The sequence below is a fragment of the Apodemus sylvaticus genome, chromosome 3 (genome assembly GCF_947179515.1).
Source record: "Apodemus sylvaticus chromosome 3, mApoSyl1.1, whole genome shotgun sequence".
NCBI lineage: Eukaryota > Metazoa > Chordata > Mammalia > Rodentia > Muridae > Apodemus > Apodemus sylvaticus.
This window is the reverse complement of record NC_067474.1, coordinates 107183720-107327898: the sequence shown is the minus strand read 5'-3', so window position 1 is coordinate 107327898 and position 144179 is coordinate 107183720.

The window sequence follows — 144179 nt, the reverse complement described above, 5'->3', positions numbered from 1 at the left end:
TTTCTGTATCTATACCTATACCTATGTGCCTGTGTGTATGTGTGCACGCGAGTGTGTGTTTGTGTGTGTGTGTGTGTGTGTGTGTATGTATGTATGAATGTATGTATGCATATTTGTGTGTGTATATATATATATATATATATATATATATACATGTGTGTGTGTGTTTAAAATAAAATAACAGTCTAAGTTTTGGTATGATTTTTTTATTCCTAGGAAAACTATGGGAAACATGGTATTACAGTGAGTACCATGAGACTTTTGAAGCGACATAGAAGTAGAAAACATAGCTAACTCTATTTTATGTATGAAATTGCATGACTCTAAACAGGAAAGAACCAAACAAAGATTTGTGTATAATATCCATTCACTTCCAGTCTCAGAACTTGTACTCAAACTAACTTGTTCTCAAACTAAGATGAACTAGTAAAGCAGGTGTTTAACATAGGAAAAATATCACCACATCCCATGACAAAGTGTCCTGAGACAATATATCGTAATTGACACATTTATCTGCTCTCATTCATTTCTGATCCCTCAAGCAGAAGATGAATATAACAATAGCTAAAATTACCTAAATACAGTCTTTCAAGTAAGTTCTGATAAGACCATTCATAACAACAAGTAAAAGATAACAAATCAGAAACAACAAAGCCTAAACCAAATGAAATGCAGAAAGGCAAAAACAGAGCAAGATTTTAAGTTCACAACATTCATGATAGATATATTTTTTAAGTTCTTACACATTAAAATGGTAGAGTAATGTAAATATGAAGTGAATCTCTTTAAAACTCAGACTTAATCATAATCAGCTATAGAATTAAAAGAAGACTTAGCAATATCAATCACAGTATAAAAGTGTTTAATTTCAAAGAATAAAATGATAATAGTTGTCCAGTTAAAAAGATACTTCAAAGATCATCTGTTCTCATTTTACATGATCTTTAAGAAAGTAATATGTATATATTATCATTTTAACAAAAATCATGGTAATGTATATTTAGCTTCTGTATTAAAGAATTAAATATAAAATAAAAGGCATAATCAGCAAAATTAACATTTTCCTGTAAATTGAAAACCTAAATAATGACTTTGCAAACTGTGATCTGAGACTTGACCTCAGGAATAATAGAAGAAATTCTAGCTAGAAGAATAAGAAAATTTAAGGAGATCAAAGGGTACAAATTGGAAAGTAAGAAGTTAAAGCATCATGATATGCAGATGATATGGTAGCATACATATGTGATCCCAGCATTCTACTAGTGATTTCTAGAGCTGATATAAAACTTCATCTATGTGTCTGAATATAGATTAACTCAAAAAATAAAAAGTAAACCCTCTATATAGAAGTAACAAATGGATTGAGAAAGAACTCAGGAAAATAGCATCATTCACAATAGCTCTGAACAAAATAAAATATCTTGGGTTACATTAATTAAGCAGAACAAAACTTTCAGATATGTAAAGAAAGAAATTGACAAAGATATCAGAAAATGAAAATATAGCCCATGCTCACTGGTCAGTAGAATTAACATAGTAAAAATAGCCAATCTTATCAAAAGCATTCTTCAGAATCAATGCAATACCTATCAAAATTGCCACAGTATTATTTATAGATCTTGAAATGCCAATAGTCAATTTTATATGGAAAATTTAAAAAAAAAAACAGGATTGCTAAAGCTAAAAGTACACTCAACAATAAAAGGATTTCTGGAGGAATCACCATCCTTGATTTGAAGCTGTACTGTAGAGTTAAAATAATAATAATAAAAAAACCACATGGTATTGCCATAAAAACTGACATGTTGATTACTGGCATTGAACCAAAAACCCAGGTATATTATATTCACATGCTTATGGACACCTGTCTTTTGTATTAAATGAGAAATATACACTGGAAAAACTAAAATATCTTTAACAATTTGTGGTGGGCTAACTGAATGTCTGTATTTAGAAGAATACAAATATATCTACATTTATCACCCTGCACAAAACTCAAGTCCAAATTAAGCAAAGACCTCAACATAAAACCAGACAGATTGAAACTGATAGGAGAGAAAGTGGGGGATAGCCTTTAAACATTGGTACCGGAGACAACCTCCTAGACAGAACACATAGTACAGGCTCTAAGATCATCAATTAATACATAGGACCACATGTAAGGCATAGGATGACCAACAGGACAATATCATTTTCACCAGCTCCAAATCTGACAAAAAGCTGAAGTTGAGTGTGTGTGTGTGTGTTGTGTGTGTGTATTCAAATTTATTCATTTTATATATATATGTGTGTGTGTGTGTAATCCTCTTTTTTGTTTTTTATTGCTTATTTTATTTATTAACATTTCAAACATTATCCTCCTTCCTGATTTCCCCTCTGCAAACACCTTCTCCTACTCCCCCTTCCCCGTTTCTATGAGGGTGCTCCCCAAACCAAAGGAATCTCAAAGTGCCAAGAAACACTTAAAAAATGTTCAATATTCTTAGCCATCAGGAAAATTAAAAATTAACCAACTTTAAGATTACATATTAGCCTGTTAAATTGGCTAAGACCAAATGACAGCTCACGCTGGTAAAGATGTGGAGCAAGCAGAAGACTGCTCCATTATTAGTGGAAATGAAAACTCTTATAGGTACTATTAAAACAGCATTGTGGTTCCTTAGAAAATTGGATTTATCTACCACTAGATCCAGCCATATAATCCTTGGGCACATTCCCAAATGATCTTCCATCTTACCACAAGGACACTTATTCAACTATATTCATAGTGCTTTACTCAAAATAGACAGGACCTGCAAACAACCTAGATGTCCTTTAACTGAAGAATGAATGAAGAAAATGTAATATATTTACACAATGGAGTCTCATTCAGTTGTGAGAAAAAAAATGACATGAAATTTGCAGGCAAATAGATGGAACTAACAAAAATCATCCAGAACAAGTTAGCTGAAACCCAGAAAGATAGGATGATATGTATTTACTTATTAGTGGATATTAGCTGTTAAATAAAGGATAATCACATTATAATCCACATGCACAGAGACATTAGATAAGGAGGAGGTTTAGTGAGAGGACACAAGTATTTCTCAGGAGTGTAGATTGAATAGATTTTGTGAGTGGACTCTTGGCAGGTGGGATGGGGAACAGAAGGGATAAGGAAGGGGAAAGAGCAACAAAGCAAGAGAATATTGGGAGGCACAATGGGAATAGATGTCCATTTAGGGCCAATATGGAAACAGTGCAGTGGAAACATCATGGATTCTGTTAGAGTAATTTTATCATGAAATCCTAATAATGCACGATATGGAGCCTGAAGTGGTCATCTTCTATAACAAACCTAGGCTTCCAGTGTTGGGACTAGGGAACCAATCCTGCCAAAAACCTCACGCCCTGTTATGTCTGCATGATGTGCTGGGACAAAGAGGGCTCAGATCTGGTGGGAGTAGTCAACTAATGACTGGTCTAACTTGAAGCCCAATCATGAAGGGAGCTCATGCCTGACATTGCATTGTTAGCTGGGATCCAGACCTATGCTAAAACCAAACGTGGTTGACAGCAAGCAAGTCAGCTAGTCAGCCAGCAAGCAAACAAACAAACAAGCAAGTGCCAATGAAATGATTACCAATGACTCTTAGGATTGGTGCCTAGCCCAACTGTCAGCAGAGAGCTTTCCTCCAGCAGCTGATTAGAGCCAATACAGAGACCCACGGCCAAATATTAGACAGAACTCAGGCACCCCACAGAAGATGGAGAGGAAGAAATGGTAGAACCAGAGGGATGAGGAATACTAGGAAAACAGGGCTTACAGAATTTATTAAGCAAGCTTCATAAAGACTCACAGTAATCATTGTACCTGAATGGGCCTGTGCTAGGCCTTGTGCATACATGGTATGGTTATTTATCTTGGTCTTTTTTTGGGGGCGGGTGCTCTAATAGTGTGAGTGGTCATGTCCTGACTCTTTTGCTGCTTAAGAGAATCTGTTCCTCCTACTGGGTTGTCAAGTCCAGCATGGATATGAGGGTTTATAGCTAGTCTTATATCATCATCTTGTTATGCTCTATCTGGTTAATATTACTGGAAAGCCTGTTCGTTTCTGACAGCGAACAGAGGAGCAGTGAATCATGCAGAGAGCAGAAGTTGGGGGTACTGGGAAGATGAGAAGAAGGCAAGGCTAAGATCAGAATGTTTTATGTGAGAGTAGAATAAAAATAAAGGAAAAAGACAAAGAAAATGTTTTTCATTTTTAAAAGAGAAGAAAAATTTATCTAGGAAATTTATGGAATCAATATATAGATACTCATTAAAATACCTGCAATATTTTTAAAAATTATTTAAATATTCTGAATGTTTCCATGACAAGTAGAAATAGAAGCATTTAGCCTTTTCCTAGATCAGATATAGATATAACTACATATTTAATGCAACTTCAATAATTTGAATATTTTTAAAGGTTTTTGACAATGATGCCAAAAGATCGGCCTGATGCAAAAATACTCAATAAAATTCTTGCCAACCGAATCCAAGAACACATCAAAACGATCATCCACCATGATCAAGTAGGCTTTATCCTGGGAATGCAGGGTTGGTTCAATATACAGAAATCCATCAATGCAATCCACTGCATAAACAAACTCAAAGAAAAAAACCACATGGTCATTTCATTGGATGCTGAAAAAGCATTTGACAAAATTCAGCATCCTTTCATGCTTAAAGTCTTGGAAAGAACAGGAATTCAAGGCCAATACCTAAACATAGTAAAAGCAATATACAGCAAACCGGTAGCCAGCATCAAACTAAATGGAGAGAAACTTGAAGCAATCCCACTGAAATCAGGGACCAGACAAGGCTGCCCCCTTTCTCCTTATCTTTTCAATATTGTACTTGAGGTACTAGCTTGGGCAATTCGACAACATAAGAAGGGCAAAGGGATACAAATTGGAAAGGAAGAAGTCAAACTATCATTATTTGCAGATAACATGATAGTCTACCTAAGTGACCCAAAAAACTCCACTAGGGAACTCCTACAGCTGATAAACAACTTCAGTAAAGTGGCAGGTTATAAAATCAACACAAGCAAATCAGTGGCCTTCCTATACTCAAAGGATAAGCAGGCTAAGAAGGAAATTAAGGAAATGACCCCCTTCACAATAGCCACAAATAGTATAAAGTATCTTGGGGTGACTCTTACCAAACATGTGAAAGATCTGTATGACAAGAACTTCAAGACTCTGAAGAAGGAAATGTAAGAAGACCTCAAAAAATGGGAAAACCTCCCATGCTCATGGATCGGCAGGATCAATATAGTTAAAATGGCCATTTTGCCAAAAGCAATATATCGATTCAATGCAATACCCATCAAAATCCCAACTCAATTCTTCACAGAGTTAGAAAGAGCAATTAACAAGTTCATCTGGAATAACAAAAAACCCAGGATAGCTAAAACTATTCTCAGCAACAAAAGAAATTCTGGGGGAATCAATATCCCTGACCTCAAGCAATACCACATAGCAATAGTGTTAATAACTGCATGGTATTGGTACAGTGACAGGCAGGCAGATCAATGGAACAGGATTGAAGATCCAGAAATGAACCCAAACACCTATGGCCACTTGATCCTCGACAAAGGGGCTGAAAACATCCAATGGAAAAAAGATAGCCTTTTCAACAAATGGTGCTGGTTCAACTGGAGGTCAGCATGCAGAAGAATGCGAATTGATCCATCCTTGTCTCCTTGTACTAAGTGCAAATCTAAATGGATCAAGGACCTCCACATAAAGCCAGATACTCTGAAGCTAATAGAAAAGAAACTGGGGAAAACCCTTGAGGACATTGGTACAGGGAGAAAGTTTCTGAACAGAACACCAATAGTGTATGCTCTAAGATCAAAAATTGACAAATGGGACCTCATAAAATTACAAAGTTTCTGTACGGCAAAGGACACCATCAAAAGGACAAATCTACAACCAACAAATTGGGAAAAGATCTTCACCAATCCTACATTAGATAGAGGGCTAATATCCAATATATATAAAGAAATCAAGAAGTTAGACTCCAGAAAAACAAACAACCTTATTAAAAATGGGGTACAGAGTTAAACAAAGAATTCTCACTTGAAGAACTTTGGATGGCTGAGAAGCATCTTAAAAAATACTCAACTTCATTAGTCATTAGGGAAATGCAAATCAAAACAACCCTGAGATTTCACCTTACACCAGTCAGAATGGCTAAGATTAATAATTCAGGAGACAGCATGTGTTGGCAAGGATGTGGAGAAAGAAGAACACTCCTCCACTGCTGGTGGGGTTGCAAATTGGTACAACCACTCTGTAAATCAGTCTGGCGGTTCCTCCGAAAACTGGGCACCTCACTTCCAGAAGATCCTGCTATACCACTCCTGGGCATATACCCAGAGGATTCCCCACCATGTAATAATGATACATGCTCTACTATGTTCATAGCAGCCCTATTTATAATTGCCAGATGCTGGAAAGAACCCAGGTATCCCTCAACAGAAGAGTGGATGCAAAAAATGTGGTATATCTACACAATGGAGTACTATTCAGCCATTAGAAACAATGAATTCATGAAATTCTTAGGCAAATGAATGGAGATGGAGAACATCATACTAAGTGAGGTAACTCAGTCTCAAAAGCTCAATCATGGTATGCACTCACTAATAAGTGGATATTAACCTAGAAAACTGGAATACCCAAAACATAATCCACACATCAAATGAGGTACAAGAAGAACGGAGGAGTGGCCCCTTGTTCTGGAAAGGCTCAGTGAAGCAGTATAGGGCAAAACCAGAACAGGGAAGAGGGAAGGGGCGGGTGGGAGAACAGGGGGAGGGAAGGGGGCTTAAGGGACTTTTGGGGAGTGGGGCTAGAAAAGGGAAAATCGTTTGAAATGTAAATAAAAAATATATCGAATAAAAAAGAAAAAAAAGAAAAAGAAAGATTACGTGGGAATATTACAAAGGAGAGTAGTCAATGAAATTTTAGAATAAAAGAGAAATGTGAAGCCAGTTATTACAGTTTTTTTCATGGGTACAGAAATGAGTACAATCAGTTACACCATTGTTGGTAGCAACAGAAAAACAAAGCACATCAGAAAGAATGAAAATTGGACTTTGGTACTAGGAAATAACAGATTAAAAACAAAAATCATAGTAGAAAAATCTCTTTCAATCTTTTCCTTATGTACACATAGGATTATCATATGAAAAGTTAAATCACCTGTTTCTGATAATTACAAACACAAATAAGAGCTTATTTGAAACACAACTTGAGATTCAATATTATGTTTGACCATAGTCAAAAATGCCACACACTGACACTTTTGAAGTTAGAAGAAAATTTTCAAAATAATAACAAAAGATATCAGCTGGATAGTGGTGGTACACACCTTTAATCCCAGTACTTGGGAGGCAGAGGCAGGTGGATTTTGAGTTTGAGGCCAGTCTGATCTACAGAGTGAGTTCCAGGACAACGGGGGCTACACAGAGAAACCCCTGTATTGATAAACCAAAAAACAAACAAACAAACAAAAGATATCAAGTCAGAAATTATGAGGGAATTAGAATGTAATACAATTGAAATTTGTCTCAAGTAAAAATTGGAGAACTTAATATAAAAATAATAACAATAATAATAATAGTTGTTTATCACTTATTTGTCAGAGGTGTTTATCACCCAGGAGCAGTGGTTCATTTTTTGCAGTGTTAGACTGTGCTGCTTTTTAGCTGTCATAGAAAATGTTTATATCCTTTAGGGGAACGCTTTTGGATTGTAAACAAAGAATATAGAATATATATTTAATTATATATTTATAGAATATAGAAAATATATTTAATTATATATATATAATTAAAAAAAAGAAAATGTTTAAACCAGTCTGCATTGAATAGCCTTATGCACAACTAACTATGCGGCATGTTCAATTGCATATGTGACCCACATTTGACCTAAAAACTCTCATGGGGAGTATGTCTATATCAAGACTTAACATTTTTAACATCTTTTCTACAATGTTTAAAATTATATATGCTTTTTTAATGCTAATGTTGTTTAAATTCAGGGCATGGCATTTTTAAGCAAACGTGGTCTCTGAGGTATATTTGTAGCATCCTTTAAAATTTTAAATAAATATAACAAAATGCTATTTTTCATTTTATATATTTGAGAGTGAAATATCAAACAATTACAAAACTTTAGAAAATTAATTTAGAGAATTTTAGCAAAATGTTCTAATAACTCAGTCAGGTTTGTGGCACACACCAACAATCGCGGCATTTGGGGAATTTGATACAAAATGACCAAGGATAGAAACTCGTCCAAATTACATTATATAACCATGTAACAAATACTCTTACCTCTCCCAATGTTAATAAACTCTAAAAAACCAATAGAAAAATTATAAAAGATCTTTAAAGAAATATTATGAATAAATTTAAATATTACTCACATTAGAAATAATTTAAAAACTGCAACAATGTAATCTAGTCATTTATCCTGAAATCTTTATTAAAGACCAGCTAATTTATAGGCACTCTTTCCATTGTTAGACTCTGCCTAATAATATTTGTGTTATTATTAGATAAGTATCATAAGACTATGACTCATACCAACTTTTAAAAGAGAGTATTATGTATTTGGTGTGTATTTTTAAACATATGCCTGATTCTTTTGCAAAACAATGTTATATTTATAAATAAATGTTTCTTAAATACATACACAGGTACTTAACACATACATGTGCACAACAAACATGCACTAAGGCAATACACAAATATCATGCATTTTTTAATATTTTGGATATATACTAATTAAAAGTTTTAAGTTTACATGAATATTAAGTGAGAATTAGAATGGCATTTACTAATTATTTATACAATGATAAGTGTATTTATACAATGATAATGTATTTATACATTGTATTTATACAATGAGCAGCAACTTTGAAAGAGAGAGTCCTGATGAAGTTAACTGTAGAGTTGACAGTTTCTGTGTCAGTAGATGGGATCCTGTATCATCTTCTAAACACATTCCCCCTAATCTCTAAAATATGTGTATTTGTTAACTTGTAGGACACAAGAGACTTTGCAGATTAGATTAAGTTGAGTAGTTTGAGGTTACTGTTTCTTCTGGGAACTTAAATATATTTATAAGGCAGTATAGTGTTTTCAGAACAATATCTTTAATCTATGTATACTAATATTTAAATATATCTCATTTTGTTAAGTAAAAAGGGAATCAAATTGAAATATTTACTGTCTTACCCTTTTGTGAAAACAATGACTGTTCAATAATTCTGTAATCAATAAATCATTACCACACATTCTTTTACACTTGAGTAGATATGTCTTCATTAAAGGTATAAGAGCATCGAGTGAGCACATTAATGGTTGTCAACATCATTAGTCATTAGAAAATGCAAATCAAAATCACAGCGAGATAACACTTAGAACCTCTAGGATGGCTATTATGAAAACAACTGGTAATAAACAAATCTTGGCTAGACCACTAAGCAATTATAACCTCATGCATTACAGGTGAGAACAGGAGACGGAGCAGCAACTTTGAAAGAGAGAGTCCTGATGAAGTTAACTGTAGAGTTGACAGTTTCTGTGTCAGTAGATGGGATCCTGTATCATCTTCTAAACACATTCCCCCTAATCTCTAAAATATGTGTATTTGTTAACTTGTAGGACACAAGAGACTTTGCAGATTAGATTAAGTTGAGGAGTTTGAGGTTACTGTTTCTTCTGGGAACTTAAATATATTTATAAGGCAGTATAAATGAGACAAAGTAACAAAACAGCAGAGCCTTAAGTATGTTTCTCCCCTAGCTGTGAAGACTTAATGGTTGTATAAATTTCCTATTTATTTCTGAAACATCATCATCGCTACCAAAGAAACAACTACTGTCAGGGCCTGGGTGCACAGTTCATCCCACAGCAACAGGTATGGATCAACAAAATCTGAGCATGAACTTCTACTAGTATATTTGAACTACCTATAGTTTTACATGATTGAGTATATGACAAATGAAAATGATAGCACATGCAAAGATTGAATGTATGAAAATATTAGAAAAAGATGAGAAAGGGAATACATATTTATTGATATTTGTTTCTTCTTTGAGCCATTAGAAGTCATCCTCCACTATCCCTAAAAATTCTGCCTCCACATTTTTATTAAATATTTTCTTTATTTACATTTCAAATGTTATCCCCTTTCCTGGTTTCCCCTTCAACCCCTCTCTATCCCCTGTCTCCCTGCTCACCAACCCACACACTCCAGCTTCCCTGTCCTGACATTCCCCTACACCTAGGCATTGATCCTTCCCAGGACCTAGGGCCTCTCTTCCCATGATGTCCAACAAAACCATCATTTGCAGCTGGATCCATGTGTACTCTTTGGTTGGTGGTTTAGTCCTTGGGAGCTCTGGTAATATTGGTTGATTGATATTGTTGTTCTTACTGTGAGGCTGCAACCCCTTTAGCTCCTTCGGTCCTTTCTCTAGCTCCTCCATTGGGGACCCCATGCTCATTCCAATGGTTGGCTGAGATATCTGCCTCTCTATTTGTCAGGCTCTGGTAGAGCCTCTCAGCAAACAGATATATCAGGCTCCTGTCAGAAAACACTTGTTGGCATTCACAATCATGTCTGGGTTTGGTAACTGTATCTGGGATGGATTCTGGGGTGGGGCAGTCTCTGTATGACCTTTCCTTCAGTCTCTGCTCCAAATTTTGTCTCTGTATCTCCTCCCATGAGTATTTTTTCTTATGTTTTCAAAATAACAAATGATATTGCATGTAAAAGCAAAGGTAGTATATATAAGAAAGCATACATGAATAACAAACCTGTGACAGTCTGGAAAGGTAAGAGGAGAGCTTGCAATAAAGAAAAAAATCAATACTCTTACACAATTATGATATTAATGAAATAAAAATAATGACAAGCACGGCAAGATGTCCCAGAAGGTACAGTAGTGGTTCTTATATCTCAACTAACAATAGATTTAGCTAATAGTAGTTTAATATCAGGAAGGAATTCATGCTCAGTACTGTAAACCTAAACAATCACCTAGTGAGCTCATGGATCTTAACGGAGAATGTACTACTACCATTTTCCTAAAACATTTTCATTTTAAAATGCTTTCTAAATACTCAACCTTACACCCTGCAGAACTGTATTACTCATGCCCTCATTATGAGTCTTCTTTATGCAGGACAGAGAAAGAGAGAGAGAGAAAGAGAGACAGACAGAGAGAGAGAGAGAGAGAGAGAGAGAGAGAGAGAGAGGAGATATCATTACAGAATACCACATCTGGTCAAATTAGAGAGAATAGCTGATCTTGCAATGCTCTACACAATTTGTATTATCTACAACAACTCCTGTACTTAAGAATCAGGGAACATCTCAAACAAAAGCTAGAAAGACTGAATTTAACTAAGGATCAGGAAGTACATGTGAGAATGACTTCTAACTATGATGGAGAATTTCTGTTCATGAAATCTCAATAAAATGCTGCCTAAACAAGACATGAGCAGGAAGAATATACATTGACAAGTCAGCAATGGTTGCGAAAATCTCATGGACCTTACCACTAGAAAAAGAGCTATAATAAATAAATGTTTTCTAAGAACAAAATGGTCTGCTTCAGAAATGATCTTCCTAAATATTTATCCAACAATTAATGGTCAGTCCTGAACACATGTACATAAGTAACACTAAATGGACTCAGTGGGTTGTTTTGACGTATTTTTCATGTCCATGTGTCATATGTATGCTTGTATTTGTTTCTTTGTATGTGTATCAATAATAAATATAGCTAATGCTTATGATTTTGAGAGGGAACAAAGGGCATGGGAGATTTGTGAAGAAGGGATAAATGATGTAGCATTTTAATTAAAAATAATATCCAATACTTTTAAATTAATATGAGCTATTGTCTTATAACAGTTTTGGCACCCAGAGCTCATGGACTGCCTGTTGCAGTCAGTTTGTGCACACTTACAATGTACTGCTCATTTCAAAGTTTGATAATCACATTGTCATATTTTATGGACACATCTCCTGTCTGTGATTCAGACATAAACATGCAGCTGCACACCACTGATCAACTGCTGAACTGCCTCTCCTAAACAACAGCTTTCCTATCAGTTATTCCAGAGCAGAAGCATATATGAGAGAGGAAATTTTTTTTCAACATGAACTCCTAAACAGCCTCTTATAAACACATTTTATTCTTGAATTCCAGAAGTGTAAAAGAGAAGTTGGTCACTGTTTACAGAGCAAGGAATCTTTAAAATGACATTTTAGCCTCTATTGAAAAGTTTTGGCAATAAAAAATCATCAGGAGTAGCTTCAAGTTGCTCTTAAATATTGACCTCAGCGCCTTAGAACTTCCCATGCCTGCTCTCACATGTCACAGTTTTCATCAACTGTGAGGCCTTCATGACAAGCTTACTTTCTCTAAGAGAGGCCTGTGCATTAGTATCATTTGTTCATGCAGTTAGCACTAGTGGGATGCTTTCATTTCAGATCCCTAAATGGCTTAGGGTAAAAGATGTCATTGTTTCATGAAACTTCTTCTTTAGTGTACTAGCTTTTTTTATTCTATGATTAATTGCAAAGAAATATGAAATTGTGATACATATTCCTTAAGAATAACATAATCATCAAAGCATAACATTTTAAAATTAACTTTGCACATAGAAATAAAATCACTAAATCTTACAAATATATGCAATTTTACATGTGTGTTAGTTTTCATCATTGTGACAAACTATTGGAATTAAATATTATAAAACTATAAAACAAAAATAGCTTATGCTCTAAGATCAAGAATTGGCAAATGGGACCTCATAAAATTACAAAGTTTCTGAAAGGCAAAGGACACTGACCAAAGGACAAAATGGCAACCAACAGATTGGGAAAAGATCTTTACCAATCCTACAACCAACGCAGGGCTAATATCCTAGATATACAAAGAACTCAAGAAGGCAGACTCCAGAGAGCCAAACAACCCTGTTAAAAATGGGGTACAGAGCTAAACAAAGAATTTTCACCTGAGGAATGTCAAATGACTGAGAAGCACCTAAAGAAATATTCAACATCCTTAGTCATCAGGAAAAGGCAAATCAAAACAACCCTGAGATTTCACCTCACACCAGTCAGAATGGCTAAGATCAACAACTCAGGAGAAAACAAGTCCTGGCTAGGATGTGGAGAAAGAGGAACACTCCTCCACTGCTGGTGTGGTTGCAAATTGGTAAAACCAATCTGGAAATCAGTCTGGCGGTTCCTCAGAAAACTAGACATGTCACTTCCGGAGGATCCTGCTATACTACTCCTGGGCATATACCCAGAGGATTCCCTAGCATGTAATAAGGGCACATGCTCCACTATGTTCATCACAGCCCTATTTATAATAGCCAGAAGCTGGAAAGAACCTAGATGTCCCTCAACGGAGGAATGGACATAGAAAGTGTGGTATATTTACACTATATAATACTACTCAGCTATTAAAAACAACGAATTAATGAAATTCTTAGGCAAATTGGTGGAACTGGAGAATGTTATCCTGAGTGAGGTGAGCCAATCACAAAAGAACACACATGGTATGCACTCACGGATAAGCAGATATTAGCCCAGAAGCTTGGAATAACCAAGAAGCAATTCACATATCAAATGATGCCTAAGAAGAAGGAAGGAGAGGCCCTTGGTCCTGGAAAGGCTCTGTGCAGCAGTGTAGGGGAATACAAGGGCAGGGAAATGAGAATAGGTTGATTGGGGAACAGGGGAAGGGAAGAGGGCTTATGGGACTTTTGGGGAAGGGGGGTCCAGGAAAGGGAAATCATTTGAAATGTAAATAAAGAATATATTGGAAAAACAATGGAAAAAACAAAATTTTCACATTTTTCAATATGTTGCCCATGGTTGACTGATCCAAGTATCTATTAAAATTTGGAAAGGGAGAAAAACCATGACAAAATAGAATTACTCACTTCACAATAGCTAGGAAACACAGAATGGAAAGAATCTTGTGACATGATGTATCCTTTAAAGATACAATTATCAGTTTCCTTCAAACATTCTATGAGTCCACTTTGAGTTCTCAGCAGGTCAACCCACTGGTTAGGTTCATACATTCCTTGTCCATTACCCCTTTGCAACTGCAAGTGTCAGCACAAGTTTCCAGTACATGGGGCTTTTGTGGGACATTTCAGATGGAAATCTTAAAAGTAATTTTATAGGGTGTGCTTGTTTACTCATTCAAGTGACAGAACATAGAGAAGCCCTCTTGTGACAGGTATACATACATACCACTCTTGGTGCAATACAAAGTATGCAACTGAGTGTAAAGTATAAGAATAAAAGTAACATGTACATCTAGCTACTATCTCTGGTTATGGTATTAGAGTCTTGTCTTTGTTATTTCTTTTTGTTTATAATACAATACTATTACTGAATCATTTTGGCTGTATATTTGTTTAAAAAATGATTGTCTAAACTTTAAAAATATATTCTTTTTTATTGAAATACAAGAACGTAACTAATGACTTCTTTAATGTTTTTTTAATACTTCATACACAATTAGTTATTGAATTGGAATTCATGTCTTATTAATATTGATTTTAGAAGGGATAGGATGAAATTTGAAATTAACTAAATTAGTTTATGTTGATTTGAGAAGGGTAATAGTGACTCATAGCCATAAAGTTTGAGTCACATTGAAAAATTCTAGCAGGGAGCCCAGGAAAGAAAAATTAATATTAGGTTAACTTTTGTAAAATACACATGACAGAAATATAATATTATTAATGGTTTGCAATACTTTTTTCCCCAAGAGAAATTCTCGGGTTATTCAGGAGTGATGCACATAGTTATATACACCTCAGAGTATTAAGTACCAGACAGTTATGACAGCCCCTGTGTGAAATTTCATCATGCAGCAATGTTGCAAACACCAGAGGATTTATTCTTTATATTTCATTTCACGTGTTGAACAAATTTACTGAAAATTATTTCATAAAGAATGTACCTTATACTGAGTGATTTAAAAGTCATTATTGGAGAAATATCTCAAAACATATGTTTTTTTTACAGAGGACCAAAATTTGTTTCCCTATATCCACTGTCATTAATAACTGTCTGTAGATGTAGATTTTTGGAGTGAATTTGGGGTGCTCTTCTTAGCTTCTGTGTGCACCAACCATAATTGGCTACACATTTATGTATAAAGATAAAACACTTAAACACATAAAAATTATTCAATCTAAAATAATATTTTAAATTATTATATTGTACAAAATTATTTTATGATTGTGTAGGTTGGTGTTGTGACAGGATTTTTCCCATCCAATCACTTTAAAATGTTAGTGCAGCAGGAGGCCTGTGATTGCACAAGGAAAAGGGAGGCAAAGCTAAGAGTTGCAGAGACAGAGAGTGTCTAGGGACTAAGAGCAAAAGCCAAGATGGAGGCGGACTGACAGGAAGAAGAACCTGAGCCAGTGGCTATAAATAGCCACAGGTAGTTATGATGTCATGAATGTTAGAATAATTGGGATAATTTGTCTAATCTAGGTGGACAGCATTATCATTAAAAATTGGTTCTGAAATTATTGTATTGGCATCTTGTGAAGTGCGAAGTTATTGATACATAAATCTGCTTGATTATAAGTTTCTAGAGTTTTGTTTCTACCAGGGCAGAGAGTTGTGATGGTGGACAGTTGCTACGTGGGGTTGGCACGGCAGCAAAGGGAACTCAGGAGTTCAGGCCCTGCCTGGGAGTTGGTGGACAGCGAGTAGCCAGGAGAGATGGCACCAGGACAGAGAGTGGCCAGCAGTAACAAGAAAGTTTTGTTTTGTTTTTTTTAATATTTTAGTCTTTTTTTTTTAAAATATTTTCCGTAACATGGTTTACTTTTGGGATTTCTAACAGTAGAAGAAGGTGTTTTACCTTATGTCTGCTCTTGGGACTCTTTTCTTCCAACTTGGTTTCCTCATGGAGTCTTGGTATGATGGTATGTGCCTAGTCTCATTGGAACTTGTTATGCGATTTCTAGTTCATATCCCTGGAAGTCCTCTTCTTTTCTCAAGGGAAATAAAAGGGAATATGGAGAGAGCAGAGGTGATGGAAGAAGGACTGGAAAGAGAGGAGGGTAGGGAAACTGGATGGAATGCAATATATGAGAAAGATAATTTAAAAATTACACAAATATTTTGTGTATAGCTTGATGATAGATATTTTATTCAAAGTGTAAACATCCTGCTACAAATTGTTTACTTTTATTCTTTATTAACTACTTGTATGTCACTATCTAAAGAGAATTAAATTGTCTTTTACTCTCTGTGGATTGAAGGATTGTTTATATAAGGACCATTTCTGTGAGACAAGCATTCCCCTTCTATGTTATATCCATATCCACAGCCATTTGTTTTTTGTTTATTTTTTTTTTACTTCTTTTTAGCTTGATACAGTATTACAACATTGTCCAGAGTGGACTTGAACTCTGGTAGATCTTGAATGTCTTTGGCCATAGCTTCCTGAGTACCTGAAAGAAAAGTCTACTCAACCAGGGCTAGATCAATTATCCTGTTTGTTTATTCTATATATTGGTAATGTATGATTGAACTTTAAATAAGATAACCATGTAGGATTCCATTTGTATGTCTGAGGTTTCTTTCTGTTTCTTCATTAGCATCCTGATTATGAAAATGAGTCAGTCATGATGCCTTGGGTAGCTATTACTTCACAAATGTAAGAAACTTGCTGTCATATTGGATTTTACCAAATGAATATGCACAATGTGCTTACCCACCACACTACTGATGGACACTTGATCTTGTCTAACTTTAAACAATATGCTCAGTGTTGTTATTAAAATTCATGTAGATGCTTATTTTAGCAAATGCATAGAAGCTTTCAATTAATATTTTGTTATAATTTATATTTTGTTGTATCTTGCAGTTATTTTAATTTGTATTTGTATTTTACTGTTGATGTGCTTATTTAGGAAAGTTTACAAACCCCTTGGTTATCATTTAGAAGATGTAATTTTTCCTCTTGAACTGAATTACTTTTCCTTCTCTGTTAGTTTTTATGGACCTAATTAAACAGAAGAGTGTTTGTTTATCAAACAACACAAATGAGGAATTGTAAATAAAAGTGTCTTGCTTTTAAAAATGTAGACTCATCACAATTGGATTCTCAAACAAATCTTTGTAATTGTGTCTCTGTGTAAACCTAGAGTGCCTATGCTTACAGGAGTTCACAATGTCTCAATGTAATAACAATGACCTAACTCTGAAGAAAACTATCATATCCTGTGATGTTATTTCCTAAATTTCTATTAAGAAAATAGCATTAGACATAGTTTCATGGCATACTCCTTTAATCCTAGGAATCTGGAGAAGAATAAGTATATCTTTCTGAGTATAGAACAGCTTTGCCCACATAGTGAATTCCAGCCAAATGTGGAACCTACATGGTGAGCTCTTGTATCAAAAAACAAATATGTAACAACAGAAACCATTATCAGCATGTCAAACAAAAGGATCCCCCATGAGAATACACAACTTATTTTATTTGAGGTATTGAAAAAACTTTAATTTAATCTTTATCTTGTCACATTTCAGAAAAACAACAAAAGTCTTCCTCAAGTTTTAAAATTAGAAAATTCTGTGCTGGACACCATTCTTAGTTTTCTTCCATAAGCACAAGTGACTTTTGGGAAGTCTGACCCACCCTCCCACTGGGCTCTTCTACCATCAAATATTGGTTGCACGTTTATAAGGCAGAAAAGTCTATGAATATACATTTCTTTATAGTATTGAAAGTTTTCACTCTAATTTCCTCATATACCACTATTATGCTTTTATATAACTTATATATTCTATACAGCAGAAATAAAATGTATTTGAAAGAATATATCTGTTATATGCACATATATGCTAAAATGACCATATATTAAATAGATACATAGAAAGTAAATAAAATATATCTAGGCCAAACTATAACATGTATATGTATTTATATGTCCTATACATATATATATATATATATATATATATATATGCATATATATATATATAATTTATATATATTCAGGATAAATGCATTTGCTTTTGTTGCCTTCCATAAATTATTTTAAAAGAATGAAATAAAAATGACCTAAAACATTTCTCCTGTTTATCTCCACGTATAATATTACTTTTGCTCCTGTTTTTAGCCATGTGCACTTGTAGCTTGAATTTCATTTTTCACAGAAGAGATTTGTGCCTGGACTCAAGCTGCTTTTAGTATTAGTTTAGTGTCTTATTTGTTTGCTAACTTATTGAATTGTAAATAGGGATAAAATACATTTTGAAGCTACTAATCATAGCAGTGACTAGAAAGAAGCAATATACAATGCACCATGGAGATACTAAATAATATTTATGGAGCTTATGAGACTAGCACAGCAGAAGCAGAACTGTCCTTTGCTTCAAATTCTGTTTTCCAATTGCTTTGGAATTCTGAAGTTTCATTTGAAATGGGAACCTAAAATTCTGACCAAAGGGAGGAAAAAAGAAGAAAGCACCCCCCCCCAAAAAAAATTTCTCAGATCTGTGTACTGTCATGTTTCTCCCCAAAATGTTCAACAATACTGTGACATGCTGTAATTATGCCTGATAAATCATCTTTCCTTTGTTTCGTATGAAGATTCTCTGAAAGAGAAGAAATAAGGATAGGAGTAACAGTCTGTTTCAGGAAACTTCGATTCTTATGAAATGCAGATTGTAGTTCACATCACTCCAAATGGTAAAATATGCAAAGTTATTGTAAATCTGTAGGACAATGATATACTTCATGGCTACATATTTTACTACTCTAATCTAAAGTACCAAAAGATAGTTTGAATCATAGGAAAGTACTTTAAATTTGGAAAATTACATAGGCTTCTCATCTATCATCATTATGTATCCAATAATATAGTCTTACAGATTCACTAGTAAGTCCCTGGTGGACTTCACTTCACATACTTACATAATAAAAATGAACTGCTTGCCAAGAGTCACATTCTCTATTGAATCTGTTACCTGTCCCACTGTAATATCGGTTTCATTTTATGAGTGTTATGATTAGAATTTTTATATTCAGTACTCGAGGAGGCTTGTCTAAAATGTGATGGATGATAAAACAAATTCAGGTCTACTGACCAATAAGGTCCAGTTCTGTGCAATAAACCATTATTTTGCACAAAGTACATCTCAGTCTCATTGCAAGCCTCTAAGAGAAATGCAAATATTTAAAGAATCACCTTTCATTCAGTACAAGGGAGAAATAAAATTACCTGTAGTTTATATTTTTACTTATAGGCAAAATGTACCAGGGTAATATCATGATGGTTTGGTTCAGTTCCTAAATATCCATATGCTTTAGTGGACTTTATTTTTGCTTAAGCTGTGGATTATATGAAAGTAGAAGTTTATTTTCCTCATCTGGAGCTTTAAATTCTTTCATAACTTGAGTGTCATTTTTAGAGAAACACATCACTCAGGCCTAACTCATTTAGACACATTTAAATAGATTTTAATATTGATATGGGACTTTGGAACATTGGAAAAATTAGATACTCTGTAGAAATTCATATTTCTATCAAATATCTTCCAAAGATGTGGATAATATATCACTCCTCTTAATGCTTTGTAGTGTTTTATTAAACTGAGATCACAATTAATCTCTACTCTATGAAATCTAAGTACATTTTTTTCTTGTGCATAGTGCTAGTGTAAGACCTATTTGAAGCCATCTCACCAATAAAATAATTACAAATTAATTGCAGTGGTTATTTTCTATTATTCAGCATGTTAATATATTCTTATAAGATACACATTTTTAACTAAATATTGTTTTCAAACTTACTAAAACCTTTAAAATAGTCTCTAGAATTAATGTGAAGTGTGAACATGAGAATCATGTAGAAAGAGGCTAATAAAGCTTTTATCTCATTGCTTTGAAAAAAACGTTAATAAAAAGAAAACAAATATAAGTAGTGCTTTCTTTAGTTCAGGTTGAGGGAATACATGACAGGGAAGGCATGAAGGACAGTAATATGACTATGACTTAACAGATCACACTTCTCCCCCACTCACGAAGTAGAGAGAAGTAAATGTTAGTATTAACCTTACTTTTTACCTTATCATCCCCTGATTTTTGTTCAATCTGAGATTCTTTTTTTTTTCATTTTATTTATTTTTTTATTCAATGTATTCTTTATTTACATTTCAAATGATTTCCCCTTTTCTGGGTCCCCACTCCCTGCAAGTCCCATAAGCCCTCTTCCCTCCCCCAGTTCCTCCATCTACTCCTTCCCACTTCCCTGTTCTGGTATTCCCCTATACTGTTGCATTGAGTCTTTCCAGAATCAGGGGCCACTCCTCCGTTCTTTTTGGACATCATTTAATATATGGATTATTTCTTGGGTATTCCAAGTTTCCAGGTTAATATCCACTTATCAGTGAGAACTCAAGAAGGTAGAACCCAGAGAACCAAATAACCCCATTAAAAAGTGGGGTACCGAGCTAAACAAAGAATTTTCACATAAAGAACTTTGGAGGGCTGAGAAACACCTTAAGATGTGTTCAACATCATTAATCATTAGGGAAATGCAAATCAAAACATCCCTGAGATTTCACCTCACACCAGTCAGAATGGCTAAGGTCAAAAACTCAGGAGACCGCAGGTGCTGGCAAGGATGTGGAGAAAGAGGAACACTCCTCCACTGCTGGTGGGATTGTAAGATGGTACAACCAATTTGGAAATCAGTCTGGAGGTTCCTCAGAAAACTGGACATGGCACTTCCAGAATACACTGCTATATCACTCCTGGGCATATACCCAGAGCATTCCCCAGCATGTAATAAGGACACATGCTCCACTATGATCATAGCAGCCCTATTTGTAGTAGCCAGAAGCTGGAAAGAACCCAGGTGTCCCTCAACGGAGGAATGGATACAAAAAAATGTGGTATATATACACAATGGAGTACTATTCAGCCATTAGAAACAAGGAATTCATGAAATTCTTAGGCAAATGGATGGAGCTGGAGAACATCATACTAAGTGAGGTAACAGTCTCAAAAGATCAATCATGGTATGCAATCTGAGATTCTTTTCATTGAATGTTAGTGCCAACAATTATGTGGGTCTTAATTCTTTTTTTAAAAATTTTATTCGATATATTTTTTATTTACATTTCAAATGATTTCCCCTTTTCTGGTTCCCCATTCCCCAAAAGTCACATAAGCCCCCTTCCCTCCCTCTGTTCTCCCACCCATCCCTTCCCACTTCCCTGTTCTGGTTTTGTCTTATACAGCTACACTGGGTCTTTCCAGAACTAGGGGCCACTCCTCCATTCTTCTTGTACCTCATTTGAAGTGTGGATTATGTTTTGCATATTCTAGTTTTCCAAGCTAATATCCACTTATAAGTGAGTGCATTCCATGATTGATCTTTTGAGACTGGGTTACCTCACTTAGTATGATGGTTTCCAGCTCCATCCATTTGCCTAAGAATTTCATGAATTCATTGTTTCTAATGGCTGAATAGTACTCCATTGTGTAGATATACGACATTTTTTGCATCCATTCTTCTGTTGAGGGATACCTGTGTTCTTTCCAGTTTCTGGCTATTATAAATAGGGCTGCTATGAACATAGTGGAACATGTATCCTTATTACATGCTGCGGAATCCTCTGGGTATATGCCCAGGAGTGGTATAGCAGGATCTTTCGGAAGTGACATGCCCAGTTTTCTGAGGGACTGCCAGACTGATTTCCAGAGTGGTTGTACTAATTTGCAACCCCACCAGCAGTGGAGGAGTGTTCTTCTTTCTCCACATCCTCGCCAACATCTGCTGTCTCCTGAGTTTTTAATCTTAGCCATTCTGACTGGTGTAAGGTAAAATCTCAGGGTTGTTTTGATTTGCATTTCCCTGATGACTAGTGAAGTTGAACATTTTTAAGATGTTTCTCCGCCATCCGAAGTTCTTCAGGTGAGAATTCCTTGTTTAACTCTGTAGCCCATTTTTAATAGGGTTATTTGGTATTCTGGGGTCTAATTTCTTGAGTTCTTTGTATATATTGGATATTAGCCCTCTATCTGATGTAGGGTTGGTGAAGATCTTTTCCCAATTTGTTGGTTGCTGATTTGTTCTTTTGATGGTGTCCTTTGCTTTACAGAAACTTTGTAATTTTATGAGGTCCCATTTGTCAATTCTTGATCTTAGAGCATAAGCTATTGGTGTTCTGTTCAGGAACTTTCCCCCTGTACCAATGTCCTCAAGGGTCTTCCCCAGTTTCTTTTCTATTAGCGTCAGAGTGTCTGGCTTTATTTGGAGGTCCTTGATCCATTTGGAGTTGAGCTTAGTATGAGGAGACAAGGATGGATCAATTTGCATTCTTCTACATGCTGACCTCCAGTTGAACCAGCACCATTTGTTGAAAAGGCTATCTTTTGTCCATTGGATGTTTTCTGCCCCTTTGTCGAGGATCAAGTGGCCATAGGTGTGTGGGTTCATTTCTGGATCTTCAATCCTGTTCCATTGATCCGCCTGCCTGTCACTGTACCAATACCATGCAGTTATTAACACTATTGCTATGTGGTATTGCTTGAGGTCAGGGATATTGATTTCCCCCAGTATTTCTTTTGTTGTTGAGAATAGCTTTAGCTATCCTGGGTTTTTTGTTATTCCAGATGAATTTGAGAATTGCTCTTTGTAACTCTATGAAGAATTGAGTTGGGATTTTGATGGCTATTGCGTTGAATCTGTATATTACTTTTGGCAAAATGGCCATTTTAACTATATTAATCCTGCTGATCCATGAGCATGGGAGGTTTTTCCATTTGTTTGAGGTATTCTTCTATTTCCTTCTTCAGAGTCTTGAAGTTCTTTCTGTTAAACTATTCTGTAAAAAAATTCTCATAGAAACTATCAGAGGTGTTACTCATAGGTAGCTACCAATCCTATGGATTCAATAATGGAGACAAAGAATCAGAAGCCTAAATAAACTTATTGGATTTTTGTGATACAATTTCTACCATATTAGTGGCTGTAATTTACATAAAACTTACCACCCCTTGAATGTATTTGTAGTAAAGAAAATAATAACAAAAAACTGCTTAATATTGTGATAAAATTGTCTAGATGAACTTAGATAATCTGCATGAATTTTTGATTATAAATAAATATTAAGGTGTTAAAAACAACCATACACTTTAGCCTAAATAAAAAGACAAAGAAAACTTTTGCTTTCTGGTAGGGGAGGAACTCTTCACTTGTGATTTTTAACAGTAAAATGGATTCCACTTAACCCTAATGGCATTTTGCTCATGAATACTGAAAAAACATGGAGACCTTACATGAAAATAGGGTAGAGCTAATACTTGCTTCAGGAATGCATCTGCTTCTCACTTGGAAAGCCCATGGGAGGAGACACCTTGTTTCTCAGGCCGTTAAAAAATTCTGTAACTATCCTGGAGCAATCAATTGAGATAACTCACTACCTTCAAACTAACCACAAGAAAACTTATAGAATCAACTAACGTTGACATAGGGACTTACAGAGACTCAACTGCCAACCAGAGAGCATACTAGGGAAGGACATAAACCTTCTGCACATAGGTAACAACCTGCAGCAGGGTCTTTCTGTGGACTCCTCAAACAGGAGCAGGGGCTGTGTTTAACTCATTGCCTTTAGATTCCTTCCCATAACTGGGCTGCCTTGTCTTGCCTCAATAGAAGAAGATATGCCTAGTCTTACTTCAAGGAGATATGCCAAGGCTGGTTGCTATCAATGTGAGCTCTCTACCTTTCTTAGGAGAAGGGGAGGACTGACGAGCAGGTTGGGTGAAAGAAGATGAGAGGGAGAAAGAGGGAGGAGAAGAGGGAAAGAATGCTATGAAGTAAATAAATAACCTAGTTAATAAAAACATGCAAAAAACTATCTGCCTCCTCTTCAACAATGCCTGCCTCTTGGATATGGGAGTTGTAGATGTATCCTATGAGACTTGTATGTAACAATATTTAATAAAAAAAGATGCTGTGAGTTTGAAAGAGAGCAACAAGTATTATATGGAAATGCTTGAATGGGGAAGAAAGAAGAGGGAAATGTTATGGTTATATATGAAATTAACACAATAAACCAACCAAAAGAGTTAGATAACTTTCTAAGAATAAGCTAGAAAACTTGGAATAGATCAGTCTCAAGTCTAAGCTATCTTACTCATGGGCATATACACAAATTATACTATATCCTATTACAAAGAAACTTTGCCAACTGCTCATAGCAGCTTTGCTAATAATACAGAAAATGGAAACATCTTATATGTCCCCCAACTGAAGAATGAAAAAAGAAAATGTGGTATATTTATATAATACAGTATTACTCATCTGTCAAAAACTTATATTGTGAAATTTAGAGGCAAAAAATGGAATTAGAAACATCATGCCAAGTTCCATCCAGATCTAGAAAGACAAACAAAATGGATGTTAGTTGTTAACTAAATGATTAGCATGCTACAACCCACAGACACAGGAATGCTAAGTAACAAGGAGAGTGCTATGGGGGAATGCATGAATTTTTTGGGAAAGGGGAAATAGAATAAATGTTTATAGGTGATCTAGGAGCAGAAAGCATTGGGAGCAGGAGGGAGCAGGTGACAGGGAGGGATGGAAGAAGAGAAGAAACACCTGAAACTAGAGGATATTTGGGAGACTATGTAGACATCTAATGCAGTAGAAACTCATTGGGTTCCACAAGGAACACTAGCCAGCACTTCTAAAAATGGAGAATACAGGCCTTAAAACAGCCATCTTCTATAATTAGTTACCTTCCAGTGGTGGGACTAGGAGACAAACCCGGCCACAAATCCTTTGACTAAATATCTATCCAGCCTGTTAAATGTAAGGGTCATTGAAAGTATAGATCTTGGGAAAATGGCCAACTAAGACAGGTCCAATTTGAGGTCCATGTAAGGAAAGATAACCCATGGAACTGTAGACTGGGCAGCCTGGAGACCTAATGCAGAAAAAAATACCAATTAAATGATTCCCAATGTTATTCTCCTTAATTATAGATTGATTCCTAGCCCACTTGTCATCAGAGAGGCTTCATCCAGTAGGTGATGGTAGCAGATGCAAAGAGCCACAGCCAGACATCAGGTAGAAACAGAGCTCAACCTGGAGGACAAGGAATTATTTATTACCTTTTTTATTTACTCTTGAATGACATCATTTTTAGGATCTATCTGCTTCATAAGACTATAAGGAGAGACACATGTAAAGTACTTATTAATACTGAAATGCATCTAGGACAGACAATACTAATTCATCTGAACAAACAAGACTCTTATGAGGTTAGGATAGAGCTCTGTTAGCAGAAAACTCTACCAAAGGTTGTGTTGTTCTAAGTCATTGGCAGTATAAGTTGGAAGAATGTTGAAACTTTGAGTTGTCTCCAGGCACTGTTCCCATGTGATCTTTCGGTTAAGAAGCACAAAGAGATACTCATTATATCTTTAATATCTGACACAATAAAATAATTGTGTCCTTTGGGGCTACAATTGTATAATCTCTAGGTTGTGTTTTATAACAAAAGGGATTTTAATCCTAGCCTTTTCCCTCAAACTGATGTTTGACTCCTTCAAATGCTATTTTCTACACTGGAATTTGTATCATATTATCTTAGAAGAAGACAAGGACTAGAGTGACCCTCAGCTGCAGTGACACACTGTGGTACTTGGGAAGCTTTTAATGATACTAGAATAAGTGCTTCACATACATAGGTTGAACTGGTTTGAGATACAGCCAAGGAGGGTAAAATCTCTGTAGATATGAAAAATAGAATTAGAAACATTTTTTTCTGTGGGACTTAGGAAAATTAGTCTTTATCTCATTCTCTTTTATTTATTAATCAATACAACTATTACATACTTACTATGGGTCAGGTGTTGTGCTTAGCACAATGTTGCACACAAATACAGCACATTTGATGTTTTGTAATGTCAAGAAAGTAATAACTGAATAATGACAAAATTGGAGTCTATTATACTTTTAGATCTGTGCAATAAAAGGGTTCATGGTTTTGTGATATTAAATAAAAGCTACAAAAAAAATCAGGCTCAATTTGTATTATCATGGGGGATATAATTTGTTTTAAATCCAGACACAAGATGGCATAAATGACAAAAGACAAATAAGCATCTAGTATTTAGTCAGGGAGGTTTATAAATGAAGTAATCTCTTCTCCTTTATAAAAATGACAATGTTTTGTTTCCTCGAGACCTAAAATTTTTAGTGTTGTCTGAGGGACCAAGGTTTAACAATGAAAGAGTGGGAGAATTGCTATTGATGGGAGTTTCGTTTTGTCAAATGAAACTTTCCAATGTAAAATTCAGACAGGCATCATGCTAGCTGTGAGGAGCAAAGCAGAGGTTTTGCTCTGGATACCATCTATTTACTGATTTTTCATACTTTGGTATCACGGACTTGGAGAAAATATCTCTTCTGAAGAAAAGGAAACCTGTTCTGCTCTGGATATTTTTGTGGCAGAAGTTCTTTGAGAATTTCATCCAAGTACACAGTATATTTTTGTTGTACTCACTCCTGTCTTCTCAGACTAACTCATTCATGAAACACATTACCATTGTACACACTACCTCTCAGTTTCAAGTCTTTTTATATATATATTTGTGGTGTGTGTGTGTGTGTGTGTGTGTGTGTGTGTGTGTGTGTATACCTCACTGATTACAATATGTGCTGTCAATATATTCATGATGAGACTACCAGCTGGTATCTGATGGACATATTAGGGCCACACATTTTTAATTTTTTTCTAGTTTTTCGAGACTGGGTGTCTGTGTATAGTCCTGGTTGTCATGAAACTCACTTTTTAGACCAGGCTGGACTCAAACTCAGAAATCCATCTGCCTCTGCCTCCCAAGCGCTGGGAATAAAGGCATTCACCACCATTGCCCAGCTAGGGCCATACTCTTAAAGAAAACTTACTTTATTCCCAATTCTACTGCAAATGATACTCCTTCAGCTGACTCCAGATCAATATCTCTATTTCTGCTCTTCCAAAATCCAAACACCCAGATTTCTGGAGCACAAAAACTTCTCTGGTCTCCTCTTTTTTCTCTGACCTCATCCATAAGGATCAAAAGGTTCTTCTCTCCTAACCTTCTTTCCTCAAAATCATCCCATCATCTCAGCCTCCAACACCTGCAGGTATTCTCTGGAAATACACCTGCCAGGCATGCCAGGGAAACAGGTAAGCAGACTGAAGACTTTTCCAACTCATGCCTCTCTTCCAAATATGATCCCCTAGTCACATCCCTAGGACTGTCCAGAGAACCAGCTGTAGCCTGAACCCTGGCCACCTCTTCAACATCTCCTGTGGCTCTCACACACCATCCTTTCATTACCTTCCTCCTCCCACTTGTCTCTATCCCAGACCCGAACTCAAGCAGGTACCCCTCTGCTCACCCACATCATGTCTGCCATACCCACATCAGTTCTACTGCCAGCAGATCTTCTGTACTCTCTCTTCCCTCACGCCCATGCCCAGTCCCCACTCCCATGCCAGGCTCTGTAGCCAAACACCTGTAGCAGCCTTCCCTTTCCCCCGTGTCCCTATCTCCTCCAAATCCCAGTCTTCCCCTTCTAACTGTCCTCCCAGCCATGATGATTTGTTCACGCTCCCTACCTCAGCAGGTGCCAGTTGTTAACCCAACCCTAACCACTTCTGACAGGGCAACAAGTAGGCTGACAGAAAAATCACACCTATTCTACTCCTCCAGGTACAATCACCCCTAGTCTTTGTGGCAGCTCTGTAGTAGAAAACTTGATGTGGAATCCCTTTCCTTTCTGAAACCATTCTCAACTGATCACAAAGATCTCCTTCAGCCTTTCTTCCTGCAATTCATTCCATTTTCCCAGCCTCCAACACCAGCAGACATGTCCTGGTAATAAGCTAGCAGAGCAGGTTGAAGAAACAGGTCACAGGATCTACCAGGCTGCACCAGGTCCTTCCACAGCATATATCCTATAGCTTTCAGTTTAGGACTTGGATGGGCTTCCGGAATGTGTGCGAAAGTGAGTATCTGATTCATGTGTCTCTTTTTGAACGCTTTTACTTTTCTGTTGGCTTGTTTTGTTTAACTTTATTATGGTGATTTTGCTTTAATTTATCATGCTTCATTTTGTTATGTTTTGCTGTTATCTCTTAGAAGCCCATCCTTTTTCAATGAGAGGGAGAAAAGGCATATCTGGATGAGAGAGGACAGGAAGAACTGGGAGGAATGAAGAGAAGGAAAATTGAATTGAGATTTTATTGTAAGGGGAAGGATTCAATGTTTAATAAGAGGGAAAATAAAAATATTATTTAAAATAAACAAAACCAAGCAAAAAACAGATTCTTGTTTTTTCATTGTGTAGTAAACACAAGATTTTTGTATTTCTTACAAGTTCTCAGGTCATGGAGTGGTATTGTTCCTCAGCAGACCATGTTTGAGTAGAAAGTATCTATTCCCGATTACAATATTTTCACCATCCCATAGGCTCAGTATAATTGTAGGAACTGTTACCTACACGAATCAGCCACTTTATGCTTAGATTTAATTTTCAAGGTTTCTCTGACATTCTTTGAAATTAAATAATGTGTGTAACTATCTTTACTAAGGTCAAACATTCCTTATCCTCAAATAGAAATAGTTTTCACCTTGTTTTTTTCATTTATTCGTTCAATGATAACAAAACATCTTCAATATGTCTATTTTCAGATTTCTTAACATATTTTTGCCTGATGTCTTGTATATCTTTATCATTGACTGAATGTACTTATCATATCACTGACCACAGGTTATTCAATGCCTTCTGAAAATTCTATTGATTAGTATGTCTAGCAGTCAAATTACTTTGCTAAAAATCAATGTTTCATTTTTAATATTCCATAACAATACTGCTTACTTTTTAACTCTTGAGAGAATTACCTTAAAGTAATTGTTCTTTTATATCTGAAACTGGTGACATTTGCAGAGCTAACATGAGAATATCATGTCTTATATGAGACTTATATAACAATTGCTATCCTAGTAATAAACTATTCTAATTAAAAAAATAACATTTCAGAGGAAGGTTGGTCTCTTCATTTCAATTCGCCAAACTTTACTCAAAATGCAAATAGGTCTGGTGGTATTGTTCAGGATACAATCATGGAATCTTAGGACCAAGTCTCCTTTAAAAAGTATTTATTTATCCTTTGAGTTTATAGCTTACAAATAGGACTTATAAATCACCTTTGGAGACAATCCAGATACTTCTATAATCAGAAAAACTTGTTAAAACAGAGCTAGTGGCCAGGAAGGCTAGGGCTAATTTTAATTTCAGCACATGGGAGGCAGAGGCTGGGAGCTCTTTATGAGTTCAAAGTCTGGTCTACATAGTAAGTACCAGATTTGGCATGACTACATAGTAAGAACTTGTCTCAAAAAAATAAAAAAGCTATTGTGGCCACAAGTTTCTAGACATATTGATCTGTTGATTAAGCCTATAAAATCAGTGTTGTTGCCAAAGGTATGAACGCAGTCATGTACTATGGAGGCAGAATGTGTACAGTTTAAACCGAGATTTTTTTTTAACTACTCATAGTTTAAACTGAAACTATGAAACTTGACTAAAAACGGTAATATTAAAGTACATATGTATACTTAAATATTTCTGTACATATACCATATAATGTTGATAATTATAAAAATGAGTATCAGTGTACTGACATGAGCTATTAATAAATTAGATAGTGAAGAAATTTAATCTATTTATGCTAAAATTCATAATTAGTGGCTCAATTGAAAATAATTACTTGATTCATATACTATAATAAATTACACAAATATCTCTCCAGAGTTAAATGCAATAAATTTTACTTTGATTTTGCTTAAAATATTTATGTTAAGGTTAAGAAATACAGAAATCCTGTTTCTATATTTGAAGCAATTTTAAAAGTATTGTGGAAAAGTTTTGAAATACATAATAGCAATAAAAACAAAAAATATGTTACTATAGCACTTATAGATTCTATTTGTCTTATCCGTATCTATGGCTAGGTCTTCACTGGCGTAGAATTCTTTGACTATTTGTGTTCATGTGTAATCATGTGTGGGGCGGGAGAACAAAGTTCGGGTGGTTTAAAAATTCCACTTTGTATTAAATGAAAATATTGAAGAACCTCCCAAGATCAAATAATACATTTTATACCAAATAAAATACTTAGGTGACAGATTTTTGGACAAAAATAGTCCATCTTCTCTCATTTCTATAGACATGGTAACCAATACTTAAAATATTTTTAGTGTGATATAGAGTCTAAACAGTATTACCCAGGGTAAATATTCAAATATTTAAACTACACAAATCATAAGACATTTATTCTCTCTCTTATATTGACATTACCCTGCACACCAGGAAAGAATGGGTCTTCTTGGAGCCACAGAAAGAGTGTGATATCTAGTTAGGATCCCAGAAGGAAGTCAGAGAGGATTAACCAAGGAGCATGGCTGGAACCGTCTTACCAACCCCCAGTATGCAAGTTCTCAGATATCTGTCTGTTTCTCTACAAAAGTTATGCTCAGTCTTTGCTTTCATGATCACCAAGGTAGGGACAGGACAGGCATGGTCACTACTGAACTGAACTTGAAGGATATCGCTCAAGAGAGGTGTCTTTGGTGAAATAAGCAAAAGGAGAAAAAAAAAACCAGCTGAGAATTTGAAGCAAAGTTTGGATACCTGTGTGATAAAATAAAAATTAAACATGCATCCACTAAATAAAATAGATTAATATACTACTAATGAATATACTTATGAAGTATACTTATGAAGCGTTGTTTCATAAGAAACAGACTCAAATTATGACATATTTATTGTCTAGGCTCCCAAAACTGTGTTCACAGCCTCACCTTGAATTAACACTAAACTGCTAAAGTGACTATGTCCAATTATCCTTGTTGATCAGTTGAAGAATATTGACAATAGCATTTTGCTATGTGAGCAATGAAGAAATGTCTGCCACTGTTTAGTGGCACCGGCTTAGAGATGAAAGCATCACTTTGAAAAGAAACTTAGTCTGTCTTTGCAAGTGAACCAAGTGGAGGCAATTTACAAAATCTTACAACCTGCAGACATGAAAGCATGTCAGTCCCCAGAGGCTTTGTTGTTACTGTTGCTTTGTTATTGCTTCTGTGTTGTTGTGACACTAGGAATTACTATCCTCAAGAGAGGTGACCTAATCAGAAGGAAAGACCTCAGCTTGCTATAGTGAAAGAGATCCCAGCTGCAGAAGCTTAGTGTTGCAACAAAGTGTTTGTTCATGGAGAGACAGCTTGCAGTTTGCTAATTGCCCTATTTTTCCAGGTTAGTCACCATTCTACTCTCATCTGTCCTCCCTTCCCCCTTTCAAATACAAGCAGAGAATGTTATCCATCAACACACTTGAATTCCCTGGATTAAGGTTGTGTGCTGTGCTTTGCATACTGATTTGAAAGGGATTGCCATTTTAATCAGTGGAGGATCTTCAGTAATTATGACTCCCTATGGGAATCCAGGTAAAAGAAACGTAGTAGTCTGCAGATTGTGCTTACTTTCAATGGTTTCCTATGTTCACAATCTCATTTAGTCTATTAGGTTTACCTATCTGTGCCTTAGGTTGACTCATGAGTTTTTCAATTTATGTTGTCTCTTGTCACATGCTTGGCAGAAATGTTATAACCTAATAGAATTATTGTGAATAAAAAGTAAAGATCAGTTGAAAACTTTCCTAGTACACAAGTGCTAACAGGTAACATGTGTATTGCTTTCACTGTAAAATTTTCCATGTGTATTTTCAATGAGAATTCTGTTATATGTGTACTTCTCTAATGTTTTTCATCACTTTAGCATGTGGTTTGTATTCATCCGGAAAAACATTCAGCACTTAAGTTATGAAATAGTAATAGTGATGATTATGCTAACATATAAAAGTTGCATAAATCATTAAAAACTACTTGACACATAAGATAGTTAAAGTATTTATCAACAATTAATTAACATACCAAGTACTAAAATAGACTATTAATATGTAGAACATTCATATTCTATAGAGATTTATCTAGAGAACATTCTAAAAAATCAAGGTAAAAATAATACCTTTGAAATTTGTGTGCTAATACAGAAAAGAAAATTTGGGAACAGTAAATATTGTTTAAAATATTTAATTTCATGAGGCTAATGCATTTCAAAATATATATAATAAAAACTCATTTTACAGTATGATATTCTCAAAACTATAAACTCTAAAAATGGCACATACCAAGTTTGGGTAAAGACAGGAAGACTTAAAAATTGATTTGCAATTCTGCCGAAGAAAGTATAGCAGGTACATACTCTGAGAACAGGTTCAAGTTTTAAGTGTTAGATTCCTAGGTTTCTAAGGCCGACAGAAACTTTGTATCATAAGGAGACACATAAAGTCTTTCCATAGTAGCATTGTCTTCATAAGAGTGTATTCATTCCATACTTGGCAGCAAACTGTGGTATATCCAGGTACCAAAAAACTTAACAGAGTGAATAAATGGAGTAAATACACCAAGGTGAATATGAATGTCGTTAGCATTCTGTGGATGGACAGAATAAGTAAATGCATACTATGTAAAGACAAGTAGTTATAAAGTAAAACCCACACATCAGTTGTTACTTTGCTTAAATTCTCTATACATACTTTATTTACTTTAAGGTATTTATCTGTATACAAACACATGTAATTTTCAGTATGAACACATGCCATTGATTTGTTTTATATGTACATACAGATTTTGTATATCATGCTAATGAAGACATATATGTTACATATATGTATTATGTACCTATACAAAATATTGTTTTATCAATGAGATATCATAAACATTCACTTCATAATAGTATATACATTTAAATAGAAAAAAGATATTATTATCTTATAGCTACTTATAATTATGAAATTATGTCTTTCTTATATTTAAGAATAAAGTCTTACATTGTGCTTTGTGTAATATAAAGAACTCATCTGAGTATATTACACCATTCCACTCCATCTTATATTGTAAGTTCTTACTTTAATTCCTGTTTTGCTGAAAGTTAAGTAATTTTTCTGAAATCACTTGGCTAGTGAGTAACAAAGCCAGGAATCCAACCTACAGTGGATCCTACAGGAGCCCTAGGTCCTATGTTGTTATTCTTTGAGAAGTACTCTGCCCTCTTGGGGAGAGTTAACACAGTCTGCTGGTTACCCTCTTTGCCTTTGACATGCATCACCCATAAAGTAAGAAATATTATAATAGCATTATTCTTTACACTTGATAATTATTTTAATAAATATTGTATTTTATATTTAACGTACGGTTATAAAACTATAATATACATTTATATAACCATTAAAATTAAGGCCTCAGTGTCTATTTCAAATGATGAAGAACACAATGCTCACAAAAGCCATGGGTATGGGATATAGTAGAACCAGAATTTCAGAATATGAAATTGGGATAAATTAAAGAGAGTCTTGTTTTGTACAAAGTGTGGACTGTTGTATAAGTGTCTTACCAGAGTCCTAGACATTTTCCTTGAGGAAATTCAGTATGATTTTTAGAAATAAAAAAAGCGGTAATTTTTTGTCCTTTTTGTTTGACAACAATACATTTTTGTTTGTTTGTTGTTGATTGTTTGCCTGGTTTTTTTTATTCCTTGTGTAAAACAATCTGAAATCTGTTAAACTATCTCCATTTGGTTCCTAGTAATAAGCAGTACCTATTGGAGTTGTTCCAGTAAGCAAAATAAAGGAAAGACTGCTGTCAGGAAATGTTCAGAGGTTCTCTGCACCTCTGTTCCATTCTTGTTAGATGAGAGCCACAAACACTCTGCAGAAAATGCCAAAAGCAGGATACCGGCAGAGATAATGGCGTTCTGCTCTTTGAACCAACACAGACAAAAAGCCAGGAAAACACTTTCTACTCTACTCTACACCCAGTAGATAGTTGGACAAATAACCCGAGTGTCTAGGCTTCAGAAGATCCCAATTATTACTGTGGCAATCTTTGCTTGTATGTATGAACCATCACAAGGCATAATCACCATTGGCCCACATGCTTTTCTTTAAGGTATACTGAACGGCCTGTTGCAATTTCTCATGCTTAGCTTTTCAGTGGGTACAGCTTGACAGGAACCTTTGCTTTCACACAAATGTGATTCTGAACAAATCCCTCATTGCAATGTATAATGTCAATTAAATGTTCAGGGAAATTAATGCATCTTTGAGATTTGCATAAAAAGAGAATGCATGTGCCTGCATACAAATGTCCATACTCTTTCATGATGAATTTTCAAAATCACACAAAAAATGAGTCTTACTGATTTATTCTAAACATTACAATTAATTCCTTACAACCACTGGCATGATTTTTTTATTTAAAACATTATTGTAGATTTTAATGCTAAAACTGGCTTGATTTTCAAGTAAAAGAAGTTATAGCATAAAGTTAGATATCAGATTTATAATTTATAACTACTCAAGCAAGCAAATAATTATTAGTATTTTAATTCATGCACAATTTACAACAAAAGTTTTAAAATATGACTTTTATTAAGCTTGAACTTTCTTAAACTATTGTATTTTGCTGTCAAACCATGAACTGTCAAAAGATATTGTTTATAATCCACACATCAAATGAGGTACAAGAAGAAAGGAGGAGTGGCCCCTTGTTCTGGAAAGACTCAGTGAAGCAGTATTTGGCAAAACCAGAACGGGTAAGTGGGAAGGGGTGGGTGGGAGGACGGGGGAGAGAAGGGGGCTTATGGGACTTTCGGGGAGTGGGGGGCTAGAAAAGGGGAAATCATTTGAAATGTAAATAAAAAATATATCGAATAAAAAAAGTGGAAAAAAGATATTGTTTAATACACTATGTTATTTAAATTGCATAGATTATGTTGGTATAAATATATTTTGAAATGTAAAATCAGTAATTGTATTATAATCTCAAAAGTTTTATATATATATATATATATGCACACATATATATATGCATGTATATAATGTCTATACAATTAGATAATTAGGGATATAGAATCAGATAATTAAGAGCATGGATAAAGTATAGCCACAAGAATTTGCAATTACTAAGATGTACTGAAAGGAGCTATAAGGTAGCTGTTTTCAAAGAGACTGATCTCTTTGAAATATTTGATGATTTATCTAGTACAATCAGAGTTCCTTTTACTCCTCTGGAACTTAGAAATATGTAAAGACAAAGGCATCACAGAAGTCCTGCTTAGAACCATGGACTGCTCCAGAAGCAAACAGGATTCTAGAATTTTTCTACTCATGTATTGATCCTTATAGGCTGATATTATGTATCTGAGGTAGGTTTTAGAGTAACAACAGTAATAAAAATAATCATAAAAGCTGTGATACTGTTGCATTATTAGAAGAAGATTAGTGGAATATGTATTTGCACTTATTACTTTTCACAAGTTATCCATGGACTCAATAAGAATTTAGATACTGTTTTTGTTCTGTTTGTTTTTGTTGTTGTTGTTTTAACTGAAGGCATAGCATCATCACTCAAGATTAGCTATAAAGGTGCATAAAGTCAGAGTATGTTCTTGCTTTGAAAACTTAGCTTCTAAAAAAAAAATCACTCTATGGAACAGACATAACTTTAAGTACAGTGTGCATTCCCTCTTGGGAGGGAAAATATGTTTTTTAAACTTTTTTTTGTTAGATATTTTCTTTATTTACATTTCAAATGTTATCCCCTTCCTGGTTTCCCCTCCAAATCCCTACCCCATGCCCACTTCCCCTGCTCAGTAAAGCCAATCCTGGTACTTGGCCTCTATGAGTAGATATGCTTCCTAATTATTTACTGATTTTGGAATAGGTGGTTTTCCTTAGTAAAGGTCTATGTTCTAAAACAAGATCATCACAGAAATATCAATACAGTAGAGCTTCAAGACATTACAGTGTTTTAAAGCAAAGATTAATTTATCAGAGTAATCACTGTAATCACCCCGAAGGACCAGGATCAAATTTTTCCTATTGACCAAATATAGTTAATAGGCCAGCAGTGATTATGTAAATTCAAATTGACCTGAAAACTTTGTGTGTTTTGAAACTGCAAATACAATATTCTTATTTTTAAATTATTTTAAAATATATTTTTAAATTAATATATTTTTAAAATATATTTTTAACTGAGGTTCTTAAAATCATTTCATCTAATAGTTTTCTATCAGAGAAACTAAAGCACATCTTGTTTCTTGTAAATATTTGTTAATGTATCTGTTCACATGAACTTTTGTTATTTTGTTTGACAATGAATCTTGATATTAACAAGTAACAATTTGGAATCTCAGATTACAATAACTCTGAGAAAAGCTATCTTTAGGGTATCCAAACTCCCTGAAAGCATTTGAGAGGCAAAATTCTGTGACTACAAGCTGCTATAATCTCATTTGAGCCAACACGTAGTGTCAAAGATCACAAAGACCATGTCTTCATCCAATTAAACATGTTAGTAGCTAAACAAAACTGCTCAGGAAATCACTCTTTGTAACTTAAAGACACACAATGAAGAATGTCACTCTACTTGCTTCTCATTGCTTTGCAGGGTTCTAACAATTTTGGTAAGCAGTTACTACAAGGAGTTTAACAAAGAGCAAATAACGAGTTTAAATTTGTCAGGGGCAAATCACAGAGGACATATAAATTAGCCAGAATTTAACTAACCTGCAACCAATATTTCAGTGTTTATTCCAATCACCTCCAATCCCATTAAGTCCACAAAACAGAGTCACACATTGCCAGAGCATACTCAGTATTAGAGGATATTGTTTCCCTTTTCTAGTTAGGCAGAAGCCCTATAAGTATTCCATGTTTTGTGCTGGCATATTTGTCAATAGCCAAAGCCAGAATCAAATAATGCATCAAAATGTAAAAGAAAGTGCAATAAAAGACTAAATTTAATTTTATGATCTGGGGCCTTGTTAATATTCTTATTTTTCTCGCTACCAATATATCTCCTCCTCTTTAAGAATAATTCATTCATAGAATAAAATTTGGATCAAAAGTTTGTAGATGGGTTGATGTCCCTTCACTCTACTGAGGTTCCTGCCTGGCTACATGAGGTGGCCTCTTCAGGTTCCATATCCCCAGTGCTGTGAGTCACAGCTAAGGTCATCCCTATTGATTCTTTTGCACCTCTCTTATACTATAAATTTTAAGAAATAAAGAAAAAGAGTTTGGTAAAAAAAAATAATTCATTAAGTAATAGGTTTTTTGGTTTGACTTTCCTTTTAATTGCAAATATCAAAAATTCCCAATGTCTGATATTTAGAATTTTATCCAATTCTTGTTCTTTGGAGAAGATATCTCTCAGCACGTTGGGTTTGCTGAGACAAACAGCCATTAATAAAAGGTGTTTATCTTTGCATTTTCCCATATATTGTCTCCTAGAAGGTGAAGGATGACACGCAGGTCTGGAAATGAGTTTTCTTCTCACATTTTGGCTTTCAGAGGGTTAAAGCAGAAAATATGAGATGGAGAGGAGAAAGTCCCTGCAGAAGGCAGGCTTAGAGCCATGGAGTCCAAACTCAAAGCAGGTCAGATGCCAGGATTTCAAAGGTCATGTAAAGATCAGCCAAAAACAAATTCCAATAGAAGCCACTTCAGGTGTCAGCAGATTCTCCATAGAGAGCACTGGGAAGGCTTTATTCCAGCATGTGTGCACATTAGGCTTATTCACATGCAAAGGGGGAAAAGGACACAAATTACAAGATACAGCTCATGTACAAGAAGAAATGAAAGGAGAATTTTCAAAGAAAAGCTTAGTTTATAGCATTGGGGAAAGGAGAATAGGACTAAGGCATTATCCTTGTAGAAAATAATAAAATAAGTTTACCTTGAAAATTTAAAAAATATGACAAAATTATTGTTGACTGAGTCATTTTATTATCTGATTTCTGGATGTATATATGGTACAACTATATCAATTGCGTGCTTTGTTATTATGGTATCCAAATTTCAATTAAAGCAGTATATATTAAAAAGAAAGCTTCTTTTGTACAAAAAAATGAAGGTAGTCATGGAATTTGCTCTAAATGTTCATATTTATGATTTTAGAACACTATCTTAAAGGTTTGGGTGGCTTTGCTATGGATATTACTACTAAGCAAAGCAATGTGTTAGACAAAGTATATGAAGAAATGATGTGTTAAAAAGTGAATAAAGGTTTGGTGAAGGGGCACTGTAATAGCTAAATTACATGCAACTTAAGAAGGAAAGATAGTTTTCCTGGGTTGGAAGCATACAACGAGCATAAGAGGACAGCATGGATTCTCTGGCAAGGGATTACATCCAAAGACTTCTAGGTCAATATGATACAGTCAGAATGCAGACAAGCCCTCTAGTGCAGTAAGGTCTAATGGAAAAACAGATATACTTTTAATATATATACATTTATTAATTAATTAATTATTATTTAATTATTATAATTTATTATTAACTTTTAATTCATAATAATACGGGTAGGTCAAGATTGTGGAAGGAAGCAGCTATGTTTGAGAGTGACATCTAATTGAGGGACGTACAAAGTGACAAATCACAGAAAGATTTGACAGAATGAGTCAGAGATAGCCTATACCCAGCTCTCACTAGAACAGCACAGGAAAAAAGAAGGGACTTAAGAGAGGAGGACAGAGAGAAGGAGAGTATATATTTTTAGGAGTTTTAAAGAGACAGGTCACAGGTAAAGAAAGAATGAGGCCAATAAGAAGAAGGAGCCAGAATACCAGAAGCCAGTTTAAATCAGGATACTTGGAGGGGAGTTTGAACCATAAAAGTTGAGTTGAACCAGCCAGTCAGAATTCAAAAAGGGTGAACTTATTCAGCAGTAAGTTCCTTAAATGACAATTACATCAGACAAGTCAGCATTCACATTTATACCAAGACAATGAATACCCTAGAAAGTCAACATATAAGATCTAGGTTTCAGTTTTGTTATCTCAAGGAAAACTCAATATATACCAAATTCTGTAGCAGTCTTTCTCCATATTTCTGTTTTCATCAAATAAAAAAGGAAAACCTACCTGCTTGTGTCAGGAGCCATCAAAGGACAAACTAGTAACTAGTAGGTGATTGCTCTGAGATGAGATTGCCTTCGATTAAAATCTACAACGGTGATCCAATAGGCAAGGTCCAGGAGAACATCATTTTAGGAAAGATTCGTTATTTATAAGCTTTTTCTATTATTATTGCATATATAATAATCACTAGGTATCAGCCCAACCCTTTTCAGCAGATCTCTGCAGAACTACAAAGACATGCTGCCTTTTAGTGATGCTATGCAAACAAAGAGATGATTTTTACTTCTTAATGATGATCCTTAAAGAATTCCTAAAATTATATCAGTGTTTATTAAGTTCATTTATAGTGGGACTGCTGTTAGGTCCTTTCTGATGGTCAAAACTGCAATGATAACTCTGCCAGTCTCACTTTGTGTCACCAGTTAATTGCTTCTAAATAGTAGCCAGACTTTCTACAACTCAAGAGCACATTCCAAAAGGTTGGAAAACTGAAACTGAAAACCATGAACCTAGGGTCATAAAAAGAGAATTAATGATTTATTGTAGGTTCTAGGACAGAAGATAAAATATTGACTAGGTTTATCTATAAAAACACTGCACTAATAGCTTAGTTCTGGAATTTAACTCTTGATGAACCTGTAGATCTGGGATAGATGATGGATTTTTAGCCAGACAATTACTCTTTTTATTTTATAATCTTTATAATATAATCTTCATTTACCTTTCAAATGCTAAAACCTTTCTGGTTTATCCCTCTCCAAAACCCCCAATCCCTCCTCCCACCCCCTACCTCCAAGTATATGCCCCTCCACCCGACCCACTTCCATACCCCCCCCTTGATTACCCTTTGTTGGGGCATCTATTGAGCCTTCACCTGACCAAGGACCACTCCTCCCACTGATGTCTGACAAGATATTCCTCTGCCACATTTGTGGTTAGAACCATGTGTACCCCTTGGTTTATGGTTTAGTCCCTGGGAGTCCTGGGGTATCTGGGTGGCCTACATCCTTGTTCTTCACGTGGGGCTGTAAACCCCTTCAGCTCCTCCAGACCATGCTCCAAATCCTCCACTGGGGACTCCAACCCCAGTGCAATGCTTGTCTGCTAGCATCTACCTCTATATATGTGTAAGGCTCTGAGAGAGCACCTCAAGAGACAACCATGAAATGCTCTTTTTGGTATGCACTGCTTGTTGTCCATAAGAGTGAGAGAATGTCATCCTGAGTGAGGCAACCCAATCACAAAAGAACACTCATGGTATGCACTCACTGATAAGCAGATATTAGCTTAGAAGCTCAGAATACTCAAGAAACAATTCACATATCAAATGATACCCAAGAAGAAGGAAGGAGAGGCTCCTGGTACTGGAAAGGCTCAGTGCAGCAGTGTAAGGGAAATACCAGGACAGGGAGAGGGGAAAGGAGTGATTGGGGAACAGGGGAGGGAAGAGGACTTATAGGACTTTCAGGGAGGAAGGATGTAAGAAAGGGGATTTGAAATATAAATAAAGAATATATCGAATAAAAAAGAAACATAATAGTGTCGGGGTTTGGTGATTGTTTATAGGATGAATCCCTAGGTAGGGCAGTCTCTGGGTGGCCTTTACTTCAGCCTCTGCTCCACACTTTGTTCCCATTATTGCTCCTGTGAGTATTTTGTTCCCTTTCTCAGAGGAACCAAAGCACCCCCACTTCAGTTCCCCTTCTTGAGCTTCCTGTGGTCTGTAACTTGTAACTTGTTTATTTTGTGCTTCTGGGCTAACATTCACTTATCAGTGTGTACATACTATGTGCATGCTTTTGGGATTGTGGTACCTTGCTCAGGATGACACTTTCTAACTCCATCCATTTGCCTAAGAATTCCACGAATTCATTGTTTTTAATAGCTGAATAGTACTCCACTCTGTATATATAACACAATTTGTGTAACCATTCCTCTTTTGAAGGACATCTGGGTTCTTTCCATCTTCTGGCAATTATAAATAAGGCTGCTATGAACATAGTGGAGCATGTGTCCTTACTACATGTAGAAACATCTTCTGGGTATATGCCCAGGAGTGGTGTAGCTGGGTACTCAGGTAGTACTGTGTCTAATTTCCTGAGGAATTGCCAAACTGATGTCCAGAGTGGTTTTACCAGCTTGCAATCCCACCAGCAATGGAGGAGTGTTCCTCTTTCTCCACATCCTTGCCAGCATCTGCTGTCACCTGAGGTTTTGATCTTAACCATTCTGACTGGTGTGAGGTGGAATCTCAGGGTTGTTTTGATTTGGATTTCTCTGATAATTAAGGATGTTGAACATATCTTTAGGAGCTTCTCAACCACTTGAGTTTCCTTAGCTGAGAATTCTCTGTTTAGCTCTGTTCCCCATTTTTAGTAGGGTTACTTGGATAAACACTAAAGTGACTCTTCAAAGTCGCCCTTCTTCTTCCTGAAACTTTGACTAGCAGGCTCAACAGTTCCTGCTGAGATAGAACAAAGGCTGTTTTATTTAATCCCTTGCTGTTTAAGGATGAAGTTCCAAAGACTGTAGTTTCTGGCCTCTGAGGAACACAGAAGGCAGGCCAGCTACAGTAGCAAAGTAAATTAGACTTAGATAAGTAAACTTTTATTACACAGCAACACTAAATATCTCTTAAGACAAAAGTCTTACCCTTTGCAGATTCTCTTCCCCTCAGCTGCCTCAAGAATACATCGAATAAAAAAATAATTAAAAAAAAAATAAGAAATACCAACAAGAAAGGAGACCCCCCCCCCCCCTCTGCCTGGGGCTGGCCCTCAGCATGCTTATCTACAATTATGTTTTCCTAAAATTCTGTATTTTGAGCATAATCTTTGGTAATGTCATTGATGAATTTAGAGGGTTTTTTTTGTATGTTTCCACAGGTATGTACAAACTTTAATTTATTGAACAAATTAAACTTATCCTTGAGGAAAATATGTTATATGTCATATAGTTGTGGATCTTTAATTTTTATTTTGTATTTAAGAAATGCAGAATGAATTTAGAACAGTCACACTACAGTACTTTGATGAATTTTTGTATTAGGGAAGACCAATTGCATCTTAATTATATAATTAAAAATCTGACAAGAACGAATAATAAATAATGGCAAAAAAGACCTCATTTACCAACGGCATAAACAGACAGAGCTATGTGCCTCAGGACAAGAAAACAAAAGCCATTAATGAACATTTCATATGAGGCAAATTTTAATTTGCAAAGGTATACACAGAGCACTTATTTTTTATCTCCTGACAGCAGAGAGGAGTAGAAGGCATTCTGCTATGCAGGAGTGCCACTGCACCCCAGTTGCTCCCTAGTCTACTTACAACCTTCTCAAGACACAGTTCCTTTGTTCCAAACTCATGGAATGTGCATCACACATATATTTGGGAGATATGAGTTACAGAAAGAGACAAATATCTGAACACTTTTTACAAATCTTGCAAATATTGATTCTGTAAATGATGTGTGACTGACAATATCTCATGTAGTATTTTGGATATAGTATATACATAGTTTTTAAAAAAGGTAACAGATTACTTTCATCTTCAATGTTATAACACCCTTAAAACATTTAAACAAATTATATTTAAGAATATTATGTGTATGAATTAATATGTACAAAACAGAACAATTAGTGAAAAAGAAAACCATGAATTTGAAGTAGACTAGTGATGATTATATGGGTGGACATGAAGAGGATAAAAGAAAGAAAAAAATGTTGAAATTGTATTGCAATCTCAAATAAATAAACATTTGAAGAGCCACTTGCTGAGCTTTATGAGAAATTAAAAGGTGTCAATGAGAAACAGAATAGAATATGTGTCTCATATTAGAATCACACTGTAGCCGGGCAGTGATGACTCATGCCTTTAATCCCAGCACTTGGGAGGCAGAGGCAGGTGGATTTCTGAGTTTGAGGCCAGCCTGGTTTACAGAGTGAGTTCCAGGACAGCCAGGTCTACACAGTGAAACCCTGTATCAAAAAAACAAAACAAAACAAAACAAAAAAAAAAACAAAAAAGAATCACATTGTAATGGAATGTGTATATATATATATATATATATATATATATATATATGCATGATATATGCATGTGTGTATGTATTTTTAACTATACATTGAAATTTATGGATAGTTTTGATCAGGATTTTTCAGAGATTGTTATTAACTCAAAAGCCAAAGCATTTCAAAACATTTTCTTATAGTTAATGATACTGTAGAACTTGCTTGTGGGAAGCTGTTATGCTCCTTTTAAAAGCTAACTTTTCCTAACCTGGAATCACTTGGGAAGAGAGTCTCAGTTGAGGAATTAATAGCTCACATTGACCATGTCAGTGAGGATTATCTTTACTGCTAATTGACCTATCCCTTGTAAGTGGTAACATTTCCGTACCTGACTTGCATGAGTGAAGAATGCTCACAGAAGGTGGAAGCAGGCAGCATGGACACAACTCATTCTATCTGTGCTTGACTATAGATATGTTGTGACCAGGTTCCCCAAGCTCCTGTCTTCAGGACATCTCTGAATGTATAGACTGTAACCTGCAATGGCAATCCAAATAAACATATTGTCTCCAATTTATTTGGTCAGTGTGTTTTATTGCAGCTGTGGAAGTGAAATTTCAATATCAATCATGATTGAAATATTTAGGAAATACATTTTTAAAATTAGGTTATCAGCTGGATTTAATTGTTGCCTATTTCCTGTGTTTTCTCCTTGGGTTAGAGATGTTTTAGGTAGTATTTTCTGTAGGGCTGGTTTAGTGGATAGATATTGTTTGAATATGCAATTAGCAATGTTGTCAGTCATCTATCTGTTAATTAGTTAAATTTAATATCCTAGTATGTTTTCATATTTGAAAACAATGTATTACAAATGATGCCTATTATTTTATATGTCACTAAAAGTAAACAAAGAGAATCAAATATAATTGTCAAATTAAAAAGTGCATAAGAAATGATAACTAGATGAAAAGATACAAATTGCCAAAATGGTAGATTGACAAAGCTTAGAGTCTTTATATGTAGTAATCTCCTTATAATCAGGAACATCATAAAATTTGTGGTTTCCAGTATGAATTTTATATTAAGATTCCCCTACTTTAATCTTTGAAACATGACATTGGAGTAAGTTTTACTCCCTTTCTGATCTTTAGATGCATCTTTCACAGCATGGACATAATGATATCCATGCCATGTTCCTGACAGGAGGGTTAACACAATCAAAGCCAAATAATAAATGTCATATGAATAGGCTCCTCTCCATGTGTGTGTGTGTGTGTGTTTCCTAATATTCTTTAACTACTAGTTTTGATACAGTATGAACAGAAAAAAATAATTTTTCAGTTCAATATGTATTAAAAACCATTTTACCAAAAATATACTGTGTTTATTTATGCTACCTAATAAGTAGTATACAACTCATTCAAAAGGGCTGATTGTGATTTCAGAGCAAGTAGAGTAATTGTACAGCAAACTTTTGATTTTAAAATGTTTTTTTATTTACTTTAAGTAAATTGTTTACAAAAGTGTTAAAAGATTATCCTGACAGTAGTTTCTGCTTATAATCCTGTGCTTTTAGGAGCTGCAGAGTGGAATGGGGGAAAGCAGTCATTGTAAAGTAAAGCTTGTCTCTTCCCACACACTGATGCTTTGACATGAATGACATGGTGTGTGTGTTGTAAAGTTCACTACTTTGCAGCTCCTCCAGACATAGTGACTGTAATCACTTCATTTTAAATAGAAGGCCATGCTTTCCAACTGCTTTCAAAGTCTCTGGCAATCTTCGTTTCTTGCATGTATCCTTAATCACCAGGTAATAAGAAACCAATAGCAGTTTAGTTTCACTCCGTGGTTTTTTTTTTGTTGTTGTTGTTGTTGTTGCTGTTTATTTGTTTGTTTTTTTCTTGAATTTTTCAGAATTTTTCAACCACTATTTTTTATGCATTTGTGAAATGAAGTATACTGACTTTCTTTTATTATGGACTGGAATATGAGAATTTTCAAGAATGCAGTATAGTATTCAGAGATCACTGTAGGTGACTGAAATCTCTAACAGTAGAGCCAATATCAGAGATACAAGATTTCAGAAAATAGTCAGTAATTCACATCCTGTTACTACCAGAAACAAAGATTGAATTTAAATTACAAGACTACATTCTCAGTATATGCAGGGTATTTGTACACAAGATTAACTTCAGAAAATATTTTTCACCAATGAGTGTTACTTTATATTCTCATTTTTGCAATTTCTGTATGTGTTTTTAAAAGACAGAGTTCTTTCATGGTGTTTCTGAATTATACTTACATTCATCCATTTTGTGATGAGCGAAGTTTTGGAGAAGTGTTGCCATGTTAATCTTTCAAGTTTGTTCAGTAAGCCTATTGATTAAGCTATGAGAGGAGATGTGAATGTTAATTGAAGTTATAGTTTCTGTTTCTTCAAATAAGTAGTTTTCAAAAATTAATTATTATATCCTATATGCATTCTAAGACTTCTTACAAGAGGATATAAATATTAATAGACTTAAAATGATTGATTACTCTTACAGAAACCCAAGAGATTATTTTTCCCAAGTTAGGAGCTGAATAGAATGTTTGAAACAAAATTTCCCTTTAAATCAACTTTCTAATATCATCTCTTCAACAAATATTTCATGATTGTTTGCTTGATTTCTTGGCTAGATTTTTTTTAGACCATCTCACATACTACTGACCAGCCTGGAGTTCTCAAAGAACTGTCTGTCTCTGCTTTCCAGTACTAGGATTGGAGGAATGAGCCACCATACCGTTCAAAAATAGTTGTTTTATGTTACAGACTGTCCTAGACAGGAACTAAGTCTGAGGGGGAATTCTGGATATCAGGAAAGGAAATAGGTTGGGCGGAATGACAGACACAACCACACACAGAGGCAGCTTGAATCTGAATGTATTTTTCTGGGTATCTCCTAGTCCAGTCAAGTTAACATCTTAAATTATGCATCACATTCATCTGTTAAAGCTTCAGTTTTCTCGGGCAGTACAGTGTGTTTACCCATAGTCCAGGGTGCATGTGGTTAAACTGCTTTTTCATCTTGGTTCCAGTGTCGGGCTAGCCTAGAAGCTGAGGAAGGATGGTTCCCGCACCTGCTGTTCCAGGCGAAGTGGGCGGCATTGCAGAGCTTGGGAAGCCACTTGGCCTGCGCTGTCCCCCCGGAGCACTTCTGCCTAGTCTGCCTATTGCATTCTTCTCTGTGCCATGCCTGGAGTCACCATAACCCCACCCCCCAGGCGATCAGCTATGATTGCAGCCTCTAGCCCCCAGCACGATGAAGAATTAACCTGCTTGGGCCCAACCCAGTAAACTAACTAACTACCCAGAGTGTCTCTCTGAGTAAAAAGTATCTACTGTCTCCTGAATCACACCTGGATAAGCTAAAAATGTTGTTTTGCCCAAGGACTCCCTGGGTGGGGTCTGCAAAACAAAAGTAGTTCCTCACATGCGTTCATTGCTATCCAGGTGAGACTGGGTAGAGATAGACTTTCTGCCTTGCCCAATACCCACTCGTATGGCAAGGACGTTGTATAAAGTTCTTCAGATGCAAATATCCTTAGTCTGGATCATAGTTTCAAATCCACCTACCCTGCAAGAGATGACTGAAAAACAAAATGAAATCTGTGAGTTTAGAGTTCTTGGAGAATTCTACAGCCTGCTAAAATGCTTTTTCTACCATATTTGGAATTATACTACAGTATATCCTGTTGGGAGGTAAATGTAATTATATAAACAATTGAAGCAAAGCATTGCAGAACTTTTTTGGCTACAAGATAGATTCTTTTACATCTTAATATGCTCAGTATTTCTTAGTTCCGGCTACTAGGAAGGAGAGTTTCAGAAGTATGGTAAATTGCCAAGTGAGATTTTCAGCTTCTGTATTTACAGGGTGCTCCACAAATTTCCCAGGAGACATTTCTCGCCTCTGTCTGTAAAATTTTGTTTTACAGATATCACTGGGCAACCGTGGCATTATACAACTGCAATGGAGTAAGGCCTGTGGATACAATACTAAATAAAATCTTTCATTTTTCAAAGATTTAACAATAAACATTAAATCTTTGATAAGTTATGTAGTCAGAAATAAAATTTAAGGCAAAACACAAGAGCAGAGCTGGATGATTTTGCAGGTCAGTTATTCTCATAATTAAAGCCAATATTTGAGGCCAGCTTGAAAAAACAGTATGTATCTGAAAAAGAGGTCTCACTCATTCACATTGGGAGTAGCAAGCTAGACTCATACAAACATATTAAATATTAGTCAAAACTGGATACTGTTGTTTCTTCTGGGGTGAATTTGTGATAAGTAGCTTTGAGGTAAACTGGTGTTAGAAAAAGGTAAAAACTAGTGTAAATAATGAGGATATATTTGAACTTTATTATTAGAGCAAGATTCTAGAAAAATGCCAACTTTTGATTTTAAAACAGGATCGGCTTGATTTACAGAAAGTGGGTTGGTAGGAAAGATGTAAGGAGCTTTTTTGAAAGATACAAATAAAAAAGACACAAGAGTTAGCTAGTTTATTGTAATTTTACTAACTTTGTGTTTGTACCCCCATGTCTCGGAAGGCAACACCCATATCACTCTCAAGAAATGGTCTTGATGCAATAAACAAGAGCATTTTTATTCCAGAGGCTCTGGGGTCCACAGTCATACACCTTGCCGGGGTAGAGTACTCTGGGACCTTAGTACAGAATTGGGACAGCTTTTATAAGTTTACATCAAAGCCCGCGAATCACAAACCAATCATTCCTTAGCATCGAGAGCCCACTTATCAATTTGTACCACTCCATAGTTTTTAGGCCAATCAGGTTAAATTATCCAAACCTGCTGTGGACCAATTAGTTTCCTATTTTTATAGGAAACTAATATTATTATTATTTCTATAGCTGCGTGAACTCCAGGGTGGGAGTGATGGCATAAGCAGTTTACAGAAGCAAGATAAGCAGCTAATTAACTCATTTCCTGTTACCTGTTACCTTATGGGGCCAGGATCACCTACTCAAGGCCCTTTTGCATAGCTCCTAACAAGGGGCAGGCTCCGGAATGCGACCTTTCACCTAGTTTCTAACAAAGATCAGGCTCTGGAATATGAAGTGTTTGGGGCTCCTTAAAAAGCTGGAGTTAGAGCTTCTTTGGAGTGAGATAGCATTTTAAACTTCTGACTTCTTGGGGTCATTAGAGAATTAGGCTGTATTTTCTCTCCTTTCAGTTTCTGATAGGATCTGCTCAGTAATATTAAGATCCTTATGACCTATTTTTGTAAACAAACAAGAAGGAACTTATCTTAGTTTCAAGAAGTTTTACTTTTTGTTGCTGTCCTTGTTTGTCTTGTTTTAGTTTTTGTTTGTTTGTTTTCAGTCTGATACCTTGGTGTGGAGTCAAAGGGTGCTTAAGTTCTTTTTATCCAAGAGCTGTCAGAAACCTCTATGTTGAAATCAGGGCTGAGAGACATCTCATGACTTGGTCCAGGAGGGACTCTCTTAGGAGACAAAATAGTTTTATCAGCTCATTACAGACTTATTCCATTCTCTTCAAACTTGTTTACTTATTGGTAATGGAACTAGTGCTTCCAATAGTAAAAATTTGTTTTATTTATTCATGTAATCCAAAAGTTTTATTTCCTCTTCAAATATATGTATTTTCTACTTAAATTTAATTAGGTTGAAAGAGAAGATTCTAGACATATCAGCTTTATCAATTTTTATACATATACAGAAATTATATAGAGTTTTGTATATAAAAATAAATATATGGTGTTCTGCATAGCTTCTGACTCCAACAATCTTTTCTCCTCCTCTTAAACCAGAGGGAATGGAGGACTGCATAAGAACATGGCCACTGCTGTGCTCAGGCTCTGCTTCCCTGCCTGCTTATCAAGTGTGAGTAACCAGAAACTGCAACTAGTGAATTCCGAGAGGGGAGGATAGGCAGGATGGCCAGGAGTAGAAAAACCTGAGGTAAGAGTGACCTCCAGGGGAAGAGACACTTGGAAAGCTACAGGGAGACAGCTCATTTAATGGAAAGAACAACAGACACTTAAAACTTTGGAAGCAAATAGGGGTGCGTGTATATGCCTCATTTGCATAAGGAGGAATTTTGGGTTCTGTCAGATAGGACCTTATAAGGGGAGAGAAAGCTTAACCTGGCTACCAGTCAACATGACAGGGATCACAGACACTGAGGTAGCAAGCATGAAGTCTATTTATATACATGTTAGCATGGCTCCAGGTTTGTATGTTATGGCTGTTAGTTTGGCAGTTTATTTCATTTATTTATTTGTTTATTTATTTATTTATTTATTTATTTATTTATTTATTTATTCATTTAGTTTGATTCCTGACAGTGGGAGTGGGTGTATTTCAGACTATTTTGCCTCCCTGGTACTCATTTTCTACTGTTATATTTTTTTGTTCAGCCTTGATATGAAGGGTTTTTGCTTTGTCTTGTATTTTGTTCTATCCTGTTTGGCTGTCATCTCTTGGAAGCCTGGTCTTTTCTGAAGATGAAACTCAGGAAGACTAGGAGACAGGCAATCTGGGAGAAGTAATAGAAGGAAACTGTATTCTGAAAGTATTATATCTGAGAAGAACGTATTTTTAAAAAATAAAAATAAAATCTGGACAAATATCTGTAGACTTCTAGTGGCCATAATGATGCAGTTTTGAACATACTGATACTAAGAATTATAAATTCTTTATAAAAAATGAATAAAAGAAGATGCTGCTTAGTCAAACACAATATTACATTTGACACATTTTCCTCAGAGTCACTGGTAAAATCTTGGGCTCAAACTAATGCCAGACTTGGAATGATGTCCAGAAAAGCCTTGCTGCCGACAGGTAAAGAATTTTCACTAACTGTTTCATAGAAACAATAGCAACCTAAAACTGATGAAATTAGAGATTTCAAATCTGAGAAAGGAAGGACAGTGTCTATAACATTTGTAATTCCTCTATGAACAATAACTGCTGTGTATAAGATGCACAAAATGTTGAATTACAAATTTCCTCATGACCCTGAAAAACTTAACAGATCTTCCAGATTTCTCAAATAAATATGATAAAATTTTGTAGTGTTCTTTTAAAGGACATGATTGTTCTCAAATTCTTTTCTTAAATTTTAAGTTACCAAGTGCTTCATCATACTTTCATATATAAATATGAGTAAATTTAGACTGAACATAAGAGAAAAATAATATTTTTGCCCCTATCTTTTCATAGTTCCTCTTGTATTTTAATATTATATATATATATATATATATATATAAAATTTTAAAATCCAGCTGAGACAGAACATTTTTTAATATTCATCATTCTTACTTTGGCAATTTATTTCCTTAAACATGATAATATTCATTCTACCACTTTCTCTTAAAATAAGATAATTATATTCTTCTCCAAATCCAAATAAAATTCCATTGTGCTTGTGTAGCATGTTTCTTTAATATATACATTGATTTGTTATGGTATGTTAGAGGGTTGTTGTCTTGAATATTAGAATTAAATTAGAAGTAAACATATATATGAAAATATTTATATGGAATGGTCTTGTAGATTTCTTATGGTAAAAAAAAAAAAAAAAAAAAAAAAAACAGCAGAATAGCTGAGCTATGTACTAGGACTATTTTACAATATTTTAGCAAAGTTCATTCTGGCTTGTGCAATGGCTGCCCTGATCCATTATCGGCAGCTGTATATGAGGGTTCCCCTTGCTTCACATCATCACGAGCATTTGATATCCTTCACACCTTCATGACAGCCATTCTGACAGACAGAAGCTCAAATCTCAAAACTGCTTTAATTGGCATTTTCTCTGTAGTAGGAATGATATTTTTCATAAACTCATTCTCCTCCCAGACATTACCACTTGGCTAATAATATGCTCTGAGTCTAATAAAAACTATGTGCTGATTCTGCTTTCCTACCTTGCACTTAGCCTATTTAAATGCATCCTGTCCTTAAGATAACAATGTAACCATTATTATACTCAGAGCTTGACTCATAATCTGCTTTTACAAGTTAAAGAAAATGTATAGGTTTAGTCTTAAAGTACCTATTTTCCATGCCTCTGACTCAAAATCATGTGTTTGTGAAGAGGGTATTTGTGTGCTTGTGTGCTTGTGTGTGTATGTGCTTGTGAGTGTGTGTGTATGTGCATGTGTATGTGCGTGTGAGGGTGTGTGTATGTGCATGTGTATGTGCATGTGAGGGTGTGTGTATGTGTGTGTGTGTGTGTGTGTGTGTGTGTGTGTGTGTGTGTTAATCACTCCTGAATGCAACCAATAGGTTGACAGAAACATTCTGTGAATGTTGTCTGCAACAGGTTGATATAGTTTCGGATAACATCTGTCTGCTGTTTTGTGTGCTATTCTGGGTCTGCAGGGGTCAATAAAGTAATGTTTTACCTTATAAAACTCTTACAAACTTCTGTAGAATAAAATCTCCTTCTGCCTGTTCATTCCAAATTTTCAAATATATGCTATTGAATGAATAAAGATTAAAGTACTCTCTTGGGATCAGACAAAAAACAGATAAGCAAAAGAGAAGCTGAACGTGTTTTTATATACTAAGTCTGTTTATGAGTTGAATTACCTTTTTTAAAAATTGATGTCTGTTGATCTATCTTTTCATGAGGAAATGAAACTAACTAGGCCACTTTCAGTATTTTTAATTAAATTTATTTGTTCCCTTTATAAACCAATATAAGCCCTTCCTCAACACTCAGTACTCCATGATTCTTTTCCTCCCCTCATTCCTATTTTCTTGAAGCTAACCAGTGGGTATCAAAAAACTGGCCAAAACTACCACTGCACCCCAACCTCCATTCTTGTTCTCCTCAACTCCTACCCCCATCCCATAGCAGCACATCAAGTTGCTGGACTAGGCACATCATCTCCCATTGAGGCCAGACAAGGTTGTCCATTTATCAAAGCACAATATCTACAGTCAGGCATCAGGTTCAAGGACAACCCCAGCTTCCGTGTTCAAGACATCTTCGTGAAGACCAAACTGCTCATCTGCTACATATTGTTCTTTCAGGATCTGCGGATAATTTTGTTGGAATTTTGATAGGAATTGAATTGAGTCTGTAGATTGCTTTTGGTAATGTCACCATTTTTATTATGTTAATACTGTTAATCCATGAGCAAGGGAGATCTTTCCATCTTCTGATTACTTCCACAGTTTAGTTATTCAGTGACTTGAAGTTCTTGTCATACAGTTCTTTTATTTTCTAGGTTAGAGTTACACCGAGGTATTTTATATTATTTGTGGCTACTGGGAAGGGCACTGCTTCCCTAAATTATTTTTTAGCCAGTTTATAACTTTTATAGAAGAAGGCTACTAATTTCTATGAGTTAGTTTGGTATCTAGCCACTTTACTGAAGGAGTTTATCAGCTGTAGGAATTGTCTGCTAGAATTTTTGGGGGTCACTATTATTGAATCATATGTTCTGTGAATAGCAATACTTTGATTTCTTCCTTTCCAATTTTTATCCGCTTGAGCTCCTTTAATTCTCTTCAAGTACTGTATTGCAGAGACATAAGAAGAGTGGACAAGCCTTCTCTTACCCTCGATTTTAATAGAAATGCTTTAAGTTTTTATCCATTTATTTGGATGTTGGCTCTTTGTTGTATATTAATTTTATTGTGGTTAGGTATACCGCTTGTATCCCTGGGTTTTTTTTTAAGACTTAACATAATGGGGTGTTGGATTTTGTCAAATGCTTTTTTCAGAATCTAGTGAGATGATCATGTGATTTTGTTTTTCAGAATGTTTATGTGGGAGATTACCTTGATAGATTTCTGTATATGGAAATACCCTTGTAGACTTGGAATAAAGCCTACTTGATCTTGATGGATGATACTTTTGATGTCATTTTTCATTTGGCATGTACTTTATTATTTCTGCATTAATGTTTATAAGGCAAGTTTGTCTGAAATTCTCTTTCTTTGTTGAGTCTTTCTGTGGCTTAGTTAACCAGGGTGATTGTGAACTCATAGGATGAGTTTGGCAGTATTCCTTCTGTTTCTATTTTGTGGAAAAGTTTTAAGAACATTGGCATTATATCTTCTTTCATCGGTAGAATTCTATACTAGATCCATCTGGCCCAGTACTGTAGGGTTCCATAGCTGCCTGCAGCTATTATGAAGTGGGTTTCTGGAACAGAAGCTGAGGAATAAATAGGGAAGAGGGGCGAAAAGAAGTACGGCTAAGACAATATTCACTGATCAAAGCTGGAAACTTTAATGGCGCCAGACCTTTTAACAGTTTGGGCAAACCCTTCCCCCCAGACTCCAGGCTGAGTTCCGGTGGAAGTTGTCTAGCTTCTCTTGGAGGTCCTCGTCTTGACTGCTCCGGCAGCTGGGTGGGTCACCTGTTTAATTCAGGAATTCCTAGACCTGGAGGAACAATGAACTTAACATTTACTTCGAGCACTCCACCCTAGGTGGAGCAGGATCCTGGCTATCTGGGAGAAGTTAACCTTGACCAAAGTCAAACTCTGACCAAGTGCAAGACTGCCCCAATATGGCTCTGTACATGTCCTCCCTTTTTTTATTAATTAGAACACGAGGAGGTAGAAAACAAGTGGATAAATATCCTTCTTAAGAAGGCGGGCCTTAACCAGGAGGGGAAGCATTGACCGTAATTCCTCTTAAATATTGTATAACGTCTTTTTCAGAGGAGGGGTAATAGGCTCCCTTATTATTTTAAGGACTGCCTCTTGACGTTAACCCCTATGCAATTAGGTGTACTTCCTGGGGACTCAGAAGCAGAAATTCACCTCCCCATGCGGTGCTTTGCCTCGCACGTCTCACTGGTACCCATGTTTGTTCTTAAACAAACACACATAGATCTGAGTTCTATGTGGCTCCCTCTTTGGAGATCCACTTGTGTAAGTTTTGAAGCCAGGGGGGTCTGCAAGTGTCTTTAACAGACATGCAATCTCTCCATCCAGGTGAGCCTGGGTGTAGACAGCCAGTCTGCTTAACAAACAGACAGTCTGCTTAACAAACAAACAAGGTCAAGAGTTAAAGGTGGAATAGGATTAACTTGTCCCTGAAGTATCCAATTCAGTTGCAAATTAACAACTTTAAGGACCCAAAGCTTGGCCTCTGGGGTGGGAGAGGTAGCCTTGTCTATCAAGAGATATGCTGTTACTTCTCAGGAAAAGTGGAGACTATATGTTAAATTAACACAGCTGGCTGAAGATTGTTAGCCATCTTCAAAATTGGAATCTTCAATATTGGAATTATTTCTAGACCAGTCTATGGTTGAGTCAGCTGAACACAATAAGGAGAAGAGTCATTTTAACTCTTCTTTAGATTAATTTTTCCTAAGGTAGCTTAAGAGTCTCCATGTTCTGTCCCACAAAGTCTAAAAGCTTGAAGCTAGGCAATTTATCTAACCTGGGACATTTGACAATTGAGGTAAATCAAGAACATATACCCAATATAGCTCTTATGTTACCATGGTCTGGGTATTCAGCAAGCACAGTCAGCATATCTTCTGCAGCATTCTGTGGAAAAAACATAGAGGACATGCCTTCTCCCCCAATATTAAATCAGGATCATGGCATATGTCAATAAGTGAATTCCTTCATTTCACCTAGACATCAATATGCCTAATTACAAGATGTCATATACATTTAGCAAGGAGTTTCTTGGCATCCAAATTTTAAAATTTTCTTAAAAACATGCAAGCATAATATAAATGATATGCACAGGGACACGATTTCCCCTCTCTTCTCTCTTCCAAGAAGATATTGTTTTATTAATTTAAGCTGGAACACAAAGTATAACCCATAACATAACTATGTAATTATATAAAATAAACATAGCATTTTTTGTTGCTTTTTCTGTTAGAGCAGTTGCAACTAGACAGCCTAAAAATGAATCATTAGTCACATGCACATATTTTTTAATCTTCTAAATTAGAAATATGAATATCATTTATCTGTAATAACTAAGTCCTCTAGGATTAACACCATTACGTGGTAGAGGTAGAAATTGAGGACTTCAAGAACAAATCTTTATAATTTGATGTGCACAAAATATAAAATTATTTCATATACCTAAAGGACAATCATTTAGAGAACATATCCTTTGTTCTTAGAATTTTGAATCACATTTGCATAAACTGTAGAAATTAAGAATTAGCAGTATTAAAAATGGACCAATTTTAAGCAATTATAAACCATGAGCTATATATATATATATATATATATATATATATATATATATATATATATATACCTACTATTATTAAAAGCTTGACTTTTAACATCTTAAAAATAGCTGCTATAGCACCCAATTCAGGTATCTGTGTTGAAGCAGGGAGAAACAAAGGAATAAACATGTGATCTGATAGTACAAATTATCTTTTGGATAACAATTATTAATTTTGCCTAAAAATGTTTGCCATGTAATAGATCAACCATTAGTAATAAATTTGATTGCTGCTTGAAGCAAGGAACAAACATTTCCTACCTTGAAAACAGAGGTTTAAGACCTTCTGTGACAAGCTTAAAATGAGGTAAATATAAGATAAAGCCAATTAATATATCCTAACAACCTTTGAAAGCCATTTACCTAAAAATTCTAAAAGTCAATAGTTAGGAGCAAGGGCCTGTAACAAACATTCCATGAACATTATACACTGAAAATTTTACGATCTTAACTTCTACTATTGAAACAGAAACAAAACATTTTTTTTTATCTGCCCTAGGATCCACCTTTAGTCCTTGGCAAGGACTAGATCTGAGCCTTTTATCTAAGACCAGACCCAAACCTGCTAGGACATTTTGAGGATTAAACAAAAGAAACCTGTAATTCCATGGTCAAAGGAACCACCTACTTGATATCAAATACATTTCCACTGAGATCTCCTTTTTAATCTTGGAGGGTTAAATTTTGCTCCTACCATTGTAGCCTATAAACTTGTGGAAAAGTGGCAATGGGCCTCTAAAACCCATAGCTGTATCACTCTCAAAATTATCTTAATTACAAAATGTTAAGAATTATGAGCCTGCAAACTGAAAACTGCAGCCAATGACACACTGATTTTTATTGTAACTCAATATTTTCTTGTAATATTAGAGCAAAATTGCAATTTTGGAAGCAAATCCCAATTTTAAACAATCTATTTTCTTTAAAATCAATGGTAAACACATATTTACAGCACAAGGTTTGTCTGCCAGTTCTTATGTTCAAGTGTATGACAGTGTAACTTATTAAAGAGACATTATTTTAAATCTTAATCTTCATTAAGTCCAATCTCCAGGCCAAGATTCACATGAAACACCATGCCAATTTAGGAGCATCTTAAAGGCCTGTATTTCCTGGATTGCATCATGCCACGTGTTGTTTAAAAATGGCGACTACCCTAAACTACCAGCTTTAACCTTCATGCCACGTGTTGTTTAAAAATGGCGACTACCCTAAACTACCAGCTTTAACCTAACTTTTGTTAATAACATTATACCTTTTAAATCATGTCCAGTGACTTAAGCCAATACTCTATAGTCAAGACATGCAAAATATACCTTTAAATCCAATTATAAACAAGAACAAAGCATGAGTTGCGTTAGGCCACCTGTAGCTAGTTAAGATGGCTCTAACACTGAATCACCAGTTTTAAACTAACCTTTTCTTAATAACACTATACCTTTTACATAATACCCAATTAATTTATAACTCTTTAGTCAAGAAATGTAAAGCCTTATACCATTAAAACCAATTAGAAACAAGTATAAAGCGACTACATGAATTTCACAAGCCAAACCAAGGTCTTCCCAAATCTTGAGGCTTCTGGGCTTTTTTTTTTTATTGTTATTTTTTATTATTCGATATAATTTTTTTACATTTCAAATGATTTCCCCTTTTCTAGCCCCCCCCACTCCCCGAAAGTCCCGTAAGCCCCCTTCTCTTCCCCTGTCCTCCCTCCCACCCCTTCCCAGTTCCCCGTTCTGGTTTTGCCAAATACTGTTTCACTGAGTCTTTCCAGAACCAGGGACCACTCCTGCTTTCTTCTTGTATCTCATTTGATGTGTGGATTATGTTTTGGGTATTCCAGTTTTCTAGGTTAATAACCACTTATTAGTGAGTGCATACCATGATTCACCTTTTGAGTCTGGGTTACCTCACTTAGTATGATGTTCTCTAGCTCCATCCATTTGCCTAAGAATTTCATGAATTCATTGTTTCTAATGGCTGAATAGTACTCCATTGTGTAGATATACCACATTTTTTGCATCCACTCTTCTGTTGAGGGATACCTGGGTTCTTTCCAGCATCTGGCCATTATAAATAGGGCTGCTATGAACATAGTAGAGCATGTATCCTTATTACATGGTGGGGAATCCTCTGGGTATATGCCCAGGAGTGGTATAGCAGGATCTTCTGGAAGTGAGGTGCCCAGATTTTGGAGGAACCGCCAGACTGCTTTCCAGAGTGGTTGTACCAATTTGCAACCCCACCAGCAGTGGAGGAGTGTTCCTCTTTCTCCGCACCCTCTCCAACACCTGCTGTCTCCTGAATTTTTAATCTTAGCCATTCTGACTGGTGTAAGGTGAAATCTTAGGGTTGTTTTGATTTGCATTTCCCTAATGACTAATGAAGTTGAGCATTTTTTAAGATGCTTCTCCACCATCCGAAGTTCTTCAGGTGAGAATTCTTTGTTTAACTCTGTACCCCATTTTTTAATAGGGTTGTTCGGTTTTCTGGTGTCTAACTTCTTGAGTTCTTTATATATATTGGATATTAGCCCTCTATCTGATGTAGGATTGGTGAAGATCTTTTCCCAATTTGTTGGTTGCCGATCTGTCCTCTTGATGGTGTCCTTTGCCTTACAGAAACTCTGTAACCTTATGAGGTCCCATTTGTCAATTCTTGCTCTTGGAGCATATGCTATTGGTGTTCTGTTCAGAAACTTTCTCCCCGTACCGATGTCCTCAAGGGTCTTCCCCAGTTTCTTTTCTATTAGCTTCAGAGTGTCTGGCTTTATGTGGAGGTCCTTTATCCATTTGGATTTGAGCTTAGTACAAGGAGACAAGGATGGATCAATTCGCATTCTTCTGCATGCTGACCTCCAGTTGAACCAGCACCATTTGTTGAAAAGGCTATCTTTTTTCCATTGGATGTTTTCAGCCTCTTTGTCGAGGATCAAGTGGCCATAGGTGTGTGGGTTCATTTCTGGATCTTCAATCCTGTTCCATTGATCCTCCTGCCTGTCACTGTACCAATACCATGCAGTTTTTAACACTATTGCTCTGTAGTATTGCTTGAGGTCAGGGATACTGATTCCCCCAGATTTTCTTTTGTTGCTGAGAATAGTTTTAGCTATCCTGGGTTTTTTGTTGTTCCAGATGAATTTGATAATTGCTCTTTCTAACTCTGTGAAGAATTGAGTTGGGATTTTGATGGGTATTGCATTGAATCTGTATAGTGCTTTAGGCAAAATGGCCATTTTAACTATATTGATTCTACCGATCCATGAGCATGGGAGGTTTTCCCATTTTTTGAGGTCTTCTTCCATTTCCTTCTTCAGAGTCTTGAAGTTCTTGTCATACAGATCTTTCACATGTTTGGTAAGAGTCACCCCAAGATACTTTATACTGTTTGTGGCTATTGTGAAGGGTGTCATTTCCCTAATTTCTTTCTCAGCCTGCTTATCCTTTGAGTATAGGAAGGCCACTGATTTGCTTGAGTTGATTTTATAACCTGCCACTTTGCTGAAGTTGTTTATCAGCTGTAGGAGCTCTCTAGTGGAGTTTTTTGGGTCACTTAGGTAGACTATCATGTCTTCTGCAAATAATGATTGTTTGACTTCCTCCTTTCCAATTTGTATCCCTTTGACCTCCTTATGTTGTCGAATTGCCCGAGCTAGTACCTCAAGTACAATATTGAAAAGATAAGGAGAAAGGGGGCAGCCTTGTCTGGTCCCTGATTTCAGTGGGATTGCTTCAAGTTTCTCTCCATTTAGTTTGATGCTGTCTACCGGTTTGCTGTATATTGCTTTTACTATGTTTAGGTATGGGCCTTGACTTCCTGTTCTCTCCAAGACTTTAAGCATGAAAGGATGCTGAATTTTGTCAAATGCTTTTTCAGCATCCAATGAAATGACCATGTGGTTTTGTTCTTTGAGTTTGTTTATGTAGTGGATTGTATTGATGGATTTCCGTACATTGAACCAACCCTGCATTCCCTGGATAAAGCCTACTTGATCATGGTGGATGATCGTTTTGATGTGTTCTTGGATTCGGTTGCCAAGAATTTTATTGAGTATTTTTGCATCGATGTTCATAAGGGAAATTGGTCTGAAGTTCTCTTTCTTTGTTGGATCTTTGTGTGGCTTTGGTATCAGCGTAATTGTGGCTTCGTAGAAGGAATTGGGTAGTTTTCCTTCTATTTCTATTTTGTGGAATAGTTTGAAGAGTATTGGTGTTAACTCTTCTTTGAAGGTCTGGTAGAATTCTGCACTGAAACCATCTGGTCCTGTGCTTTTTTTGGTTGGAAGACTTTCTATGACTCCTTCTATTTCTTTAGGCTTTATGGGACTGTTCAGATGGTCTAGTTGGTCCTGATTTAATTTTGGTATTTGCTATCTGTCAAGGAAATTGTCCATTTCCTCCAGATTCTCCAGTTGTGTTGAGTACAGGCTCTTGTAGTAGGATCTGATGATTTTTTGGATTTCCTCAGTTTCCGTTGTTATGTCTCCCTTTTCATTTCTAAGTTTGTTAATTTGGATACTTTCTCTGTGCCCTTTGGTCAGTCTGGCTAAGGGTTTATCTATCTTGTTGATTTTCTCAAAGAACCAGCTCCTGGTTTTGTTGATTTTTTGTATGGTTCTCTTTGTTTCTACTTGATTGATTTCGGCCCTGAGTTTGATGATTTCCTGCCTTCTACTCCTCCTGGGTGAAATAGCTTCTTTTTGTTCTAGAGCTTTCAGGTGTGTCATTAAGTTGGTAATGTATGCTCTCTCCATTTCCTTTTTGGAGGCACTCAGGGCTATGAGTTTTCCTCTTAGCACTGCTTTCATTGTGTCCCATAGATTTGGGTATGTTGTGTTTTCATTTTCATTGTGTTCTAAAAAGTCTTTAATTTCTTTCTTTATTTCTTCCTTGACCAAGGTATCATTGAGTAGAGTATTGTTCAATTTCCACGTGTATGTGGGTTTTCTATTGTTTCTGTTGCTATTGAAGACCACTTTTATTCCATAGTGATCAGATAGGAGGCATGGGATTAGTTCTATCTTCTTATATTTGTTGAGGTCTGTCTTGTGACCAATTATATGGTCGATTTTGGAGAAGGTACCCTGAGGTGCTGAAAAAAAGGTATATTCTTTTGTTTTAGGATAGAATGTTCTATATATATCAGTTAAATCTAATTGGTCCAAAGCTTCAATTAATTTCATTGTGTCCTTGTTTAGTTTCTGTTTTCCTGATCGGTCCATTGAGGAAAGTGCAGTGTTGAAGTCACCCACAATTATTGTGTTAGGTGCAATGTGTGCTTTGAGATTTAATAAAGTTTCTTTTATGAAAGAGGGTACCCTTGCATGTGGAGCATAGATGTTCAGGATTGAGAGTTCTTCTTGTTGTATTTTTCCTTTGACCAGCAAGAAGTGTCCCTCAGAGTCTCTTTTGATGACTTTGGGTTGAAAGTCAATTTTATCTGATATTAAAATGGCTACTCCAGCTTGTTTCCTGAGACCATTTGCTTGTAAAATTGTCTTCCAGCCTTTTACTCTAAGGTAGTGTTTGTCTTTGACCCTGAGGTGTGTTTCCTGTAAGCAGCAAAATGTAGGGTCCTGTTTATGTATCCATTCAGTTAGTCTGTGTCTTTTTATTGGGGCATTGAGTCCATTGATGTTAAGAGATATTAAGGAATAGTGATTGTTACTTCCTATCATTTTTGACGTTATTTTTTAAATTTGATTGCTTAACTTCTTTTGGGTTTGATGAAAGGTTACTATCTTGCTTTTTTCAGGGTGAAGTTTCCCTCCTTGTATTGGTGTTGTCCTCCTATTATCCTTTTTAGGGCTGGGTTTGTGGATAGATATTGGGTAAACTTGGTTTTGTCATGAAATATCTTAGTTTCTCCATCTATGGTGATTGAGAGTTTTGCTGGATATAGTAGTTTTGGTTGGCATTTGTGTTCTCTTAGAGTCTGCATGAGATCTGCCCAGGACCTTCTAGCCTTCATAGTCTCAGGTGAAAAGTCTGCTGTGATTCTGATAGGTCTTCCTTTATATGTTACTTGGCCTTTTTCTCTTACTGCCTTTAATATTCTTTCTTTGTTTAGAACATTTGGTGTTTTGATTATTATGTGACGGGAAGTATTTCTGTTCTGGTCCAGTCTGTTTGGAGTTCTGTAGGCTTCTTGTATATTCATGGGCATCTCTCTCTTTAGGTTAGGGAAGTTTTCTTCCATAATTTTATTGAAGATATTTGCTGGCCCTTTAAGTTGTAAATCTTCACTCTCATCTATGCCTATAATCCTTAGGTTTGGTCTTCTCATTGTGTCCTGAATTTCCTGGATATTTTGGGTTACAAGCTTTTTGCATTTTGCATTTTCTTTAACTGTTGAGTCCATGGTTTCTATGGAATCTTCAGCATCTGAGATTCTTTCTTCTATTTCTTGTATTCTGTTGTTGATATTTGCATCTCTGTCCCCTGATTTTTTCCCAAGGCTTTCTATCTCCAAAGTTGTCTCCTTTTGAGTTTTCTTAGTTGTTTCTACTTCTGATTTTAGATCCTGGATGGTTTTGCTTAGCTCCTTCACTTGCTTGTTTGTGCTTTCCTGTAATTCTTTAAGAGATTTTTGTGTTTTTTCTTTCATGACCTCAGCCTGTTGACCAAAGTTCTCCTGTATTTCTTTAAGAGATTTTTGTGTTTCGTCTTTCATGACCTCAGCCTGTTGACCAAAGTTCTCCTGTATTTCTTTAAGTGTTTTTTGCATTTCCTCCTTGTTGGCTTTTGTATTCTCCTGGATTTCTTGCAAGGAGATTCTAACTGTTGATCCATTTTCTCCTGAATTTCTTTAAGTATGTCCTTCATGTGTTCCTGTACCAGCATCATGACCAGTGATTTTAAATCCAAATCTTGTTTTACTGGTGTGATGGGGTATCCAGGACTTGCTGGTAGAGGAGAATTGGGTTCAGATGTTGCCATATTGCCTTGATTTCTGTTAGTGACGTTCCTGCGTTTGCCTTTTGCCATCTAGCTCTCACTGGTGTTACTTGGTCTTGTCAGTGCTGGACTCACCCGTGCAAGCTGCCCCTTCCCCGTTGGCCTCTGGTGCACAGCTTATACCCTGCACTGCCTGTAGACAGGGTGCTGCTGTCCAGGCTGTTCAGATCCCAAAGCAGGCACCTGAAGGCTCCGGCTGGGGCCCGCAGGATTTATTGGAGCACACCGACTTCTCCCAGCTGGCCGCCCGGAAGCCCCCACTAGCCTCTCGAGGGACCTGGAGATGTGGTGCGGCCGCCCAGGCTGATCTGAAGCGGAGAGAGTTGACCTGAGGGCTCTGCCTGAGGCCTTGCCCCAGATTGTGTCTGTGGACCAGATGGAACCCGTGTGCACCCCCAGGGAGCTCCGAAGGTGTATGCTGCTGTGACCTCCCCTGTGTTCCGCTCACTCCACTGGGCAGCCGATTTCCCCAACCGTGCTGGTGCACACTAGGTTAGCCTTGTCGCCCAGGCCCTGAGTCCAGGCAGAAGCCTGGGAGGCCAAGGTCCGAGCAAAGTTCCCCTAGGGCTATGACTGTTATTTGGGTCTGCCAGTTGACCCGGATGGCGGGCGTGCGCGTCCGTGCTCCCCGAAAGCACCGGGAGAGTCTGTTGTGCTAATAACCTCCTGGGCGGGTTGACACACAGATGGCCCACCAAGCCGCCCAGTTCTTGGGGTCAGTCCTGTGCCTTTTGGTGCCCAGACCCCCGTTTTGTTAGCCTCAGGCTACGCTTGTTAGCCGTCTCTGCCCTCCCGAGCACTCTGGGTCCTGTAGGCAAAATGGCGGCGCGTGCGCCGGCCAGGGCAAAAAAAACTCCTGGCTGGGTTGGCGCCCTGATGGCCACTCGAACAGCCCAGGGCCTGTGTGCAGGCCAACGCCCGTCAGGCTCAGACCCCTTCGGTGTTGGGCCTAGGATTATGTTTGTGTACCTCAGTCGGTCCGATCTCTGGAGCCCGGAATCAAGATGGAGGTGAGTCTCTCCTGATTGGCGGGAAGCCGAGTTCTGAAGTGGCTTCCGTGCAGCGAAAGGCTCCGCAGAACCGCAGCTGCTTGCCGCCCGGCTGGTCAGCGAAGGTCAGTGGTCGTGGGCGCAGGGCCTAACTGGACCCTGTGTCGCCTTGGTTCCACCGCTGATGGCCCTTCAGCTGGACCAGCTACTGCTGCCGCCGCCGCCGCCGCCGCCTCCGCCCCCGCTTCTGGGCTTTTAAAAGCGGCTTTTTCCCCAGCCATGCTTGCCTCTTGAGTGAGCTGCGCTGCTGCAGCGCGCCTTTAAATCAATCTCCACACAAACTGTGGCTGGCTCAATAGGTTACCAGCAGATGAAATCCTTACCAATTTTTCTTTTTAACATGAACAGTCATTCACACAAAGACACAGAGAGGACATAAACATACACATAGACAAACAGTCGGTGCACCGGGACAAACACGGAAAGATACACAGAAAGTTAAGCGTGCTTGTTAAGCAATTTCATCCATTTTCCTCTTTAAACAGCTCTTAGAGGCTGTGGACATATGCCTATTTTTAAAACCCCTTTCTTTTCGCCGAAATCAGCTCTTACGAGCTTTGGGCAAATGCCTACCAAATTCCTTCCCCATATTTCCCTATCTTTTCAACCCAAGCGGCCACTGTGCCGGGCCAACACAGTTTGCTTGAGAAACCGTATCCCTCTGCACTCACAACGATAGACACAATTTTTCACTAGCGCTAGTTTTGACCTCTATGTTGCTTACCGTGCGGATGCCATTCCTTTTCACCTTTCCTGCGAAGCTTCGCTGGATAGGGTTACCTCAGGAAATTCTCCCGTACCAGGTTTTCCCACGTTCAGGCGCCAATTATGTAGGGTTCCATAGCTGCCTGCAGCTATTACGAAGTGGGTTTCTGGAACAGAAGCTGAGGAATAAATAGGGAAGAGGGGCAAAAAGAAGTACGGCTAAGACAATATTCACTGATCAAAGCCGGAAACTTTAATGGCGCCAGACCTTTTATCAGTTTGGGCAAACCCTTCCCCCCCAGACTCCAGACTGAGTTCCGGTGGAAGTTGTCTAGCTTCTCTTGGAGGTCCTCGTCTTGACTGCTCCGGCAGCTGGGTGGGTCACCTGTTTAATTCAGGAATTCCTAGACCTGGAGGAACAATGAACTTAACCTTTACTTCGAGCACTCCACCCTAGGTGGAGCAGGATCCTGGCTATCTGGGAGAAGTTAACCTTGACCAAAGTCAAACTCTGACCAAGTGCAAGACTGCCCCAATATGGCTCTGTACACAGTACTTTTTTTTTTGAGTAGACTTTTAATGACTACTTCTATTCCTTAATATTTTAAGTCTGTTTAAATAGTGTACTTGGTCTTGATTTAGCTTTGGTAATTGATATCTAATCATCCACTTCATTTAGATTTTCTAGTATTTTTGCTCTACAGGTTATTGAAGTAAGATCTAATGATACTTTGAATTTCCTCAGTGTCCATTGTTATATCTCTCTTTCCATTTCTGATTTTGTTAATTTGGGCACTCTCTGTCTTCCTTTTAGTTAGTTTTGGTAAGGGTTTGTCTAACATTGATTTTTGTCAAAGAACCAGCTTTTAGTTATGGTGCTATATATTTTTTTTATTGTTCTCTTTGTTACTTATTGGTTGATTTTAGCCCTGGGTTTGATTATTTGTTGCATTCTACTATTCCTGAATGATTTTGCTTCCTTTTATTCCCTAAAATTTTCAAATGTGCTTTAATTTGTTAGTATGAGAACTCCTCAATATTTTTATGACAGCATTTAATAGTATGAATTTTCCTCTTATCACTGCTTTCACAGTGTTGCATTAGTTTACACATGATCTGCCCTCATTTTCATTGAATAGAAAATCTTTAATTCCCTCCTTTATTTCTTCCTGACACAGTGACAATTACATGCTAGAGGCATTAGAATTTGTCTAAGAATTTTCAAGTCTTGTTTATAGTTTGAAAGATACAATTCTTTGTTTCATTGTATATATATATATATATACATATATATAAACAAACACATACATATAAAAATTTAAAATCATTAGTCATTAGGGAAATGCAAATCAAAACAACCCTGAGATTTCACCTTACACCAGTCAGAATGGCTAAGGTCAAAAACTCAGGAGACAGCAGGTGTTGGCGAAGATGTGGAGAATGAGGAACACTCCTCCACTGCTAGTGGGGCTGTAAGATGGTACAACCACTGTGGAAATCAGTCTGGCGGTTCCTCAGAAAACTGGACATGACACTTCCAGAGGACCATGCTATACCTCTCCTGGGCATATACCCAAAGGATTCCCCGGCATGCAAGAAAGACACATGCTCCATTATGTTCACAGCAGCCTTATTTATAATAGCCAGAAGCTGGAAAGAACCCAGATGCCCCTCAAAGGAGGAATGGATACAGAAAATGTGGTATATTTACACAATGGAATACTACTCAGCAATTAGAAACAATGAATTCACAAATTTTTTAGGCAAATGGTTTGATCTGGAAAATATCATCCTAAGTGAGGTAACCCAGTCACAAAAGAATACACATGGAATGCAATCTCTGATAAGTGGATATTAATTAGCCCAGAAGCCCTGAATACCCAAGGCACAAATTGCATACCAAATGACTCCCATGAAGAAGTATGGAGAAGGTCCTGATCCTGGAAAGGATTGATCTAGCATTGGAGGGGAATATAAGGACAGAGAAAAAAAGGAGGGAGGTGATTGGAGAATGGATGGAGAGAAGGTTTATGGGACATATGGGGAGGGGGGATCCGGGAAAGGGGAAATCATTTGGAATGTAAACAAAGAATATAGAAAATAAAAATATTAAAAAAAAGAAATTTATATAAAAAGACATATCTCTCAAGCTCAGTTCCATTAAGGGCCATGGTTTTGCTTTGTCTATACCTGAGCATTTGATTTTCCTCTGTGATAGTTATCTCTGTCTCTGGGAAAAGGCTTTTTGTCATTTGCAATCATTTCTACTCATAGTCAGGGTTGAAGGTGTCTTAGAAGCAGTATGAGCATCACACTGTTAACCTAGAAGGCACAATGAAAATTTTCTGTATCAATGGAACAGGGTGCAGTGCCAGTGGTATTCCTGGGAAAGGCAGCTGAATGCTAGCACTAAGTTCCAACCCTCGTGGCCACATCAAAGCTGTGGAATGTCATGGAAAGGCCAAGACAACCTTTCTGGTTATGGAATAAATAGACTTAGTCTCTTTTTTTTCTTGGATATTTTATATATTTACATTTCAAATGTTATTTCCTTTATCCCCTTTCTGGTGTTTCCCCCTCTGGAACAACCATATCCCATTCCCTCTCACCCTGATTCTATGACTCCTGCCTACCCTCCCTAGCATTCTGCTACTCTGGGGGCATCAAGCCATTCCAGGACCAAGGGCCTCTATTCCCTCTTAAGGCAGACAAGGCCATCCTCTGCTACATATGCAGCTGGAGCTATGGGTCCCTCCATGTGTATTCTTTTGTTGGTGGTTTAGTCCCTGAGAGATCTGGAGTGTTTGGTTAGTTGATATTGTTGTCCTTCCTATGGGGTTGCAAACCCCTTCAGCTCCTTCAGTCCTTTCTCAAGCTCCCCCATTGTGGTCCTCATGCTCAGCCCAATGGTTGGTTGTAAGCATCTGCCTCTGAATTCCTCAGGCTCTGGCAGAGCCTCTCAGGAGACAGCTGTAACAGGCTCCTGTTAGCAAGCACTTCTTCATATCCATAATAGTATCTGGGTTTGATGTCTATATAAGGGATGAATTCCCAGGTGAGGCAGTCTCAGGATGGACAGTCTCTGCTCCATACTCTGTCTCCATATTTCTTTTAGACAGAAGCCATTCTGGGTTAAAATTTTGGAGATGAGTCGGTCTCATGAGTCGCTCCATTCCTCAACTGTGGGCCTTGCTTAACCTCTGGATATGGTCTCTATAGGTTCTCCCTTAACTTTGTTGGGCATTTTAGCAAATCTCATCCCTGTTGGCTCATGGGGGCCTCTTAATTTCCTGACATCTTGGATTTGCTGGTGGCTACCCCCAGATCCCCATCTCCCATTGCTACACACCTCTGTTCAAAATCCTGACCCTCTGTATATCATCCCTGTTTCCACTCATACCTAATCCTTGCCCCCTTTTTTCTGTCCCCATCCTTTCTTCCTTCCAAGTCCTTCCCACTCTCTACCTCTCTTGAGTATTTTGTTGCCTCTTTTAAGAAGAACTGAAGCATCCACATTTTGGTCTTCCTTCTTCTTGAGCTTCAAATGGTCTGTGAATCGTCTGAACAACTGAAAGATCTGTATGTCAAGAACTTCAAGACCCTGAAGAAAGAAATCAAAGAAGATCTCAGAAGATGGAAAAATCTCCTATGCTCATGGATTGGCAGGATTAATATTGTAAAAATGGTCATCTTGCCAAAAGCAATCTACAGATTCAATGCAATCCCCATCAAAATTCCAACTCAATTGGGATCTTTACTATCCTACATTTAATAGGGGCTAATAGCCAATATATACAAAGAACTCAAGAAGTTAGACTCCAGAGAACCAAAAAACCCTATTAAAAATGGGGTACACAAATTACATAACAAATGACTCCCATGAAGAAGTATGAAGAGGGTCCTGATCCTGGAAAGGATTGATCTAGCATTGGAAGGGAATATAAGGACAGAGAAAAAGGAAGGAGGTGATTGGAGAAGGGATGGAGAAAAGAAGGTTTATGGGACATATGGGGAGGGAGGATCCGGGAAAGGGGAAATCATTTGGAATGTAAACAAAGAATATAGAAAATAAAAATATTTAAAAAATGGGGTACAGAACTAAACAAAAACTCTCAACTGAGGAATAGCAAATAGCTGAGAAGCACCAAAAGAAATTTCCAACATCATTAATCATTAGGGAAATGCAAATCAAAACAACCCTGAGATTTCACCTCACACCAGTCAGAATGGCTAAGATCAAAAACTCTGGAGACCGCAGATGCTGGTGAGGATATGGAGAAAGAAGGACATTTTGGTGGGATTCCAACTCTGGAAATCAGTCTGGCAGTTCCTCAGAAAACTGGACATATTATTAACTGAGGTCCCCAATTCTGGGCATATACCCAACATATAACAAGGAAATAAATTTTATCCACTATATTAACAGCAGCCTTATTTATAATACCCAGAAGCAGGAAAGAACCCAGACGTCCTTCAACAAAAGAATGGATACAGAAAATGAGGTACATTTAGACAATGGAGTATACACAGATATTAAAAACAATGACTTTATAAAATACATAGGCAAATGAATGAAAATAGAAAATATCATCCTGAGTGCTTTAACTCAGTCACAAAAGAACACACATGGTATTCACTCACTGATAAGTGGATATTAGCTCAAGAGCTAGACTTAGTTTTCTAATCAAAAACATTCTTTCATTTTATATAATTTTCGACTAAACGTATGACATTTGAATAGTTTATATCATGCAAAAAGAAAGACAGAATATTCTGATTTTTTTCAAAACCTGTTAAACAAATGTCTCAACATCTCACTTATTGCAGTAGTCAAAGCTAAAATGTGAACATTTTCTTTAGTGTTTTCCTTTTTGGACTTAAAAGCGGTTAGGTTAAACATAAAACCTGTTATTTCCTAGTTTAATAAAAGTTATTTCCATGGCTGCACCTCTGTCCTATTGGAATGTCGCTAGTTCTTCATTTTACTATCTAAATACTGTAGAAATTTCTGAGAAAAAGTGAAAATTCAATATTTGTTAACTGTTTTCATTCATATAAAATGATACCTGGTTTCTTTGAACCACTTTTTTATTTATATATTTTGCATCTGTTTTAACATATTACTTTATTTTCATATGTCCTTGCTATTAATATAGAAATTGCAATTTTCTAAGCATGTGCAATCTTAGAATATCCTTTAATATGAAAAGAATGCCCAACATGAGTGCTACATAACTACTGTATCATTTATTTATTGTTGTAAAAATGTAATGCTACAGTGTTTGTTTTGCCATATTACTGAGATAATATTGCATATTTACTATTTCAATCTGCAATTGTTACAAAGTCAGGGAAAATGCCATATACATCCTTGTACTCCTAGTACTTGTATTATTAAGAACACTTGAGGAATTGCCACAATTTTAATAATATTTATGGTAAGAATGATGCTTTCCTATTCTTTAATAATTGGTATTATACAGATACTATTTAGAGTTTTACTGGTTAAATAGGTTTTTAGATCTCTTCTTGGCCTTTTGGCTAAGATCAAGTGTAAATAGATTTTTAGAAGAACGTGATGTGTGTCACCTGTACGAATGCTGATTTATTCAATTATTATATTTAGGTTTTTTTACCGCTGTGTGCTCTCTAATTATAGCTTTATACTATGAATTCACTATGGGGTTTTACCAATGTAAAGATCTTTCTATAAATAAAAGCTTGATCAACAATTTTATAGACTTTTTATGATTTTATAAATTTTCATTTTTTAAAATTTGAGGCAGCTAATTGAGTCCTTAAACTTTCCACTTGACAGGAACAAATGAGATCTATCTTTACTCTTTAATTTCATTTATCTGAACATGGTTACAACTCAAGTGATTTGCTCCAAACACGTTTAACAAGGCATTAAATTGAAATTTTAGAGGATCATTATTGAGGTTAAATAAATACTCTTAAATGACTTCTTAAAAGGCTTGTTTTTCTCTATATATGTACCACATAGCTATAAATCCTTAAATTACATTAATAATGCAATTAAAATCAATATCATAAATGTCAGAATCATCCCTATATGGTCTACCCATAGATAGATACACATCATTTATCTATCATCATTAAAACATAATTTGGGGCCAAGCTGTATACTTACAAAATATTGACATATTTACTAATCAATTTGTTGTAATGAGTATTATGTGACCTTAAAATATTAGGTGTTGTATAAACCTAAATTAATTCTCTGGTAAATATACACTATTTGATTATAGTAGTTTTGAACTTCTACAATTATTATATGTAAATATTAGACTATTATACAAAATAGACTGAACTTTAATTTTTTCTGCTCTCATACTACATGTGAGACCGAACATGTATTTAGGGAAGAACTGATAATACAATGTCATATTAAAGTAAAGTAACAATAATATAATAATAAATATGGATACTTTAATTAGAAAGATACCCAAACATTATAAAATATTCAAAAATTCTATAATGTTTCTGTGAAATAATTTGTGCCAAAAACCAATCAGAAGAGAAATAAAAAAATGAGTCAATTGAAAATTAAAATGTAATGCAAGTAAAGTGATGGAGCTCCAGATTAAAATAATAGACCTTTTCATTAATAACTGATGAAAACTAGAAAAAAATCACTAAATAGGCATGATGGGAAAGAAGAATTGTCCCAAGAAAATGAATGCCCCAATTTCATTAGGCAATTGGAAAATATAATTTAAAGAGACACATGAATATATAAAATCCTATGAAAAGGCAATGTATCTGAAAACAAAATATAGAGATGAAAATGAAAATGTGACCCAGAATTTTTAAGTTACCCATGTAAACTAATAAGAGTCAAAATCAAGAAGGCCAATAAATATTAACAAATTGCAAATTACCCAATTCAGGCATGATATAGTCTTGATCTGACTATAAAAGTCTTTGTATAAATATGTTTAAAAATACAGTCTTGATGTATATTTGGTATATTCTTTGATCCCCGGTCCCAAAGATCGAACAATATTTGCATTTATCTAGCTGAGTATTTACTATTTCTAATTATGTGACTCTCAGAAGCTAAATGGAGCTAAATATAGACTCTGAGATGGTGAAACTACCATTGACAAACTAATCAGGTTATATTTAGGAATACATTTGTATATACATATATGCCTATAATAAAAATGAACAAGTGGGCAAAAATTTGGACAAACATGGGGAGGGATAAATGTGTTTGGATGGAGAAAAGAGGAGAAAAGGGAATGTAAAAGCATTCTAATTATGTTCTAATGTCAAAAATTAAACTAAAAAATCCAAAGATTAGATTTCTTCCCCATAATTCCTTTAAAGGTTTGTTTACTTTATTTATTATCTCGTGTATTATATGCTTCCTTTATCTATTTCTGTAGAGCCATGTTTTGTTTTGAATGATAAATGTCCTAAACCAGCTTATGAATTGGGACAACTGGTCATTAGTCTGTTTAGGGGAGGTTATGGAACTTATAGGAGGTGGAACGTGGCTAGAGGAATTACATCACTGAAGATAGAATTTGAAAGCTATGCCATTCCGCTCATGCACACTATGTTTTCTAGGTGTGATTGACAGGTGATCTCCACTTCCTTGGTAAGTAACTGTTTTTCACATTTTTGCTACAGTCTCCTGATATCATGCCTTCCTCTCCAAATGGAGTCACACTACAGAACCCTAAGCCATTTAGCTCTCTATTCCTTAAGGACGTTTAGTCAAAGTATTTTGCCACAGCAACAGAAAATAATAGTACAAACTGGCTATTATAATGACTAGTAATATGTTTTATATATTTGTATATTTTATCACAGAATGCTGGAGAAAATAAAATATTGTCCTTTTAGTGAAAAATAAACTTATAAATTTACATTTCTTTTTCTATTTATCTATTTATTTATTTTATTATTTTATGGTTGGAGTTACTATGCATTTCCCAGACATCAGAGGACAAAATAAAGTAGTTATTTCCTATCATGTCATGGTTCTTGGGGGATTGAACTCAGGATGTCCCTCTAGACAATTTGTGCCTTTACAGGCAGAGATATTTCACTGGCCAGTGAAGCAAAATTTCAACTTAAAATTTTATTATATAAATAGATTAATAAGGCAAAAATCTGCAACAAAATAATCAAAGTCCATAAACATGAAACTAATAGAAAACAAATCATATAATAACCATTCTTGAGAACATGGGAATGAACTTTAAATACTTTTTTATGTGGGTGAAATGAGATTTAGAGTTGAGTGTGGAAGTTTGTGTTGTGTGCTTAAGTCAGGTGGGTGCAAAGGAAAGTTGTAGAGAAGATAAAGAGGCACCCTAAAGGTTTATATATGAAGGACTGAAGCTGAATAAACCTGGATTTGTATCTATCTTTGCTAATTGTGGATGCTGGGTATTAGTCCTGAATTCACAGGTGTTCTAGTTCATATATGGTTATTTAGTTGTTTCTTAGGGGGATTAAGAATGAAGGCTTCATTTTCCACCATCTTGTGATGTCTGCACAGTATCTGACCATCATTCTGTTCCTCTGATTCCTCTACTTTATGAATCTGCTACATCTTTTTTTAATTTCAGTAATTCCTTAAATATTTATAGCAGAAATTTCTTTTATATTAATCCAATTTTATATGGTTTGATGATTTTTAGTGTGTAAGTACACATCAATAAACACTCTATTCCTTCTCATCTAAGTCCTACAAATTTATCTTTATTACACTTATGCTGAATTAGTATTTTGTTAATTTTATCTTTTTTTTTTTTTTTACAACAAATGGCTGCAAAATCAATGCCTTAAGACAAACTGAATTCACTATCTTAAATTTCTAGAAATCAAAGGATAGCAAAGTATGCCAGAAGAGGCAATATCTTCCATATTTGAATAACGTTTACCAAACAAGTAGAATTTACTATATAGGAAGATTTGTGATTTTATCAATGCAAAGTTTATTTATTTATTTATTTATTTTCAAATGTTTATATTATTTTGTTTTGCTGTATTTTACCTTTAAAATGAGAGAAATTTAAAAACTACACAATATTATATTTTCATATATATAAATAAGATTTAAATTATATACTTCATTGTTAACACATTGATTTTCTAACTAATATAAATTGTACATATATTGTAAATGTATTAAAAATATTTAAATTAATTGGAAATATTAAACCTAAATTAAATTAAATGGAAATAGATATACTAAATGATCATATCTTGATTAGTGGTAAAATATGGGCTTACATGTAACATTACAATAAATTTACACATATAACTGAACATTTAATCTTTCTGAAAATATGTCTGGATCATTCTATTATAAATAGGCATTGTTCAATATCTTCCCATTGGTTATTCTGTGACAGAATGGCTTATCTGTCATGAACTGACTTAATTAAACATTCCTTATAAATTTCCTTTTGGAAGGAGTCTCTGTGACACTATTCATATGAGAGACTTTTAGAGTTGTTCAACCTCCATAGCCAGTATTGAAACTGAAATAATATTTTTTTCAGGGCTCTGAAACAGCATGATGCAAGAACAGCATTTGGTGTCATCAATCTATTCACAGGTAGATAGTCTCCGTTACACAGTGTTCTAGAATAGTGCTATAAGCTTACTAAATATAAGTCTTCATCTATATTTTCTCAATAGTAATTTATATGTACATGTATAAATAAGAACTAGAAGAAATTCTTAAATATGTTAAAGCACAAAGCAGAAGGGAACTATGGAGATAAAGCCAACACAAAAATGAAGGCAAAAACTATAAAGCCCAATAATCACTCCCCCTCCCCCTCCCGTCGTTGATCACATTGCTCAGGCTCTTGTATGACTACAGACATCAGTGCATGTGCTTCCTCTCCTTCGGTAGAGTCTATGTGGTGTCATTTGTATTCACCTCGGGCAGACACAGAGCCTCTGCTCATTTCATCAAAGAACTATTTATGAGGCCGTAAAAAAGATGAGTTTCTCCGAATAGTCTCCAAATTAAACTTTTTAAAGTTTAATGTTGGCACACAAGAATAATTACAGTTATAAACCATTAAACATTTAGAAGAAATTTATAGGATTGGAGGGAAAAAATTTACAGCTGTGGCCTAATACAATAAATTCCCCTGTAAAAGCAGAACCACAGAAACATTTCTATCCAGGACTCCAGAAAAAGAAAATGCTATATTAGCATTACCCAAACATGTAGCCACTATATTCAGACATTATTTATACAAACAGATGAATACCTTTGTAAGATACAGTTAATTAACCTTGCAAGCAAATGTCAATATATTTTTATTTTTATATCAGTAAGTAGAATACACTAAATGAATTTGTAAAGTTAAGCTGCATGTACTTGCTTATCCTAGAAGACTGTCCTGTCCATTTTATCTGTTTGTTTCCTACAGAGGTTATGGAAGCAGTATCCATATTCTCCTATATAGGTTTTTACTCTTATTAAAAAATGTTTGCTTGTTTGGTATTGTTATAACCATATAACAGCAGTTCATTTTTAGGATTTAAGTAGTGACATATGTTATTCCCCTGCACCCTCAAAATATAGATAACACTTTAATATTTTTTTGATTTCTCCCTATTTTGTACTGAATTCTAATGTTCTGTTAGGGTAATATAGAGTTCTCAGGACAAATGTTCATTATTAGTGAGAAAATATGTGGTCACCATGGCAGGAATATTTAATTAAAACTCACCCACTGTGTAAAGCTGAGTTCAATTCATCAGGCAACCTCATTGGTAACAATGATGGTTTATGCTTATTTTTTCTGCTTTTGTAGCATTCAAATTCCATACGTCTTGCACATTTCCTATTAAATGCAAAGTGTTTTCATATTTTTGACTTGCTTGAAAGGACACATTGTTAACTTCATAGTTTCACCTTTCTTGTTTGCAACGCCTTGTTGAATAATAATATCAGTTGTCATTAACAGAGGCCAATGGGGAAAGAGGTAGCTTAGCCTATGCCTGGAATCATATTCTGCTATTTGAGTCTGAAAGATTCTTTCCATTTACTAAGCTGCATCTATTCCAGAGCAGACTACAGAATACACCTGAAAGCATCTCACAGCTATACACACATCTATTAACAGAAGATAAAAATCAATAGGCAGAGGAGACCTAAACCCAACCTTTAATCACACACTGGCCTGCCTATGTATTTAAATAATTATATGAACCTCTGGAACTCTAAAGAGTCATGTATACAGTGAACTCTATGTTCTTTTATATATTACTGAAGGAGAATTTCTAAGCTTCTGCCATATGCAAATATGCATAGATTCGACTTTCTGTTGCTGTAACAATACCCTAGTGAAAAACTGAAAAGTATGAGAGTTTATTTAGCTTCCTTCAGGAGTTTCACTCCATATTCAATGTTTGTCTTGAAACACTGTATCTGAGTAGATTATCATGTTGGATAAGCACAGCAGAGCAACTTTTCTTACCTAATGGTGACGATGAAACAAAGGAAGAAAAGAACCAATAGTAAGATATTCTTCAACAGTCACTTTCTCCAGAAAAATGGCATCTACAAAATACCTACTACACCAGAAGTAGCACACATCATCTATGAAGTCTTCAATATATGAAACTTTAGAAATATTCTAGATGTATTTCATGGAACTGCAGAGCAAACTCTAATGTTACTTTTGCTAATATCCTGCACATTACAAATAGCCACAAAGCTGAAGACTAGAATGTCTGCTACTGAGATGCATTTGAATGTACTTGTCTGCAAATGGGCTATAAAGACCAAAGGTACAACCAGAGTACATGTAAAAAAGTTATAAACATATTACTCTGAATAATTAGCATATTCTAATAAGGAACTTTATATATACAAAAAATGAGGAATTTAAATACAAGAGAATTCCTCCTGAAAACTTGCATTATATTTAGGTTGCTAAAGAATGTGTGCATGGATGTTGTCAGGGGCTGTCTGAGTTCTGAGACAATGCTAAGGAGAACTGTCTCCTTGACTGCCTCTTCTCTGAGCATCCTGAGAAATAGAAACAGCAAAGATGTTCTTTACAAAAGAGGCTGCGCAGAAGCCCAGTGTCACAGTGACAGACAAGTTGTATCCAGTCCTGTCCTGGTGTGTCAGGCTGAGGCTGGACTGCCCCTAGTAAAGCAGAAGAGGGTGTATTGTCTTCCTAAGATTTCTCCTCAGGCTAGAGTTATCATAGAGAAAGGAGCTTCAGTTGGGGAAGTGCCTCCATGAGATCCAGTTGTGGGGCATTTTCTCAATTAAGGATCAAGGGGGAAGGGGCCATTGTGGGTGGTACCATCTCTGGGCTGTTATTCTTGGGTTCTATAAGAGAGCAGGCTGAGCAAGCCAGGGGAAGCAAGACAGTAAGAAACATCCCTTCATGGCCTCTGAATAATCTCCTGCTTCCTGACCTGCTTGAGTTCTAATCTTGACCTCCTTTGGTGATAACAGCAATGTGGAACTGTAAGCTAAATAAACCCTTTCCTGCCACCCCCCCCAAAAAAAAAGACCAAAGGTAAAATCTTGGTTATCAGACTAAAATAGACTATGCAGAGCAGGGAAAACAAAATTCAAAGAATGAATTTAAATGAGTCATTAGATGAAAGCAAGAATCATTTGTCTCTGATTTGTGTGTAAATGTAACTCTCTTATGTGTCTGTCTTCAATATTCATATTCAGAAACCTTAGTTTTGACAATATATTTTCCTTCTAATGGTGAAACAGTATATTTTCTACCTTTATTGAGATATTAAGAAAACTTCATAGATCTAAATCTCTCTCTCTCTCTCTCTCTCTCTCTCTCTCTCTCTCTCTATATATATATATATATATATATATATATATATACATATATATATACAGATATATCTGTATAGATACAGATACAGATGATACAGATACAGATGCAGATGCAGGTGCAGATGCAGATGAAGGTGCAGATACAGATACAGATATAGATACAGATACAAATATAGATAGATATAAATATGGATATAAATATAGATATCTGTAGCAAGGAAAACAAAACAAAATAAGTCAATAAGAAATATAATGCATAACCTTAATTTTGGACTTAGTAAAATTGCAAAATATACGATATTAATTTTATCCCATAATTTAAAACATAAATAAACTAAGATATTATTTTAATTATAGAAAATTGTGATGACAATTTTTATTAAATAGTAACTGTCAGTAATAAGATGTTGAACATAATATTATGATAAGTAAAATAAACAGAATGAAACCCACCAAAAGGCAATAGCATATTTGAAAATTTTTAATGAAATTTAATAGTATTTAAAAATAATTTCACATTGTGGCTGGAAAGAGGGCTCAGCAGTTAAGGATACTGGATGAATAGAGGAGCTGTGTTAGATTCCTAACATCTACTTTGCAACTCACAACCATCTGTCATTCCACTTCCACTGCATCTAAAACTTTCTTCTAGCTTCTGCAAACACAGGAAATGCACATGATATATCCATAAATAAATGCAAATAATTTTACGTATGTGTGCTTTCATTTTCATGTGCCTTTATATGCACATACATGTAAACATGTAGACACATATAGGTGTCTACAGAGACCCGAAATGGTGTTGGATTTCTTGTGACCATAGTTACAGGCAATGGTGAGCCAATGACAAACCCAAAAATATGTAGACTATAAAAACTGGATTCCATGGATTTAAAAATTATGAAGGACACAAACTAGGTAAATATGGAAGTTGGGATATATCTAGAAAGATTTTGGATAGGGAATTAATGATCAACATATGAAGTATGAAATTCTCAAGTAATAAAATATTTAAAGGTACAGTGAAAAATGATTATTTTCTGAATTATCCATAGAGAAATCGTAGGCATCCCTTGCGAGAGTAACCTTAATTAGAGAAGTGTTGCAAAACTCTGCGTGGAGTAAGAGATTGGAGAGAAAACTACAATCCCGGGAAGAGGGCCAGAGCACCATCAACCATTGGTCCATTGTATGGAGAGAAAAATGTGGTCAAGTCAAAGTGGCAAATCAACGGAACGTATAAGGAGGCAAAAAATGATATTATCTGTGTTACTACTAGAAATTGCATCCAGAATAATATTTAGTGACAGGATATCACCACATAAAAGAGGGCTATTTAGAGAAAGATTTCTGTTGGTTCTGTTTTAAGGCATAGCATATAATTGAGAAGTTAGATGCATGATATTTTTCATTTATCTTCATATTTGAAAAGGGAAAGAAGACAGTAGAAAATTGTGATGTTGAACAGCAGAGAACAAATGTTTCCTGAGTCACAGAGGTTCTTGTTCTTAGTTTCCTTCTTCCTGCCCAGTGTTTGTCTTGTGCAATCAAGGGAAGGAACAGCAGTGATGGGTATCAGATGATCAGAATTTCTGTGTTGTTGTTCCAGACATCTCAAGTCTGAAATATTTTCAGAATTGCTGCAGCTGCAACTGATGCCATTTCTGAGCAATGTTCATAACAATTTGCAAATATACAGGGATTAGCATGGGGCTAAGATGAGCCTTGGAAGCCAGTGTGCTGAACAGCTGCTTGTTTGGCATATAAATGTCCAGTCCTGCGGGGCTGGTGTCTTTCTACCAGAGTGAGGACTGTGGCCTCCAGAATGGCAGAGGTATTACTTTAAAAGGCTCTGTGCTATCAAATCAAGAAATTTAAGTTTCCAGCCCTGGATCAATTATCTCAGTAAGTAAATATACATGCAGACCTCAGGGTAGATGATTAGTTTCTGGAGATAAAAAAAGCAAAAACAAAAACAAAAAACAAAAAACAAAACAAAACAAAAACAAAAACAAAAAAAAAACAACTCATGGTTAAGGCTTTTTGTTTTATGCTTAGGTTAAAATGCTTTGGAAAAAAATGATTTTATCTATGCAACCTTTGAAGCTTTACTTTCCATAATACAAGTAAAACACAAAAGCAAGAGAGAAAATATTTACAATTTTTATATCAATTATTGCCACGGACAGACCCAGTGAGGTCTCCTCCTGTGGGAGAAGCAGATTCCCGGTACTCAGGTAGGTAAGGAATTGGCTGACTGGCAGACAGACACAATAAACCAAAAAGTGATTTGAATCTACTGCAATTTTACTTCTGTAAACATTTCAGATAAATGCACATGATTTTAGGAACTACTTTTGACTTCATAGCAGGTCATATCAGGGGATGATCAGATGGGAGATTACATGTTACAACTTAACTTGAAACTAAAAAGCACAGAGCAGGAAGTGTTTTTTGGGAACTTTTTGGTACCCAGACAGTGGTTAATCAACCCAGACTTGAAATCACTTATACTTAGAATTCTGCCAGGCTGTAGTCTGAGCATATTTGTTGTGGCTAGTAAATTAAAATTTAATATTTTATGGCCAGTCAGGCCAATTTGGAACTGTTATCCTGAGCCTTTTTGGAGTTTCCCTATTTACTGGAGGAGTCCACCAACACCCTCTAAATAATGCTTCCTACCATATATTACAGTTGTTTGAATTCCCATACGATTCTCCTTAACTTCTGACACACCTTCCTGGTCTTTCCCTACCAGCTGTTGAACTTTTATCCTTTCACTATTCACTATATCTGGATTTCTCACAAACAACTCTTCATGTAATAACTAATTTATTACATCTCCAAATATCTAATTTTTCTTCCCTTAACTCTGAGTAAAGCTTGGAAAAATGGGGGATCTTGTGTTGAATAGTTCATGAATCTTCTTTGACCCAAGCCTAGTTTTACCTGGTGCTGGTCATCAGTCTTTGTAGGCCCTGAAGTGATCATGCTATCAGAAATGTTTCCTGGAACATCCCTTGGACCTTTGATCTATTAAGATCTAGTCAGGTTGCATTATGTTAACTATTATAAAAATCAAGAAAGACAAGGCACAAAACCCAAATCCACAGAATTTGATCAATGCACTGGAACAGCTTGCAGAATCAGGATGCCAGGGACCTCTGGGAACACATACCTCAGGTCTGAAAGCACGGCTTTCGCCATGTTATATTGACTCCACTGGAGTTGGTGAGGCAAATTATATTTTGTACAATTTTAACTATCAAAATAAATGTTTTGCACATGCATTTGTGTTCTCCTCTCCGTCATGCCATATTTTGTCTGTGGCCGTCATGGAACAATTTGCAGAAGGTGGCTGTTTCTCTCCTATCCTGTTGGTCCTTAAGATAGGATTTAGGTTGTCAGACTTAGCAAAAAAGGACTTGTACCCATGAAGCCTCCTCTCTGACTCTTATCTACTTTTGAAATAGTTTACATTAATAATTCAAAACATATTTCTTACCAACCCTATAAATTGTCTCACTTAAAACAACAAGAACAACAATGAGAACAACAATCAAACAACCAAGCATACAAACTAGATTTTAAATTAAGTTCCTAAGAAGAGATTTTGGTGTGTGACTAATAATATTCCATTCCACATATATATATATATATATATATGTATATATATATATATATATATATATATATATATATATATATATATATCCATCTGTTGAAAGACAGAGGCTATTTTCATCTTTTTGCTATGCTGGAAAATGGCATCAATAAAGGCATATAGATATGAAAGTACCTCTGTGGTAGAATATTCAATTCTTTGAGTATATAACTGGGAATTGTATAATTGGATCATATGGTATTTCAACTTTTAATTTTTTTGAGGAACTAATTTACATAATGGATATATTAATTTCCACTCCTACCAGCAATGAATGATAATTCCTTTTCCCCTGGATCCTCTCCAGTTTGTTGTCAGATTCTTGATGATACCCATTCCAACTGGGCTACGTGATACATCAAAGTAATTTTAATTTGCATTTCCCTGATGAGTAAGGATGTGGAACAATTTTTCAAAATAGTTATTGGCAATTCGTTTTTCTCCTTTTGAAAGCTATATATTCATTTCATTACATCATTTGTTGATTGGTAGTTTTAATTAGGGGTAGTTGCTGTTTAATTTTGGAAGATTTTTTGTAAACTTTGGATATTAGCCTTCTTTTTTGAGATATATTCAGTAAAGACTTTATCCCACTTTATGGATTATCAAGAGTTTATTTTCTATTTCCTTTGCTATGCAGAAAGTATTTTTGATTCGTGTCTTAAACATTAGTTCATATTCCTACTTCCCATGCTATATGAAATCTTGTCAGAAAATTGTTATCCCAATATCTTGAAGAATATTCTTTTTAATTTCCTTTAGCAATTTCAAGGTTTCAATTATGGCTTTTGAAGTGCTTTAAGTTGATTTTTGTTCATAGTGAAAGAAAAGAGTCTATTTTTGTTTTTCTGCAGATGTATATCCGGTTTTGGCATCACTATTTATTGAAAGGCTATCTTTCATGCCCTGCCTATTTCAATCAGGTTTGTTGAAAATTAGGTGTCTATTGATATGTCAATTTATTTCCTTGTCCTCTATTCTATTCTTTTGCTCCAACTACAAATTTTGGTTAATTTTCTATTGCAGTGACAAAATACCATGACCTAAGCAACTCGTGGAAGAAAGCCATTAATTTTGGCTATCAGTATTCTAGAATATTAGACTCCATGACCATTGCAATCGGGAGCACAGAAGTAAGTGGGGAGGCATGTCATGGAGCAGTGGATTGGCACTTATATCTGTCCTATAAGCACAAGATAGAGACACAGAAAGATAACTGGGAACTTCCTGGGCTTTTGAGACCTCAAAGCAAACTGCTAATGAAACCTCTTTCAACAAGATCATATTTTCTCCCTCCAAAACATTTCCAGCAGCTGGGGACTAAGTATTCAAATATATAAAACTATGGAAAGCTTTCTCTGTCAACCCATTTCATTATTCAGTTTTGCTGCCATTTATAATGGCTTTGTCATCATACCTCCACAGTATAAACCAGGTATTATGATGCCTCAACAAATCTTCCTTCTTCTAACAATTTCTTGGGTTACCCATGCTTTTTTATTTTTGTGCATTATTTCTTAGAAATGTATATTTCATTAGAATTTTGATGGGTATTGTGTTGAATTTGTAACATAATTTTGATTATATAACCATGATTATATTAATTCAGAGTCTTCCAGAGCATTAAAAGGCTTTCCGCTTTCTAACATTTTGCTTAATTTCTATTTTAAGTGTCTTAAATATTTGGTATGTTTAGTTTTTATTTTTTGATTTGTTGCTGATATTCTTTCCCACCTTTGCTTAAAATTAGAAATATTGTTCTTATAATATATTCTGATTATGGCTTGAAGAACCTTCAAATTCTCCCAGTTTCTCCCTACCTCCTCTTCCATCCAAAATGACTTCCTTCTGTATATCATTATAAACTAGCAAACCGTGCAAGAAAATGGTAATTATTTTTAATTAATAGATTTAGGAAGTGTGTGTGTGAGAGAGTTTCTGTGTGTACATGTGTGTTTGCATACTTTATCAGTCTGTGTATATATGTGCATTATTGTTTAGTTTATACTTGTGTGTTGTCATGTATCAGCCTATATATATACATATATATATGTATATATATATTTTATATTTGAGGATCTTCTACATTAAGTATATGTATTTTGATAGAAAGAAATGATGAATTGATTAATGCCATAAAAATGTGTTTTATGAGCTGGGCAGTGGTGGCACACGCATTTAATCCCAGTACTTGGGAGGCAGAGGCAGGCAGATTTCTGAGTGCGAGGCTAGCCTGGTATTCAAAGTGGGTTCAGGACAGCCAGGACTACACAGATAAACCCTGTCTCGAAAAAAAAGAAAGAAAGAAAAAAAGTGTATTTTATGTCTAGTCCATAGATTTGAAGGAGAAAAATAAAACAAAAGGCTATAGATGAAAACGGACTAATTCATGATCAAGAGGTACTTGGTAATTAAACGTCAGCTGCTATTTAACATACAAAATTAAGGAAAAATTTAAGTCAGATACTCTAAGAGGTTTGGGATGAGTTTGTCTACTAAATGGGGAAAAAGTCACACAAAAACTAGATCATTAGTAGATTTATAAGTTCATTGCAAATTAGAATTTTCTAATGGACAGGGTTCATGAAACATGCTCAAATGTTTATTCATGGACAAAATAAACATCATCTACATGTGTACCACTAATAGAGAACAGGTGAAGTAAAACAGCACACAATACTACAGTTTATTGCAGATGTAGATCAATGGATATTTTCATGTATTTCTATTTGTAGAATAAATTGGTCAAGTCACTTGAGGGAATTGTACTGGAAAATCTATTAACATGGAACATATACCCACTGACCCAGCAATACCCCTTACTCCAGAAATGCTTGCACAAGAAAGTACATAAGAGTGTTTGCAAAGAGCAGTGTTTCCAATAGCCAAACAATGAAAAATAAAATCATTAAAAATAATAGGACAGATAAATGAACTGTACAGACATAGAATATTGAAAAAGGGGATGCAATGTACAAATGACTGAAATTTCAAGCACAATTTGAATAAGTATAGACAAAATATTTATCTGTATACAATATAATTTATATAAAAGTTTATAAATAGAAAACTATTGTTTCAAAATGCACATTCAGCAAATAAAATCACACAGAAACAATAAAGCATTTCTTCAAAACAATTGCTTTATACAGTGAGGAGACAGAAATTTGATTTGTGATCATTATCATCTGCCTTAAATTTTAGCAATATATTCCATTTTGCCAGTATAGGTACTATGTCACCAACCTTTGCAAGTATATGGTGAATGTTACATAACTTATTGTGTACTTTAATTTAAATAATATATCAGACATATAGTGTATTAAGAAATATTTTATATGACATGGCTGTAATGTTGAATAAAACTGGCAAAATAAAAATACCACTACTTTGAATAAAGACAGTAGTTTTTGTTGTTTGTTTTCTCTTATTCTTTGTGTTTATTTTGTTTTATCCATCATAATAATTTCATTGAATTTTTGGGAATTCCATATTGTCCAGGCTTCCCTGGTCCACTCCTAACTCTTTTTTGATTTTTGGTTTTTTGTTCTTTGGTTTTCTTTTTGGTTTTCTTTGTTTTTGTTTTTGTTTTTGTTTTTTTCAAGATAGGGTTTCTCTGTGTAGCCCTGGATATCCTGGAACTCACTCTGTCAACCAGGCTGGTCTCGAACTCAGAAACCTGCCTGCCTCTGCCTCCCAAGTGATGGGATTAAAGGCGTGTGCCACCACGCCTGGCCTACCCCCAACTCTTGTGACTCCTCTTCAAAATAAAGGAGAAAGAAAAATACCAGGTCAAATTTCTGTTGCCAATATACTTATTGGAGCAATGTCAAACTCCTTGTGCCCAGAAAACTCAGTATTTCCCCCACTCCTGCCCCTAATAAAAGCTATATTCTGTGAATAGCAGTACTTCAGCATCCCTAGCACAACTTTTATGAGTTCTATTCAATGCTTTCTTATATAGATTGTTTCTTTTTAGTCATGGGTGATGGAGAAAGAGGTTCTCACAGAAGCCTTCTATGTCTATCATTCTCAACTGTGAGTCTGCTGTCATCAATACTGAAAAACTAAATGAAAGAAAAGGAAAGGACATGACTGACCCTAGGTATGATGGAGAAAAAGTTTATTGTAGATAAGTGGGAGACTATAGGCAGAGGCAAATGCATTTGGGGAAATTCATAGTGGCCATGACCCTAGGCCCTGTGAGGAGGGAGAGGTGGAGATGGAGAGAAAACCCAGTACAGCAGACAGGAGACCAAAGCTACAAATGTAATGGATAATCAGAATGCCTGAATTATGTAGCAGGTAGGTGTTTGGGATGCTGGTAGAAACTAGAGACCATGTTTGTTTAAATGAGTTAAATAGGCACCTAAGCAGTCTGTTTTGGGTGTACAACTAAATAGCTGCCACTGCAAAAGTAGATCCATTGCCCTTTACAAACACAGACTTACATATTGTTTCTATCAATTGCACAGACCACAGATATGAGCATGATCCCTGTCATAAGCACAAGGCTACACCTCTGAGCATGATCTGTAGTTCAATACATATTATGGATCTAAAATGGCCCTTGGCCACACCATAGATCATGGACACCATCATGGCACTGAGTGGCAGCATAGACAGGGTCATCAACATGGCCTTTTGTGGTAACAATGACTATAGACCGTAGAGGAATTTTAATCTAGCATTATGGCTGCTTTGGCAAGGGATCATATCCAAAGACCTAAGTCTGTGTAATTTGACTATAATTTAGACACCTTTAATCTCTGTGGCCAGAACATAGACATACCCTTAATACATACCTTTAATCACAAACAATGTAGGAAAGGTTAGTCTATAGTAGGAAGAAGCCAAGATTGAAAGTGATGTCTAATTGAGAGGCAGTCAAAGTGACATATCAAAAAAAGATTTGATAGAATGAGCCATATATATATATATATACATATATATGTATATATATATGATTAACTCTTATGAGACAAATAAAATAAGAGGTGACTTAAGAGAGACAGAGAGGGAATGGTCAGTTTTACAGGGATAGATTTACAAATATAGTTTGCAGGTGAAGACAGATTGAGCCAGAGAATGAAGAGTCAGATTAGAACAGATTGCCAGGGTTAGTTTGAGACCAAGCAGAGCAATTCAGTGAGAAAACTCGAGATGCCTGTTTGAGTCAGACACCTTGGAAAAAAGTATGGGACAGAAGAGCTGAGTTGAACCAACAAGCCAAAATTCAGAAAGAACTAGAAAAATTGGGCTTATTGATTAAAAAGTCCCTGAGATGACAATAACATCTGGTGAATAAAAGTTAATTGTAGTTTGAAATTTTGACTTAAATTTTTTTTTTGTTTGGGATTGAAAATATTGAGAAAAGAAACAAGTTTATCTTTTATAAGAACCACAAATTTTAAGTTTAGTTAATACTGAGGCCTGCTCTTTTTAACATAACTGTGGCCATATTGCTCATAAGGCGAAATTAAATTCAAGTTCTCAAACTCTATTTCAATGAAGAAATTACCCACAGCTGACGCTGGAAAATTCTCCTAAAAGGACATAAAACTGTGACTGTAATACTCATGCTCTGTTATTACAGTGCTCTGAAACTCTGATGTTCATAACCCATCCACCACCTCTCTTACTTCACTTAGGACCAACTATCTTAAAAGTTAGCTGATAAACTTTGCTTTTTAAACAAAATATTGTATCCACCCTTGCCTTCTAAACTGCTGAACTTGTTCTTTACAATAAATAACAAGTCTTAAGTACAAACCAGCACCACAAAATTAGTCTCCCAAAACCTTTTCGTGCATCTGATCAATCAGTTATGGTATGTGTATTCAATAAACTATTCTTGTTTAACTGAGATCTCTATTAGTATGGTTTCTGTGGTGATTCCTGAATGCCAACAGTTATAAAAAATAAAATAAGACAATTTTACTTTCTTTTTATTTATTTTTATTAGATATTTTCTTTATTTACATTTTAAATGTTATCCCCTTTCCTGGTTTCCCCTCTGAAAACACCTAATCCCACACCCCCTACCCCTGCTCACCAATCCACCCACTCCTGCTTCCCTGTCCTGGCATTCCCCTATACTGGGGCATCGAGCCTTCACAGGGACAAGAGCCTCTCCTCCCTTTGATGTCCACAACAAGGGCATCCTTTGCTACATATGCAGCTGTAGCCATGGGTCCCTCCATGTGCACTCTTTGGTTGGTGGTTTAGTCCCTGAGAGCTCTGGGGATATTGGTTGATTCATATTGTTGTTTCTCCTATGGGGCTGCAAGCTCCTTCAGCTCCTTGGGTCCTTTCTCTAGCTCCTCCATTGGGGACCGTGTGCTCAGTCCAATGGTTGGCTGAGAGCAACTATCTCTGTATTTGCCATACAGACCCAAGTAAATACTACACTAAAGTCCACCTTGGTGACATACAGAAATATGATGCAGTTACAGAGCATTAGTGAAGGCCACTGCAGCATACGTGACGACTTGGGTCAGCTGTCATTTTGGATTTGTCTGTAATTTGTAGGTAGCTTCCCAGGTCTGAAAGCCTCTTCTCGGTAGCCTAGCTGCTCAGTGTCCATCCATCCTTCCAGCTTCGTTTCTGCTTCTACAGCCTTGGGGAGGGGGCCTCTGAATCTTTTTTTTTTTAATTGAGTATCTTCTTCATTTACATTGCCAATGGTAAAACCTTTCCCAATTTCCCTCCTCCCAAAGGCACCCCTCCCCAACAATTCCCTACCCCTCCTCCCATCCCCTGCCTCCATGTATATGCCCCTCTACCCGACTTAAGTGAGGGTGCTATGGTTCCTCTGAGAAAGGGAACATAATACTCACAGGAACAACAAGGGAGGCAATGTATGGAGCAGAGTCTGAAGTACAGGCCACCCAGTGAGTGCCCTACCTGGGGATTCATCCTATAAACAGTCACCAAACCCTGACACAATGACAAGAAGCATGTACCAAAAGGAGCATGCCATGGCTGTCTCCAGAGGGGCCCTGCCAGAGCCCTACAAATACAGAGGCAGAAACTAGCAACCAACTATTGGACTGAGCTTGTGGTCCCCAACGGAGGATCTAGAGAGTAGCTGTAGGGGTATATAGCCCCATGGGGAGAACAATGACTTCGGACACCCAGACACCCCAAGACTCCCAGGAACTGAACCATCAACCAAGGAGTACACATGGTTCCAGCCAAAAATGTGGCAGAGGAATGCCTTGTTGGGCATCAGTGGGAGGAGTAGTCTTTGGTCAAGTAAAGGCTCAATAGAGGCCCCAACAAAGGGAAACGGATAGGGGGGAGTTGAGGGACATATTTTAAAACATATTGCAGTTACTTCAATGATTTCTTCTGTTAAGTTGACATGTAACTAAAATTTTCTTGGGAATTTAAAATTCATATATATGTGTTACAAATTTTAGAATAGCATGATAGATCTAGATGATATTTAAGTACAGTTTATAATGTTAAAGTACATTTTGTATATTATATTGTGTAACCTAATGTTCAAAAGTATATTTTAAATATCATAGGACTTTTCAATGTCTGCTATATTTTGCTAAGTTATCAATTTCTGTAGCCAGAAAACTACTATTTTTTTCATATTTTTATTTCTGGGATCAGCATGTGTTATTTGATTAAAAAACAGTGTACATATTTCCTTTTCCACAATAATGTTGTTCATATCACTTTGTCAAAAATGTATTTAAACAATAAACTTCAAGCCTTAATATCATATTAACAAGAAAACATTAATTACTGCTAACACATTGTCTTTACTTTTCTAAAATTTTCAGAATAAAATAATAGAGTGAGAACTTTCTTAATTCTCTAAAATTTTTAACCAATTGAGCCTTATTATTGTCAGTGATTCCTATATGCATGTGGGCATAGGCCTATCAACTTGGACCTTGGAAACCTACCAACTGCCACACTTCTACACGAGGTGACTCTTGCTCTCAGAATCCATCCACCATAGATAGCTCCTCGTCTAATGTTGGAGCCTTTGGTACCATTCCTAATATACCATGGAAATTTTGACTAGCTTGTTCTTATTCAGGTTAGATTCAGCTACTGTGAGGACATATGTTCAACAGTCATATCAGCTCCTCATGACAGCATTTGCCAGTACTCCTCTTAATACTTTATATTTCTTTTTTCATTAATTTATTTACTTATGAGTGTTTTCCTTTGTTTTCATTTTTTAATGTTTTCTTTTGTTTCTTGCTACTTACAAATTTTCTATAACTGGAATTTTACTCTGTGTGGTAAAATTAATGCCTTTTCCAGTAAAAATAGCAATAATATTTATTATTAAAGAATGGATGTTAAAAAATGAAGTTTTCTGTGGTCTAGAATGTAGAATCATTTTCTAAGGGTTGGTTTAGCTGGCTTACATGGCTTTTAACAAATTTTCTATACTGATTTCCATTGTGACTGAACAAGTTTGAAGGCCCCTAAAAAGTAAATGAGTTTTCCTTTCTCACATCTCCTCTCACTTCTCTTGTCAGTTGTTTCATAAATATCTGCCATTCTTATTTGGGTAAGATAAAAATCTCAAAGTGATTGTTCTGTATTTCAAAGTATGATGAAATTTTTTGATATATTTCTTAGTCATGATTTCTGTGTCTCTAGTCACAATAGCTAGGAAATTGAAATAATCTAAATGCCCTAAGACCAATGAGTGGATAATGAAAGCGTGGTACGTACACATTATAAAATACTACTCAACTTTAAACAAGAATTACAGCTGTGAAATATGCAGATGAATTAGAAGAAGTATATTGATTTAGGAAACCCAGACCCAGAATGTCAAATGATGCATGTTCTTCCTTAATGGAGACTCTACCTCCAAATCTTTAGAGGAGAGTATATAATCTGTGATAACTGCTGGAACCAGGAACATGAATTAGGACCACTATCAGAATAAATTCAGCGATAAATAGGGAGAAGATTAACCAGGTAAAATTGATGCAATTTATTAAATGGGACAAGGGGAAGTGAGGTAAGTATAGAGGATGGGAGGAAGGATCTATTAGTGGAAATGGGAATGTGGGGTTTCCAGGACAAAAGAAAGGTTGTAAAAACAGAAGAAGGTTGGAGGAAGGTAAAGGGGAATAGCAAGCTACAAGTAACCAGATAGAGAAAATGAAAAAAAAAAAAAAAAAAAAAAGGACCTGTCATAGGGACAAGTGTGGCAAATATAGCATAAGTGGGTGGGTAAAATATTAATATAAATGTCTCAAAATGCTACAAAAATTCATATTAACTCTTTACCTTTAAAAACTATAACCACCGAATTTGTTGTTAAATATTCATTTATAGTTTGAATGATATTTTCCCATCTGGATTGCCAATACTCCCTTCAAGAGCCTAATACAAAACAGGAGAAGATTTCTGCTGAGTTGTTGGCTAGGTTTAAAAATAACTTTTGTTCTTCTGAAGTAATTGTCATCTCAGAAGCTTATTGCTGAATAAACTCACCCATTCTTAGTTGTTCTGAACTCTAGCTGGCTGGATCCACTCAGCTATTCTGAATCAAAACTCTTTTCCAGGCTGACTAATTCAATCTGGCTTCTTTCAACTTCTCACTAAGTCACTTTGCTTGGATTCAAACTTACTCTGGCAATTTGTACTGAAATTCTGGGTTCTTCTTTTTCTCTGACCTCAATAACTTCTACTGACATGAACTGAACTTCATGAACTTACAAATGAACTTAGCTCCATTGTATTGACTGCCAACTGACTGAACTCCCAACTCATTGAAGTTTACAAAAATACTCCTACACCTAAGGCTTGGATCTTTGCTGAATAGGATGTTCAACTATTATAAGAGCCAGAGGATCAGCGAATTTCAGATGAGATTGTATTAGATACTCCACCCATAAGTTTTCACTATTTGCTGGACTACACTTGATGGGTTGAACAAGAATGATACCAATATAAATGCCAAAGTGGATAGAAAACAAAAAACACAGCCAAAAAACAAAACAACTCCCCCAAAACAAGCACACACACACACACACACACACATACACAAACACAGTAGCAACAACAACAACAACCACAACAACAAAACAGAGACCTAAGTGCAGGCAAACAACTACAGGCAACTGAGTATATTTGAGTGTTGAGCAGATGGCTCTCCCCAAGAAAGAGCATGTCAACTAGGTGTTCAGTGTTAAACAGTCACATACATACAAGCAAGTTTATTCTAACTGCATTAGATGCATGCATGCACTAACCATTAGTGGTAAAGGAAGACATGAGGTTGAAGGAGAGAGGGACAGAAGGGAATGTTTACAAAAAGAAAAGGAAGGAAGAAATTAAAATCTCAAAAACAAACAGGTAATTTTCCTTAGTCACACTGGGTAGCTTCCCAGACTGAACTTTCTCTACCTCTTCTTTTTTTTATTAATTATTCCATTCCTTTTATATCACAAATATATCCCACTACCCAGTTACCCCCTCTACCAACCCTCCATCCCACATCTGCCTTCCCTGTCCCCTTTGCCTGTCATCTGCATTGGTCAGTTACTGGCCAGACCTCTCAATGTCCTGCCTCTTCTTGAACAAAACAATTTACTTTTCACAAGACTTCTCTTTTTGTTAACACACTACTAAAATTTCTTATTTTTAAGATTTATTTATTTATGTATATGAGTGCTGTCTTTGCATATATGCCTGTGTGACAGAAGAGGACATCAGTTTCCATTATAAACGGTTGTAAGCCACTATGTGGTTACTGGGACTCAGGATCTGAACTCAGGACCTCAGGAAGAACAGCCAGTGCTTTTAATCACTAAAATGTCTTATCCTGTGTTGGAACTAGAAAGTTGTACTGCATAGTCTCATGTCAACTTGACAAACCAGACTTAGGAGAAAACCTCAACTAAGGAAATGCTTCCATGAGATCTTAATGTAAGACATTTTTTAACTATGTATTGCTGCAGGAAGAACCCAGCCTATTGCAAGTGGTTCCATCTCTGAGAAGGTGATCCTGAATTCTATAAGGAAAGATCCTGAGCAAGCAAGCCACTACTCAGCATCTCTCTTTGGCCTCTGCATGAGCTACTGCCCTCAGGAGCTGCCCTATTTGAGTTCCTGTCCTGACTTCTTTTGATGATAATCAGCAATATGAAAGTATAAGCCATATAAACACTTCTCTCTACTTGATTTTTGATCATGGTGTTTCATCATAGCAATAAAATTCCCAGCTAAGGCAAAATGGTAGATGAAAGAACTTACAGATATTCTGCCTGATATTGATACATTGCATACATGAGTAAAGGTATAGCTCATTTTAAAGGTACTCACAGTATATATTTTCATATGCTTTGGTAATAGGTGTCAGTTATTGATTTTAATCTGATATTATATTTAAATTTCCTAAAATATACTGAGATGAATAAAACAGAAAATCTAGAATTTATATAGCTATATAAACAGCTATGTATCTTATACATATTTTCTGAATCATGGATCTGGATCAAAATAATAGAATAGCCATGGTAGGATAACATCAATATTTTGACTGGAAACAGAGATAAACCCATAGGTTTAACATGATTTTAAATATGAAGATTTTTTTGAAGGATGGGAACATTGAGGGAAATTGCATAGTTACTGTAGAAGTGTTTTATGACTTTATTAACTAGTAGATGTCAATTATACATCAATTGGCACTTCAGAAAGGCTTGAAGCTTATTATGAGTGATGCTGCATCATCAATTTAAAATTGCAGGACACTAATATAATTAGATTTTAACACATAAAATTTATAGTGAATATTTATTCACTTAATCAGAATTTTAAAAGCCAGAGATAACAAGTTAATAATTGTTACAACTAATAGAGTATCTAAATAAATGTCACTATTTTTATTAATTGATATTTAATTTGCTGTAGCTTGCCTTGGTAAATGTTAATTAAATGCCAGAAAATTCCTCATAATTTGAACATATTAATAATTTTATAATTAAGCCTTTATTGCTTATATAATTATGAGTTAATTACAGAGTTCCTAGATTTATTGTACCCTTTATAGAGAACTCAGTGATATCTACTTTTCTCCACAGGTCAATAAAGTTGATTGCTTGGTAGTGGTTAATAGAATATCAAAATCTGTGTGTGAATACACATTTTTAAACAAAACAGTAAACATTACATGTACATATCAAATTAGGAAAATGAAATAATGGAAGGATGCCATCAATTCTGTATTAACCTATTTGCCTTAGAACATACAGGATCATGGAAAAATAAACAGAATTATTTTTCTCCATGTTTTTCTGAAATTGTATTGGAGAAAAACACTTTCTGTTTTTCAGGGAACTGTCATAGGATATTTAAGTGTTACCATTATGACACCCTTACAAAATACATTTATCACCATTTGACCACTAAAGAAAATAGTATAGAAAATAATTAATCTATGTGAATCTAGTTTTAACTTTTCCTATACAAACCAAAGTTTGTTTTATTTTCACTATTTACAGCCAGTGTCCTTTGAACTATCAATTTTAATAATTCAGTAAATTGGCATCGGCTGTTCTCTTTTTTTTTCCTGATTGATAACTAAACATCATGTACTATCAAATCTTCCTCTGATTTTGTTTGCTCCTCAATTAAATGTCAGTTTCAAACATCCATTGCTCCTTTTTTCCACAAGCCATCTTTGCCTTCACTGTTAATGGTATGTACTAAGGATACTTCTGTATTCCAGCCAGAGTTATTAAATCTCTGCCATTGATGTAGGATCACACAGACGTAGAAGGTCTTAGGGTGTAATTCTTGCAAGATCAGCCATGTTGTTGGATTTAAATTCCTCCACAGTCTTCTGCAGTCAGTTTACCATCTGCTTTTAATTCTGTGACTTGAACATTTTTGTAGTATTTTTTACTTTAGAGGGTATGATTTTGATTGTTTTTAGAGATAAATCTATGTTTCAGGTAAGTCATATTTGTCACACACACAAAGACTCACACATCCACACACACATACACACACACACCTTTACATTAGGGTAATAGAAAATATTATATTGTACTTTATAAAATTGTCTGATAAGCCACACAACTCCTATATTTTATAATATAATAAAACAAATATCATGTTTTTTATATTATTTTGTATGTTTTATTTTATGGTCAACTTGTTTATTTTGACCTGTTTCCAGTCAAAATATTGATGTTATCCTACCATGGCTATTCTATTATTTTGATCTAGATCCATGATTCAGAAAATATGTATAAGATACATAGCTAGCTGTTTATATAACTATATAAATTCTAGATTTTCTGTTTTATTCTTCTCGATATATTTTAGGAAATTTAAATATAATATTAGATTAAAATCAATAACTGACTCCTATTGCCAAAGTATATAAAAATATATACTGTGAGTACCTTTAGGTTTATTGTTTAGGTATTTTATAATAACCATAATAATAACTGATGTTTTTCTTCTGATAAGATTATCAGGCTGGGCAGTAGTGCTGCATGCTTTAATCCCAGAACTTGGGAGGCAGAGGCAGGCGGATTTCTGAGTTTGAGACCAGCCCGATCTACAGAACAGCCAGGGCTATAAAGAGAAACTCTGTCTTGAAAAACCACTAAAAAAAAGATTATCAGAAGGAAATTTTAGTTTTTGATTTTGCTTGTTTTTAATTATATGCATATAGAAAACAGGCATTATCTAATAGTATCTAATAAAAAGGAAATAAAGAAATACTGGAGCAGAGATAAACACTATAAACTTTTTCAGAAGAAATAAACCTATGTAAGTCAATTAGCATATTACCATTTAAATATAATTGTGTAGTGTCTACAGGCCAGTAGGCTCCAAGAGTGGGTTTTAAGACACAGACTCAGTTGATGAATATTTTACAAAATCTGGTATATATTTTATGTAAGACGTCAAGAAAAGAAACAAGAGTTAAACATAGACACTACCACTCATCACTTTTACAACAGAAAACCAGAAATAAATAAAACATTGTAAAGACTGATGACTGGTCAAAAATTCTTAGGAGCACAGAAATCTAAACTAGAGGTACAAGGCATGAATTTTATAAATATATAGGATGTAGCTCCCATGCAATACAAGTGGGTGGTCTTTGTGTGGCTCTAGGACACTCATAAAGTATATTTAGGAAAAATAAATTTAAATGGTCATTTGACTTGAGAGATGAAACATGCTTTCTTCTCTTTAGACTAAAATGTGCTATAAAATAATCAAACATTTTATGAACTCAAAGGGTTGAATTCAAACTTTAAATCTTTATATCACTTCATTTCAAGAAGTCATATTTACATACTTTTATGATTTTTAATTATAAAAAGACAAAATCAAGATTCAAAGAATTATACCAAATCAATGCACACACACACAACACACAAACACACAGACACACTCAACACACATTTGCCTTGGCTTATTTTTTGATGTAACAGTAAAACTTTTGGGATAAAATATTAAAGACTGTATGTTACATTCACCTTTAAATTATTTATTTTACTACTTATTTATGCATAAATCTCTATGTGGTAATGTGTGCCATGTAAATGCAAGAGATCACAGGGGATGGTGTGCCCTGGCACGGGAGCCATGGACCACCTCTGTTGGCTCTGGTCTGAACACCAATTCTGTTCTTAAATGATGAGGTATCTTTTCCGTTCTCACTTGGACCTTATAGTCATATGATGTTTGGGGATAAACATCTATTTCATGTCCAACTGCTCAAGAATTAAATTTTCATTATAATTTTCAGGGATTTGGGTTTAACACACAGATTTCATAAGTTTGCTACACTTGACAGTGAAAGCTGGGACTTAGGATATGACTTGTAGAAAAAGAGCCTATATAAATACCTCTGTGTAGAAACAAGTGTCTACCACAGTGCTGCTTCTTTCTAGTTAGAGACATAGCAGAAACAATACCAGTTTAAGCAATTAGTCTGTCATCTTCCCTTATGGTCAGGATGATTACTATCCTTCAAGAGGATATTGGCATGATTGACTTTTGCCTATTGGAACTGGAAAACATTTGGCATAAGAGAGTTCATTGTATATCTTCTGTTCTCAGCATAGAAAAGGCAAGAGGATTTGTTTTAGGGAAATAGTGTCTGACATTTAAAACTTAAGTATAAGTAACTCTGAAGATGCTATACTAAGATTGTGGTGTGAAATGTTGTATTAGGAGCTTTCTACAAGTGTTATTATGTTTTCCCACAGATGTGGAAAATATGTGGTGTTTGGTAATAATTTAGTATCAATAAGGAAACACATCTGAACCAGCATGTTGAATATTTATCTCTTTGGTAGTTTTATAGAAACTTCTAAAGAACCCTTGAAGGAAAATCTTTCCCTGTAACATTATCAAAACAGGGCAAGGGTGAAGTGTTTATATTTCAAAGGACTTTTATTCATACAAAGTGAATAGATACAGGTGCAGTTATAAACAAATGAATAGCATTAATATAAGTCTTTGAACAGACATCAGTTCTGTACACACTGTGATAAGCCATGGAGTGAGTTTTAAAGTAATAAGGATTTATTCTTGTGATCAAAAATAAACTAGGTTTTTTCTTACTTTCCATATAATTTTAATACTTATGGAGTATACTTACACTTTAATTAGCTGAGATGTTCACAGTGGCTGACCTCCTTTTCACTTAAGTAAAATGGCAATAGTGTAACAGTAATCCATTTTGCCCACAAGGAGCAGTTAAATTTTTAAAGCTAAGATTTGTAAATGTATACTATGTATATTTTAAGTATTTACTATTACATTAAAACATAGTAAGTATACAATAAGTTCATGCTGACAAAGACACATATAAATATATAAAATAAGTCTTCTTAAAAATGAGAGTATAGTCATTTTGCACAATCTCATAGATCACTAACGTCATCATGAAATGTTTTGTTATGTCTCATTAGAGAATTAAAATAAATCCTGTCTTACAAAATATCAAAGTCTTATTATCAAACCCACAAAACAACTTCTTTGATGTGTAATGCAAATTCAAAATAAACAGAAACACTAACCTTTTAAGCTTAGTTCTATAACCAACATTTTTGTAAACAGAATGAAAGTCAGTTTTTATTCATAGAACATAAAATGTATGAACCATGATTTTATCTCCAAATTATTTAGGCATTCCTTAAGAATTTTTTTCCTTTTCTTATAGTTTGAGATTCAGGAAAATTTATCAGAGTTCATTGTCACAGATCTGACAACTAAGGAAATAATAAAAACTTTGTTATTTATTCTTGTCTTATATTTCCTTCTTTGTTTATTTTGTGTTTTAAACCAATATCATGACAAACGGTGAATTTTCTATTATTTTTATCAAATAAAATGATCTTTAGATATAGTCTAGAGTCTCCCATAACCGTGAAAATTATTGTAATTATATGTAAAAAGTATAAAATTTAATTGTATATTTTTACATAATCATTAGAATCTTCTAATGGAGAATTATATATATCAGAACTCAAATAATTTGAGTAATATATATTACTCAAAATTGAAGTAGATTATTTCTACAATAATACATTTTAATTGGAGGATCTATGAACTACATAAACATGTGTACATATACATATATACTTTTTATAGGTAAAATATGTCATGTTAGCATGATGATATTTCTATTTCACATAAAGCCTTATGCAATTTTTACTTAAACTCAGTACTACACCTAAATATACACAATACCACACAGAATTGTGGGGTTAAAGAATAATTAAAGGCTAAATGGATCCAGAATTACATTTTTTGTGTACTTTCTTTACTTAGAATACCATTTTCTTCAAAAGTTTTAGAGTATTGTCATCCCATTTTCCTTGTTTCCCAGGTTCTGGTGGTTATTTGTAAATTACAAGATTATACAGACAGAGATGATTTTCTTTTCCTTCTATTTTTTCCTTTTCCTTTTCCTTTTTGCTTCTATAATAATTATATATTTAAGTTTATATATATGACACTCTTTTGGAAGGACTTACCCAGTCTTTTTAAATTTTTAGTAAATTCTTTTGGAAGAACTCATACAATCTTCTTCTTTTATTGGATATTTTATTTATTTACATTTCAAATATTATCCTCCTTCCCAGTTTCCTTTCCACAAATTCTGTATCCCATCCCTCCTCACCCATGCTTCTATGAGGGTTCTTCACCACCCATCTATTCCTACCTCCCTGCCCTGGCATTCCCCTACTCTGGGGCATTGAGCTGCCACAGAACCAAGGGCCTCCCCTCCTATTAATGCCAGATAAGGCCATCCTCTACTACATATGGAGCTGGAGCCATGGGTTCCCTCCATGTGTACTCTTTGGTTGGTGGTTTAGTTCCTGGGAGCACCAGGGGATCTGGTTGGCTAATATTGTTGTTCTTCCTATGGGGTTCAAACCCCTTCAGCTCCTTCAGTCCTTCCCCTAACTCCTCCACTGGGGATCCAGAACTCAGTCTGATGGTTGGTTGTGAGCATCAGCATCCATGTTAGTCAGGTTCTGGCAGAGCCTCTCAGGGGACAGCTATACCAGGCTCCTGTCAGCAAGCACTTCTTGGCATAAGCAGCAGTGTCTGGGTTTGGTGTCTGCAGATAGGATGGATCCCTAGGTGGGGAAGACTCTGGATGGAATTTCCTTCAGTCTTTGATCCATTCTGTCCCTGTATTTCCTTTAGACAGAAGCATTTCTGGGTTATTATTTTTGACATGGGTAGATGTTCTCATTCCTCAACCAGAGGCAGTGCCTAACCTCTGGATATGGTCTCTACAGGTTCTCTCTCTTCTTTTTTGGGTACTTCATCTAATGTCATCCCAACTTGTTCCTGGAAGCCTCTTGCATTCCTGGCATATGGGACTTTCTACACTTGATCTTAGCCAAAAGGCCGAGAAGGGATCATGTGGGACTTTCTAGTGGCTAACTCCAGTTTCCTATACCCCACTGTTAAACACCTCCATTACCTGATGATTAAGGTTATTGAACATTTCTTTAGGTGCTTCTCAGCCATTCAATATTCCTCAGGTGAAAATTCTTTATTTAGCCCCATTCCCCATTTTTAATAAGGTTATTTGATTCTCTGGAGTCTAACTTCTTGAGTTCTTTGTATATATTGTATATTAGCCTCTGTTGGATGTAGGGTTGGTAAAGATCTTTTCCCATTTTGTTGGTTGCCTTTTTGATCTATTGACAGTATCCTTTGCTTTACAGAAACTTTGTAATTATATGAGGTCCCATTTGTCAATTATTTATCTTAGGCCATAGGCTATTGGGGTTCTGCTCAGGTAATTTTCCCCTGTGCCTATGTGTTCAAGGCATTTCCCCAGTTTTTTTTTCTATTAGTTTCAGTGTGTCTGGTTTTATGTGGAGGTCCTTGATCCACTTGGACTTGAGCTTAGTACAAGGGGATAAGAATAGATTGATTTGTATTTTCTGCATGCTCGCCGCCAGATAAGCCAGCACCATTTGTTGAAGAGGCTATATTTGGTTCCACCGGAAGAAATTAGCTCTTTTGTCAAAGACCAAAGGACCATAGGTGTGTGGGTTGATTTCTGGGTCTTCAATTCTATTTCACTGATCTGCCTGTCTGTCACTGTACCAATACCAGGCAGTTTTTAACACTATTGCTCTGTAGTACTGCTTGAGGTCCAGGATACTGATTCCCCCAGTTCTTTTACTGTTGAGAATAGTTTTAGCTATCCTTGGTTTTTTTTTTTTTTTTGTTATTCCAGATGAATTTGCAAATTGCTCTTTCTAGCTCTATGAAGAACTGAGTTGGGATTTTGATGGGGATTGCATCAAATTTGTATATTGCTTTTGGCACGATGGCCATTTTTACTATCTTATCCAATCCATGTGCATAGGAGATCTTTCCATTCTCTGAGGTCTTCTTCAATTTCTTTATTCAGAGACTTGAAGTTCTTGTCATACAGATCATTTACTTGTTTGATTAGAGTCACCCCCCAGATATTTTATATTGTTTGTGACTATTTTTAAGGGAGTCGACCCTGAGATTTCATCTCATACTCTCAGAATGGCTAAGATAAAGAATTCAGGAGACAGCAGGTGCTAGAGAGGTTGTGGAGAAAGAGGAACACTCCTCCACTCTGGAAATCAGTTAGGCAGTTCCTCAGAAAACTAGGCATAATACTAACGGAGGACTCTGCTATACCACTCCTGGGCATATACTCAAAGGATTCTCTTGCATGTAATAAGGACACATGCTCCACTATGTTCATAGCAGCCCTATTTATAGTAGCAAGAAGCTGGAAAGAACCCAGATGTCCCGCAATAGAGGAATGGATACAGAAAATGTGGTATATATACAGAATGTTGTACTATTCAGTCATTAAAAACAAATTCATGAAATTCATACACAAATGCATGGAACTGGAGAATATCATCCTGAGTGAGGTAACCCAATCACAAAAGAACACTCATGAAATGTACTCACTGGTAAGTGGATATTAGCCTAGAAGCTTGGAATACCCAAGACACAATTCACATATCAAACGATGTCCAAGAAAGAGGAAGAACAATGTATGGAAACTCTAGTCCTTCTTAGAAGGAGGAATGAAATACTCACAGAAGGAAATACAGAGACAAAATATGGAGCAGAGTCTGAAGGAAAGACCATCAGATTCTACCCCATTTGGAATCCATCCCATATACAAAACGTAGACACTATTGTGGATGCCCACAAGTGCTTGCTGACAGGAGCCCGACATTGCTGTCACCTGGGAGGCTCTGATAGTGCATGACACATACAAAGGCAGAAGCTCTCAGCCAACCATTGAACTGAGCACAGGGTCCCCAATGGATGAGATAGAGAAAGGACCAAAGGAGCCGATGGGGTTTGCAGCACCATAGGAGGAACGACAGTATGACTCATCAAATACTCCCAGAGTTCCCAGGGACAAAACCATCAACCAAAGAGTACACTTGGAGTTACCCATGGCCCCAGACACATCAGCAGCAGAGGATGATCTTGTTGGACACCAAATGGGGGAGAGGCCCTTGGCCCTGAAAAGATTTGATATTGTAGTGTAGAGGAATACCAGAACAGGGAAGCAGGGGTGAGTTGATTGGTGAAGGGGAGATGGCTTGCAGGATTTTCCGCGGAGGGGGATCCAGGGCAGGGGACAACATTTGAAGTTTAAATAAAAAATATACCTAATTTTAGAAAAAGGAAAAAAGGGAAAAAACCCACCTTCATTTAATTTCCTAACCTTCTGTATTTCACCCCTGCTTTTCTCCCACACAGGAAGGGCAAGGACTAATTGAGACTGCTCGTCCTCCTACAGGGTCACCCTTCTTAGCAGCTTCTTCCAGCTTCCCCCAAAATCAACCATAGGGGTAAGCAGCCTCTGTCCATTAGTTAGGAGCAAACATCTGCATCTCTTTCAGCTGCTTGTTGGTTCTTTTGTGAACAGTCATGATAGTCCTCTTTGGTGAGCCCACCATAGCCTCAGTAACAGTGTCAGTCTTGGGGCCTCCCCTTGAGCTGGATACCAATTGGGGCTTGTTGCTGAACCTCCTTTTCCTCAGACTCTTCTCCATTTTAGTCCTTGCAGTTCTTTCAGACAGGAACAGTTATGGTTCAGATTTTTTGATGGTGAGATGAGCACCAGATCTTTCACTTGATGCCCTGTCTTTCTGTTGGAGGTGGGCCCTACAAGTTCCCTCTCCTCACTGTAGGGCATTTCATCTGAGGTCCCTCTCTATGAGTCCTAGAGTCTCCCACCTCCCAGGTCTCTGTTACATTCCAGAGATTCCTCTTACCTCCTACCTCCTGAGGTTGCCTGTTTTTAATATTTCTGCTGGCTCTCAAGGATTCAGTCCTGTTTCCCCCACCCATTAACAGATCATGTTCCCCCTTTCCCTCCATATCCCCTTTCCTACCCAGGTCCCACCAGCCTACCTCCTCCTATGATTGCTTTCCCTACTAAGGGAGATTGAGGCATCCTCCAAAAATTCTACCAAAGAACTTCTACAAAAGATACACAACTTCATCACAGTGCCTGGATATAAAATTAACTCAAATAAATCAGTAGCCTTCCTTTATAGATATTTTACACAGGTTGAGAAAGAAATTAGGGAAACAACATCCTTCACAATACCGACAAATATTATAAAATATATTGGGGTAACTAACTCTAACCAAACAAGTGAAAGATCTATATGACAATAATTTCAAATTTATCAAGAAAGAATTGACAGTCTCAGAAAATGGAGAGATCTCCCATGCTCATGGATTGGCAGAATTAAAATAGATAAAATGGCCATCCTACCATAGGATTTAATTTTTACCATTTTGCATAATATTTCTACTGTCAACTTAGTTACAATATTGAAAAATTTAACGGCATTTTCATGTCCTACAAACTTTAATGATTCTTGTGCTGTTTAGGATCATACAGAATTACAGCATCAGGACACATTATTTTTTTGAAAAGCATGTTCTTTTATTGAAAAAGGAAGTAAGAACATTTTATGATAAAATTTAAGATTAACATGGAAATATTTCTGATAAAATAGAAGAGATATATAGAAAACACTTTAAAATAGACAATTTTAAAAAGCAATCTACAGATTCAACGCAATCCCCATCAAAATCCCAACTCAGTTATTCACAGAGTTAGAAAAAGCAATTCTCAAATTCATCTGAAATAACAAAAAACCCAGGATAGTTAAAACTATTCTCAACAACAAAAGAAATTCTGGGGGAATCAATATCCATGACTTCCAGCAATACTACAGAGCAATAGTGTAAAACCTGCATGGTATTGGCACAGTGACAGGCAAGTGGACCAATGGAATAGAATTGAAGACCCAGAAATGAATCCACACACCTATGGTTACTTGATCTTTGACAAAGGAGCTGAACACATCCAGTGGAAAAAAGATAGCCTTTTCAACAAATGTTGCTAGTTCAATTGGAGATCAGCATGCAGAAGAATGCGAATTGATACATTCTTATCTCCATGTACTAAACTCCACTCCAAGTGGATCAAGGACCTCCACGTAAAACCAGACACACTGAAACTAATAGAAAAGAAACTGGGAAAAACTCTTGAGGACATTGACACAGGGGAAAAGTTCCTGAACAGAACTCCAATAGCTTATGCTCTAAGATCAAGAATTGACAAATGGGACCTGATAAAATTACAAAGTTTCTGTAAGGCAAAGGACACCTTTAAAAGGCCAAAACGGCAACCATCAAATTGGGAAAAGATATTCAACACCCTACATCTGATAGAGGGCTAATATCCAATATATACAAAGAACTCAAGAAGTTAGACCGCAGGGAACCAAATAACCCTATTAAAAATGGGGTACAAATCTAAACAAAAAATTTTCACCTGAAGAAATTTGGATGGCCGAGAGGTACCTTAAGAAGTGCTCAACATCATTAGTCATTGGGGAAATGCAAATCAAACAACCCTGAGATTTCATTTTACACCAGTCAGAATGGCTAAGGTCAAAAACTCAGGAGACAGCAGGTGTTGGCAAGGATGTGGAGAAAGAGGAACACTCCTCCACTGCTGGTGGGGGCTGTATGATGGTACAACGACTTTAGAAATCAGTCTGGTGGTTCCTCAGAAAACTGGATATGACACTTCTGGAGGACCCTGCTTGACCTCTCCTGGGCATATACCCAAAGGATTCCCTGGCATGCAATAAAGACACATGCTCCATTATGTTCATAGCAGCCTTATTTATAATAGCCAGAAGCTAGAAAGAACCCAGATGCCCCTCAAAGGAGGAATGGATACAGAAAATGTGGTATATTTACACAATGGAATACTACTCAGCAATTAGAAACAATGAATTCACAAAATTTTTAGGCAAATGGTTTGATCTGGAAAATATCATCCTAAGTGAGGTATCCCAATCACAAAAGAATACACATGGAATGCAATCTCTGATAAGTGGATATTAATTAGCCCAGAAAGTCTGAATACACAAGGCACAAATCGCATAACAAATGACTCCCATGAAGAAGTATGGAGAGGGTCCAGATCCTGGAAAGGATTGTTATAGCATTGGAGGGGAATATAAGGACAGAGAAAAAGGAGGGAGGTGATCAGAGAATGGATGGAGAGAAGAAGGTTTATGGGACATATGGGGAGGGGGGGTCCGGGAAAGGGGAAATCATTTGGAATGTAAACAAAGAATATAGAAAATAAAAATATTATAAAAAAAGGAAAAGGAAGTAAGAATATGTCATGATAAAATTTAAGATTAACATGGAAAATATTTCTGATAAAATAGAAGAGATATATAGAAAACACGTTAAAATAGACAATTTTCATGGAAAATTAAAGAGTAAAGTAGTAGACATAAAAACATTGCTAAATTAATTGAAAAATGAAATAGAAACATTTTATTATAGAATTTAAGATTTACATGGAAAATATTTCCGATAAAATTGAAGAAATATATAGAAAAACATGCTAAAATTGAAGATTATCATGGAAATTATACAGATAAAGTGATAGGCATAAAAATAATTCTAAGTTGATAGTGGAATTATAAACATTTTCAGGTAAAGCAATATTTACAAGGAAAATATTTCTTTTTTTTTATTTGATATATTTTTTATTTACATTTCAAATGATTTCCACTTTTCTAGCCCCATTCCCCAAAAGTCCCATAAGTCCCATTCCCTCCCCCTGTTCTCCCACCCACCCCTTCCCTCTTCCCTGTTCTGGTTTTGCCCTATACTGCTTCACTGAGCCTTTCCAGAACAAGGGGCCACTCCTCTGTTCTTCTTCTACCTCATTTGATGTGTGGATTATGTTTTGGGTATTCCAGTTTTCTAGGTTAATATCCACTTATTAGTGAGTGCATACCATGATTGATCTTTTGAGACTGGGTTACCTCACTTAGTATGATGTTCTCCAGCTCCATCCATTTGCCTAAGAATTTCAGAAATTCATTGTTTCTAATGGCTGAATAGTACTCCATTGTGTAGATATACCACATTTTTTGCATCCAGTCTTCTGTTGAGGGATGCCTGGGTTCTTTCCAGCTTCTGGCTATTATAAATATGGCTGCTATGAACATAGTGGAGCATGTGTCCTTATTACATGCTGGGGAATCCTCTAGGTATATGCCCAGGAGTGGTATAGCAGGATCTTCTGGAAGTGAGGTGCCCAGTTTTCTGAGGAACTGCCAGACTGATTTCCAGAGTGGTTGTACCAATTTGCAACCCCACCAGCAGTGGAGGAGTGTTCCTCTTTCTCGACATCCTCAGCAACACCTGCTGTCTCCTGAATTTTTAATCTTAGCCATTCTGACTGGTGTAAGGTGAAATCTCAGGGTTGTTTTGATTTGCATTTCCCTAATGACTAATGAAGTTGAGCATTTTTAAAGATGCTTCTCTGCCATCCGAAGTTCTTCAGGTGAGAATTCTTTGTTTAACTCTGTACCCCATTTTTTAATAGGGTTGTTTGGTTTTCTGGAGTCTAACTTCTTGACTTCTTTATATATATTGGATATTAGCCCTCTATCTGATGTAGGATTGGTGAAGATCTTTTCCCAATTTGTTGGTTGCCGATTTGTCTTCTTGATGGTGTCCTTTGCCTTACAGAAACTTTGTAATTTTTTGAGGTCCCATTTGTCAATTCTTGATCTTAGAGCATATGCTATTGATGTTCTGTTCATAAACTTTCTCCCTGTACCGATGTCCTCAAGGGTCTTCCCCAGTTTCTTTTCTATTAGCTTCAGAGTGTCTGGCTTTATGTGGAGGTCCTTGATATATTTGGATTTGAACTTAGTACAAGGAGACAAGGATGGATCAATTCGCATTCTTCTGCATGCTGACCTCCAGTTGAACCAGCACCATTTGTTGAAAAGGCTATCTTTTTTCCATTGGATGTTTTCAGCCTCTTTGTCGAGGATCAAGTGGCCATAGGTGTGTGGGTTCATTTCTGGATCTTCAATCCTGTTCCATTGATCCTCCTGCCTGTCACTGTACCAATACCATGCAGTTTTTAACACTATTGCTCTGTAGTATTGCTTGAGGTCAGGGATACTGATTCCCCCAGACTTTCTTTTGTTGCTGAGAATAGTTTTAGCTATCCTGGGTTTTTTGTTGTTCCAGATGAATTTGATAATTGCTCTTTCTAACTCTGTGAAGAATTGAGTTGGGATTTTGATGGGTATTGCATTGAATCTGTATATTGCTTTTGGCAAAATTTTTAAGGGAGTTGTTTAAGTCCTTCTTGAAGACTTCCATCAGCGTCATGAGATATGACACTCTGGAAATCAATCTGGAGGTTCCTCAGAAGATTGGAAATAGATCTAGCTAAAGACCCAGCAATACCACTCTTGGGAATATATCCAAAAGATGCCCCACCATGCCCACAGGCGCACATGTTCCACTATGTTTATAGCGGCCTTATTGGTGATAGCCAGAAGCTGGATACAAGCCAGATATTCCATGACAGAAAAATGGATACAGGAAATAAGGTTCATTTACACAATGGAATACTACTCAACTATTAAGAAAGAGGACATGCTGAGTTTTGTAGGCAAATGGATGAGACTAGAAAATATCATCCTAAGTGAGGGAACTGAGACCCAAAAGGACATGCATGGTATGTACTCACTAACAAGTTAGCCAAAAAAAAAAAAAAAAAAATAGTACAGAACACCCAAGATAGAGTTCCCAGAACTGAAAACAGTCAAGAAGCTGAGTGTTCCAAGCAAGGGTGCCTTAATCCAACTTGGGAGGGAGAGGAAAGGAAACACAATTGGAGAGGGAGGGAGGGATCTGGGAGGGAAAGTGGATGGGAGATGGGAGTAGAGGGGAACCTGATCTTGTATTGGGTGAGGGGAAAGGTATGGAATCCTGAGAGCAAGCAGAATTAATGGAAACAGGCAACCAGATAGGAGGTTGGGAGAACCCTCCAGAATGTGTCAGAGACTTGGGAGGTAAGAAACTCTCAGGACTCAAAAGGAGAGACATGAGATGAAATGTCCAACAGTAGGAAGAGGAAATTTATAGAGCCCAGATCCAGGCAGAAGACAGGCCTTCAAATGACATAGGTGGTTTCCATCCCATAGTCAAAGATCTGATGCATAATTACTCCTGTCTGAAAGAAATGGAGAGGAGTCTGAGGAAAAGAAGTTCCACTGATAGGCCCAAAGGTGGATCCAGCTCAAGGGGAGGTCCCAAGGCCTAAAACTATTACTGAATCTATGGTGTACTCACAAAAAAGGACCCAGCATGACAACACTCTGGAAGACCCAAAAAGCAGCTGAAATACTCAGATGTAGATATTTGTACCCAACCAATAGACAGAAGTTGCTGACCCCTGTGGTTAAATTAGGGAAAGGCTGAAAGAAGCTGAGGAGGAGGGTCACCCTGTAGGAGGACCAGCAGTCTCAATTAATCTGGACCCCCAATATCTCTCAAACACTGGACCACTAAACGGGCAGCATATACAGACTGACATGAGGCCCCCAGAACATTTATAGCAGAGGACTGCCAGGTCTATGTTCAATCAGAGATGTTGTACCTAACCATCAAGAGACTGGAGGCCCCAGGGTGTTTAGAGGTCCGTGGGGGTGGGGTTGGCAGTGGGGACATCCTCTTATAGAGAGAGGGGAGGGGAGGAGGTATGTGATGTGGAACAGTCAAAGGCTGAACCTGGGAGCAGATAAAATCTGGAGTATAAATAAATAAATAGATAAATCCTTAAAACATATTTGTGAGATGCTTTGATAGGATTAGTATTGTTATTTCCTTAACATAATTTTATGGTTATTTGAAGTAGACAATCTCCTGATATTTATGTCCACTTGAATTTGATTTTCTTCAACACAAAGATAAAATTTTCTATAAGAAGTTTGAACTTTCTCAACTTCCAATTTCTGTAAATTTGAGGTAGTGTTAAAAATCACAATATACTACTTCCTGAAATCATTTATTTGTTTTCCTTCTTATTATTTTTATATTTTCTGTTGTGAGTATAACCTATAACAGCTGAGTTATCTCTTTCACCCTATTATTTTAATTTAACCATTGTCTTGGTTGCCCCAGTAAAGTCTTTCTCTTGTTGAAAAGTCCCTCTATACTTGCTTCTAGATACAAAATGAATTGACAAAACTCAGTACAGCTAGATTGTACCGACATTCTCTAGAGAGTTAAACACTTTACAAAATAAAGTATTTTTCCCTCAGTGGAGCTGAAGTGGAACATTATGAACAATATTGGAGGTATTTTATAACCATTCTTTAACTTTACTCTGTATATAAAATATATATATTTTCTATACAGTATCATATATATGATATACTTATAGAAGAAATGTTTTAACTCAATTTTTCTAGAAAGAGCAGAAAATAGAGCTGAGGTTTGTTTATTTCACTATCATTTTCTTGACTTAATCTTTCTTGCTTAAAGGAATATACAAAAACCACAGGATGTGAAACAAATCTCAGAGAACATTCTGCTAAATGATTACTATGCTGATACAGATTTGAATTTTTCCATGATATAAAGATTGGATAATGTGTTGCTATAATATGATATTGCAATAGAGTGCAATACATATTGAAATATTAGATTCCATTATCATACACTTTATACCTAAAATGTCTTCAAAATACAACTCATAATTGTACTGTGAGTATAATAATTAATTCAATTGCTAAACATGAAAAGGAAAATGTGCTCATATTTCTGATAGAAAGTATATGGCTCTCAAATATTAATACTGTAGATAAACTCAGTTTCACACACACACACACACACACATATGATATCTCAGTGAATACACTTGTCAAAATTTTGTTTTCAAGTCCATTTATGAATATGCTATTTTAAAGTTAAGCATTTCTTGCCATCTAATAAATATGTGCACAATTCAAAATTCCCAAATATATGTACAACTAGTTGGGCGTGCTTCTGAATCATATGAAAGTCAAATGATCTGGACATTGATTTAGGACAATTTTCAGTTCAGAAATATTGTTTTAAAAACAAGGAAACAAGGATGGTAATGTTTTATTCAAAGTGATATTCTCCTTAAAAAATTTCCAAAGGATCCTAGGATTTTACTTATATACTATAGTTTTTTCTCATGGCATTGTCAGACTTTTTTTTATGTGAACTTGGTAGTTAAGTTTTTCATAGATACACATAAGGAAATGTTTGGAAAAGGGAGCGCACCTCTTTATTTTAAATTTACTAACTATATGGTAAATTAGAGTAATAAGAATGTTCTTCAGAAAATGGGTTGTTTGGTCACTCAGATTCCAAACACTGGTTAAACATGGAGGTGCTCTGTGCTTTCCCTTCTGCCAAACATAAATACATGAATTTATTTAATTTTTCTCACATATATAATGTTTATTGCATAATATATGAAAATAAAAAGCATTATACAAAATCTATACATTTTAAAATTGAAAAATCATTTGTCATCATTTAAAAATATTTTTATTGAGGTTCCAGTCCTGAGGCCTCTGACAGGAGCCTTCAGATCTCCGCTTCGGGTTCCAGAACAGCCTGAGCTACAACACCACATCTACAGGTCCTGCAAGAGGCCAGAGAGGCATCCAGGAGGCCAGCTGGGAGGAGTCAGTGTGCTCGGGTGAGTACAGCCCTGCAGAACAGAGGATTCAGTCCTGAGGCCTCTGTCAGGAGCCTTCAGGTCTCTGCCTCTGGTTCTGGAACAGTCTGGGCCACAGCATCCTGTATCCAGGCAATTCAGGAGGTCAGCTGTGGAAAGGAGGCCAGCTGGGAAGAGGCAACTTACACTGGTGAGTCCAGCATTGACAACAAGAGCAGCTAACACCAGTGAGAACTAGATATCAAAAGGCAAGCACAGGAACATCACTAACAGAAAACAAGGCAATATGGCAGCATCTGAACCCAATTCTCCATTAACAGCAAGTCCTGGATACCCCAACACACCAGAAAAACAAGAGTTGGATTTAAAATCACTGGTCATAATGCTGGTACAGGAACACATGAAGGACATACTTAAAGAAATTCAGGAGAAAATGGATCAAAAGTTAGAAGCCCTTACAAGGGAAACACAAAAACCATTGAAAGAAATTCAGGAGAATACAAAAGCTAAGAAAGAGGAAACACAAAAATCACTTAAAGAAATACAGGAGAACTTTGGTCAACAGGCTGAGGTCATGAAAGAGGAAACACAAAAATCTCTTAAAGAATTACAGGAAAACACAAATAAGCAAGTGAAGGAGCTAAGCAAAACAATCCAGGATCTAAAATCAGAAGTAGAAACAACTAAGAACACTCAAAGGGAGACAACTTTGAAGATAGAAAACCTTGGGAAGAAATCAGTGGCCATAGATGCAAATATCAACAACAGAATACAAGAGATAGAAGAAAGAATCTCAGATGCTTAACATACCATGGAAACCATGGTCTCAACAGTTAAGGAAAATGCAAAATGCAAAATCTTGTAACCCAAAACATCCAGGAAACTCAGGACACAATGAGAAAGCCAAACCTAAGGATTATAGGTACAGATGAGAGTGAAGATTTACAACTTAAAGGGCCAGCAAATATCTTCAACAAAATTATCGAAGAAAACTTCTCTAACCTAAAGAGAGAGATGCCCATGAATATACAAGAAGCCTATAGAACTCCAAACAGACTGGACCAGAGCAGAAATACCTCCTGTCACATAATAATCAAAATTCCAAATGTACTAAACAAAGAAAGAATACTTAGGGCAATAAGAGAAAAAGGGCAGGTAACATATTAAGGAAGACCTATCAGAATTACACCAGACTTCTCACAAGAGACCATGAAAGCTAGAAGATCCTGGGCAGAGCTCATGCAGACTCTAAGAGAACACAAATGTCAGCCAAGACTACTATACCCAGTGAAACTCTCAATCACTATAGATGGAGAAACCAAGATATTCCATGACAAAACCAAATTTACACAATATCTTTCCACAAACCCAGCCCTACAAAGGATAATAGGGGGAAAACACCATTACAATGAAGGAAAATATACCCTGGAAAAAGCAGGATATTAAACTGCTTTCATTAAACCTAAAAGAAGATAACCACAAAAGTATAAAATTAACATCAAAAATTATAGGAAGCAGTAACCACTACTCCTTAATATCTCTTAACATCAATGGACTCAATTCCCCAATAAAAAGACATAGACTAACAGACTGGATATGTAAACAGGACCCTACATTTTGCTGCATACAGAAAACACACCTCAGTGTCAAAGACAAACACTACCTTAGAGTAAAAGGCTGGAAGATAATTCTACAAGCAAATGGTCTCAGGAAACAAGCCGGAGTTGCCATTCTAATATCAGATAAAATTGACTTTCAACCTAATGTCATCAAAAGAGACATGGAAGGACACTTCTTGCTAGTCAAAGGAAAAAATCCAACAAAAAAACAAAAAAACAAAAAACTCTCAATCCTGAACATCTATGCTCCAAATACAAAGGTGCCCTCATTCATAAAAGAAACTTCACTAAAGCTCAAAGCACACATTGTACCTAACACAATAATTGTGGGTGACTTCAACACTCCACTCTCATCAGTGGACCAATCAGGAAAACAGAAACTAAACAGGGAGACAGTGAAACTAATTGAAGCTTTGGACCAATTGGATTTAACAGATTTATATAGAATTTTTCATTCCAAAGGGATGAATAAAAGGGAGCATTTTTTTATCAGCATACAGGAAGTTACTCTCTATCTTTTAACTTTCATACTCTCATATGCTTCTTTTTCATGCAAGCAATAATGTGCTAATGTAGGTATTTTAAATTAATATTGTAATCTAGTCGGTATATTGATGGTTGTATAGGTAATATATCATCTGTTGGAATTTCACCTTCCTATTTCACATAATAGTATCATAGGCTAATATGCAATAGTTTGTATACTCATGCTTAAATTTATTGGCATTTTTTCTTTCATAGCATTTGTTCAGAGATAATATATGAATATATTTGTATCTAAATACTTTGTGATTATGCATTTTCCTTTGCTTGAGCTTTATATTCAGAAGTGCCATTACTAGGTTGCATTATACATCTAGTTTTCTCAGGTGTATCTAGCAACACCACCACTCATTATCCATTGTGGAAGTCTTAGAGTGTTTTCCTAAGTGAAAGATTTGTCCCGCTCATCCTTCCCTCCTGTTCTCATACCAAGCTGCTTCCAGTCCACCCGCAGTATCTATTCTCTCTCTTCCCAGGGAGATCCATGTATACGCTCTACAGCCCTCCTTGCCTTTTAGCCTCTCTCAGTCTATGGATTGCAGCATAACTGTCTTTTATTTAGCAGGGAAAAGATAAAGCCATGCAGCATCTGTTAGCCCCTAAGTGATTGACTGGACACAGATCAAGTGATCTGCCCTTGAGATATTTGGCCTCAAGCTGCAATTTTTTAGTGTGCTTACTGGCCTCTATATAAATAGTGATAATCCATTGACTGAGAAAAGTTAAAACATATGAATATTAAGGTAAGCCAGGATGTTCCTGTTTTTTTCCTTAGATTTATTCAAGCTAATATCTAGTTACAATTATAAACATACCATATTTATCTTTCTGAATGTGGGTTAACTTAGTATGATATTTTCTAGTTCCATCAATTTATCTTCAAATTTCATGTTATCATTGTTTTAACAGCTGTGTAATACTTCATTGTACAAATGTATCATATTTTCTTATCAATTTTTCAGTTGAACGGTATATATTTCCTTTCTAGTTTCTGTCTATTATGAATAAAGCTGTTATATATACTATGTATGTAAAGCTGTTATGTATAGTTGAGCAAGTGGCCTTGTGTTAGGAAGGAGCATCCTTTGTGTATATAACCAAGAGTGTTATAGCCAGATTTTGAGGAAGATCAATTCCCCCCCTTTCTGAGGAACTGCTACTGAGTTCTCTTTGGTGACTGTGCAAGTCACTAAACAATCAAGCAATGGAGGACTGTTCCTATGGAGGAGCATGACTATTTGTATATGAAATAATACCAGGATTATTTCAAATGAAGAATTGCTTTTTTCTAATTTTATTATAAATGTGGTGTCAAGAGCTATTTGTCCCTATGCATGTAAAATCTCTGTTTAGATAACACATTTGTTTTGATTTAACATTTACATACCATATATGGTAGAGGTTAAATTCCATTCTGCAAAAGACTATTTAGTATTTTTCTTTATTATTATTTTATGTGTTCAATTGCTTTACTTGCTTTTAAATCTGAGAAACACATGTATGCCTAGTGTTAAAAGAGGTCAGAAGAGGGCACGAGATACCCTGGGATTAGAGTTCCACACAGTTGTAAAGCACCATGTGAGTGTTGGGAATTGAATCCAGGTCCTTTGGAAGAGCTGCCAATGCTCTTAATCACTGAACATTCTCTCTAGTATTTTAGCATAATTTTCTAAATGTTATTCTTTTTATACTATATTTCCATGACACTTTAAAAATATCAATTGAATGTACATGTCAGAGTTTGTTTCTAGGTTCTGATGTATACACTGTGTGTGTGTGTGTGTGTGTGTGTGTGTGTTTATGACATTAACCCACTTATTTTCAAGCTAGAAATGGGAAAATGCATGCTTTCTAACATCTATTTGAAACTTATTTTCATAGATTAATACCATTGATTTCAGAGTAGCACTGAAGCACAGCAGGTAAATTTTGCAAAATGCAATTTCTTTTGATGAGATGTGTGACACTCTCATTGTATGTATACATAAATAAATTTTTATTTTTTATTCACTATATTCTTTATTTACATTTCAAATTATTTCTGTTTTCCTTGATGCCTCCTCCCCGCAAGTTCTGTAAGTTCTCTTCCCTGCCCCTGTTCCCCCATCCACCCCTTCCCACGTTCCTGTTTTGGTATTCCCCTACACTACTGCACTGAGCCTTTCCAGAAGCAGGGGCCACTCCTTTCTTGGACGTCATTTGATATGTGGATTGTGTCTAGGGTATTCCAAGCTTCTAGGCTAATAGCTGCTTCTCAGTGAGTGAATACCATGAGTGTTCATTTGAGACTGGGTTAACTTACTCAGGATGATGTTCTCCAGCTCCATCGATTTGTCTAAGAATTTCATGAATTCATTGTTTCTAATGGCTGAATAGTATTCCATTGTGTATATATGCCACATTTTTTGTATCCATTCCTCCACTGAGGGACATCTGGGTCCTTTCCAGCTTCTGGCTATCATAATTAGGGCTGCTATGAACATAGTGGAGCATGTGTCCTTATTACATGCTGGGGAATCTTCTGGGTATATGCCCAGGAATGGTATAGCAGGGTCCTCCGGAAGTGACATGCCTAGTTTTCTGAGGAACCACCAGACTGATGTCCAGAGTGGTTGTACCAGCTTGCAATCCCACCAGCAGTGGAGTGTTCCTCTTTCCCCACATCCTTGCCAACACCTGCTATCTCATGAGTTTTTAATCTTAGCCATTCTGACTGGTGTGAGGTGAAATCTCAGGGTCATTTTGATTTGCATTTCCCTAATGACTAATTATGTTGAACATTTCTTAAGGTGCTTCTCAGCCATCTGAAGTTCTTCAGGAGAAAATTATTTGTTTAGCTCTATACCCTATTTTTTAATAGGGTTATTTGGTTTTCTGCAGTCTAACTTCTTGAGTTCTTTATATATATTGGATATTAGCCCTCTGTCAGATGTAGGATTGGTGAAGATCTTTTCCCAATTTGTTGGTTGCCTATTTCTTCTTTTGATGGTGTCCTTTGCCTTACAGAAACTTTGTAATTTTATGAGGTCCAATTCGTCAATTCTTGATCTTAGAGCATATGATATTGGTGTTCTGTTCAGGAACTTTCTTCCTGTGCCCACGTCTTCAAGGGTCTTCCCCAGTTTCTTTTCTATTAGTTTCAGTGTGTCTGTCTTTATGACATCCTTGATCAACCAGGAGTTGAGCTTAGTACAAGGAGATAAGAATGAATCAATTTGCATTCTTTTGCATGCTGACCTCCAATTGAGCCAGCACCATTTGTTGAAAAGGCTATCAAAGCAAAGGAATATACCTTTTTATCAGCACCTCATGGTACCTTCTCCAAAATCAACCATATAATTGGTCACAAGACAGACCTCAACAAATATAAGAAGATCTAACTAATTCCATGCCTCCTATCAGATCACTATGGAGTAAGAGTGGCCTTCAATAGCCACAAAAACAACAGAAAGCCCACATACACATGGAGGCTGAACAATACTCTACTCAATGATACCTTGGCCAAAGAAGAAATAAAGAAACAAATCAAAGACTTTTTAGAATTTAATGAAAATGAAGGCACAACATACCCAAATCTATGGGACACAATGAAAGCAGTGCTAAGAGGAAAACTCATAGCCCTGAGGCCTCCAAAAACAAAATGGAGAGAGCATATACTGGCAGCATAAAAGCACACCAGAAAGCTCTGGAACAAAAAGAAGCTAATTCACCCAGGAGGAGTAGAAGACAGGAAATCATCAAACTCAAGGCTGAAATCAATCAAATAGAAACAAAGAGAACCATATAAAGAATCCACAAAACCAGGAGCTGGTTCTTTGAGTAAATCAACAAGATAGATAAACCCTTTGCCAGACTAACCAAAGTGCACAGAGATAGTATCCAAATTAACAAAATTAGAAATGGAAAGGGAGATATAATAAATTTTCAAAGTAGTATTTCTTATTAAAATTATGTCTTCTAATTCCTGACTATTAAATATAATTTCAATCTTTTGTATGATTTTCTTTCACAGTGCTTTATATTTTTGGTGATATTTTATTATTTTTCCTTTAAACCTATAATTATGTTCCTTTGGTACTTCTATAATTTAATTGGTATGTCCTCGAATCTTCTGGATTATTTACTACATGCATATGAATATATAACTGATAATAAATATATTAATCTGTTTACATAAAGTTATTTTGATTTGTCTATTCATTTTTCTTATTTATTTCAATACAGTCTTAAGATTTCCTAAGAAATAAAGCCTGCATGTGAAAATGGAAATTTCTTTAGTTTTCTTTCACCACATATGTCTTTTATTTCATTGTCTTATCAAATTATTCTTCACTAGAATATCCAGTTATATGATGGAAAGAAACTGCAAGATCATTTTTGCAAAATCTGTGCACCTAGGGAAAAATATATCACTTCTTTTTCAACTTCACAAAACAGCAAATGAAAACTTATCTGAATATCTCTTTACTGGATTGAGGAGGTTCGATTACTGGATTGAGGAGGTTTTGAATTTTTTGAGTAATAGGAATATTAAATGATAAATGCCTTTTAATGATTCTTTATTTTACTAGAACAGAATTTTGAATTAACTGATTTTTATACTAACCAAAACTGTATAAAAATATTTCACCCTATTTTCAACATAGTTGTAAATGTTTTATTGTTTGTTGATTAATTAACTGTGAAGCCCTGGATTTTTGGTGTTTTTATTCTGTTTTGTTTTGTTGTTGTTTTCCTGCATCATGTTTGTTTCCTTCATTTCTCTCTCTCTCTCTCTCTCTCTCTCTCTCTCTCTCTCTCTCTCTCTCTCTCTCTCTCTCTGTCTCTCTGTCTGTCTTTCTCTCTGTTGTCTTCCTCTTTATCTGTCTGTCTCTCTCTGTTATAGATCTTTTCATATTTTCTGTTTCTTTGGAGATAGCTTAACTGATATTGACTTTCTAACCTTTTCCTTTCCACCTCATCAAAGTTCATTTCTTTCAGCTGTACTTTCTTCGCATACATCTTATTTAGTGCCTTCATACTAAGAGTTCTACATGTATTTATGTTATATATTTTTAATTTCCCTGTGATTTCTTTTCCACATCAATGTTATTTGGGAATAAATTGTTTAAATTGTATGTATTTTTGGATGTGTTCTACTCAAACCTACCAAAAGTATATATTTTGCAAGTTTTTTTTTAAATTACATTTATTGAAGTTTTTTTTTACTGCCTATTATGTTTTCTTTCACAGAGGATACTCTCTGCACTTGAGAAGTGTGGCTTTTCTACTACTTTTTATAAATGGCAAACTCCTTTGCATTAATATTCTTATCAGGATAATTTGGTCTGCTTGCTTGTTTTTGCCTGATAAATCAATCCATTATTATAGTAAATAGTGAAAAAGTCCCCTACTATTTTTCAAGTACTTGCTTTTTTGTTCAGTTTTTTTTATAAACATCAGTTTTAATTTAAATATAAGCAACCTGAAAGAAACTGCAAGAACAACAGTGCAAGCCACCTGAAAACAGCAGGGTAATCACATTAACAGGAGGGCCAAATAAAAAGTAACAGGTCATTTAGCTGGAATGGCTATAAGTGACTTGCAAATAAACTTCTTTGAAGACAGAGAGATCCTAGGGTCATTCCTGACTTTCATAATGAGTCCCTGTGCTTTTGTCTGGTAGTGCCCTGCACATCTCAAAGGGCAATGACTCCCCATTGTACATAGGATACACCCTGTCTTAGACAACTCACCCTGGAGCAGAGGTAGGTAGAACACTGTCTCCCAGAAGATGAGAACAAGAATATTTCATATGCTGACTTATATTTCTCTTTGAATGGCTTTCCCTAGATTTATATACCTTTCTGTATGTCTCTTCATCAAACCTTATCGCTGTTATAGTTTCTCCTACATTGCCCATAGCAATCATATGCATAGTCCCATGGATTGTACAATACTAAAGAACAACAGAAATATTAATTTTTTTCTACACAAATAGATGTTTCCAGAAGACAGGATGTTGTATCCCTTAAAAGACTAAGATTTTGGTCATCAAGGCTATCTTCAAAACATTTATCTTTCTGCACCTGCCATTCTTATTTAATTATATAAAATATTCTAAGCAATATTGGAGGCCCAGAGATCACTAAAACAATATAGAGTGTTGTCATTCCCCTTCACTTTGGTTGTTAGACATAAATGGGTATTTCTTGATTTAAAAGAAAAAAGATTAATTTGTTGTATTTATGTGTGTTAATGTTTTATCTGTGGTCTATAAATGCACTACACGAAAGCCTAGTGAGGGCAGAAGCCAAAGGATGGCACTGGGAGCTCTGGAATTAGAGTTAAGGGTGGATATAACTAGCCAAGTTAGTACTGTGAATTTAATCTGGGTCTTCTGCAAATCTTTCAAGTCTTCTTAACTATGGGGCTAACTTTTATGCCCTATTGCTTACTTTATTTCTTAATATATATTTCTTTTTAATGTTTACCTCACCAGTCTTGTGGTATAGTACTTATTGGTCATTCAAATCATATACATACCCCAAAGAGCATCATGGCATTTAGTTGACATTCAATGTATTTTAACCATAGAGGATGATGGAATTTATCATTGTCTTTAAAATAGAATGTTATCCAATAAATTGGTAATGATTCATAAAGGACCAATTCCTAGGGCTAAGGAGATGGATCAACTAGTAAATTTTTTAGTATTTAAGTTGACAGCCTGTGTTTGATCCCCAGCACTGTGTAAAAAGCCAGGGGTGACAGGATGTTCCTGAAATCTTGATGCTGGGTGGTGATAACAAAGGATACTGGAGATTGCTAGTCAGCTTGTCTAGTCCAGTTGATAGGCTCTGGGTTCAGTGAGCGTGAGTTTCTCAAAAAGTAAGGTGGAAAACTGTAGCTGAACAACATACGGCTCAGAGATGCTCATACTCCTATATCCACAGAAAAGTGTATATGTAAAATAATAGGAACAACCGTAACAGCACACACACACACACACACACACACACACAGAGAGAGAGAGAGAGAGAGAGAGAGAGAGAGAGAGAGAGAGAGAGAGAGAGACTATCAAAAACCAAATCACAACTAATACAATGTAAAATAAAAATATTTTCATGTATAATTTCAATGGTATTAAAGTTAGAGAACAACTTAAATTTAAAACTGACAGACAACAAAGGTTTTCATTGATTCACTATTAGTTCTGAACATAATATCTTTTCTTTATCTCCCATTGGACAAGTTATACTAAATTATATTTGTAATAAAACTTCTTAGTGTGAGTCTCGTTTATAATATAAATTGCGTAACATAACCTTTATCTAAGATGAAAAGATTCCTTAATATAATTTTCTTTAAGATGTCTAGATTGAATGGAGGTCATTTCTAGGGATATGTCATTTTTTTTTGTTTTATGGAACAATGATATTACTAGCAAAGCAATGAAGGCATAATTTCCCAAATTGTAATTGAAAATGAAACCCAGTCTTGAACTCTGATTTTAATTTTTTTGGCTTTTATAGAAAACAATATTCAACAAATAGATATGTAAAAATCCATTTCCTTATTTTCCTTCTAGGATAGCAATAAGCTCCAATCCATGTAAAGAGACATGACTTGATTAGTGAGACCAGCTTCTTTGGCTCTCTCTAATGTCTGTGGTTTCATAAGCATCCATGAAAATGGGCAGAAGTTCTGAGCTTTGATATTCCATGATTACCGTAGCAGCATCTATGTGGAAATGCGTTTTCAAGAGTGTTTTATTTCCTATTTGCCACACTTCATACCACAGAGTAGTACCTAAAAGTTAAATGCATTTTCTTGAAATGGGCCACAGGATAAAACACTGCATAAGAAGAAGGCAATAGGGTGCAACACAAGTGTGCTGTGGAAGTGAGTAAACCAGATGTCAGCGAGGCTTGAGCTCAGCGGTGGATGTGTTAATTTTCCCCTAGATCTACTCAGGAAGCTGGCAGGCAAAATCCCTTGCCTCACAGATCAGGGAAATAGCTCAGAGAAAGCTTAGAGGCAGAAAATGCCATTGACAGGGGAAATACACCGAAATCTACTTTTTTAAAGAGAAAGCAAGATTGTTTTTTAGCACATATATTTTTTGTTCTTTGTTTAGAAGCAGATCTACATGATTAACAATGTCAAGATACAGACTGTAATAGAACAGATTAGGAGAAAAGGCATTGTTGCCTTTTAGAGTGACCTAACCAATTCCCATTCTCCTTAATTTGATCAATTACAAGATTGAAATTCAATGAGAGTTAGTGTAATGGACATTATTCTCTGTCTGTCAAAACTAATATTTTCAGCCTTATAGCATTTGATGTGCATGTTTGTATTTAAAATCAAGTTATAATAAATTAAAGTGTAAATATCCTAAACTGGGCACGAATAGGTGGCTTTATCCTTCCTGCATTCTGCCGGCATAGTCCTGGAAGTCTGGATTCCAGACATGAATATTATTCCTGAAACTCAACATTTTGAAATAATAAACTAGCAGCCAAACTTTATTCTAAGTTAAATTCATATTATGTCTCTATTATGAATTATAATGTGGGAAATTTGCTGATGCCATGAAATGAGTACTCATATAGGTTTAGAAATAAGAATAAGATTCAAAGGATTAGATGTCTAACACTGTAAAAGTATCATATTAGATTGTAATCTCTAAATGTGTTTGGCTGTACTCATGGCTGTCATGAGACACAAGTGGACTCCAGGCTGGAAATCACTGAAATAACAAGATTCCTGGATAGTGGAAGCTTCCTCATATAAAGAGGCGAGTAAAGGCCTCTGATTGTTGCCTTTACTAGGCAATTGCACTGAATTAGAAGGAAATGTATAACTGAATCATTTACAAACCTGGAAAACCAAAATTAAAATATTAGCACTAAGAGCTTCTCCTTTTGGAGATGTGGAAGATCCAAAAGCAAACATGTGTTGGAGGAACAGAATGGTGAACAGTACTCAGAAGGACAAAACCTGAGATGGTAGGAGAGTGATAAGTGAGAGACTTTTACTTTAACATCAAATACCTCTGTAAAGAATCTCATACTGAGAGTAATGTGTCCAGACTTATTTACTGTAGGATTCTGACAGCCACATCAACAGGATTCAAAGTTAGAGCCTTGTCAGAGTTTTTGTTTGTTTTTTGTTTTGTTTTGTTTATGTTTAAATATTTGCTCAAGACCAGAATAAGTAATTCTATTCACTGAATGTAGTATGTGGCTTATCATACAAATTGTTATAATCCATATTTGGAGGCTTTATATTTAGAAATATATGTTGGTTTGCAGCTAATCTTCACTGCAACACTAAACCAATTTGAAGCCTCATTTTGCAAACAACAGCAGAATGAACCAAAGTTTTTTATATCATGTAAAGAACAATTACCAGACAGATACTAGAAATCTGTCTTCCATTTTAGATATTTTCTTAACAAAAAATTATCATTTAGTTCTCACCAAATGCCATAAAAAACCATTGGAGTTGCTTCAGTTTAAATAAAAAGCATCACATACAATAGATAGAGCATGTTAAACATCAGTTTTGTTAAATGGAAATTTACTCTAAAATACTTTTTTATTGGAATAGATACAGGCATAACTAGAGAACTGGTTTTGTTTAAACACATGGCAAGTGTATGAAATAGCTTAAAAGGGGTTAAATAATACCCAATTCATACTGGTTAATAAAAAGCCCTTGGGGGTTTTGTTTATTTCTAACTGGTGGAGAATTAATTTGTCATGCATCAGGGGATGCCAAACTCCAATTAACACCCTGTGTGTACTCAGCACATTTGCAATGGATTGGCTGAAAACTCTGTTAGGACCAAGGGTCTCTGTCCTCCACAAATTATAGGTACACAGTTTCTGAGAGTTAAGCCAGAACTAGATCTAGAAGGCTGGCAGCTAGTCTACTTGCTGTTCAGTGACAACCAGAACATTTCCATATTCCCCACCACAGACTACACAAGACCACAGTGGTATTGGGTCCCACAAGAAAGCCATGGTACTTATAGGTTGCAGATTGAACTATTCTGTTTTATTTCTCTTGAAAATATAAAGGAACTCAAGTTTTTTAAAATTTGATAATCATTCTAAATTGCATAAAGTAATATATGTTTGCTTCACCCAACTACTACTAAATTTAAAAATCCAATTTTAAGTGACTATTCTGGTATTGCCATTTTAAGTTATAATCTAAGCTCTTTTCATGCTATTTTATTGTCAATATATATTCATGTTGCCACCAAAGAAACATTACATATCAAGTTTGTACTGCTTTAATTATAATTTTGACTCGTGTGGCTAAACACTTAATTTTCAATTTTTTAAACAACTAAATATGATTACAATATATTCAAAGCACTCTTTTCCCCAATTAAATGTTGCTTTTGTAATTTAAGTTATCCTTCCTTTTAAACTTTGAATTTTAAAAATGAGATAGTGTTATTTTCACCCTTGTATTTCTGTTTCGGAACTGTTCGTCCATTCCCTCACACCAATCTTCCTTACCATTCCATTACTATCCTCTAATTCTTTATACCACTGAGTTCCTTTAGGTTCCTTTAAGGTTCCTCTTTCCATATTATGTTATTTTTTTTATTTAACCTCTGTAAATATTTCAAATTAGACACACATATCCAAAGATTCAAAGCTAATATCCATAAATGAGAGACAACCTATGACAATTGTCTCTATATGCCTGGATTATATCACTAAGAATGATTGTTTAGTGCTTTATCCATTTAAATGTTAATTTATTAATCTTATTATTTTGCCACATTATTTTTATTATCAGTTCATCAGTTGACAGTCATTTTCATTTCTTGTTTACTATAAGAGCAGCAATGAACATTGATAATATGGTGTCTCTATAGTATTATACAGAAATATTTTAGTGTATGTCCAACAGTTTAATACAGTTGAATCTTTACTTGATCTTAGCCAAAAGGCCGAGAAGCAATAATGCAGTTTAATCTTATGGAGTAATAAATAGCACTAAACATTTTCAAAAAATTTATGTGGAACACTATCTACTACTGTATATTATGCATAATTAGATAGATAGATAGATAGAGAGACAGACAGACAGACAGACAGATAGAAGACAGGCAGACACAGATAGGCAGGCAGACAGATAAAAATATTTAAAATGGTTAAATTGGAATTATCTTTATAATGGCATGATAATAGTCCGATTACATACCCAAGACTCTCAAATAAAAAGCATAATTACAGGAATGGATTATTTTTTATTATATTTCTTGGCACTAATGTTCCATAAACCCATAAACATTGTTACTGTCTTCCAGAACTTGATACTTGATGATTAGAGGCTATTGCTGATGATACTACCTGTTTGACTCACAGACATGGAGGAATTAAACTGGAACTAACATATAAGATAGACCCCCTTGTGCCTACTTTTTATAATGCTGGAACATTTTATATATATATATATATATATATATATATATATATATATATATATATATTCCCATAAAATCATAATCATTCTTAACCAAATATTTTTTGGTTAAAATAAAGGATATCCTGGAAAGACATGCCCACTAGTGCAAGAGTGACATGCACATCATGTGAAAAACCAACTACTTTCTTATTGGATTAAATTCCCATCCCATGAGATGAAACAATATTATTTTACTAGGGTCAAGAACTGGTGGATGAACAAGTAGAGTCTAAGGGAAAACCTACTATTATTAGCCTACAAATAGACATAGTATTAAAGCTGACTTTTAATTATGCAGAATTGTGTTCTTAGCTCAATATATATCTCACAAGCCTTATCTGATAAGCATCTATGTTCAGTACATGCTTTTATACACTGAGAATCACAACTGGCTAAATACAAATGATAGAGATATGTTACATCTACTAATCATGCCCTCTTCCAAAGACTCAGGAATCCAAAACAAGTTTTTAGTTCTTATTTCATAGTACAGTCCCCTTTCAACATTAGCTGTATTTCAGCACTTTCTTGTTTTTTGTTTGTTCTTTGTTGTCATTTTGTTTTATTTTTATTATGTTGAGGATAGAAAAGGAAATTAACATATTATAAAATTCATTTTCAGAAATTGTATTTCATTTAGCATGATAGAATACATGAAAGCATATTTGGGAAACTATATGCCCAGAATCATGCTTCACAATTGATAATGATTTGTCATGTTAAAAGTTGAATAGTAAATATGAATCAAAAACTACCCAATTTTTTATCTCATCATTGGTTTAGATGATAAGACCTAAGAAGCAAGTGTTCCTCTCCTATATTTCATGGGGCCTCTTCTAGTCACTGATCACCCTCAACTTGTGTTGAGAACATAGGTATGGGGCCATTTTCTTTGTCTTTGAAACCATTTGTGAAATAAAAGCCTGAGAAGAAACAACCCAAAACTTTCCTACCAGTGTGCTAGTATCTGCAGTTCTATTTGCAGGGGACTGAAAATGACAGTCATTGCTCTAGCTGCCCCATTTAATTATGAATATGTTGGGAAGATAATGGTACAGCATAAGTAAGGACTAAGCAAGCTGTATGAAAAAACAGAGACAGCCTTCTTTTCAATCCATAAACTGGAGTGAGGCAAAGATGCCTCCTTTGTGATGACACTGAAGCAGCACCCTCTGGTATGTACTTGCTTGTTTCCTAATAATATTTTGATAAATTGATATATGTGTGTGTTCTATTTGTGTATGTGTATAATGTGTGTATGTGCAGTGCTTTTGGAGGACACCAGGGCATCAATCTTCAGGGATCAGAGTTATTTACCATTGTTATTTCTAGGGTTGTTGGGAACTGAAGTTTGGGTTTCTACAAGAGTAGCAAGGTCTCTTATCCACTAAGCCATTTCTGTAAGATATTCGTTGTGTTTTTAAATAGCTAAGGTTGTAGACCATTCTGAATATTTTTTCTTTTTAAAAACAGCCATTACAGAAAAGAATCAAATACTCAGAGCAAAGTATATAAAACCTTTTATTAAATAATAAAAGTAGGATGTTGTCAATATGTTTTATTTTAATGTGGTCAAGAAATATCTCCATAACAGTTTTTGGTGCCCAGAGTTCTAATGGGTTTATGATTACTAATGGCTTTAATCTCATCGTCTGTGATGGCAGAGTTTTAAATCTATTTACTTCAATTTCCTGCCATGCATCAGAGACAAGGATGATATTTACAGGCTTGTGGGCTTTGTGTTACACTTTTTATTACATTAGAAAGTACACAGACTTTTATATCAGCAAGTTGACTGGAGAGTTTCAGAGATGGGAAAACAGAAAGAGAAAAGTCATCAAATACGGTTTCTGAATGACCACTATAAATAGTCCAGAGGTTTATGGTAGACTGGGGCATCGAAGTGCTTTGTTTTCCAAGGACATTTTGCCAGTGTTGGCAGCATCTGAGACTGGAAAGTAACAGATTGAAGCAGCATGCATCTCCTGCTGCTGTATGTACTAGAATGTACTCTTGTGTTCATTTACTATCTGTAGCCCTTCATGACCTAGGATCTTGCTTTATTTTGATTTTGTTTCTATACTGTTTTTATAGCTAATATATTTGGATTTTCTTCTAAAATAGTGATGGTGGAGAGAGGAACCAGGATTGTATTGATAAATTTACTCCCTTTCTCTTGTTTTAACAATAGATGATAAATATGATATTATTAATTATTTCTGTAATCTTCCTAAAATTATATAAATTATTGCAAATCTCTTTGCATCTTCAAAAATTTCCAGGACCTTTGTTAATGGAAATCCTTGACTAGTTGTTTTTAGGACAGATAGTTGAATAGATGGATAGACATATGGATGGATGGAAGGATGGATGAATGATAGATGAATGCATGAACAGGTAGACAATTTTGAACAAAATATGTATTTTAAACAACAACTTATTAAAATATACAGTTCTTATGTGGTTTGTTTTGGGGTTTTTTTTTTGAGACAGGGTTTCTCTGTGTAGCCCTGGCTGTCCTGGAACTCACTCTGTAGACCAGGCTGGCCTTGAACTCAGAAATCTGCCTGCCTCTGCCTCCCAAGTGCTGGGATTAAAGGCGTGCACCACTTTTGCCCAGCTTCTTATGTGGTTTTAAAATGTAGCTGTTATCATCATTTAAAGATGAAGATCTAGTAACAACAGATACATGGGTAATGATAGATTGTGGCAGAATGATGATATATTCTACCTTGGATAAAGGTAGAATTTCACGATATATCAAATGATGCACTGGAGCATATGAAGAGAGAAAGAAAGATTGCATTTTGCACTAGAGTGTAGTGTTTTATCTTAAAAGTCCAGAAGATTTTATTCACATTACATTGTCCAGAGCCATCCAATGATTTCTTACAGGAGGCCTGAGGAATACAAGGGGAACAAAGATAATCAAACCACAGTAAGTGAGTTTGCCACTACAATGAAAACTTTCAAGAACTTTCCAAAGGTTACTTCGAATGGGGGTGAGTTTTCATACACTGGGAAAATTTAGCAGTAAGAAAAGAAATATCAGCATCCCAAAGGGCAACTTGTTTTATGTGTACAAAACAAAAGGTAAAGGTAATCTTTTAAACATGCCAAAAAGCAAAAATGATTAGTTTTCAAAAACAGATTAATGGTGCTACACATTTTAATATAAAGCAAATTATTTATCATTCAGAGTTGGAATACATGGATAGTTTGTGCCAGACTATATGTATTTGTCTTAGTTAAAATTGATATCACTTTGCACTTGAGATATAGGCAAAATGTGTAACAACTAGTCAACAACTCATATATAAATGGAGATTTTAAAAATAATTTATATAGCCATGGAAAATATTGAAACACATTTTTGATAAAGGTAAAAATAGATCATGTAAAATAAATATTTTAAAAATATTAATATCACACATATTCTTACTAGTTTTGATGACAAATTCTGGGAATTTAAAGATTATGTGGCAATTACAACAACTCCATAGATAAGGTAATAAAAGAGATAAGCCATTTTAATTATAATCTATGGCTAGCCTATATTTCTCACCCTTTAATAAGTCATTGTAAAACAAATCCCTTTTACTGAAGGCATTATGGTTACATAGATTGCAGGCCCAGATTAAAATGAGACAATTCAAATTTGAGACATAAATTTAGACTCATGTACAGAAAAATGAAGCACAAATAAATGAAGTGAAAATAAAGCAATATAACAAAGCAGCCAAGGAGATTAATAACACACATAACACTGAGAGTCACTGAAGGAGTCAGTAGATTTTAACATCAATGTCTGTTTCTTTAAAACAATTGAAGGAAGATAGTTTATAAAAAACAGGAGATATAATTACTTGAAGTAAAATAAATACATTTAGTTGGAAAAACAGTAGGAACCCAGAAAACAGATTGGAATTAAATAACAAGTCTATTCTAGAAGTATTGCCAGAGTGTAGGAAAAATAAGACATCATTCATATTAGGAAAAAAATTAACTAATGCATTCTAAATAAAATGAAGAGAAAACCAACAAAAAGAATACAGCAGTCACAAAATAAAAAAATTAGTTTAAAATTAATTTCAACTAAGCAACAATTGATTATTAACGAGGTAAGTGAGGCCCAAATTCAAGACTGTTTTCAAACGTGTGTTTTGGTGTCAAATATTAATGTCTTGTCCATAAGTAAATATTATTTGTTCATTTAAAAGTGCCTTCTCTGACTTTTCTTTTAGTGTAGAGAAAAAGAAATACACACTGCTGTGTTTATTTGCTTTTAGAAGGTCTTTTTCATATTTGACAGTTTAAGTCATTACTTGGATAACTTTAAGTTTAAATAGACACCTAATAGCAAATTACATATATTTGATAACTCATAATAATTGAGAAGGAGCCCAAAATAAAATAGTCAAGAAAAATATCTGCATGAGGCAAAGATTCATATATCTGGAAAATAATAATAGTAAAGGCACAAAGAGCAGCAAAATAAAGTGGGTTGTTTGGTTAATATTTATTAAGCTGATCTTCTTGTCAATGACATACAAACACTGGACAAAGAAAATACACTAAAGCTTGAAAAATAATCTCAAGAGCATGCTAGTTTAGTGAGGAAATGCAGAGTTTGCTAAACATAACCTATTTAAATATTGTTTCCATTTTCATAGTGCTTGTATATACTTAGTGGCAAATTCCATTCTCCTTTTAAAAATAATTTTATTTTTCCATTAATTATTTAGGACATCTGAGATATCTGAAGTCTCAGTGAAAAAGAGTGAGAGAATTATTCTTGCTATAGAAGGATTCTTCACTAAGCTCCTAGTCTATAAAAATTATAGCAGAGTTTATTTAGGCATTTTTTGTGTGCCTAAAGTATATCAATTTTCTTGAATACATGGTTCCATGTGCATTGGTATATAATACAGCAGGTAGTCAACAATATTAAATTATCATTTGATCTAGTTTCTTGTTATCCGAGACACTTATTTTCTCTTATCAAAGTCTAAGGTGTAGTTGCAAAGTCCTCAAAGCTGGTAATGGAATGAGAATGAATGAACATTTTCTTTTCTTTTTTTTATTAGATATTTTCTTAATTTACATTTCAAATGTTATCCCCTTTCCACATTTCCTCTCCAAAAACCACTGTCCCATCCCCCCTCCCCCTGCTCACTAACCTACCCACTCCAGCTTCCCTATCCTGGCATTCTCCTACACTGGGGAAATGAGCCTTCACTGGTCCAAGGACCTCTCCTCTCACTGATGTCTGACCAGACCATCCTCTGCTACCCATTCAGCTGGAGCAAAGGTGCCTCCATGTGTACTTTTTCATTGGTGGTAAAGTACCTGGTTTGCTTCCTATAAGGGTTGCAAACCCCTTCATCTCCTTGGGTTCTTTCTCTAGCTCCTCCATTGGGGACCCTGTGCTCAATTCAAAGGTTGGCTGAGAGCATCATACCTCTGAATTTTCCAGGCACTGGCAGGGCCTCTCAGGAGACAGCTATATCAGGCTCCTGTCAGCAAGCACTTGTTGGTGTCTACAATAGTGTCTGGGTTTGGTGACTGTATACAAGATAGATCCGAAGGTGGGGTAGTCTGTGGATGGGCTCTCCTTAAGTCTCTTCTCTAAACTTTGTCTCTGTATCTCTTTTCATGGGTGTTTTGTTCCCCCTTCTAAGAAGGACCAAATATCCACACTTTGGTCTTCCTTCTTCTTGAGCTTCATGTTGTCTGTGAATTATTTCTTGGGTATTCTGAGATTCTGGACTAATACACATTTACCAGTGAGTGTAAACCATGCGTGTTCTTTTGTGATTGGGTTAACTCACTTATGATGATATTTTCTAGTTCTATCCATTTTTCTAAGAATTTCATGAATGCAGTACTGAGTAGTACTTCATTATGTAAATGTACCACATTTTCTGTATCCATTCCTCTGTTGATGGATATCTGGGTTCTTGCCAGCTTCTGGCTATTATGAATAAGGCTGCTATGAACATAGTGAAGCATGTGTCCTTATTTCATTTTGGAACATGTAATATGGGTATATGCCCAGGAAAGGTATAGCTGGGTCTAAAGGTAGCACTATGTCCAATTTTCTGAGGAGCTAACAACCTGATTTCCAGAGTAGTTGTACCAGCTTGCAATTCTATCAGCAATGGTGGAGAGTTCCCCTCTCTCTATGTCCTCACCAGCATCTGCTGAAGAATAGAGAGGAACACAGGTAAACAGGTAAAAGCTCTTAAAAAGGAAACACAAAAATCCCTTAAAGAATTACAGGAAAACACAACATAGTACAGGTGCACACTTTTTTAATTAAAGAATATGATTCTTCTGAGAGCATATTGTCAAAGATCAAGTGCTCATAAATGTGTGGTTTTATTTATGGGTCTCCAATTCTATTAAATTGATTACTGTGTCTGTCTTTGTACCAATACCATGAAGGTTTTAATTACTATACTGATAAAAACAGTTTATGCTATGTAGTAAAGGTTGAGGTCAGGGATGGTGTGATTTCCCCAGCAATTCTGTTGTTGTTAAGTATTGTCTTTGCTATTCTTGGTTTTTTGTTTTGGTTTTATTTATTTTGTTTGTTTGTTTGCCTTTCCAGATGAATTTGAGAGTTGCTTTTTCCATGGTTTAGAAGAATTGTGTTGGGATTTTGATGGGGATTGCATTGGATCTGTAGGTTGCCTTTGGTAGGATAGCTATTTTTACTATGTTAATTCTGTCAATCAATGAACATGGGAGATTTCTCCATTTTCTGAAATCTTCTTCAGTTTCTTTCTTGAGAGACTTAAAGTTGTTGTCATACAGAATTTTCACTTCTTTGGTTAGAGTTACCCCAAAATATTTTATATTATTTGTGGGTATTGTGAAGGGAGTTGTTTCCCTAATTTCTTTATCAGCCTGTTTATCATTTGTATAAAGGGAGGCTACCAATTTATTTGAATTAATTTTATATCTGGCCACATTGCTGATGTTGTTTATCAGCGTCCGAAGTTCTCTGGTACATATTTTGGGGTCAACTATGTATATAGTCATATCATCTGCATATATTGATACCTTTATTTCTTCTTTGCCATTTGTATCCCCTTGATCTTTTTCTTTGGTGTTGTTGTCTTATTGTTCTAGCTAGCACTTCAAGTACTATATTGAATAGATAAAGGGGGAGTGGGCATCCTTGTCTTGTCCCTGATTCAGTGGAATTGTATTCAGTATTCAGAGATACTTCAAGTTTCTCTCTATTTAATTTGCTATTGACTGTTAGTTTGTAATAAATTGGTTTTTATTATATTTAGGCATGGGCCTTGAATTTCTGATCTTTCCAATGCTTTTAATATGAAGGAGTGTTGTATTTTAGCAAATAGTTTTTCTGCAAGTAAAGAAATGATCATGTGATATTTTTTCTAGGAGTTTGTTTATATTGTGGATTATGTTAATGGATTTTCTTATACTGAACCAACATTGCATGCCTGGGATGAAGCCTATTTGATAATGGTAAGTGATAGCTTTGATGGATTTGGTTTACAAGAAGTTTTTGAGTATTTTTGCATTAATATTCATAAGTGAGATAGGTGTGAAGTTCTCTTTTGGCTGGGTCCTGACCTCTTGAAATTTGAAAGCATCTATAAGACAAAGATAGACAAGAAGTCAATAAGACAAATTGATAACCTACAGATGGGGAAAAAATCTTCACTAATCCCAAATCTGGTAGAGGGCTAATATCCAAAATATATAAAGAACTCAATAAACTAACCACCAAAAAGCCAAACAACCCAATCAAAAAATGAGTTATAGAACTAAACAGAGAATTCAAAGCAGAGGAGTCTCAAATGTCTGAGAAGCACCTAAAGAAATGTTAAAAGACCTTAGTGATCAGAGAAATGCAAATTTAAATGACCCTTGGATTCTATGTTATACCAATCAGAATGGCTAAGATCAAAACCGCAGGTGACAACACAGCTGGCAAAGATATAGAGAAAGAGAAACACTACTCCACTGCTGGATGGAGTGCAAACTGGTACAACCACTCTGGCTATCAATGTGGAGGTTCCTCAGAAAATTGGACAGAGTACTGAGGACCTAGAAATACCACTATTGGGAATATACCCAAAGGATGCCCCATGATGCCCCAGGAGTACTTCTTCCACTGTGTTTATAGTGGCCTCATCTGTGAAAGGCAGAAGCTGGAAACAACCCAGATGTCCCATGACAGAAGAATGGATACAGAAAATGGGGTTCATTTACACAATGAAATATTACTCAGCTATTAAGAACAAGGACATCCTGAGTTTTGTAGGCAAATGGATGGAACTAGAAAATATCATCCTGTGAGGGAACTCAGACCCAAAAGGACATGCAAGGTATGTACTCACTAATAAGTAGATATTAGCCAAAAAATGTATATAGAATACCCAGAATACCCAAGATACAGTCCACAGAACTCAAGAAGGTCAACAAGCTGAAGATCCCAATTGAGGATGCCTCATTCCCACTAGGGAAGGACAGGAAAGAAAACATAATTGGAGAAGGAGAGAGGGTCCTGGGAAGGAAAGTGTATGAGGGGTTTGGGGGGTAGAGGTGATCCTGATCTGGTATTGTATGAGGCGAAAGCCTGAAGCCCTGATGGCCAGCAGAAAGAATGGAAACAGGCAACCTTGGGAGGTGAGAGGTTGGGGGCACCTTCCACAATGTACCAGAGGCCTGGGAGATAAGAGACTCTCAGGACTCAAAGGGAGAGACCCTAGATGAAATGACCAATAGTAGGGAGAAGAAACTTGTTGAACCCACCTCCAGTAGGACGACAGGTCATCAAATGAAGGAGTGGGTTTCCACACCACCGTCAAAAATCTGACCCATAACTGTTCCTGTCTGAAAGATCTGCAGGGATGGAAATGGAGAGGAGCCTGAGGACAAGAAGGTCCAGTTACAGGCCCAAAGTGGGATTCAGCTCAAGGGGAGGTTCCAAGGCCTAATATTATTACTGAGGCTATGGAGTACTCACAAAATGGGACATCACATGACCACACTCTGGAAGACCCAATAAAGAGCTGAAAGATTCAGATACAGATATTTGCACCCCAACGGAAGCTGCTGACCTCTGTGGTTGAATTAGGGAGAGGCTGAAAGAAACTGAGGAGGAGGACCAGCAGTCTCAATTAATCTGGACTCCTGAAATTTCTCAAACACTGGACCACCAAACAGGCAGCATACACCAGCTGATATGAGACTCCAAACACATATACAGCAGAGGACTGCTGGGTCTCTGTTCATGTTGTACCTAACTCTTAGAAGACTGGAGGCCCCAGGGAGTTTAAAGGTTGGGTGGGGTTGGGGTAGAGGTGGAAACATCCTTGTGGAGACTGGGAGATGGGGAAGAAGTATGGGATGTGGATCAGTTGGAGGATGGACTGGAGAGGGAATAAAATCTGGAGTATAAAATAAACAAACAAACACACACACAAACAACAAACAAGAAAGCACATTGTTCTTGGCCATCTCATGTTCGTCTTCATAACTACTTCTAACTCATTCACAAAAATACATAGCTATAAACTAATATAGACCCTAGTTCTGGTTACAATTCCATTGCTTCAACCTTTGTGAACTTGAGCAAATAAGGACATTGAAATAATAACTGTTCTGTAATGCAGAAATGTAAGCATTTTCTATTTTCTTAGTGATCCATAGAGCCCTCAGATAATATTACTTGTTTTAAAATTCACTCATTTACTTTATATGTACAAATGTTCTGCCTCTATGCATATGTGGATACTACTTGCGTAGTTTTTTTTTTTTTTTTTTTTTTTTTTTTTTTTTTTTTTTTTTTTTTTTTTTGGAGAGGTCCGAAGAGAGAGACCAATCCCCTGAAACTGGAGTTTGGGATGATTGCTAGCACAGAAGCAAGAAGAACAAATGCTTTAAACTTACTCCATTGTTCAAGACACTATTTGTCACCCTGTTGTTTAAGTCCCTATTTGTCAGTATTACTGCTGACTAATGTTTTGTACTTGAAGCTTAAAAACAAAACAAAACACACAAATTCATTTGACAGATTAAAAATAATCTACTTTAATGATTCTTGAATAAAGGAAATTATCTATTTTCAACTGTTCCTGTGGTTGCTGCTTTTAGATATGTCAATAATAATTCTTATGCAGGAAAATATTTAAATTTTCATGCCTATTGAAAAATAAGTGATGCTCAATTTTTATCATAATATCAGAGTTATGTCCAGTAACATGTTACAATGATGTTTTGAGGGAATTTGCTAACATCAGTCACAATAGAACTTATCACAAAACTGAATGTCAGCTTGTAAACCTAAAAGAGAGTTGAAACCTAAGACATTGCTAAAGAATACCAGATAAATATTTGAAGAAAAAGTTTCTCTTCTCAAAAACAAAATAACAGTTTCTGAAAAGAAATTTATGTATTTAGTTGTTTTTTAAATGTCATTATTTAGCATGAAATATTTTTCTCTCTAAGTTAAATATCCAAGAATAAATATGTGCTAATGATAGAAGCATTAGTCAAACTTTAGCAATTTTGTGTATTTTTCAATGAAACTGTGCATCTGTAGTTCTTATTACCTCTGTAGTCCTTGGAAATTGCTTAGTGACTTTTCTTCTTGCTGTGACAAAAAACCTTTACAAAACAACAGAAGGAGAGAAGGGATTTTTTGGTATATATTGTAAAGTGGTTACAATATTTTATGATTAGAAAGGAATAGCAGGAGAAACATGTTTACATTACATCTACAGTCATGAGAGACAGAACAGAAGCATGTCTTCTTCATAGACTCTCAAGGCTTGCCTGCCCACAGTGACTTTCTTTTCCTGCAAATTCTACCTCCTAAATAACCTACAGCCTTATGAAACAGGCCATGAACTGTCAATTGGATGGTCAAGAACATTAGTCTTATGGGAATATTTGATATTCAAACAACAAGACAAATGGTTACATTTATCTAACTGACCCCCCAAAAAATCTGTGCAATTCTCTGTATTTTATACATATTCAGAGAATTCTATGTGATAATTTGGTTGAAAATAATTCCATAACATTTTCAGTCTTTAAAATTTAGTTAGCATAAGACTGATAGAAATGACAAGCTCTGAAGTTGATCTATTGCTGCCTGAATTACTTCAGTGAACTTGTGAGGTTTCTCTGTTTTAGTGAATAGATATAAAACCAATTCCCCTTGTTAAGGGCAAGTATGTAAAAGGTCTCTTGAAGGATAGTTATCATTCATCTTTTCATTCTCATTTAAAGAATATGGATAATGACACCCCTCTTGTTTACAAATAATGCACATATTTAAAATAAAATTTGAAATAGAATCAAAATCATTTAAAGAAAAGAATTTATGAATTGTTAGTAAAACTAATAATTATGTACTAAAGTTTCTTGCAAAGTATGTGGATATTTCTGTGAATCAAATGACTGTTGGTATTCAATCAGTTTTATGCAGATACATTAGAAACAAGATATCTCCTTTCTCAAGTGATTTCAATTCAAATGATGATTTCCATAAAATTGAAATTTACTTTTAAAATTTATACACTTGTATAGTTTTATAAAAATCATTTTTATTATAGTGGTGTAGTTAAGTATTTGTAATACTTAATCTATCACATAAATCACTTAATTCTCGCATCAGTCTTGAAATATCCATGTAATCCTTTTATCTCCTAAAAGAAAAATTCATGAATATTGTTGATTTTGCCTTTATACATTGCATAGAAATGTTGGAGAACTGAGAGTGGGATTATTTTTTAAGCTTACTGAAGCTAAATAACAAGTCACCCATTTAGTATTTGGAAGCCAAGAAAAAATGATTGAGGTCAGAAGCGATTAAACACAAACACTGAACAGTTTCCAGCTGATGGGCTGTATTACAAAACACGGCTAGTTTTATCAATATCATTTTTCTACTTCATTAGGTTTATTTAGCCAGAAGGCTGCAGAAAGGGAGCATAGACCTCTTTATCATCACTCTACTGTTATCCAGCTGTGAGGAAAATGGCAAGGGAACTTCACTGAGCCCTTAAGGGCAACCATGAATAGATGTAGTTGTTTCCCTGCCTTGACCTCCACAACTCTGTGATGATATTTGATGTGCTTTCAGAAGAAACATGTTCTTTAATTAAGAAAATGTTCACTTATTCTCATTCCATTACCAGCTTTGGGGACTTTGTAACTATACCATGGAAGTTGATAGGAGAAAATAAGTGTCTTTGATAACAATAATATAGATCAAGTGATAATTTAATATCATTGACTACCTGCTGCATTACATACAAATGCACATGAAACCATGTATTCAAAAAAACTGTAATATATTAGACACACAAAAAATACATAAACAAATTCTGCTAAGAATTTTTTTTACATAAATAGCATAATGAAGAATCCTTTCAAGGCAAGAATAATTCTCTCACTCTCACCAAGACCTCAGGTATTTCAGATATACTAAAACTGTTACAACACATCGTTTTTTCCTTTTTCTTTTTTCTTTTTTTCTTTTTATTATTGTGTATCTTCTCCATTTACATTTCCAATGATAAAACCTTTCCCAATTTCCCCCCTTACAAAGGCCCCCTCCCCAAAGATTCCCAACCCTTCCTCCCACCTCCTGCCTCCATGTATAAGCTCCTCTACCTGACACACTCCCACCTCCCCCTCAACCCCCCATCCCCGTCCGTTTCCCTTTCTTGGGCCCTCTATTAAGCCATTACCTGATCAAAGACCACTACTCCCACTGATGTACAACAAGGCATTCCTCTGCCACATTTTTGGCTGGAACTATGTGTAACCCTTGGTTAAAGCTTCAGTCCCTGGGAGTCTTGGGGTGTCTGGGTGTCCAAAGTCATTGTTCTTCCCATGGGGCTATAAACCCCTTCAGCTCCTCCGGACCATCCTCCAGATCCTCCATTGGGGACCCAAGCCCAGTCCAATAGTTCGCTGCTAGTTTCTGCCTCTATATTTGTAAGGCTCTGGCAGGGCCCCTCTGGAGACAACCATGGCATACTTCTTTTGGTTCACGTTTCTTGTCATAGGGTCGGGGTTTGGTGACTGTTTATAGGATGAATCCCCAGGTAGGGCAGTCGCTGGGTGGCCTGTACTTCAGACTCTGATCCACACATTGCCTCCCTTATTGCTCCTATTAGTATTATGTTCCCTTTCTCAGAGGAACCAAAGCACCCTCACTTAAGTCCTCCTTCTTCTTGAGCTTCCTGTGCTGGGTGAATTGTAAATTGTTTATTTTGAGCTTTTGGACTAGCATCCGCTTATTAGTGAGTGCATACCACGTGTGTTCTTTTGTGACTGGGTTACCTCGCTCAGGATGACACTTTCTAGTTCCATCCATGTGCCTAAGAATTTCATGAATTCATTGTTTTTAATAGCTGAATAGTACTCCATTCTGTATATATACCACAGTTTCTGTATTCATTCCTCTGTTAAGGGACATCTGGGTTCTTTCCAGCTTCTGATTATTATAAATAAGGCAGCCATGAACATAGTGGAGCATGTGTCTTTATTACACAGGAGCACCTTCTGGGTATATGCCCAGGCGTGGTATAGCTGGGTCCACAGGTAGTACTATGTATAATTTTCTGAGGAATCGCCAAACTGATTTCTAGAGTGGTTTTACCAGCTTGCAATCCCACCAACAATGGAGAAGTGTTTCTCTTTCCCCACATCCTTTCCCCCATCTGCTGTCCCCTGAGTTTTTCATCTTAGCCACTCTGACTGGTGTAAGGTGGAATCTCAGTGTTGTTTTGATTTGCATTTCCCTGATAACTAAGGATGCTGAACATTTCTTTAGGTGCTTTAGAGCCATTTGAGTTTCCTCAGTTGAGAATTCCCTGTTTAACTCTGTACCATTTTTTAATAGGGTTATTTGATTCTCTGGAGACAAACTTCTTGAGTTCTTTGTATACATTGTATATTATCCCTCTATCAGATGTAGGTTTAGTAAAGATCTTTTCCCAATTTGTTGGTTGCCGTTTTGTCCTACTGACTGTGTCCTTTGCCTTACAGAAGCTTTGCAGTTTTATGAGGTCCCATTTGTTGAAGAAAGTCTCAGAAGTTGGAAAGATCTCCCATGTTCATGGATTGGCAGGATCAAATAATAAAATAATAAAAATGGCCATCTTGCTGAAAGCAATCTACAGACTCAATGCAATCCCCATCAAAATTTCAAATCAATTCTTCATAGATCTAGAAAGAGCAATTCTCAAATTCATCTGGAATAACAAAAAACCCAGGAGAGCAAAAACTATTCTCCACAACAAAAGATTTTCTGGGGGAATCACCATCCCTGACTTCAAGCTCTACTAAAGAACGATAGTGATAAAAACTGTTTGGTATTGGTATGCAGACAGGCAGGAAGATCAATGCAACAGAATTGAAGATCCAGATCCAAAAAAGAACCCACACATGTACGGTCACCTAATATTTGACAAAGGAGCTAAAAACATCCAGTGTAAATAGGCAGCATTTGTAAAAAATGGTGCTGGATCAACTGGAGGTCTGTATGCAGAAAAATGCAAATCGACCCATTCTTTCTCCTTGTACAAAGCTCAGGTCCAAGTGGATCAAAGATCTACACATAAAATCAGACACACTGAAGCTTATAGATGAGAAAGTGGGGACAAACCTTGAACACATGGGCACAGGGGAAAAGATTCTGAACAGAACACCAATGACTTATGCTCTAAGAACAACACATTTTTTAAAATAATAATTTTATTTTTCTGTTAAATAATTTTCCTTTAAGAATTTCATATACAAGCACTACATGTAAATCACTGTTGCTCTTTCTACTCTCTGACTTCCCCTCCCCCATATTCCTGTGGAAATTTTATGATATATTTGATTACTATTTCTACTTACATATGCACACACACACATACATGCGCATACAAACATATAATACAACAGTCAAAATCAAAATAACAGAAATTAAGAGTCATTGGTCATTAACATCTCTCAACATTAATGTACCCAATTCCCCTATAGAAACTTACAGGCTTGCATAGCATGCCCATTAACAGGATACATCATTCTGCAGCATACATGAAACACACCTTAAAAACAAAGATAGACAATACCTTAGAGCAAAGAGCTGAAAAAAAAGCTTTCCAAGCACTTAGACCCCAGAAACAAGATGGAATAGCCATTCTAGTATCTAGTAAAATAGATTTTAAACCAAAATTAGTTAAAAGAGTTGGGGATGGTCATTTTATACCCAAAAAAGGAAAAATACGCAAAGATGATGTCATAATAAATTCTGAATATCTATGCTGCAAATGCAAGGACATTTACATTTGTAAAATACCTCAGCAATAGTCTCCATCTGTTTCAAAAATAGTTTTTGGTTATTTGTTTCTTGTTAAAGTATTAGAGCTTCATGGTTTATGGGTACAAGAACAAGTATTTTAAAATAATTGGAAATTATATTGGTTTAATAAGATGCAATGGTATCTTCTCTTGAGTCTATATTTTAGTTAACATGGGTAGCTGTGAAATTTTCATTACCAGACATGAATTACCTTCTGTTGAGATCACCTTTAGTTCAGTTGGAGAACTGTTGGTCATATCCAAGACAAAAACATTTTTGTTCAATCAATATATATATCTTTCCACTCAAGTCATTCATCTCTAAAGAAAAACAAAATCATAACAGTGAGGTAGTATACAGGATTGTACCAGTGGAGTAATTCAGACACAGAAAGACATATATTTTGTCATCTTTATTAGTTATGGATACTATCTTTATGTCTTCAGATGGAAAAAAATAACCTAGAGTAAATACAGAAACTAGCTGATTAAAAATGGACTGTTGTGTTCTGGGCAAAATAGCTGCAGTGGGTGAGAATATGACAAAGATACTATGAAACTGAACTTGGGGAAAAGAGACAAGGGACCCAATTTTTGTATTGAGGAAGGGGAGATGAATATCACTGACAGAGTGAGAAGGGATAAAGATCATCAACAATGATTGAACAAAGCATGGGGAAATATTTTGTGTCTTAATAAAAAACGTATAATATATGTAAATATAGTCACCAGTTAGAGAAAGAATGATTCTGATAATAATCTATAGACAATCTAATAAAATATCTAATGCTAAACATGGAAAACATCCTTCTGAGATGTTCATAGGAGTCCAAGAGGCCCCAAAGTTTTATGGTTATTGCTGTTTGTTTTAATCACATCCTCTAAGTTAAGGCAGCATTTCTTTTAGAACACAGGACTTGTAGGAGTCAAGCAGAATCTGACATGGAAACCTCCTCTCTGATTTCTGCCTTTTAGCTTTTATGCAAATTACCAAGCAAGAAGAGAAATTTGTTTTTATGCACCTTAATTAAATCTGTCTTGACAGATATTGGAACTTCAATCTTCTCAGATGCTGTTTATACTTATTCTTGATCTTTCCAACAAGATTACATACTGAAGTCAAATTACCATCAATACCAGCATGGGATATTTTCCTCAATGAAGTACCAAATTCACTAAAGCTACTATGTATCAGAAAGGTATAACTGTGTATGGTTGGTTGGATGCTAAGGAATGATATAAATTAAAAATCTTTCTAGATCTGGAAAATGTACTGGTTGGTTTTGTGTGTCAGCTTGACACAGGCTGGAGTTATCACAGAGAAAGGAGCTTCAGTTGGGGAAGTGCCTCCATGAGATCCAGCTGTGGGGCATTTTCTCAATTACTGATCAATGGGGAGGGTCCCTTGTGGGTGATACCAGCTCTGGGCTGGTGCTCTTGGGTTCTATATGAGAGCAGACTGAGCAAAACAGAAGCAAACCAGTAAGAAACATCCCTCCATGGCCTTTGCATCAGCTCCTGCTTCCTTTACTTGAGTGCCAGTCCTGACTTCCTTTGGTGATCAACAGCAATGTGGAAGTGTAAGCTAAATAAACCCTTTCCTCCACAACTTGCTTCTTGGTCATGATGCTTGTACAGGAATAGAAACCCTGACTAAGACAGAAGGTATCAGAACATTAGCATATCTCAATAAATACTGAATATAAATACTTCAATGTTCAATAAATGAGCTTTGTAGAATCATCAGGCTCAGAAATCTGAAGTGATCACCTGCTGTATTACTCCCTTATATTACCAATCAGTGCAGTTTGGTGAGTAACACATTAGCCATTATCCTTTCTCAAAGAATATCATAACATCCCAATCTTATCTGCCTTTAGTGGGGCCACATTTCACTGCTTCGTTCATTCTAGAGAAAGACAACAGACCAGAAAGATCACAGGTTGAAAGCACCTTTCTGTTTATTAGTGTAGAGAAGCAAGACCTCTCCACTGCCTATTACCTGTATACAAAGTGAAATTAATAGGGAAAACATTTGAAGGATTTTAAAAGATTATTTTATTTATTTATACCCAAAATGTTCCCCTCCCTGTCTCCCCTCCTAGAGTTTTCCCCTTCTGCCCTCTCTGCTTTGCCTCTGAAAGTGTGCCCACTGGCAACCCCTTTCCCTGAGGCAGCAAAACTCTACAAAATGACATGCTTCCTTTCCTACTGAGTCCAGACAAGGCAGTCCTCTTTCACATATGTGTCATATGTGCCATATTTCCTGCAGGCTATGCTCCATTTTTATCGCTGAACTTCTTTTAGACTCGAACAATTCTGTGTCAAAAGTTTTGAAGGTATGTTGGTGTCTCCAATCCTCCACTGGGGGCCCTGTCTAACTTGTAAGTGGTCTCTTCATGATCCATATTCCTAAATATTGTGTATTTCAGCTAATGTCATCCCCATTGAATTCTGGGATTGTCACACATCCCAAATCTCTGGTATTTTCTAGAGGTGCCCACCAAACCCCCATCACCCAATCACCCACCCTGGGCAGCCACTTACTTTCATTCACTATCCTGGCCCTATAGGCTGACCTCCTATCTCCCCATACCTGATCCTGCTCCATTTTCCCCTTCTCACTCCCTCTTCCACCCACTCTGCCTCCCTCTCTCACGCCCTCTGTCTCCTGTGATTATTTTATTCTCCCTTCAAAGTGAGCTTGAGCCATCCTCGCTTGGGCCTTTACTTGTAAACATTTTATAGTCTGTGGGTTGTATCATGGGTATGCTGAACTTTTTTGGCTAATATGCACTTATAAGTGAGTACATATCATGCATGTCTTTTTGGGTCTTTGTGACTTCACTCAGAAAGATATTTTCTTGTTCCATCCATGATATGCTCATTTTAAGTAGCTGAACACTATTCCACTATGTAAATGAAGCATATTTTCTGTATCCATTCTTTAGTTGAATGACAACTGCATTGTTTCCAGGTTCTGGCTAATAGGAATAAGGCTGCTATCAATATAGTGGAACACATGTCCTTGTGATATTTTGGAACATCTGTTGATTAGATACCCAGAAGTGGTATAACTGGGTCTTCAGATAGAACTATTTCCAATTTCCTGAGGAACCTTCGTATTGATTTCCAGAGTGGTTGCACAAGTTTGCAAACCTACCAGCAATGGAGGAGTGCTTTCTCCACATCCTTGCCACCATGTGCTGTCACTTGAGTTTTTAATATTAGCAATTTTGATTGGTATGGCAGATTCTCAGGGTCATTTTGATATGCAATTCCTTGATGACTAAGGATGATGAACATTTCTTTAAGTATTTCTCAGCCATTTGAGATATCTCGTTTGATAATTCTCTTTTAAACTCTGCACCCCTTTTTAAATGGAGTTAGTAGATTTGTTAGAGTATAACTTTTGAGCACTTTATATGTTAGCCCCTATCAAATGTAGAGCAAGTGAAGATCTTTTCACTGCCTATAGGCTACCATTTCATCTTATTGACAGTGTCTCTTGCCTTATAGAAACCTTTTCATGTCAAGAGGTCCCATTTATCAATTGTTGATCTTAGAGCTGAGCCATTGATTTTCTGTTCAAGAAATCTCCCCCTATACCAATGCATTCAAAGCTACTGCCCACTTTCTCTTCTATTATATACAGTGTTTTTGGTTTTATGTTGAGGTCCCTGATTTACATAGACTTGAGCTTTGTACAGGATGATATATGCAGACCACTTTAAATTCTTCTATGTACCAACTACTAGTTAGAGAAGCACCATTTATTGAAGATATTTTAATTTTCCACTGCATAGTTTCGGCTTCTTTGTCAAAGATCAATAGTCCATACATGCATGGATTTATTTCTAGGTCTTTGATTCTATTCCTTTGACCAATTTGTATTTCTATGTAGTAATAAGTTGTAGTTTTATTTATCCTTATTGCTCTATAGTACAGCTTAAAGTTGGGGATGCTGATTTTCCCAGAAATTCTGTTAATTTTTATATTTTTTGCCTACCCTTGGTTTTTGTTTTTTATATATAAAGTTGAGGATTCCTCTTTCTTTGTCTGTGAATAATTGTGTTGGAACTTTGTTGGAGACTGCATTGAATATGTTTATTGCTTTTTACAATCTGGCCATTTTCACTGTGTTAATACTTTTGATCCATGAGCATGGGAGATCTTTCCCTCTTCTGAGGTATTCTTCAATTCTTTACACTAATATCTAAACTACACAAAGACCAAACAAAGAAAGAGAACTACAGACCAATTCTGTTTATGACCATTGGTGGATATATATTCAATAAAATACTCATAATCCGAGTACAGGAATATATCAGAAACACCATTTTCCAGAATCAAGTTCGTTTTGTCCCAAGGATGCAGAGATAGCTCAAATGTATGAAAATCCATCAATATAATCCACTATATAAACAAACTCAAAGAAAAAGTCACATGATTATCTCATTAGATGCTGCAAATACTTTTGATACAATAAAACACCCCTTCATGTTAAAAGTCTTAGAGATATCAGGAATTCACTGAACATACCTAAGCATAGTAATAGCAATACAGCAAGCAAAAAGCCAACATCACGCTAAGTGGAGAGAAACTTAAAGAAACTCCACTAGAATCAACAGGGACAAAGCAAGGGTGCTTATTCTCTCCTTTTCCATTCAATATAGTACTTGAAGTTCTATCCAGAGCAATAACAGAACAAAAGAACAAGGAGATACAAATTGGAAAGGAAGAAGTCAAGGTATCACTCTTCATGGATGGTATCATAGTATACATAAGACACCCAAAAAAGTCTACTTGAGAACTCCTACAGCTGATCAACATCTTCAGCAAAGTGACTAGATACAAAAATAAATCAAAGAAATCAGTAGCCCTCCCTTGTACAAATGATAAATGGGCATAGATGAAAACCAGGGAGAAAACATACTTTAAATAGCCACAAATAATATAAAATATCGTGGTATAAGTCTAAACAAGCAAATAAAAAATCTGTATGACAAGAACTTCAGCTTCTTGTCTCTTTAAAACTTTGAAATGTTAAGAGATATGCCTTCTTGCAACTGTAGTTGCTTTAAAACGATTTTAAATATAGTTTATCACTGAGTAATTAAATTTCTTTTATCACTAATAACTCAAGAGCTTCCAATATTTGCATGAATGCTGAGAGAATGAGGCTGCAAAGTGAACAAAGGTTTACATGCAATAGATTCTTGAGGGCTAGACAATTTAATTAAGCCATTCTGTGCAAAAGAGAAAAGATTTCACAAGTCACCTGATTAGCTACTGGTTTCCCATTAGTCATTGTTTATTAGGGCATATTGGACATAGCAAAAACAGTCTTCTAGTTTGTTTGTACCTAAGCAATTCATATTAAGGACACTGCTAAAGAACCGACTTAATAAGTTACCTATCAGGCATGTAGTGCTCAGGATTAAAATTTGTAAATGGAGATTAAAGTTAGGAGTTAGAAGAATAGGAGCATATGAAAAAAATGTTGAAAGACTGTTATGATTGTCAACAGTAAATTGCTGCAAAGATGGTGCAATTACATAAACTGAATTTATCAAAAAAGCCAAGACAATTTTGAAATAGGCATTTTTACTCATCTGTCAATTATGATCTCAAGAATCATTTATCACTTGATGTATATATTGCATCTTTAGGGAAAGGCACAGTAAACAAATATTGTATTCTTATATTCAACTATTTTTAGACCATAGAAGCTATGGGTATATAAACTCTGAATCTGTATGTCTGCATTCTAGCTATCTATCAATTATTTATGATTTATCATCTACAATCAGTCTTCTGTTTTTAATTATATAGCCATATGTATACATATACAAACATGACATACACACAGTCTTTCATTTATCAGTCTTTGTGATCTATTGTTGTCATATAA